Here is a 143,050-nt window from a genome sequence, read left to right on the forward strand (position 1 = left end):
AAGGTATTGACAGGTAGCGCCACAATGTTAGATATACGAAATAACGTTAAAAGCCACCTTAGCTTGAAATTGATAGTAGTTTGATAATTAAAATTATCGAAGTTTGCTGTCCGAATTGGCCGACAATTTGATATCAAAACTTGGAAAAAAAATTAGCGGTTGATTTTTCCTTAATTTAGAGGTCACTTTTTGATTACTAGTGTCACGATCGGAGAGAGTGAAGGCGACGGGCGAAGGGTTATTATTAATTAATTATTTAGTAAAATTACCCACAATATTTATTCTATTACTCAACCAAGGAGCCTAATAGGACCGTCACGTGGCTAGTGTGAGAATGTTTAATATTTGGCAAGTTTTGATTACTAAATAAGTCTATTTCGTACCGAGCGGAAGTACGATAGACAATCCCAATCGTTGACCTGCGTGGCTTTAGGGTAGGTCAGGGATTTTAAAGCGAGAGGGAAGCAGGTAGGTAAATATGGGCCCTCGAGAAGTCCCTGTTCTTTTACGTCTGTCTCTTTCTGTACCCGTTAACTTAGGAATGTTAGAGTAAGAGGTATAAATAAGAGAAAGATAATTTAAAAAAAAAAAAAAATCTGTATATTCTTATAAAATTATAATGTTGTTTACATGTGTGTACTAAAATTAACAATTATGATTAACTTACCACTCAGCTTGAGGTGGTTTACAATCTCGCTGATCACACTCTCTCACAATTCACCACTTTGAATTTTATGATCGCGGAATTGTTTTTGTTTGATTCGCTGCGACCCTGCCCGTGGCTTAGGGATTTTACTCAGCGGAATTTGATGCACTTTTCGGACTCGGAGCTACTGGGGTGCCAATCGGATACACTCCCTTATCTGTCGAGTACGAGTATAAGTATTTAATTTTATTTAGGATTTCGATCTAGGAGTCTGGTTTCCTAGGCTATAGACCGTCACGAGACCGATGATCCTGATGAGTCGAATCGATCGCGATTTTCGCAAGATTAAAATCTAGATATTTGGCCAAGGAGCCCGATTGCCTAGGCGGTGGACCGTCACGTGGACAACGATTAAGATTTTATCTCTGATTCGCGGTACTAATCGGACTTGGGCCGATAGAACTAATCGGAGATTTTAACTTATAGAACTTCGGAGCGAGTGACTCGAGATCTGACAGAGGTTAGTTCAGATTAGCGATTGACTGCCTTCTTTAGATTTTCGGCAGTTTATATACTCTAGTTTTGATAGGAAAGTCATGTGTTTTCTGATGCAATCGTTGGGTACAGCTCATCATCTTCGACAAACAAATGACTAAGTACACAGTTCCGGGTATAGCTTTCTAAAAATTTAGAAAAGTCCATATATGGAAATTGGATGATATCGTTTTTGTAAACAACAAAGAATGTGTAAGTGCTCTAATACAAAACGAATGATCATGTACATAGGTCCGAGTTTAGTCATATCATTAGAACATACGCGGCGATTTCGAAATATGGAAATTGGATGGTCGTAAAATTTTTATGACCGTTGAGTTAATTAGAGGTCCGGTGCACACGTGCAGGTGTCCCGCTGAGTCGCAGCTATACATATTTTTCGGTACTACGCCCGTACACGCATACACATTCTCTTATGAATGTATTGTAAATAGATGTACGCAGGTAATGTGGATGCAAGATGAGTATACAGCTAGGTGACGTAGTTGGGTTTGAGAAAGGGGCTCTGCCCTTTTTGATGGAGAGAGAGTGAGACAGGTATATTGTCTTATCTATCGATCTTTGTCTATTCTTACTCATCGTGCATGCACTTACATAGGTACCTGCAAAAGGTGAGAGGATCTTAATACGAAGATTTTGGGTGCGGCTAGTATATCTTTTCATAAAGAAAATTAAAAAAAATAATGTTATTTCAGAAGTTAAATCGCAATTCGTATGTATCAATCGTTACACTAGAAAAAAACACTAATAAAAGTTTCCATGAAATTTCCGTCAAATGTCTGATAACTTCGGGTTTTTCCGTTTTTGACGGTATTTTGTATACGACTTTTAAAATAAATTTGGATTCGAATTCGGGTAGTAAGTTAATGTCAAATTGTATCGCAAGTTTTATGCAAATTCTCGTCAATAACGGAAGAGCCTGAAGTTGACGGACATTTGACGAAAATTTCGAGGAAACTTTCGCAACTTAAATTTTGCTAAGTAAACTGTACAATTAGGGAATATCCTTACAATTAGCATTGATTTTTTATAATATTACTCGATTAATATTATTGTACGAATAATTATTGTTGTACGGCTAAGTAAGTAGAGCTGATTTTGGGACGTCCTAGCGAATATAACTGCAATATCAAGAAATTTAAATATTTTAAATAGACACCCTTATACCACAGTTTGTTTAGCAAAAGTTTCCTGGGAAATTTCATCAAATGTCCGTCAACTTCGGACAATTCTGTTTTTGAGGACAATTTATATACAACTTGCTATAGAATTTGACGTAAATTTACTACCCGAACTAAAATGCAAATTCATTTCGAAAGCTCACTAGAAAAATTTTTCGTTAGTTTCCAGGTAAATTTTTACTCCAATTTATTGTGAATTTCACTTGCAAAATTGTAAACTATTTTTTTATATTCAAGTTGTAGACATTTTCAAGTATAAATTTGATTACCTTCTTAAATGGTAAGAATGAACATTACCGACGTTTATGTGTAGCAAAAAGTGTTACCTCGACATTGAGCAAAAATTAAACGTAAATTTTTCTTTTTAACTTTTGTTGTTAAATTGGCGGCAAATTCGTGCAGCAAATTTTCAGTAATTTCAATGTCAAATTACTGTTAATTTCAATCTAAAGTAGCTATTCGGAGTTCTTTAATTTAATTTTATTTATGCTAATTGGTAAAAAATTGACATTAGTTTGATTGAAATAGTTGCCAAGTTTTTTCTTCTACTTATGACAATTCGCATGCAACTCACAACAATTTCAAGTAAAACTAAAGTAAGATGTATAGTTTTTTTCTGTAGTATTTATGCGAAATCGGGGAAAATTGATTGAAATTATAATAATATACACTGACGTCGAATAAAGAAAATTCATTTTAAATATGAAAACGGATTTATTTATGATTATGAAACGTATTTATTTATGCTCATAAAAGATTTCCGTATGAAACTATAGTAAAAAATACAGACCGAAGCACTGCTGGTGGCGCAATAATGAATCATTGCTATAAAAAAATTCCAGTGTTTTACTCAATCGTGTTTTACTCATAACTAAAATGAATAAAATTTTATAATTTTAAAACGAACAATCAATTATCTTTTGAATCGAGGAATTTTCTGAAAATTTATTTTTTTAAAAATGAGAGCTAAAAACCACAATGTTGACGGTATAGATACACGGTAGGCTCGCGCCATGACACTTCACACATATACATGTGATTGAACGTGTACTTGGCGCAAGACACTACCGTGTCGCTTGATTATTGAGTGTAATTCATTTATTTACAGTTGTTAATTGTAAATAAATGTAACGTAACTCTAAAATTAATGCATTTACTGAAATCTTTTAATATTGAATGATATTTCTTTATTATTGCAAAAAAATAAATTATTTCTTTTTCTTTTAAAATAAAATTTGTTGTTATATGTTTTTTTCTTCTCAAAACAATAAAATTTATTTATTTATTATTACTTTTTTTCAATATATATATATATGCATTTTTTTTTTTTGGTTACAATGTGTTGAACTTTTTTTAAATTACTCATTAAAAATAATGAAAATTATTTTTAATTATTTATTGAAAATAAATATGTCTTATAAAATATTCAATTACTTATTACTTAAATTAGTAATTATTTCATTAACTTATTAAAAATAATGCTTACATAGAATCAACTTCAAATACCTGAAACTTTCAAAGGTTTTACATAAATTAAAATAATTAACCTCAAATTTTTAAAACACTTAAAGTTTTAACAAATTTTTTATCACTGATACGTTTTTTACACCATAATTTAGGAAACATTTATAGATCATATATTTATATTTATATAAATAATTTACAATCTATAATTAATGTATATGAAATGTTTTTCGTACATTGGCTTTTCAATGTATTCCAAATATAACCCCATGTTTTTTGGATACCTTGCGATTATTCTGTATACGAGTTAACCTAATAGCCAGTAAAATAAATATACACTTTTGATTATATTTGGTGGCCAACTTCATCATGTCGTTTTTGCGGTACGCTTGCACGTGCAGCTCTCAATTTTACTCTCTACTAAACGCACCAAAAGAAGTCAACTTCAAAAAATTAGTTCTTTTTTGGCCAACTCGTATATATACATCTCTAAATTGTAACTATATAGAATTATTTAATTATTAATAGTTTATGCTCAATAGTTTTATAATTTCAAATTAGAATTTTAAATTATAACCAGTTAGAAAATAAAAAAAAAACCTAATAATTTTGATATTGAGTGGAAAGAAATCAAATTATTGGAAAATTATTTGAAGACATTTTTATTTATTTTAATAGAAATTGTTGGACATAAATATAAATAAGCTGTTTATTTAATTGTTATAGGTAAGGTCTGATAAGCGCTTTTTTTTTTTAATTATTCAATCAGATAATATTTATAAGAGTTTCCCAGTTAAGTAGATGCCACACAATTGATTTTTTATGACCTAATTTCTCATAGACAAAATGTTGTTACCTTTAGATTATCGAGTTTTCATCGTAAATTCTCGATATTATTACTGTGTAACTATTACATAATCCCCGCGAATTTACCGTGGATTCTTTGTTTAATCGTTAAGAAAACTAATTGGATACCCATCGTAAATACATCGTGTTTTCACTGTGGATCAATGACATAAGCACAATGAAACCATTGTGGATTAACTATGGGTTCAAAGTGTAACGAACGTGGATTCAGCGTAAAATCACGGTGATTATTCATTGTATTTTTACCGTAGATTTGGTGTGGAAACACCGTGGACCCAGCGAAAAACTACCGTGGAAATATCATGGAAAAATAGAACAAATCAACCGTGGAAACGTCGTGAAAACTGCATAGGTTGCACGGTGTGTCTACAAACACAGTGTTTCCACGATATTTCCACGGTGAGCTCAAGGTTGCGAGGGAATTTATTTAAATCAAAACGATTATGTAACAATTATTACAAAACAAAATTTAATTTGTATTAGACAATCAAATGCAATTTACAATTTTAATACTTTTATAAAATGGATTAACTCTACATTTCACTTGTTATTTAATTTATTTAAAATCAATCAATTTATTATTTGAATTTGATAATTAATTATTTATATAATTAAATTATTACCTTGATTTATTTGATGATTATTATTATTTTCAATAATTATTTATTTGATTTTTTTATTTGTTATTCTTCCTTATTAACCCTTGATAATTGATGAAATTTCATCAATATTGAATCTATTTTTTAAATGGATTTTATTTAAATAATTCAACTTGAACTTGATAATCGTTGGAATATTTATCAAAATTATTTTTTAATTACTTGAATTATAACTTTTAATAATTCAATCATTATTTAGAAATATTCTGAATTATATTTTTATAATCCAGCGTATAAATATTTAAATTACATTACAATTATTTAATAAAATTAAGGACCTTGCCATTAAATAATTAAAATTTCCTCAATGACGAATGAGCTTACTTAAGAAACTGAAATCTATTCGATTTCCAAAAGAGCTGTTACCAGGTAGTAATGCCCCTTCCAGTAATTATTTAATTATACTAATTATTTTATTGATCATAATTAAATCAATATTTTTTTTTATAATTATATTATATATATATATATATATATATATAATTTTCACGACTTCCAATGCAGTTAGCAACATACGCATTATGCATTGGAGTCGAATTCATTAATCAATATATATTGATTCTTATTGTTTTCTTTATTGCAATAAACTCTTTCAAGCATTTTATAATTTATTTCATTTCAATTATTAATAACTTTATTTATTAATAATTATTATTTCATTATAAAAATTTCACAATTTTATTTCATATGCATTTATTATTTTATTTTATTATTAATAAGCTTACTATTAAAAATTAATTTTCATTTATTTTTCTTTTATAACAATAAATACTCGCATAGCAGCATAGTAACGCTGAACGTATGGATTTCTTGCCAGCACAGGACATACTGACAATAGATGCATAAGCATCTTTAGATGTTGCTTACAAAGCCTACACAAAGTGTCTGGTAGCTGCATCTGGATCACTAGCGCGTTAGTACACCTGCATTGATCGAATGAATAGGAATTTCAGAATATTTATGCAATAATTACTCATAATCCTTACATCACTAACGATAGGCATAAATAGCCATAACCCATCGATAGATAATGAAAAATGGATTAATGATTATTAAGCACTCATACCTGAAACCTAATTAAAAACCTGTAATTAATCATTTAAAATAAGCCCATTTAACAGCATGGGATTGCATCTCCTTCTTCTTCTAATAGAATTTACTACATCTTGTCTTGCCGCATTTCTTTTTGTGACGTAGCATGTGACGTATTCTGTCATTTCTCTCTTTAACACATACAACTATATTACTAAATTCTACATTGAATAACTCGATAGATAATTAAAATAATGAAAATCTAAGAATATCATTATAATCCGATAGCATACTTTGTCTAACCGAATCGATAATAATTCCAGATTATTTAATAACTATCCCATAATAATTGAAAATACGTATGTGTTGTAATAATAATTAAATAAAAACATGCCAGGACTGGTTGGTGGTTAGGATGTTGGAAAAATACGCATGTTGAAAAATATAACAATATTTTTATTTGTCACAGCACATAATATCACTGGGTTACAAAATTAAATCGTTGATTTAATTTATTAATACTGTTAATTGTCTGAGCTCATGAATACGTCATTGAATGAATGCTAAATGTAAAATTGATCTCGAGTAAATCATTAAAACATTGAAGTTGAATTGAAATTGAACACTGAGTGGATTGCAAAAATGTAATGAGTATAAGTAACATGAATGCAGAGGTTACCGAGCGAAGTTAATTATTGAACACTTGAATTACGATAAATATTTGAGTTCATTGAGGATTGATTAGTTATGATCACTTAGTTTAATTTATATTAATGAGTTTAATTAAATTACACTGCATTGAATTTAATTTCTTAACATGTGATAGCATGGTTGCAGAGGCTACCGAGCGAGGATTTAATTTTCTTTTACGTAAAATGCTGATCATGTTGATAATTAATTTAATATAAATTAAGTCGTTTATATTTACGAACACTTGATATAATTATTTAGTGGAGAAATAAGCACCTGTAATGATTTCCGTTGAATTAACCTCTTGGGAAAAAACGTGGTCGTTGATCACTTGAATCCTTGAACTTGATTTATTTTATTTTGAGCTCTGGTGCCCACACGTACGAAAATAATTATAATTTTATGGAGCTTGCTGAGTGCTTAATTGAACTTTATCAATATTTTTAATTAATAACTCGAGATGAGCACGAAATAATAAGATTTAGAAAAACACGTGTTTTCACTTGGATGTATAGTTGCGAAAGATAATGGCGTCAGTCTTCTCGACAAGAGGCAGGAAAAAACGATGCGCATGCGCCGCACTGCGCAAGTCAAGTTTGAATTCAAAGGCAACGAGGCCCCATTAGGTGCTGCCTCTATCTGCCGGAAGTGCAACTATATTTAAATTTAAATATATTGCGATTACGCAACAGTATGACATTTAAACCAATAACGGTAGAAGGAAATAACTACAATCCATCGAAAGATAACGAAAGGATTAATTATCAATAAACACCTATACTATACATCTAATTAATAACCCGTAATTAACAGACTAAAATAACTCCTATCTAATACCATGGAATCAAATCTCCTTCTTCCACCCATAGGAACTACCATCGTTTTTTTTTCTAAGTCTTTGTCATTGTTCTATTAGTTTCTACCCAATATTGTCACGTACGCCTTTTCTTACACCATTCCCCGCAAGAAGCTCAGCTATTCGACTCTGCTTAGTAATATCATATTCTTTATCGTTCTAATTGCTAAAGGTTTCGTTTACTATCCTATTTTTCGTTAACGAGAAAAATGAAATCTTGGTCGCGCAAGCTACCCTACATCTATAATGGTGCCTGTAAAAACGTCGCAAATCGGTCCTCTATGCCCATTAATTATCAAGCTCTTGGTTACCTATAATCTCATTATTTTAAATATTAAAATTTCAAATTCTTTGTTTAAGTCATTGAAAATTAAAATCAAAGTTTATCAAATTTGAATAGAATTATATTAAATAAAAATAATTTCGATTTCAATTCTTTTATTCAATATTACAAATAATTTAAATAATTAAATTATTTCCATTGAATATTATTGCTGTTTTAAATTTTACTATTAATATTTAAATAATTTTCGTCATATTAAGATGTATATTCAGACAGATTGTCAGTTACCCAGTTTAAATAAACCCTATTGCTCATTCACATTAACAGTTCTCAGCATTCAAAAATCGTAACCAACTATCAAGCCGCCTGACAACAATTCATTTCGAATCGAATTTCAACCACCAAGAATCTAGTCTCCAGCTCAGCCAAATCTTGTTTCCTGACAAATTATTACATTGAATAAACCAACTGTAAGTTCAATTATTGTTCATTTATCTAGTGATAAGACATCTATTTACCTCGTACATCATATTTTCGTATATTGACATACTCGATACTAAATAGCGAGGTCCTCGCTACCCGAGTAAATGGCTTGAGTGCTTTGACTCAAAATTAAGGAAGTGAATAACGTGTTTGTCATTCTGGACGTTACAAAGTACCCGTATAGTTTGCAAAATTTTTACAATTTTATTGATTAATTCAATTTTCGACTAGAAAATGTTACTGCACGATCTGTGGTATCAGCATGACATTTTATGTTATGTAAAATTTAAATTAGTGAAAAAAAATTCACTTGATAAAAATCTGGATTCATCATCTGATTAAAATCGTAACAAAAAAAAAAAAATTTAGTATGATGTCAAGATAAATATGAAAAAAGTATTAATGCTGTGAATTTGTGCTTAAGCGCACTTATGCTGTGTCTCGTACTTAAATATATATGTGTTCAATGTTCTTTATATAATTTTATTACTATCATATTAATTTTATTACGAGTTCAATATTAAAATTTTTTAAAAATAACAATATTTCAAATTACTTATAAATTAATACAGAAAAGAAGAGATAATTAATGAGAATGATGATTCATCGTTTGATAAATATCGTAGTAAAAGAAATTATTTTTGTTTTATGTCTAAATAAATCTGGAAAAAGTATTAATGCTGTGCATTTCGAGGGTTTTCTGAAGCAACCTCGTATCTCAAAAACTACTTCTTTTCAGGAGAGACAAAAAACGTTTTATAATGAACTTCTTGCTTTTTTTTTTATTAATTCTTTCTACAAATCTAAAAAGTAATCAAAGTTCTTATAAATTTTCAAGACAACTGTAATATTAAATGTATTTAATTATTATTTTTTTACTTTTTTTTTGAGATACGTGTTTGCTGCACCGAAAAATTGTTGAAAAATGTAACATACGTGTTTGCGGAATTCTTAATTGAAATAAAAGCGCAGGCATGAATGAGCTTTTAGGATGATTTTATCCAGGAATATATTATCAACTTTTCAATGATTCTTCATCGAACTACAATATTATTATTAAACTTATCAGTGTAATTATTTATTCAAATTATAGCTTATATTAGGAGCACGTAGTTTCAATAATACTTCTAATCATTTTAAATAAAAACTTTTAAATAAAATTATGAAATTAATCAAATATAAAATATAATATTTCAACACCGCTTATAGATAATATTACCTGTTACAGGAAAATATGTTTGTTTTACTCGGATGTATTTCAAATTATCATAAAAAGTATTATTATCTTTGGGTATCAAAGGTTCTAAAGACAAAAGGTCCTTGTATTTTTGGCTACTTTATTCAAAAAATCCGGGAGACATCGCATGGAAATCCAGAGAAATCTATACAGGAAAGTATGGATTTACGTAATAATCTATAGGAATTCGTAAAAATTCTCGTAGGAAATAATAGGTATTTGGATTCCTGATAATAGAACTTGTGAGTACCTGGTTATTCATGCAGGAAATTGGCATAGGAACTTGTATGAATGGATTTCGTTGTCTAAAATTTTTCTAGGAATTTGGGTTTCTTTCTAAGTAATTTCTACACAATCCAGGTTATTTGTATTTTCATGTCTATTATCTAATGACACACGTAAATGAATAAATAAACAGATAACTATTCTATTGGAAGGAAATCTTTCAACGAAAAATAGAGTAATTGATACTCTTTATATCAGTACTTGTAACAAGTTATTGATTTATTGATTAACGCAAGAAGTATTACGTCTTTATAGATGTTACGAATAATTTTCATAAAACACTAAATTAAGAATCGTATAAAGGCATTGTACTCCAGGAACGTTTATGAAAACACATACGCTGTTTATGATATTTGTATCAATAACGTGACGATTTCTGTACATTTTTCTAATTTCTCAACCATACAAGATTTCGATATGGACGTTGACATGGTGCATCAGATTTCAATGAGAAAGTGACGTAAAAATCCACATGGGAATCCATACTAAATTTCCTATATGGATTTGGCGTGTTCTGGATTTTGTCGGACCCGTATAGGAATCTATGCTGGATTCTCATGTGGATGTTATTGATAGGGATAAAAACATTGTCTGATGTCATACTCTGAAATATAGAAACTGAATTGTGGAATGAACACAATTATGACAGTGATAATTTATAATTCATGTTTAATTATATTTATCACTTACCGTGATATTGTTTCCTACAAACACAAAAGTATATTGTTCAATTATTGATTATTCACTTTAAGTGATAATTTAATTAACTGAATACAAAAATTTTTAATTACAACAACAAACTGAATCACATTGCTACGAGCAAACTTAGTTGTGTGCTATCTGATATTTTTGGAATACGGGTTGCGTGTGATATGTTTCCTCTAGTTAAGAAACGTGAATGTATTTTGTTAAATAAAAAAAAAGATATTCAATATTTTTATTTATAATTTTACAGAATGATGCAAAGGCATTTACTGATTAATTTTCCTGCAAAAACTCAAAATCGTCAAAAATCGAATTACGAGATTGCGTCACAAAACCCTCGATACGCAAAAGTTATCTTTAGTGAAATGACAATAATTGAGTTATTAAAAAATGCAAAAACTAATTCAAAATATTAGTCACATATTATCAGTTGATATTCAAAATTTTTGAGCGCCGTTCAAATATTCAAATTTTGGGCTAAAATTTTTAGCATAGACATGATTTTACAAATATAGACTATTGCTGCCACGAGAAAGAAAAAATTTACGAGTAAAAAATCCGAATATCGATCATTTTTAATATTTTCAAAATTCGTGAGTGACCTCTTGAAAATTATTTGTCAAGCTAAATTTTAGGGAGGCTTCTTAAAACATCTAATAATAACAAATTTTCATAAGATATTCGAAAAAAAATCTGAAAACCGCCTGACCATGCGGGCCAGTCCCAAAACTTCCCGCTGTTTTCAAGCTCAGGAAGCTGGGAAATATTGTTACTTATGAATTTTTGAGATCTTCGAGCTCAATAATTTGTTCGGCCAGTAAAACATATCTTCACTGAAAAATTATAATTTTGGTCCGACGATATCTTTGGAACAAATAAACTGATTTGAACGTTCTTACTGGCAATCAAAAGGGATTAATAAAACTTAAAACTGATTACTAGTGTCGCAACTTTTGCCCGTTTAAAAAAATACTAGGGAAAAAAATGAAAATCTAATAATTTCTAAATTCGAAAGTCGTGATTTTAAATAATGAAGCAGCTAATTTCATGATTCATAATATTAATTTGAAATCCGGCATAGTAAAACAAAGAAGCTAACAAAAGAAACCGCCTTAAAAATCAAAGTTATTCGAAAATAATAAATTCAAACAATTGAATAAAACAGAACTACTCAATGAAATAAAATGAATCCACTACGTAAATCAATATGACATTCTGACATCCTAAGCGTAATAGAAAAAAAAATATTTGTCAATTGAATGATAATTACCCCACCCATTCAGCCAGAGATTCGGCAACAGATTATCCCACAAATTTTTCCACTCATATTCCCACACATTTTCTCACACCTTATCCCACATGTTATTCTACGCATTCAGCAACACTTTATCCCACACATTATCCCACACATTTATCCACAAATTTTCCCACACATTATCCCACACGTTTTTCCACACATTCAGCAACACTTTATCCCACACATTATCCCACACATTTAGCAACACATTTTACACAGATTATCCCACACATTCAGCAACACAGTTTACACACATTATCCCACACATTCAGCAACACTTTATCCCACACATGCAGCAACACCTTTCCCACACTTTATCCAACACATTCAGAAACACATTTTCTCACACATTTTCCCACACATTCAGAAACACATTTTCCTATACATTTAGCCACACATTTTCCCACACATTATCCCACTCATATTCCAACACATTCAGACACACATTTTCCCTCACATTCTCTCCCACATTTCCCACACGTTCAGCCACACATATTCCCACACATTCAGAAACACATTTTTCCACCCATTTTCCCACACATTTAGCCACACATTAGACAACATGGTATTTCCCACATTATCCACCACATTTCCTTACAATTTTTTCCCATCCATTTAGCATCACATTATTCCACACACTTCTCACACATTTTCGAACATATTATCCTCTACATTTTCCTACACATTTTCCTACACTTCCAGCTATGCATTAGCCAATATTTGTTTCACACCTTCAGCTATTCTCATCCAAGGAAAATAGCTAATTGAAGAATAAATTCATGAACATTTCTTGAGGATGAAGACATGAATTTTTTTTGCTTATCGTCGATCAGACATTAATCGGCGAGACACTTGTTTTTATTTCTACTGTTTATAAGTATAGATTATTCTTTATGATTAATATTTCATTATTTCATTTATCTTTATTTTTATTTTTTCACTCTAAATATTATTATTTCCAGTTGTTTTGCTTGTCTGCATATATATTTATTTAAAATTTCGACATCTGAAATTAGTCAAAACTAATATAAAATTGCAATCACATCTTCACATATCAATAAAAAAATTAATTAATCAATCATCTAATAAATAAATAAAACTAACTAACAAATTAATTACTTTATAAGCCAATTAATTCATATCTAAAACAATGTATGCTTTGATTTTTTGGCCAAGAAATGATACTTTCAGTATTGTTCCAACGAAGCAAATTATTGAGTATACAAAATTTAATTATTGTCTTGTTGAATACAAAAACCAAATTCATCGTGGTAAGCTAGTGGCTCAGAATCGTAAGTTTCGGCATTTTCAGTAGTTTCTTATTGTATTTTTTTTTTTATTTTGAGTTATTTTGTGATGTATGATGAGCGGTTGATTCTTTGGATCTTTTCTTCGATGACTTAATTGAACTTCCCGTTGTTCGAAGTGAAATAATAATTTTTTTCTAAGCAGCTAACAACGCAATTTTTTCTTTGAACTATTTTTTACTACACTGTAAAAATAATTATTTAATTTTAGAGAATAAACAATGGTTGGAATCGCTAGAAGTCAATACTGATGGAGTTCTTATTGGGTGAGTTCAAACCACTGTCAATAATGATTTATTTGAAATTACTACTGGAAATACGACGGACGGTTCTAAAATTCAAAATTTTGAGACCAGTAATGCTGATACTGACAATACCGACAACGATAATACTGATTTCAAAAATGCTAATAATGATAATGCAAACTCTGACAACACTCACAATAATAGTACTGGAATTAACAATACTGATACTGACGACACAAAATGTGATAAAATTGACATTAATAATAGTGATACTAATATTGTAGACCGTAACAATACTTATACTAATAATAATACTGACATTGAAAGTACTGATACTGATATTACAGACATTGACAAAACTCTTAATAACAACTCTGATACTGACATTGTAGACTGTGACAAAACTTATGATAATAATAATAATACTGACAACACAAATACTGATACTGATATTACAGACTGTGACATATCTTTCACTGATAATACTGATATCAATGACGATAACATTACTATGACTGAGAATACTACTGATCCTGACCAAACTGATATCAACACTACAGGTACTAAACACATCGATACTGATAAGACGAACTACGAGAACACTGATCACAGTAATATTTACATTAACAATACTGACAATAAGCTAACTGACTACATCAAACCTACGAAAAATACCAACAATTTAAATTCAAACACAAACATTAATATCAATATTGTTAAAGATACAACTAAAAACCAAATAAGTAATGATAGTCTTGCATCTACATCAAATTCAAGTCAAACTAAAATTGCAATTTTACCACAAAGCGGAGTGTTTCAAGTGAATCCTATGAAGAAATGATCAAAATCACAAGTAGCCCTAGAAAACTCACAAGACTTATTTTGAAAAGTGTATTTGGAAATGAGTTGCTAGTAATGAGCATAACTGGTCTGGGCGAAGATTTTAAGAGAGCTATTCCACCGGAAATTTTAAAAGCATGTTGAAGTAAATAACTTTGTGATACACTTGTTTCATTAACCTAATTTTCGTAGATAAATAGCGTCTCGTAATCATTTGAATACTGGAATCTACTTTAGCGCTCTATTTACAGGCCTTGGCCACAAAGTGTTAATTTTGCAACACTTATACTGATCTACGTTTGTAGGATACAGGAGTTTATTTGCTATTTCAAACTAATAGAAAGCAAAGTTCAATTAACTATTGATATTTAATCGATCAATTATGTATAATCATGCTATTATCTTATTGATAATAGCACTAATAAACTAAGAACAAAATTATTTATAGCTAATTTTTACAGAATTTGTGAAGCTTCAGACCTCACCTGAAGAATGGATAGGTCATGAAGCATTTCAAATTTGTGTGACACAAATGTGTAGTACTCTCCGTCATCCAAAGAGAGATAAGGCGAATTCATGAAGTTTTTTGTGACATATAAAAATGTTGATTTTGTTATATAAAAATAAAATATAAGCACCACTTCACTTTGAATGTTGTGTACGGCTCCAAAATACTTTTTTTAAAGATGCTGAGAAATTTTATTTTTGACTCAGAGCTGCTAAGTAGTCTGTAAGATCCAATGGATCCCGAGGAAGTAGCTGTCAGAAGAGTTTTCTGTTGCAGAGCTCCAAAATATTTTTTTAAAGATGCTGAGAAATCTTATTTTTGTCTCAGAGCTGCTAGAGAGTTTGTAAGACCCAATAGAGCCCGAGAAAGTAGTTAACCCCAGAGTTTTTTCTTGCAAGGCTGCAATACATTTTTTTAAAAATGCTGAGAAATTTTATTTTTGTCTCAGAACGGCTAGGGAGTCTGTAACACCCAATGAAGCCCGAAAAAGTAGTTGTTAGTAAATTTTTCTGTTGCAAGGCCACAAAATATTTTTTTCTAACGATGCTGAGTATTCTTAATTGTGGTTTCCTGGCTACTAGACATGATTTTTTTCGACATGAGAAGTTTTCGATACGGTTCAATTTTTTTATTTAACGTTTTGAACGGTTGTATCTACAAGTTACGATTACGCAAGTTTTATTTTCATTTTTATGCGTCAACTAAATATTTAATTTGTTTCACCGCCATTTACGTCTTTAAAGGTTGAATTTACGTTTTTAACATCTAGTTCTTTTAACCAATGATTTAAATTTCGACTTGGGATAGTAATACAAAAAAGAATTAATTCTTCTGTTCGAACTTTTCACTGTTTTTGTTTTGTTCAGTGGCTAAGTTCGAGTCTTGAAAATCAAACTGATAGTTGTAATAAAATAAATCAATTAAGCTTTCGATTATTTTGATTCCTTTTAATTATTTGATACAGTCAATAACTTGCGAGTAGTAAATTAATATCTCTCGTGGTATCACAACTGTACTACCTTTGTTTTTGTTTACTGAGTTTTCAAATTTTGTTTCTCCGGTGGTTTTGTGATACGTGTTTTTTTGCTGTAGCAATCAATTTTTTTGTCAACTACTATTACATATTCAACCAATTATGCCAAGGCCAAGACTTCCGATTCTTGGACGTTGGCAACGCATCGTTTAGCACATAAAAATTCAACCTGGCACTTTCACCGTTGGTAATGATTTTGTTTACTGCATGTTTTGTAAGATTAAATTGAATTCGGTTACAAGGCGTGATATTGAACGACACATCTTAAATAACACTCATCTATCTATTGCTGATCGTCGAGCTCAATCTGTACAACCCACTGCGGATGATGTATCTCAATGTTCATCCCGTACAAGTACGTTTCATTATGGACTTGCCGAAACACTTTTAGCTTCCAACATTCCATTTGAGATATTAAACAATTTGAAGTTCAAAGGATTTTTAGAAAAGTATACAAGTGAGCAAATCCCTTCAGCTACAACCTTGAAAAAATCATATGTTGATATAATCTACGATTCAAAACTTCAAAAACTCCGGTAAGAAATCGGTAATCATTTAATTAATTTATCAGTTGATGAAACGTCTGATAAATTTAGTAGATGTATCACTCATGCGATTGTTGGTGCTCTTCTCCCTGACCAAGCTAGTATGTCCCATTTATTTTACTGTGGATGTATTCCTACTGCTAACGCTGAAGAGATAGAAAACTTCGTAAACATCGCGTTAAGTATACTGCGGCCAGAAAATATTCAGCATGACAGACTTTTGTTATTTGTTTCGGATGCTCCACTTCCACTTGAACCCGTTATAACTAGATGGGGTGAGTGGCTCCGTGTTGTTTCATACTATGAGCAACATTATGTGACAACTGGACCAGTTATAAATGCACTGATCCCTGATGCTCCAGTCGTAGTAAGTGTTCAAGAATTATGGGCCCTTGGAGGATTGGAGAATGATTTCCGCAATATCCACCAGAATTTCTGTTGTATAGCAGATGCAATTAAAACATTAGAAACGCAGCAACTAGAGTTAGAAACTGTTATCGAGAATATCACTGGCATATCATCTCATATAACAGAAAATTTGAATATACCTCAAGTTATACGAGACAAAATGATAAATGTCCTCTTGACAAACACAGGTTTCAGTGTTGAAATAATGAATATTTTTACATCTCTCCAGGGTGAACAAGATATTGAAATTCTGGAAGGATGGGTCGTGGATGATGTAAGGTGTATGGCGTTTGCACCGCTAACTTTGTACGACACAAAAAGATCGTTTCCACGATTAAAAAAAAATATATTAACCGACAAGCGATATAATTTAACAATTAAGAATTGGAGCGATTCTGCCTTTATGAATGCAAGCAACTCTGATGAAGATTGATAAGAATCCGAATTTTAAAAACAATTGTTAAGTCGAGACGCGTATACGGATGCCTATTCTTCTTGTATGTGTGTGCTTAATTGAAAATGCATATATAATTCGTCAACAATAATTCGAATTATTGAAAGCATATAATTATTCCATTAATGTATCAACAATAAATAAATAATGAATAACTCGTATAACCTTAAAAAACATTATTGTATTTCTGTATTGTATGAATTTGGACAAAACTTTGTGGGATAAGTTGTAGAAAATGTGTTGCTGAATATTTTGGATAATGTGTGGGATAAAATGTTGCTGAATGTATAGGATAATGTGTGGGATAAAGTTTTGCTGAATGTGTGAAATAATGTGTGGGAAAAAGTCTTTGAATTTGCGGCTGAATGTGTGGGATAATGTGGGAAAAAATGTGTGGCTGAATGTGTGGAAAAATTTGTTAGATTATGGGTGGGAAAATGTGTTTCTGAATGTGTTGGAATATGTGTGGCTGAATGTGTAGAAAATGTGGGGGAGAATGTATGGGATAAAGTGTTGCTGCATGAGTGGGATAATGTGTGGGAACATGTGCGTCTGAATGTCTGAGATAATGTGTGGAAAATGTGTTGCTGAATGTGTCGAACAATGTTTGGGAAATGTGTTGCTGAATATGTGGGATAATGTGTGAAAGATGTGTTGCTGAATGTGTGGGATAATGTGTGGGAAAATGTTTTTTTGAATGTACGGCTGAATGTGTAAGATAAGGTGTGGAAAAATGTGTAGCTGAATGTGTGTGATAATGTGTGGGAAAATGTGCGGCTGAATGTGTGGGTAAATGTGATACTGAATGTGTGGAATAATGTTTGGGAAATGTGTTGCTGAATGTGTGGGAAAACGTCTGGCTGAATGTGTAGGATATATTGTTTCTGAATTTGTGGAGAAATGTGTGGCATAATGTGTGGGATAAAGTGTTGCTGAATGTTTGGGATATTGTGTGGGTAAAAGTGTTGCTGTATGTGTGGGAAAATGTGTTTTTGAATGGGCGGCTGAATGTGTGGGAAAATGTGTTTTTTGATGTTCGGCTGAATGTGTGGAATAATGTGTGGGAAAACGTGTGGACAAATGTGTTTTTAAATGTTCGGCTGAATGTGTGGGATAATGTGTAGAAATGTGTTGCTGAATGTGTGGGATAATGTGTGGGAAAATGTGCGGCTGAATGTGTGCGATCATGCCCGGGATAATCTGTTGCCGAATTCTGGCTGAATGTGTGGGATAATTATCATTCAATTGATAAGTATTTTTCTTCTATTACGCTTAGCATGTCAGAATGTCATATTCATTTATGTAGTGGATTTATTTTATTTTATTGAATAGTTTCTGTTTTATTTAATTATTTTCGAATAATTTTGATTTTTAAGGCGGTTTCTATTGTTAGCTTTCAGCATAATTATATCTTTGTTTTTCTATGCAGGATTTTAAATAAATATAATGAATCACGAAATTAGCTGCTTCGTTATTTCAAATCAAGACTTTCGAATTTTGAAATTATCAGGTTTTCATTTTTTTCCCTAGTATTTTTTTAAGCAGGCAAAAGTTTTGACACTACTGATTACATCTTGAGGTAAATTGGGCCATTGGCTCATAAGTTAAACACAAAAAAACCAAAAACAAATAAAATTTAATTTTTATTCTTCATATAACTGGTAAAATACTTGACCGATCCACCCCGAAATCTAATCAATTCTAAGTTTTGGTGAGCCCTTTCGATTGCCACTAAGTACGTTTAAATCGGATGATTCGTTCCAAAGATATCGTCGGATAAAAAAAAGTTGACTCACATACACGCACACATACACGCGGATATCCATCCGGGAATAGTCAGAATAGTTTCCTAGAACCTCGAAACGTTGACATCTGATGAAAACTCGATTTTCGAATATCAGACCGACACCAATAACTCCACTCTTTTTGAAAATTTGCAATTTTCTCAGCGGGAAGCTAAAAATATTCATTTTTTTGGGTCACCCCAATATACCAATAAACTTTTGAATCATTGGTTTGTTTGGAACTCACTCGACTCGTTGAGACAGAAAGTAGTGTAATTTTTGGATAATTGCGTCATGAAAATAAGTACAATAGTAAAATCCCTATGAAATCCTCTACAGAAGCAATAACATTCATAAATTTTTGAATTAACGTTGTAAACAGGCATTCATAACTTTTTTATGGAATTTTGTTTTATCATCGGTAATGGCAATGACATGTGTGGAACGATCGATTAATATGAATGAATATAGATGTGCACTGCTCTACTAGCACAGAAGCTGATACTATAGTTTCGCGAATCGTTTACTTCCACCAGGTATTGTAGAAGCATCCTCTATTAGTGTAAAAAAATTATACGGCTAAATTGTGCTGTCTGGTCAGTTGTAAGCCGTATTTACGCAAAACAGTATCAAGTGTGCTACATTAAGCTATCACTATGGTAAGTTTTTTCTTAAATTTTATTTTATGATACTCTTTTTATTTCATTTTACATGTATGATTTAAATAATAATTAATAATTATTTTTTCGTGTTCGCGTTGCATCAATAACTAGTTCTAGATCAACCTACAAAAGTCCACAGTATTCGAAGAAACTATCAAAAACTTTTAGTTAACGATGATTTAAGTCGAAGGCTATATGCACAATTCATGTATATATAATTTTCTTACATTATAATGTAATTATCTATTTTTTTATAAGTTTATAATAAATATACGGATTCGATTAGAAATAAATATGTCATTAATATCTCGAAAAAAAATTATGATATTGTAATTATTTAACATATTCATTTGAGTTTATTTAAATCAATAATTTATGAATTTATAAAGCTACTATGGTTACAGTTGACAAGCTTTAAAATCGATCGTTTATATGAGTTTCCAGTTACGCCAGGCACATATAGACTTTAATAGTTATCGTAGGCGTGCATTAGATACATACTATGTGTTGTTATTTGCTCACGAAGCATTAAACTAATTTATAATAAATTGTTTTGATAGTTCAAGGCATAAGCGGGTGACTTCTGAACTTATACTTCACTGGCTCACATATAAAATTATCGTAAGGTTTAGGTATCATAGTCTAACAATGCAAACTTACATAATGTCATCAGTTAGCCTCGGATGGAGCGACGAACTTTATCATTTAAGCTCTTCTTATGACAAATATTTTTTTTCTTTCTCTTTCAATATATGTGTACTTGAATTCTTAATATAATAAATAAAAAGTAATGTCATTTATTGGAAATAAGTGGACTAAAAAAATAGATTTTTTATTTGCAGCAAATATTGATAAGATATATATAGAGAATTCCGCGTCAAATCGACCACTTTTGAACCTGACTCCTTTTGATTTGGCTGAAATTTTCTTTCTTTTTCTACCCCATTAAAATCATTTTTCAGGAAATTTTAAAATTTTTTTAACCAACCCAAAAAAAGTCAAGTTTTTAAAAAAAACAAAAGGATTCTATTTTTTCGAATAGCTATAAATCCTTCAAAAATTGACCAATTGGAACTTTTTTATTTCAAAATTTTTGTCTGTGAATGTAATTTTCGGAAAAAAATACGAAAAATCTGAAGATGATGAATTTCATGAAGTTATTACCTTTCTTTGAGAAAAACCGTTATTTTCTCGGAGTTCGCCATTTTCTTTTATTTTCTCGAAAAAAAAAAAAAAAAAAAAAAAAAAAAAAAAAAATTATTTCTGCGATTATCCTATAAATAGTCGCCGTTATTGGAAAAAATTCCGTAGGTCGGCCGATGTCTGATTGCCGTCACTCGGCCAAGCATTGGCAACTAGTAATGGCCCAAACTTGGTTAATTACCAATATCCGTTTAATTTTTTATCAAAATAGCGTAGTCAAATCAAAATGAGTTTTTATTAAAATTTTTGAATGTATATGTTATGGCACTACTTGAATCATACCAAAATATGACTTCCCGTAGAGAAAACGACAGTCTACGACGCTGCTGATAGCTGGCTATTTATGACGGGGAAATTATCGATTCGCAATGCTGGGTCACTGTTGGTGAATCAGTTGTCCATGATTGATTCTTGTTAAATAAAAAAATCTACTAATCAAATATTAATTATTTATATTTGAATTAAACCAAGTCGTAATAAATTGTTACAAACCCGTCATCCTTAATCCCTTATACATGTATATATATGGGTTAGGGTGATTCAAAAAATAACATTTTTTTTTTCTCTCAAACAAATTCAAAAGTTTCATTTAGATATAAAACGACGTCTGTGAAAATAAGAGCTCTTGATATTAAAATTAAGAGGTTCCGCATTGCACTTTTCTATTTTCCATAAGAATAACATGGAAAAATTTTTTTTTTCATGATCTGATTTGTATTATTAGCTAACGATGCATCATAGAAAAAATCAACAAGCATATTTTTGTAGGAAATTGAATGTTCTACAAAAAAAGTATCTTATCATTTTTTGATAAATCAATTTGTTCAAAAGTTATTCGATGTTGAACTTGAATTTATATTTAATTTCGAGATCTTTTTACTTTTCCGGTGAAACTGTCATGCTTATCACAAAATATCATAGAATTTTTTTTGTAGACATTTTTATATCCTACAAATTATTACTTACAAAGTTTTTTCGAATTCCTGATTGTTTTCTAGTTATTTTCATTTTAGTCTCAAGTTCTTAAAATCGATCAGAAGATTATTTTTTTTATGAGCTTGAGATTAAAATGGAAATAACTATTAAACAATGCGAAATTCGAAAAAACTTTATTGTCACTAATTTGTAGGAAATAAAAATGTCTACAAAAAAAGTCCTATGATATTTTGCGATAAGTCTGATAGTTTCACCGGAAAAGTAAGAAGATCTCAAAATTGAATATAAATTCAACTTCAACCTCGAATAACTTGAACAAATGGATTTATCAAAAAATGATAAAAGAATTTTTTTGTAAAGCATTCAATTTCCTAAAAAAAACATGCTTGTTGATTTTTTTATAATGCATCGTTAGCTAGTTATACAAATCAGATCGTGCAAAAAAAAATTTTTCCATGTTATTCTTATGGAAAATAGAAAAGTGCAATGCGGAACCTCTTAATTCGAATATTAAGAGCTCTTATTTTCACAGGCATCTTTTTATATCTAAATGAAACTTTTGAATTTGTTTGAGAGAAAAAAAAAATGTTATTTTTTGAATCACCTTAATGTGGGTACACATTGTAACGAATATCTAACTGATGTTCTAAAATATTTGAATAGCTAGAATACGAATGCCTTCTTCTCTTGTTTTCATAGATGCGCGAGTAAGTCAGTCAGTCTTATATTGACAGCATAACAGCATACATCTGTACATCAATAAACTATATCTCTCTTGCCTTTCTATTACTGCTGTTAATTGTGGTGTTATTATTTCTAATATAAGTTTGTTATTATTGTAGTGCATAAGTGATATTAATTTATAAGTACCAGTCACTACAATTTGGTGTCAAAAGTGGGATATCAGTGTGTGAATAAGTGAAGTGTAAATAGTTAAAAAAAAAAAAAAAACTAAATAATTATGCCGCGACGGACAAAGCAAACCAATTTCGATGATGTTTCGGACATCATCGAAGGAGCTAGAGACAATAAACTAAGGAGTAAAATAAACAATTTGATGAAGGAGTTCCCCAAGCACATTGCGTGCTGTTTACAGAAAAAGCGGGAGGAGGACAAAAAGCGGTTCGATAACTTGGAGTCCAAATTCTCTAGAATGGAAGGATTCCTCGGAAGAATTGCGGATAAATTAGAAGATGTACCAAGAGGAAACAAATTCGGTAATGTACCCATTAATAATAATAACAATAGAAATAATAATAATAGTAGCACAAGCTCTGCTTTGTCTGATACAGTTCCTCCTCGGAACATTAATGTCGAAGCAGGCGTCCAGACTGACGCGGAAATAATAAATCAAAATTCGGAAAATAAACCCGGAGAAAAAATTAATAAATAAACCAAAAATAATTGCGCCATCTAACCCGTCATTTATTTTTAGACCAATAGATTCAATTTAACCAGACACATTTGATGCTTCTGTGTCTGCTGATATGTATTTGGAACATCTTGAAATTGTTTCAAAGCGTCGTTTTTAGGAGCTTCTTTGAGGGGAAAAGCTTAAACAATTTTAGAAAAATTATCGTCGGACGATTTAAAAAATTATGATAAAATTAAAGAAATTTTAATATTGCGATTTGGAGAAAGAAAATTTTCTCATGTTTATTTAAATGAATTACAAAATATAAAACAAAAATCTAATGAATCTCTTGACAGCTTCGCTGAAACAATTGGTAAACTTACTCGACTCGCATATCCAGACTTATCAGATGATGTAATTGACCGTCAATTTTCTCAATATTTTATTAGTGGGTTATTAGGTAAAAGATTACAATTTTCTTTAAGATCTAAGAAAATTTTAACTTCAAATAAATCTTTAGAAAGAGCTTTAGAATTAGGATCAATTTCAAAATTAATTTATAGGGAAACGAAAAATACAATGCAATCAAATAATAATTTTAAACATTCAGATGATAACGAACCTAATCTTAAAAGAAAATCAGAATTCGATAATAACAATCCTAATCTTAATTGTACTCCTGCTCCTACATGTTGGAACTGTGGAAAAAGAGGTCATTTAAAAATAGATTGTAAAAATCCCCAAACTCAAAATCAAAACTATCAACAAAATTTTCAGCAAAATAAAAGACCCAGATATAACCAAACTAATAAAACTAACCAACATCAGGGAAACTAAATGGGGTTGATCCAACGGGGGACGGATCAACCTATTCCATTAAAAAAATTAAATTAGACAATTTAAATCCTGAATTCAACTTAATATTACATGGGACTACTAATGATATTCCTTGTAAAATGAATATCGATACTGCCGCTGATATTACTATCGCTAAAGTTAATTTATTTAAAGATTTACCAAACAATAATTATAAACCTTATAAAATTTTTACTGCATCCGGTAACGAATTTCCATATAAGTTTATTCACAAAACTCAGATTAAAATTTGTCACGATATTTAGATATCGCAGCAGTCTCGCATCAGGTCGGTGAGCGACAGAGGGCAGCACACGCTGCTCACACATCTTATCCGATAGTTTGTTAATATGATTATTTTGTTTATTTATAAGATTTTGTTTTAAATATGGCGTTAATAATACTTTATTGGTTTCTTAGGTATAAATTGTATTTGAATCAGGAGATTTCACTGAGTAATGTGAGCATATATTTGGATTTTTATAGCGCTGAGAGAAATAGTTGCGCATTTCATTTATGTGCTTATAATTATTTTGAATTGGTTGGCGCATGCGCGTCAACACAACAGTTGGTATCCGTAAATTTATTTATTATAAATAAATTTACTAGTTTATGAATAAATCATTGGTTGATTTATCGGTAAATCATATTAACAATTAATTATGAAATATACAATTGGTCGTTTAGCGTCGGGAACTTGTTAAATTACCCGGCCAAAGTGATGTATAACGTTGGTGGTACTGTACAATATAACATGCGACAGTTGTATATCTCCATTGGTCAAAGTGAGATATCCGACAAAATGGCGTCGGCCTAGGTGCCGGCATGAGATTCACGTGGTGCCATGTTCAGACGTGGGAAAGTCTTTGTAAGAGTAGTGTGTGTGCTCTGTTACATTAAAATAATTATAAATTTAAAGCCATTTGGTATTTTGTGTAGATAATATAAACCCATTGGCATTATTTGAGTATTTTGGTAAACCGCATAAAGGAAAATACATTTACCGTATTAGTGTGCAACCATGGGAGTTGAATAATACGTAATCTGTAAGTACTTTTTGGCTAATACATTGGCGTGTAATTTTGGCTCCCGAGTTGGTGATCATTTGTCTATAGTATAAGAGTAAGAAAGATAGGGAATTCGGAGTATTAGTAATTGGTCATAAGCATATGATGGAATGCGTGAATATTATACTCAGTAAATACGAATACAGTCAGTGAAAATATTCAGTATTATTTTACCGAATGTTGAGTGTGATAAATGTTTGGTTATTTCTCATTATCATTTATTATTAATTTGAGTTATTATTTTTATAATTAATTTTTGGTGCGTATTATTATTTTATTATTTTAATTATCACGTGAGAGTGATACAAAGGTATAAATATTCTTCATAATTATTTTATCTAAGAATGCTATTTATCTTTATTATTTGAGTATAGGATAATATTATTTTGTGAATACCGTCAAATTCACCATTGGAAATTGCTGGGAATTCTTACTGGAAATACTTTAAATTCCTATATGAGATTATTTTATTTAATATTTTCTATTCACTTGCGAGTGATATAATAATTTACAATTATTGAAGTATTATTTTGATTGTTCTCCGTGCATTATATTTAGTTTGTTTATGTTCACGTGCGAGTGAGATTATTACTTACTAATATTTATATGTTCCTATGATAATCATAGGCGAGTGATTATATTCTGTATATGCGATAAGCTATTGTGCGGCTGATATACTTATTGTTTATTTAGTATTATTATTTTGATTATAATTTTGGTATACGCATACTATCTTTATTTTGTTGTAAGTGAACTACTATTATTTTTTGGATATTGTTTATGTGAGTATGCGATATATTGGATTAATTAATTTATTATTTAAAATATATTTGACGAGTGGTCATCAACTCGGTAATTATTTAAATTTATTTATTTGAAGTACTGCTATGTCTTTTCTTGCTTTCCTTTTCCTGAAATCTGAAACTGTTACCCTGTCATTTATTTTTATTTTTATTTTCATTTTTCTCCGTTGTTTTACTTTGAGTTAATTTTGTTCGTGGGGCACACGAACTGGTGCCCAACTAGGTTGTCCAACTATTCAGGATATCTCCAGGTGGGACATTTGCTTTTGTTATTATTTTATTTTCAGTTTCTTAACCAACGGAGAGCCATAACGGCTATTAAGCGCCAACCACACTCCGCCGTGGGACGCGTAAAATAGAAGAGAACGTTATAAATTTCGAATTTCTCCATTAATTTAGATATTGTTTTCGCAGAAATTAAAGAGGATTGTTTACTGGGTAAAGATTTCTTGAAAAAATCAAAATTAATAAAAAGTTTCAATAAACTTTTAAATAAAAAATTTAACAATACCAAAAAGATGTATGTAAGTAAATTAAAAACAAAAACGAATTTCTTACCCAGATAGGAATCGCCAAGGATGACTATAGGCCGATCCTTGGCCCTGTTGTCACTTGCCAAGCTTCGGCAGCTGACCATTGGCCTAAGCCTCGGCCAGCGCTTGGCACGATGGTTTGATTGCGTTTAGCCAAGCCTTGGCAGCTAACCATTGGCCTAAGTCTAGGCCGAGGCTTGGTCAATTGGTTTCATTAAATTAAGCCGAGCCGTGGGTAGCGACCATTGGGTCGAGTCTCGGCCAGGGCCAGGCCCGATAGTTTAATTTTTGTCAAGCCGAGACTTGGCAACTGACCATTGGCTAATGTCTCAGCCTGTGTTGAATTTTTATTTAATATTCAAATTATCAACTTTACATGTATCTATATATATATATATATATATATATATATATATAGAGAGAGAGAGAGAGAGAGAGAGAGAGAACACCAGGGCATAACGGTCTACCGAGTATACGATTAATATCAATAATTTCCATTTGATTAGTTACTGCTATGTACAAAACTTTAGTAAGCATGAAATTTCTATTTTTGGCGGGCAAAATGGGGTACCCTGTAAAAAAGTTGAAAAAAAAAATTTCTACATAAAGAAAAGTAACATTTCACATTATTGGCTTAATAAATCGTTTTCCTTTGATTAGCTTAATTACTAATTTTTATTCAATAAAAAAAAAAACGATTCTATATTTTTTATTTGCCATTATTTCGAGCCCAAAAACGTATTTTTTTATTTTTTAGATTACAGATTATTTAGCATTATTTAAAAAATTTTATCAATTAATAAATAAAATATTATTCTCGAATATTTTTGGTGGCTGAATTTGCCCCAGTTATAGAGAATTAGCCGAAAAATGGATTAAAATATTAAATTTTTTTTAATTTGATGATAAAAATATGAATCATTTTTTCAGAATTTTCGGATGGTCCATTTTGCTCCAAGTGTCATGTGTAGGGCTAAAAATGCGCAAATATATCGGATTTATAGCAATTAGACAAAAAAAATTTTTTTTTTTTTTAATATTTTGGGAGTACTCTGTTTTGCCTACTCGACCCCCTTTTACCCCCCCCCCCCTCCTTTCCTAATAATGCTACTTGATCTTACTCTTAATTTATTCATTTATATCAAATCATGAAATTACAAATTAATAAATATATTTTATTACTCAGCAGACAATTTTAAGTTCATTAAAGAAAACTACATGTCACCTCATCTTTATGATCTAATATTTTTGAATTAAATTGAATTTAAATAATTTAACAAGCAAAAAAATCATGATTATCTGGACATCAGATTTCGCACAGTGAATACCGTCCCGGCCTAGTAAACATAAGGATCTCAATTCGAACCCCGGTTCCGCCCAAATAATTTTATTCATTATTTCCCATTAATTCAGAAATTAATTAATTACATTCCGATGTAATGCCGATAAAAATGTGGTCAAACTTTTTAACTTTCCGCTAAGAAAATCGACGATTTTCAAAAATTTCGGGAAGTTATAACAGGGCTATGCTGTTACTCTGGTCGTCCTTAAATTACCTTTTTAAGGACGCCACTGGAAGTGATAACGGCCTCCCAGAACCGGATCTTAGATCATCAGGGTCGGTGTAATTTTAATTAATTGTAAGAGAAGGATGAGGAAGGATAACTTATAAATAATTTACTATTTCAATTCACCAATTAAACCTTTTTATTTTCTCATGACCTAATTGACCTTTATAATTTTAACTTCACTTATAACCTTTTTATAAATCTTATTTTATACCTTTTTAAACCTTATAACTTCTTATCTAAACCTTATGACATTAACCCTTATAACCTTAGAACCTTATGACCTTATAACATTAAACCTTATGACATTAATTGACCTTAACATAAAACCTTATAACCTTTATAACTTCATTAAACCTTATAACCTTTTTTTATTTACCCGCAATAATTTTTATTAATAAAACCAGCCAACTACCTTTGGCGTTACCACACACTCCCACACACAATGATTAAAAATCGCTTAACCTTCGCGACACTTAATTACTAAATTAGCCAACTACCTTTGGCATTTCCACACACTCACACACACAATGATTAAAAATCGCTTAACCTTCGCGATACCTAATTACTAATATTTTTCCTTAACTTCTTATTTATTTCACTCACTCGGTCCCCTGGACTTATTTTACACACACTTCTTAAATTAATTTTCCGCAATTAATAATTTAATTAATTTAGAGAATTATATAATTTTTAATTAATTTATTAATCGATTTTTCTTTCCTAATTTATTGAGTACTATTTCCTTCTCATTTACTTATCACTTATTTTATCTCCTTAATAACACGACCTTGATTCATTAATTTAATACCACGTTACTTCAGGTACTTTTATCACCGCGATAATTATTCTTATATTAATTCTGCCTTCTTTTTAATTAATTATAATTTCTTTAATTGCTTAATTTCCTAATTAATTTTATAACGTCTTCGACCACGGACTTCTCTTATTTTCCCGAGACAATTTTAATTGATTTTCTTAATTTATTATTTTATTAAATTTTATGTATAAGTAATTACTAATGGACTAGCGTATATGACTAGATTCGACTGTTCCGGTGCGCGCGTCACTCGACCCACCTGGAAACTTCTAGAAGAATTCCGGCTACCTGCCTGGAAATATTTTATACACGCAATGGCTCCGGCTACCTGCCTGGAGTTAATTAATTACTAAATCTTATAATTATCCGAATTTAATTTATTAATTTACTTTTGCAATTAATTTAATTCGCGAGGATTTTCTTTAGGCGCGACGATATTAACGTATGCCAAGTATTTAATAAAATTTTCCGGCTTCCCGCCTGGAATAAATTTTATAAATACCTCAACAATTAATTCTCCAGCTCTCTCGTCGTCGTCTCTGTCCGGGTTCTGTCTAGTTAATTGTCCTTGTTCTCGTTGGTCTCACTGGGTTCCGTCTCTCTTTCTCTCTTTACTCTCCTTTCTTTCCTTCTCTTTACTCTCCTTTAACCTGTTTCAATCAGACGCAATTAGTAATGTTTTATATAAAATACCGGCTAACTGCCTGGTATTTATTATTAATAATCGGGATTTTTATCGCTTGGTTCCACAATAGACTCAAGCTAATAATTAATTAATTACCTGTTTAATTAATTTAACAGCGTCTGTTATGGCGTCGGTTGTCTCGTCACCTTGTCTCCACCTCTCTATTCGGACGTCCCGATGGTTAATGCCCGATTCTCGTTCCGGTCCCCGTTTTTAATTACTCGCTCACTCTTGACTATAGTTGTCCTTTTTCCACTCCTACTTAACTCTAGGTGGGGTCGACGGTCGAGCAAGTGAAATTTCCATTTCCGGACGACTAGTCGCTACCTACCCGGAATACCCGAAGTGGTAATGTCACATGACCGACAGTGCGCATAATAGATTTTATTTTAAACTTAATTGAACGCGGTAAATACAAATTTACCCCGTTACAAAGTCATTGTTTTCACCCCGATTTTCGAAAATCGAGTTTTCATCAGATGTCGACGTTTTGAGGTCCTAGGAAGCTATTGACTATTTTCAGAATGATGTCCGAGTGTATGTATGTATGAATGCGTGTGTGTGTGTGTGTGTGTGTGTGTGTGTGTGTGTGTAAACTCTTTGTAATTTTTGAACTAATAAATCGATTTGGATGGTTAAGGTGGCAATCGGAAGAGCTTGTTGGCCATTAACTTTTCTAAGAAATTCAGATCATTTGATCGAATAGACTCGAAAATATTTTCGAATTACGAAAAAAAAATTTTTTTTTTTTAGTTTTTTATTGATTTCTCAGAAACGACTTATACGATCAACTTAAAAATCTAATCAACTCTAGTACTCAATAAAACGCGCCGATTGCCACCTCAAACATCGAAATTGGATAATTTGTTCGAGAGATATTGTGGTAGAAAGAAATGCTAAAAATGGTTTTTTTTCGAAAATAATGGTACACGAAAGTATTTTCGAGCTCGAAGAGCTTGAAAAGGTATTTACAGCGATGTTTTCGAGCTTAAGAAACTCGAACACAGCGGGAAGTTTTAGGGCTGGCCCGCAGGGTCAACCGATAGGTGAATTTTTTTAATTATATTTATTAATTTAAATAATAATATTTTAGATCGAGCATTGGGCGAGCTTCAGATTTTTTGCTTCCCATGGTTTGACCGAGGCATGATTTTTTGTTTCCCAAGCCTTGGCCAAAGCTCGACTTTTCGTTTCCTAAGGCTTGGCCCAAGCCTGGTTTTTTTGTTTGCCAAGACTTGGTGACATAGTTATCATCCTAGGCCTGGGCCAATCTTTGGCCCGATGTTTAGCCAAGGCTCGGAACTCTGGCATGATGACTGGCCAATGCCTGGTCCGAGCCTTATCCAGTGGTCCCTTCCTACCAGGGTATTACCAGAATTTTAGAAAGAAGTTTACGATTCATCAATTAAAAATTTAAATGATTCACAAAAAGAAAAATTTCTAATAAAATATCAGAATATCTTTGCAAGAAATAAAAATGACATTGGCGTTTGTAATTATATTGAACATGATATTGACACAGGAAATGCTCAGCCCATTAAACAATCACCTAGACGTATTCCATTACATTGTAGGAAAGAAGCTTTCGAATTATTAAAAGATATGAAAAGTCAGGGTGTTATTCAACCTCGTTCGAGTCCATGGGCATCTCGAGTCGTCTTTAAAAAGAAAAAAGATGAAACTCTTAGCTTTTGTGTAGGTTATCGACAACGAAATTCAGTGTCTAAGAAAAAGGCTACTCTAATTACTCATCAATTGGAAATTATCTCATCAATTGGCAGATCCGTATGAATGAGAAGGACAGGGAAAAAAACAGCATATTGCATAGGTGGTCAACTTTGGGAATTTTTAGTTCTTTCGTTCGGGTTATGTAATGCCTCAGCTACTTTTCTTGAATTAATGAAAATTGTTTTAGAGGGATTAATAGAAAAAATTTTTGAAGTTTATACTGATGACATCATCGTTCGTAGAAAAACTTTCTCAGAGCACCTTGAACATTTAGAAATTATATTTGACAGACTTCTTCAAGCAGGCCTAAAGATCAATATAAAGAAATGTGTATTCTTCTAACACAAAGTTCCATTTCTAGGTCATGTAATTTCCGGAGATAAAATCGAATGCGATCCAAAGAAAGTTGAATCAATTACCAATTGGCCAATTCAAAAAAATAAAACCGATCTTCGAGGTTTCTTAGGACTCTGCTCGTACTATAGGAGATTTATAAAAAATTTTTCCCTAATCGCTAAGGATCTTCATAAATTTATTGAGGAAAAAGTACAATTTATTTGGGATGATAAAGTTCATCACCCTTTGAAAACTTAAAGAAAGCTTTAAGTACTGCCCCTGTTCTAACACCTCCAGATCCAAATCTTCCTTTCATTCTAGATATTGAGGCTTCTAATTTCCAATTAAGTGCAGTTTTGTCTCAAGTTCATCGAATTAAGACTTCTGATGGTAAGGAGCAAAAGGTTGAAAAAGTAGTAGCTTATTACAAGAAAATATTAAATAAGGCGAAACGAAATTATTGTGTAACTAGAAAAAAATTATTAGCTGTTGTAAAATCAATTGAAAATTTTCGTCATTATTTGATAGGGGAAAAATTCATCATTATAACAGATCATGCTGCATTAAAATGGTTATCTTTTAAAAATTTTGAAGGTCAGATGGCTTGTTAATTGGAGGTTCTATTTCAATATGATTTTAAGATTGTTCATCGCCCCGGTAAAAATCATCAAAATGCTGATGCATTATCTCGTCATCCTAATGATTGTACAACATGTCAAAAATTAAATTCAAAAATTTCAAAAGATTGTCTTTATATCAAACAATAAAATTTAGGAATTGCAGATCCTATTGATTGGGGTAAATTCCAAATCGAAGATGAATTGCTGAAAGTTATCATTGATTTTAACAAAAAAAATCTTGTACTGGATTGGCAGTCTATTTCTCATCTTAACTCCACCTTTAAAGTTTATCTACTCTGTTGGGATTCTTTAGAATTGAAAAACGATATACTTTATAAAAAGTGGAAATCTCCAAATCTCTCGGAAATCGTTTGGCAAATTATTGTTCCAAAAAATAAAGTTAACGACGTTCTTCATGAAGCACATAACTCTTCATCTGGTAGACATATAACGTATACTGTTCTGAAATTCCGCGACGGAGACGCGGAACAGTCTAATCTAGCGTATGCGATCGCCCACGCGTGATAACTAAATAATAATAAATAATATTAAATGATATTAAATGGCGATAAATAGCGAGATCAAACTGAAATGAAATAATAAATTTAAATAATTGTTAAATTATAAATAATAATTAATGGTTGTCGTGCCTGGACCAGCTCCTCAGACTGGGTAAGTGCACGCAGGCGCCAGACCGTTTATTCTAAAACGGACAAAAAGTATTCAGGGGGAATTTACGAGGGAAAATCCGAGCAAGTGACTTGTGGCGAAGCGGATGAACACTCGAGAGACACACTAGAAATTAAATAAATAATAAAGAAACAGTAAATATATGATAAATAATTACATACAAGTAATAAATAAGAACAGGAAAAATAAAATGAAAACAGTAGAAAAAGATCCAGAGGAAAATAAATATTAAATTTTCTCCGACAGCTGTTGGTTTCCGAGTTTTAATTATTAAACAATAGAAAATAATAATGTTTCACAATAATTGTGTTAAATTATTAACAACAACAATACCTGGTGACTGCCAAACATATGATCGCAGTATCATAATAAATTATATAAACGAAATAGACCAAAAATAAATATAATTCAACTTAATTAATAATTTTGATGTAATATTAAGTGAAAGAAACAATTGTTTAATTTTTAAATTTTCCCAAATAAGAATAACAGATAATAACAATCTTTTTATCTCTTATTCTATCTCTCAACACTTGTGAGAGAGAGAAAGACACGGGATTGATCCTCACTCACACTCAAGATAATAAATTCTTTTCTGTTCAAATAATTTATAATTTTAGATAAAAAATTCCAATAATAATTTTAGACCGCTGGGGTCAATAAATAAATCAAAACAAAAAAAGTAGAGTCACTTAATTATCTTAAATAATAATAAATATAAATAATGATGCTCAATAGTCATACAAATACTTTGAGTGAAAACAGAAAAATCGTTTTAACTTTGGGAAATTTTCACCCAAGTGATGATGTCAGTACTTGAGGAATTTGCTCAAGTAATGTATGCACTCTGTAGATATATATATCTATAGATATATATATGTCTACCGGTAACGTTTTACTACGTTGTATTTGACTAGTATACATATATATAAAAATACCTGGATATGTTCAACTATATAAAATAATTATCCAACGATACTTAACAATAATTATCTATAGTAAATACCATGTATCATTCAGCAGTTAATTATTAACAACCTAATTTCACTCGCCGTGGCGACCAACAACTACCGGAGGAGGTTATCATGTGAAAAGATATGCCGTGAAAGAAAGCCAAAGTACTTACTCAAAAATCTCCAATAACTCAGCAAAACAAATACTATCAAAATAAGTATTAATTAATTCACCCGGTGAATTATAGCGACTACAATTGCTTTATTATTAATAATCCACCAATCTATTAATAGAACTTTAAAATTTTTACTCAGACAACGTCCGTGCACACTAACTGCCCGTATCTTTCTAATTTAATTACCCTACCCTCCACCTGTTTGTCGTCGCCCACGTGGCACACCCATCGCCCTTAATTACTATTATGATTATTTCTACTAGCCCTGGGCCTAGTTATCAATTATAAATATAAATTATGAAGATAATTTCTGGACACCTGAATGATACATGAATAATTAATTTTATGTATGAACTATTTATTCATAACATATGCATGTTTTTATTTTATTTAACAAATACAATAATAATTATTTAAAGATCATAAAATTGACGTCGGGAATATCGCCAAGGTATTGATATACCTTTACCCGGTGGTCAATATTTTTCCAAACCACAACTGACATCCTTAGTCGGATGACAAGTTTAAATAAAATAATATGTTAAACAAATGTTGGGGCATAATGTTACGCTAGATTATGCATCCCAACTGTTTCAAAATCATAAACAAAAACTTATAAATAACAAAAATCAATGGTTTGTATTTTAAAATCATAAAATAAAATTAATTCACACACGTGCTCTCTCATACGCTGCGCGCATGCGCTAGCACTGTGCACGGACTGCCGTCTCCATCTGCGAAATGGCGGAATGCCCACGTAACGATTCAAATTTAAACGTAAAAGTAAACTATTTAACTTACAACTAATTAAAATAAAAAAAATTTTGAATCGCTACGTGACAGACATTTCGGAATCAATAAGATCCTTGACAAAATTCGTCAAAGATTCTATTGGACAACTTGAAAATAGGATGTTGAGTTGTGGTGTAAAAATTGTAAAGTTTATTTCTCGAAAAAAGGTCCTTATCGTAAAACTAAAGCAGAATATCAGATTTAAAATGTAGGATCGCCATTTGAAAGAATTGCAATTGATATTCTCAGTCCAATTACCAAATCTTCTTCAGAAAATCGTTTTATTCTAGTCGTCATAGATTATTTTACTAGATGGCCAGAAGCTATTCCTCTTCTAAATCATCAAACATCTACAATCGTTGAAGCATTAGTTTGTCATGTCATTTGTCGTCATGGTCTTCCTTTAGAAATTCATTCAGATCAAGGTAAAGAATTTGAATCTTTAATTTTTAAAGAATTGACGGAATATTTAGGAATACAGAAAACTCGAACTACTCCTTTACATCCTCAATCAAACGGCTTAATTGAAAGATTAAATAGGACGATTCTTCAATACCTCTCAAAATTTATCTCGAAAAATCAAAAAGATTGGGATAAATGGTTATCACTTTTTTTCTTAGCTTATCGCTCTTCCAAACATAAAAATACAGAATTTTCTCCTGCAATGCTCATGATGGGACGTGAACTCAGGATTTCTTTGGATCTTCTTCGAGGTTCTCCGATGGATCTGGAGAGTTCGGGGGAATCTGAGACACTGTCTGATTTCGTGAGTCAATTGAAAGAGAAAATGGATTCGATTTACGATATTACAAGAAATAAATTTGAAATCAAGTCAAATAAAGCAAAGTCAAATTTTGATTTCAAAATGAATGTGTTAACTTTCAACGAAAAAGAAGTAGTTTGGCTCTATTGCCCCTATAGAGTCAAGGGAAAATCTTCAAAACTTCAATGCGATTGGGAGGGTCCTTATGAAATTAAAAATAAATTAAATAACGTAGTTTACAGAATTAGGAAAACACCAAATGGAAAATATGAAATCATGGATGACACGCTTAAATATCCGTGGACAAAATATCCGCTACAAAATATCCGCAGACAAAATGACCACACGATAAAATATCCGCGAACAAAAAACCTGTAGACAAAATATCCTTAAAAAAATTCAATCATTTATTATGACTTATTATTATAATCATATGTAATTTTACATTAAGTATTCGATGAATTAAATGATAAATGTTTCAAAAATATGATTTTAATAACTTTCTTTTACTGTTATTTTAAGTATGAAAAATTTCATGAAATTAATTCATCCCTTTGTTACGTCAGTTTTCAGGATATTCTGTCCGTATATATTTTATTGCACATACAAAAAATTCGTGAAAAAAGGGCGCTATCGTTCACATCATTTTATGAGTAGTATATTTTTGTAATTGCACACTCACAAAATTCGTTAAAAAAGAGCGCAATAATTCACACCTATTTATGTATGCATAAATCATATGTATTTTCGCATAAAGTATTTGATGCATTAAAGATAAATGTAAATAAAATATTATTTGAATAACTTTCGTCTGCTGTTATTTTAACTATGATAATTTTGAACTGATGAATTCATATCTTTGATATGTTCATTTTTAGGATATTCTATCTGGAGATATTATTTCCGCGGATATTTTGTAGTGTGGTTATTTTGTCGTGTAGTTATTTTGTCGGCGGATATTTTGTCGCGGATATTTTGTCCGCGGATATGTTGTTACGCCACCAAAATCGTGCATGCAAATCGTCTTGCACCATATTGTGATCAATAAGAAGAATAAAAGAGAAGTCCGACTGGGACCCTGAACGATCTCGGTGTAGACGTTGTGAAGGGTTTCCGGGATTCCGTAGTCAATTAGTAAGACTAGGATATATCTCTGTCAAACTGATAGAATTGAACGATTTATCTGGACGACTCACTAAAGACTGGTATAGTCCTTAGGAGAAGTCTGGCAGTGGACCCTGAATAGCCACACTGTAGATGTTGCTTAAGAGTTCCCGAGATTTCGAAAGAAGTCTAGCAGAGGGCTCTGAACAATCTCAGTGGTAACGTTGTTCAAGGGATTCCCGGGATTCTATTAGGACTACGAATGTTCTAGGTTCGATTATTAGCTAAGGGAAGTCTGTCTAAGGGCCCTGAACGATTGGTCGTTGCATGGGGTTTCCGGGATTCCTGAGCCTTTGATGAGAGACTGGATATTTCTTTTGGTTAAAGTGAGCTCAGCTCAAATCAAAAGTTTTAATTCCTAGGACTTATCATTGGTAAACAGTATCCTGGCTGGAGATTTGGAATCCATCAGGAGTGTACATAGTCAGCATTTTTCTTAAGTAGTGCACGACTTCTGGAAGATAGGTGGATACCCTGGAGAGTTTTCAAGGAACTTTTAGGGGAAAAAATTGAAATTCGTTGCAACGTGTATTATTCAGTAATGATTGATATGTTGGCTATAGATAACATATCGGCATATGAGCTGAATGAATCGAGCAGCAAAACATTGAGCACATAAGATCGAAAATTATTGAATTGATCATAATGAAAGTTTATAAATTAAGAACTCACAAATTATAAGATGTAAAGATGAAATATGTTTAAGTATAAAATTTAATAAAATGTTAGAGATACTCGTTTTTTTTTCTTCATTATGTGCAGATAATATTTCCAATTACATTGGGGAAGAAGAGAAGAAGTCTATTCTTAGTCCTTCAAGGAGGAGAGGAAGGAATTCCTGTTCCCATCCCGAACCTGTTCTCATTTACATTGAAGATCCATTAATCAAGAGGAGGGTTACATTTTTAATTTTGTTATTTCGATTCATTAGATAAGAAAATAGAGTCATGCGTGTCGATTAACTTCTTAGCAGAATATTTTATTTTTTTTTTATTAATTCTTCGCTCAATTAAATTATAGACTATTTTTTTATTTTTTAATTATTATCTTTGCGTTAGCCTACAGGGTTATTTTTTCTGCTATGCTGTTTTTTTCCCTGTGGGATGATAGATAGGGTGTGCTGGGACCATAGCGGATTCAAACCAAAAATTGTGAATGATTTTAATTCCAATTAAGTTCGATTCGCCCAACACAATTTTTATCGGGACGATAATTTATTGAGAAGGGGGTCGTGAAACGAATGTGAAACTGATGTTTTAAAATATTTGAATAGCTAGAAAACAAATGCCTTCTTCTCTTGTTTTTATAGATGCGCGACTAAGTCAGTCAGTCATATATTGACAGCATTACAGCATACATCTGTATATCAATAAACTATATCTCTCTTGCCTTTCTTTTCTGCTGTTAATTGTGGTATTATTATTTCTAATATAAGTGGATTATTATTGTAGTGCTTAGGTAATATTAATTTATGAGTACCAGTCACTACAATATATATATATATATATGTATATATATATATATATATATATATATATATATATATATATATTGTCACAATCGGAGAGAGTGAAGGTGACAGGCGAAGGGTTTATATTAATTATTATTCAGTAAAACTACCTAAATATTCATTCTATTACTCAACCAAGGAGCCTAATAGGACCGTCACGTGGCTAGTATGAGAATGTTTAATATTCAGCAAGTTTCTGAATACTAAATAAGTATATTTCGTACCAAGCGGAAGTACAATAGACAATCCCGATCGTTGACCTGCGTGGCTTTAGAGTAGGTCAGGGATTTAAAGCGAGAGGAAAGCAGGTAGATGAATATGGGCCCTCGAGAATTCCCTTTTCTTTTACGTCTGTCTCTTTCTGTACCCGCCGACTTAGGAATGTTAGAGGTATCAATCAGAGAAAGATGATTTAAAAAAAGAAAAAAATCTGTATTTTCTATTATAAAATTATCATGTTGTTTGACATGTGTATACTAAACTAAGCAAATTCAATTAGACATACCACTCAGCTTGAGGTGGTTTACAATCTCGCTGATCACAGTCTCTCACAATTCACCACTTTGAATTTTTGATCGCGGAATTGTTTTAGTTTGATTCGCTGCGATCCTGCCCGTGGCTAAGGGATTTTATTCAGCGGAATTCAATGCACTGTTTGGACTCGGAGCTACTGGGGTGCCAAGTGGATGCACTCCCCTATCTGTTAAGTACCAATGTGAATATTTGATTTTTATTTAGGATTTCGATCTAAAAGTTTGGATTCCTAGGCTATAGACAGTCACGAGACCGATGATCCTGGTTTGGGTGAGTCGAATCAATCGCGATTTTTTCAAAGTTAAAATTTAGGTATTTGGCCAAAGAGCCCGATTGCCTAGGTGGTGGACCGTCACGTGGACAACGATTAAAAATTTATCTCTGATTCGTGGTACTAGTCGGACTTGGGCAGATAGAACTAATCTGTTATTTTGAATTTGTAGAACTTAGGAGTGAGAACCGGCAGAGATCGACTCGAGATCCGGCAGAGGTTACTTCTGATTAGTGACTGACTGCCTCCGTTAGGTTTTTGGCGGTTTATATACTCTAGTTTTGATGGGAAAGTCTTATGTTTTCTGATGTAATCGTTGGGTCCAGCTCATCACTTTCGAGAAAAACGAATGACTAAGCACGCAGTTTCGGATATATCTTTCTAAAAATTAGAAAAGTCGATGTATTGAGATCAGATGATATCGTTTTTGTAAACAACAACGAATGTGTAAATGCTCTTATACAAAAACAAATGATCACGTACATAGGTCCCAGTTTAGTCATATCATTAGAACATACGCAGCGATTTCGAAACATGGAAATTAGATGGTCGTAAAATTTTTATGACCGTTAAGTTAATTAGAGGTCTGGTGCACACGTGCAGGTGGCCCGCTGAGTCGCAGCTATACATATTTTTGGGTACTACGCCCGTACACACACATACACACTCTCTTGTAAATTTATTGTAAATAGATGTACGCAGATAGTGTGGATGTAAGATGAGTATACAGCTAGATGACGTCGTTGGGTTTGAGAATAGGCTCTGCCCTTTTGATGGAGAGAGAGAGACAGGTATATTGTCCTATCTATTGATCTTTGTCTATTTTTACTGATCGTACATGCACTTGCATAGATACCTGCAAAAGATGAGAGGATCTCAATACGAAGATTTTGGTTGCGGCTAGTACACCTTTTCATAAAAAGAAAAAGAATAAGGAATAATGTTATTCCAGAAGTTAAGTCGCAATTCATATGTATCAATCGTTACAATATATATATATATATATATATATTGTGACGTTACATTGCCGAGGAGATGGAGGTAGAGGGGGAGTAAGCGTGAGTCTGTGTGTTAGAGAGAGATAAAGTTAGTACGTGTGTGGAGTTGAGTGTAGGGGATAGTGAGTAGAGAGTATGACGTACGTGTGTGGTAAAGTAAGTGTGTTAAGAGTATGAGTACGTGTACGGTATGTGGTATGTTTTGGAGTGTCTGTGTGGTTGAGCGTGGATTTAACGAGGGATGTCTAGCTGTGTTGCGGATGGTGGCCAAAATACCGTGCCTCCTGACCAGTGATGACGACTAGGCCTAGCCTTAGCTCTCGAGGTTGACGTGGTGATCGCGGAGGAGCGACTGAGATGTCGCCGCCCCTGCGAGTTGGTACCTGGAGTTAGCTGGGGTACGTTTACGTTTATTAGGGAATGGCAAGCCTCGTTTGTGATGCTCGAGGAAGCCAAGGATTCGCTAACTCCGGATATCACGGGAAGTGATACCGTGGGAAGACCCGCGAGTCCACGGCTTGTATGCGGTGGGGGAAAAATGGACGGACAAGCGAGAATGTGAGAGTGACTGGAAATAGTAGAGTGTGGAAGTGAATGGAGTAGGAGACGAGAGAAGAGCAGTGGAGAACTGACCATGGTGTCCGAGAGTTGGATTTTGGAGTCGCTCGAGTACGAGTCGACCCAGTAGTCGAGTTTGGAGTCTTGGAGCGAATATATATATATATATATATATATATATATATATATATATATATATATATTGAGGTGCAGGACTTTTTCTCTTTGCAATTTTAACCAGCAGCCACCAGAATTCGCGGATTGGACCTTGGCTTAGGCTGGCCTCTAACAAATTTTTATTTATTGGGAAAGAGCAGTGGGCTAGGGTTCTTGCAAAGCAAAGACCCGCACTTATTCAAACATGGCAACGTATGTGAAACTCACTAACTTATCTCACGGCTTATTACTTACAAATTATTTTCTTATTGTTAATTGAATTATCGTTTATGACCTAATTAATAATACTTTTGTTAATCTATTGAAGGAGCTTACCAGTAAAATAGGATATGAATAGGATATACAAATTATAGATAAAACGAATAATTAACAAAATTTGCAAGTTTATTGCCAATTGTAATAATAAAAATTACTTACAAGAAGATGCAAGCGCTGGATATAATGTAGTTGGCATAGTGTAGTTAATATTGCGAGTATATCGCCGGTAACGTACAGTAATATTCAATTAATCTAATTTAATTTATAATGATTAACAAACTAGAACAGTAAAGTACGATCGCAAGAGAATTGCAAATATTACAAACTGTAACGTAAGTTAATTGCCCGGTTTACAGAGTCACAAGTAGGTTGCTAATATATTGACCGAATCGCAAGTAAAATTATTAGTATTAAATAAGCTATCCGACTTACTGCTAATTGATCCAGGATCGAAGTGATTGACCGATAATTTAGGGCGTAGGTCTAGCCTCAGGACTATATTCCCACTGTACCCTCACGGACATTCGTCGACGTGAAAAATAAGTCATGTGACTATGGCACTATGACATACCGAATCCAGACGGCAACGAGACGGAGAAAACTGGGAACCGCAAGGCTGAGGATGACGAAGACAATTCACATTGTCTCAATATATATATTATAACGACAAAAATCTGTTATCCAACGCATACGTTAATACGCCAAGATTTTTGCGCTACAAACTTCGCTCTCTATTTTTAGCCTCCAGTCTCAATACCAACAGGGCGCCAGGTAATTTTTATCACTGGAATCACCAAACCAGTAAATCTTAAGAATTAGATAAATTTTTCATCTGTGGAACTATCTCAAAACCACGCATAAATAAAACTGGATAATTTTTGGTCTGTGGAATTATCACCAAAACCACGCAACTAAATTAAAAAAAAACTATAACTAAAACTTAACAAAGTGCTCAGAACTTATAAGCGAAAACAAAAACAGAGACTGGAAAAGTAAAAACAGAGTTACTGTATGCCATGGTGTCGCTCAGTGTGTAGGTTTATGGAGAGAGGGAGTGGTTCGGGTTACATCATTCCAAATGCATGTAGATTATCAGTGAATTTGCAATTTTTATTAAACATCAAATAATCTCAAATCTCAATTTAACAATTAGCAAAATACTGTAGCTTTGTACAAACAATTCTTCTTTATAACAAAATACTGAATCTAATAATAATGAAATTAATCTTAACAAAAAGGTGAATTGACATCTAAAGGATATGTATCGATATATTAAAAATAAATTAATTAATTACTAGAGCTAATTAACAATCACCTAATATTCAGTAACCTAAAACAATAAATTATAAAAACTGATATTCTAGAACATTCTCTTTAACAAACTAGCAAAACTAACGTACAAGGTCTAATATTGACGTCAACTAGACGATAATTGGTTTAATAATTAAACATATTTCTTATAATTATTTTATAAAATAATGTTAACAATAAATCGTGAACATGACTCTAAACTGTAACAATATTCCCATAATTCTCTCAGCTCTTAAATATTTTCTTTAATCAAACCAGCATAATATCTCAAGACTCTGACTCGAACTCAATCAATTATTAATAATTATTTCATACCTGATTACTGCTGAATAAAATATCGAGTAACGTCTCACACTGTTTTAAATAATACTTCTGTAACAATAATCTTAATCTGTAGCTTTCCGCAATGCCATGAACTGTAACGCCATTTTTGGACACGTCTGCTCGCTTCGAGCGACCAGAGCTGAATGCTCGCGTCCGTCCTCTCCGAAGGTCTCCCTTCGACTCTTTTTTTCTCAATAATCAAAATCCAAAACTAAATCTTATCATTATCTATAACTGACCTCTACATTCTAAATCCATAAATCAATTCCCAAACTCTACTATATCGGTAACTGGAGGCTTATACCTCACCAAAAACGTACTCACTAAACCTGACTTTGAGTATGGATATCCTTGGTAGTTGCTCTCCTGGAACAGACTTCAACTAGGATCGTAAAACTTAAAACTAAGTGACCTATGACTTCCTCAGCGGTACAAGTGGTCATGACTTGTCCTCTGATGCCTGTCAGACAAAAACAATTAAAAATGACCAAACGGCTTCCACAACAGCAACGGTCACAATATTACTGTTGAGGCCTGCCAAACCAAAACTCAAAAACTGATCCCAATCTGCATCCATCAGATTCCTTTCATACTGGAGTGCTAGCATTCCAGCTAGACCTCTGCAATCTACCAAGAAGTCTCATAGGGACAGGACTAGGTTCTATCATCAGATGATACCGGGTGACTAATTCAAGTCCCGCTCCACGGTAACACTGACTTCTCCATATACTCGAAATTCCAAAACTGTAAACTAAAACTCAAACTTTATCATTATCTCAACCTTTAAATCTTACACCATATTCCATATTCAATTTCCATAATTCTGATTATAAATCTTTACTATAATTTTTCTTAACAAAACCCATAACTGTAGCTAAACGTTACTCCATATTTAATCCTTAAACTATAACTTAAATCAAAAATCTGTATCAAAATCGTTAATACCTGTATGCTAAATTCTAAGTCTTGAGTTACCATGTTCGTAAATACAGTAAAATCAGTTGGTGTTTGTGACGTTCACTTTGATTTGACCCCCATACGAAAAATAACGTCACAATATATATTGTGACATTTTAAATCTCACTGCATAATTCGACGCCGGCACGTGGTCACTTTATTTGTTTAATCCCTACATTATTTTAAATCCTTACATTATTTCTAAATAATGTGAGGTTATATTTATTTTGATAGCTCTCGTATTTTGATTTGGCAGATCCCGACTCTCAAATGACTTTCCCGCGTCATTTAAATTAATTAATTCGTTCAGTTGGCAGCTTGGTACGAAAAAGATCCGACACTCGAAATATTAATAATAATAATAATAGTTAATGTTAATTAGTAATTAAGTTAGTTTAAGTTGGTATTACTAGATTAAGATACAAGGACTCGTTTGCTGGTCAGCAGAGCCCAAGAGGACAGGACCGACCCGACAACAACTGCCCGGAATAGTCGAGGGACGACTTTGGAAAAATTACCGCGCGCGGAAATTTCCGAACTTGACATTGAATTGACACCAACCATCTCAACGGGAATTTGAAATCGACCGTCACAATGGGGAGCGTAGCCCGGTCGAGACACTATCGAAGCGCCGCCAAGTAAAGAAGCCTTGAACTAAAGGCGGGAAGTTGCGGACGAAAACAGACGACGCCATTCTGGCTCGTACCACGTTATGATTGACACGTTTAGCTTTGCAATCGAATAATTTAACCACCTTGCTAAGTATTAAAGTGAATTGTTTTCGATATTGCTCGCAAGAAATATACCGAGATAACGGTACTTTATTAATTTAGTAGCACCGTGCCGAATATTTATTGTCAGTAACTAAATCAACTTGAGAAATTCTTACAACGGATTTCTCCGGTGACACCGATACCGGTGATCTATTTTCCGCGTGTGGATATCTATTTTGATTGATACCTTGGCAATAAACAAGTTCATCGACATAGTTAGTGTTCGAGCAAGTCACTATCAACCGTTATTTGGAGTATCCAGGCCATTAGTTGATGTTATCAAACTATTAGTTACATATTATCAGTTAATATTCAAAATTCTTGAGCGCCGTTTAAATATTTGAATTTTGAGCTGAAATTTTCAGCATAGTCATGATTTTACAAATAGAAACTAGTGCTGCTACGAGAAAGGAATAATTTTAAAATAAAAAATCCGAATTTCAATCATATTCGATATTTTTAAAATTCGTAAGTGACCTCTCGAAAATTTTTTATCGGGCTGATTTTTGGAGAGACTTCTTAAAACATCGTAGTCCAACAAATTTTCATGCAAGATCGAAAGAAAAATAGTCGGTTTTTTTGGGCTACCCTAATATATATATTTATAAAAATTTGAAAATAAAATAATGATAAATAACAAAATGCTGCGTGCGGACTCGTTCGGGAAATTTAAAATCTGAAAAATTACTTTTAATTTTATAGCTGAAAGACATTTATATTAAGCGAAAAGATTAAATAGTAATTAAATGGGTCAATTCTTAGCTTAAATGTTTTTCAACAATATCAAAAATTATAAATATGTTCTTTTCCGTAATTTATTTTGTTTTTTATTAAAATCGATTGTCTTATTATTATAATATCCCAGGAAAAATGATCAGACCTGACCATGCCTGTTCATGTCTGAAGCGTTAAATACGCTTAGGCCTGATCATATCTGTCCATGCTTGCTTATGTCTGTCGATGCCTGTTCGTGTCTGAAGCGTTTAATACGCTTAGGCCTGATCATGCCTGCCCATTGGGGTGGGCTGAAAATACGCTTTTTTTGAATTTTTATTATTAATACCAAAAATATTTTTCTTTGTACAAAAAAAAATTTTTTCGAAAAACAAAAAAAATGATAGGTCGATATATTAGGCTCGCTGAATCCCGCTCAAGTTAGAAGTTGTTTAAAATTTATTTCTCTACTTTATTTTGATCGCAAATTTAATTTCCTACAAAAAAAGGTCCTATAATAGTATTACGTAAAGTTGATAGTTACTGAGATAATTGCAATTTTGCTCTAAAAAACAAAATTTTTCAAGATATTATCACTTTTTCAGAGTAAATAATAAATTTTATCATGAAAATTTTATAGGAAATTGAATTTTTTAAAAAACAGACGTGATGAAAATTTATTTAAAGTTGATAGTTATAAAGATAGTAGCGATTTTATGTATAAAAATGACATTGTTTACTGAGTTTTAATTTTCAAGGAAGAAAAATCTTATTATGTTGTTAAAAATACTTACGATGATAGAGTGTTGTGCCAACTATTGTTTTAAAATGATTTATTTAAAATAATAGCACGCTATAGTTAAAGAATTAAAATTTATTAGTAAATAATTTTGTAATAGTTTAATCATGTTCATTTCTAGATTTTAAAATTTATTTATTAAAACTAAACATTATATTGCTTTTTACAGTCAAAAGTAGGATTTTTTTGACGACATTCAAAAGTTGACCGGATAAATCCATATCTCGATTCGTGGCCACAAACAGTACATGCTGCTTCAGTTATAAGTTTGACAATACGTTCTACTGTTTAGAAGTGACTTGAAAAGTTTTCAAACGTCCACGCACATTTTTGTTCAATATCATCACTTGCTAATATTTGTTTTAATTCATCCGTGCATGTACGGTTCAAAATAGGAGGAAATATTAATTTATATTGATTCCAATCGATTATTTCGGTATAATCATCTGTATGAAGCTGGAGGTCCGGTAATTGAAAATGATGAATGGTATGTTCTCCCTGTTTATTTGGTAACTGTCATTTCCCTTGCTTTAATCATTTGTTTTAAAGCGAATTTACGCACCTCTTCTCTATCATCCACTAACATCGAAAGAAGTAAATTTTCTGGGTGTGCAAAATAAACGTTTTGCTTAAGACAATCAGTAACAATTTTTCGTTCATTCGCAGGCATGTATCTAAATCTCCCCAGAATTTCAAAGAAATTTTTTCAGCCTAGACCAATCGTGTTCCTTGGTTTAATTAAAAACCGTACCGGCACATAAACTTTTAATATGAATGTCACTAATTTTATCAATTCAGTACTGGGCTTTTCAGTAGAAATGTAGAGTCGCAATATTTTATTGGCAGTTGTTAACCATCTAGCTTGGCATAGTGGACCAGGGTTATAATACTCTAAATCATCAGAACACTTACTCGATTCCATTGCTGCTAATATTAATAATAAATATTTTTGGTCTTTCCTCAGATCAGTGACTGGAATTGATGGTAAGACACATCCAATACTTTTATACTTAACTATTGGTAGTTTTTCATATTACAAAAGTTCTTTTCCAAGACATCCTTTGTAAGAATTAGGACTGCATGTTGTACCATCGAAAAATCGAAACAAATGCCTCAAGGGCAACTCATTTAAATGGAATGAACAAGTTACCCACTGAAGAGGGCGATCGAATTTTTCTTCCGGTATTAACAGCGGTTTCATCACAACCAATCACATTAATATTTCAAATAGATTTTGGATATTGTTTTAATAAAAGTTCATAAATCTTGTCAGCAATATCATTAGACTGTCCTAAAATTGGAGTGACATGACCAACATAATTTAATTCTGGTTCACTGATAAGAGATATTTGGACTTCTTTCACCGTTTGTCAAAAATATTTGGAATCTTTCTTTACTTGAAGAAGAGGATTATCTTTTCTTCCGTCAAAATAAATACCTTGAAATTCAATTTCTTCTTCTTTAATTTGCTTTAAAACTGTTTGAACTTCTTTTTTCTCTCGTACAATCTTATTTTTATCGGTAATTAATTTTGTTTCATTTCAAGTAATCTATCCAAAATCTATTAAAGTTGACGTTACAAGAGCTGCAGTAGCACGAATGCTGATTTTGTGTCTTTGAGAAGTAAAAGCAGTTTCTTTAAGTTCAATCCTCTTCTGATTATGGTTACTACCAATATTTCGGATCATTCCACCAAATAAAGTTATTTTTACGGGGCGACCCTCGTCAATCTAATTTAAATTTTCAGGAGTCTTTCTATATATTTTAAAAAAATTCTCTAAAACTTTGAGCCTTTAATATGCAATAGTTTTAAAGTTATGAATTTTTAAATTTTTTAAGAATGTTTGTTTTTAACTTTTTCATTAATTTTTTTGAAGGAAAAATTTTTTTAAAAAAATGAGCACATAACCGTTATTCGTAGGAAAAATTCTCAGCTTTCCAACGAAAATATCCATTTTTTTTTAAGTTGCAGAAGACCGTTTAAAATTCCTTTAAAATAGGAAAAACGATTTTTATGACTGTGCGGCGCTTGATACATCTAATTTGATATTTTTTTCTGAAAGCTGAGACTTTTTCCGACGAAATATGTAATTTCCACGATGTGCATATTTTTTATGTGAACAAAATCAATAATTATTTAAATACAAGTCAATGATTTTATAGTTTTATCAAACTGTAATAGTTCATTGTGTGGCAAGAGATGAAACAAAATGATATCAGACAAGCATAAAGTAGGCTTCCCGAGCCGTAGGCAAAAGCTGACAATAACTGCAATCTGAAGTTGTGTTTCATCTCGTGTTACACGCTATTTTTGTTATGATTACTTGCATTGAAAATTAGTTTCAGTGGCAGCAAACAGTTAGAATTAAGTTAATTTAAGATCAATGGTGTGATCAACCATAAGTCTACGCGTAGCTTATGATTTGCAATTTATAATTAAACAGAAACCATAAATATTATTTATTATTTACACAAATTTTCATACAACTTGATGACTTAGTTAGAACTGTCATTAAGGCATCAATAGCAATAACATCAATAGCTTGAAATCATTTTTGAACAAAACGCAAGAATCAAAGTTCAAATCACTAATTCCTAAAATTGAAGCTTTGATGCTGGTATCATGAAAAATAGTTTTATAATTTTTTTTGTCAGAGCTTTACTGCAGATACATACCAGAAAACATATCCTCACACCGCAAGATTTATGCATCTGGGCTATTCAAAATTTTACCACCGTTGATTTCACTTTTATAACCAAGCCTTATTAAAAGAAACGATTTAAAATGATTGGAAAAAATTTTTTAATACTTTTTAATGCTTTTGAATACTTTGAATACTTTTTAATCACCGTTTTTATGGGCATTTAACATTAAAAATTGGTTCGAATCGTTTTTTCTAATCAAGTAATGATGACTTTTTATAGGAAATAAATGTTTTAGACGTACGATACTTAGGGTCAAATACGGTGAAAGAAACACAAGCAGTACACCCTTTCTCATCTATCAAGATCCTCAAAAAAGTTAAGATTTAAAGTTTTTTAATCATAGAGAGTTTATATTTTATTTAATTTCATCCAAACAAAAAATATGCACATCATGAAAATTACATATTTCGTGAGAAACAGTCTCAGCTTTCAGAAAAAATTTCAAATTAGATGTATCAAGCGCCGCACAGTAATAAAAATCGTCTTTCCTATTTTAAACGAATTTTAAACGGTCTTCAGTAACTTAAAATAAAAAAATGAATATTTTCGTTGGAAAGCTGAGAATTTTTCCTAAGAATAACTGTTATGTGCTCATTTTTTTAAAAAAATTTTTTCCTTCAAAAAAATTAATGAAGAAGTTAAAAATAAACATTTTTAAAAAATTAAAAAATTCATAACTTTGAAACTACTGCATATTAAAGGCTCCAATTTTCAGAGAATTTTTTTCAAAATATATAGAAAGACTCCACAAAGTTTAAATCAAATCATCGAGAGTCGCCCCGTAAAAATAACTTTATTTGGTGGAATGACCCTTATACTCTTATTAAGCCTATAAGTCGGTTCAAATATAGAGCTTTCAGCTGAAGAAGTTGATTTTTGTGAAAAGCTAAAAATTAATCTATTCTATCACAAAACCAAAAATTTTTCACCCTTAAGAAGCGTCAGGAGATCTACGAAATCCTACGGAAATTTCGACACTAACCTACGGATTCGAAAAAATTCGAGTTGGTAACACTGGCTTAATGCTAAAAATTCGTAATTAATATAGAAATAAATAAAACAATTCGAGAATGATGTAAAAAATACTTACAATATAATAAAAAAGAAATAAGAACACAATTGTTGTTATTTTTTAACGCTGTATTTGAACTTAAATTGTGTAATAAATCCAATAATCAATAATAACATGAAGTGATTTTTTAAGGTTAGATGACGCTGTGTCAACAATTAATAAATATGCTGAAAACAGATACGCTATCTTTTGAACGATCACTAAATTGAAGTGGGATCGGTAAGTTGAAACTCGGTCGGTAAGTGCAAACTGTGGTGGTACAGTTGAACCTAGATTGCTGAGATAAAAATTATAGATGTTTGTACCATAAAATTTAACACTATTGCTGAAACTAAAATTTGTAGACAGAATTTCGATACCATGTATAATTTTACATACAAACTTTGCCCATCAGAGCTTGAACTGAGAATCTATATGGCACGAAGTTTACTGTTCTATAAAAAAACTACTTAAAAAATCACCTTTCACCTAAAAAGCCACTAAATAACGAGAAATGTGACTATCTAAACGTGAAACTGTCACTTTTTGAATAACTATAAATTTCGATTTTTTACCAGAAGGCCAATTTTATAAGAAATCTAACTTCCCATGAAATTTGTACTATAAAATGCATATTTCACCCTAAAAAAGTGATAATTTCTTGGAAAATTAAATTTTTTAGAACAAATAGCAATTATCTCAGTTGTAACGTCCGAACCTGCTCGCCAGATGTCTCTGCCTATTTTCAAATACTAATTATTGAGAGACCCATCTGAGACCTAACTAATTAATTAAGATGTATATTGATAATTTAGCAAGTGGCATAATTAATAAGTCACCCTATATTATAGAATATAATATAATATAATACTATAATTTGATATAATGATAAAATTTAATATAATAATATAATATAACATAATAATATAATATAATATAATAATATAATATAATAATGTTACGTCCGAATTATTTTTCATTTACGTTTTTGGTTGCTTTCATATTATCATGTCCTTCTGTTATACTTTATTTTTTATTCTATTTTAATTTCATTTTAGTATTTAAAAATTTGTCTAGACACCTAAATTATGTCCAAATATTTTACCAAGTAAAAAAGATTTCTAATCCTCACCAAGGTCAGAGTGGCAGCTGACGCACTTCCTTATCACCACTGCACTCTAAAATAAGTTACATTTGTAATTTGTAAAAATATTTATTAAAAGAGCTCGAAAACATTAGTGTAGATATATTGTCGAGCTCTTCGAACTCGAAAATGCTATCACATGCAATTGTTTTTTTACGATCTTTTCAAGCTCTAACAAGTTACCTGTTATGCTGAAGTTTGAAAATTTAAGAATCGAAAATTATCAATGAAGCGGTTTTTAAAATTTAGTTCCTGATTATGTTCAGTAAAATAAGTGTATTGAGGCAGAAATCAATGTCAGGGATCAAAATCAAGATTTAAATAAGTTTTGACTCATGTAAGAAACAATAAAATATGAAATATCCGATAAAAATATTAAAAACTACGTTTTATCGATTCTTTTGGTGATTATATGATTTAAACTAAAAACCAAGTTCGATGACATTATATAATCAAAAGACACCATAAAGAAGATGAGTTGGTATGATATCAGGCATATTTTAGTACGTTATATTATGATTTATCCGGAAAAAATAACATAAAATGTTATTTTTTTAACTTTTTAACGCCAATATCTTTTGAACTATTAAATCGATTTCGATAGTTGACGCGGCAATCGGCGCGTTTTATTAAACTCTAGAGCTCATTAAAATTTGAAATCGATCGCGTCAGTCTTTTCGAAAATATTTAGAAAAAACCGTTTTTCACCATTTCTTTCTCCCGCGATAACTCTCGAACGAATTATCCGATTTTGATGTTTGAGGTGGCAATCGACGCGTTTTATTGAGTACTACAGCTGATTAGATTTTTAAGTTGATCGTATACGTCGTTTCTGAGAAATCAATAAAAAACTAAAAAAAAAAATTTTTTTTTTCGTAATTCGAAAATATTTTCGAGTCTATTCGATTAAATGATCTGAAATTCTTAGAAAAGTTTATGGCCAACAAGCTCTTTCGATTGCCACCTTAACCATCCAAATCGATTTATTAGTTCAAAAATTACAAAGAGTTTACACACACACACACACACACACACACACACACACACACACACACACACACACACACACACACACACACACACACACACACACACACACACACACACACACACACACAAAAGAAAGAAACGAACCAAATGATTTTTATTATCAATATTTAAAAATAATTTTAGATCAGTATATTATTTAGAAGTAATAAAATAATAAAATATGATAGTTTAAATAAAATATTCAAAACTTAAAATCAAATTCAATATTTAACTAAAAAACAATAAAATAATAAAGGATGGTAGTTAAATAAAATATTTAAAACTTAAAATTAATTGAATAAAATAATAAAAGATAATAGTTTGAATAAAATATTATTAATCAAACAAAAACAAAAAAAAAAAAGAAATATTAAAATATGATAATTTAAATAAGATAAAACATTAAAATATTAAAATTTAAATAAATAAAATATTAGAATAAAAACGAGATGACAATAGAATAAAAAATATTACAAAACTTGAGAATTCACCCATTTTCCGCAGGCTTAACAGACGGCCCCAAAAATAGTTAGTTGTGTCGTAACTTCCGGACTACCCGTTATTCCCACTGCCCAAGTTATCCACTTTCATAAAATATAGGTTGGTAGCCATTCTTTTCACAGTTTAAATTTTTAACAGTTTACAACACAAAATAGGCTGGTAGCCGTTATTAAACAGTATAATTTTCAAGAGTATAATTTTCAATTAATCACCCAGAGTGGGCTGGTAGCCACCTGAATAAGGACCTCGATCAACTCTCCCTGAACGAAACAATAGAAAAATAAGAACAACGAATAATCATAACTACTGAGTACGTCAATAAGAACTTAATGTCTAAAATAATCGATTTAAAAGAAATACATAATCAAGGTTCAGTTACTAAGAATTAGTAGATTAAAATTGCGAATAATTTTGTAATCCAACCTTGACTTCAATATTTTCATTTCCCATTATATATCTAATTGAAATTTTTGTAACAATATATAATATATTCATTCACAATTCAAATTCATGTTTTTAAGTTACAAATTCCTTCATTAATATTTCTTGTCCCCGGTCTATTGGTCGAAAGACTAGGACCTAATACATTTTATAAAAGTCCGATTCTAAAGTAGGCCGAGTTTCTTGCTCATAATTTGGCATCCTTAACACCGTCGTCGTATTATAGTCAGGACTCAAAGCCTGCTTTTATTGAAAATCCAACGTAACAATAATATAAAGTAATAGAATATAAAATAGTATAATATTATTTAGAATATTTAAAACATATTGATAAAGTTATTTTCTCTTAATATTTATTATGTACAAATAAACGCTGACGCTTCGAGTATATTCTCGAGACTTGCAGCTGCACAAAAACCTATTTTGTTCTGAGACGAATTTTGTTCAAAGATAAGTGACTTATTTATTAATAACAAAAACGAAGAAAGCGTGAGAACGGAGAATGGATCATTCGAGAATATTCTTTATCTCGATCCACCCCTGTATATCGAACGATGCGCTGGCCTGATGCCCAAGCGCCTCGTATTGAAAAGAGACTAACTCTAGTTTTTTCACGATCAAGAGAAATCAGTCTGAAATATAGAATCATCGAGAGCAGTCAAGCTCAATATTAATAACTCAAATTCTTTCTCACACTTTTGAAGTAATTGTTAGGAGTACTTTAACAAATATATAAATTGATTCAATTGTATATTTTTACAATTGAATAAATCTGATAGAGATATAAAATAATATATAATCAAACAACCAGTTTATTTTAACCGACAAATGGTGTCTGTTCAACCCATACTAAATAATTATCTATGATTATATGTAAGTTCTCATTACGTCCAATTCAAATCGACCGCTCAACTACGTCAGCGCCAAAACATCAATTAGGACGTAACAACTTATTATATAATTAAAATTGGTGGCAGCAACGAATTCGAACAGCCCCCGAATAAACTGGTAAAATCTAAAAAATCTGAAAATTTTTTTTACGAAAATTAACATCAAGTTCGCAAAGTAAATTTGAGCAACTCAAAAAAAAATTAAAATTTTTTTTTTTGTCGACACCAAAACTTTTTTTTTTCTTAAATGAAAAAAAATAAAAAGAAGCAAAATTGTGAAACAAAAGTAAAAAGTTAAGTGAGAATTAAAGTGAGTGAAATAATTAATAATAAAAATCTAAATAAATGAAATTAAAAATTCGAAAATAATTAAAATAAAATAACAGAAATTTTACGTCTAACATTTAAATTGAAAATTGAAAATTTTTTTTATTATTTAACATCTGAAATTAATTTTTTTTTTCTGCTCTGGAATAAAGTAATAAATAAAAAAAAAAAAAAGTTTTAAAATCTATAAAAATCAGATATATCAATAAAAAATAAAATTTTGTGAATTAAAAATAAAATTCACAATAAAAGTCAAGTGAGTGAAGTTGATGAAGAATTAAAATTTAAAATAAAATAAAACTACCAATGTCATTCACGACACCCGACGGATTCAGTTCAACAACAACTACAGCTGAGAAATCTACAGTCATCGCACATTCCTGCTTGACGTGTTTCCATTATCCTTCCGACGGCAACGAAGATCTCCGTACCAACTACAACTACCGATTCATCCCAAATTCAAACCTGTCAAAAACTAAGTAGTAAGTCAATTATATTGTTAAAATTTTTTTTTTGTCTTTTAAAATATTTATATAAATAAAAATAAGTTTCGAGCAAATGGGAATTTCCCTTACGGAAACCCAAAATGAAGTAATAGTGTTAAAAGCTCAAATCGAACAATTACTAGCAGAAAAACTTGAAATGAAAAATAAATTTAAAGAAAATTGTCAAGCAGCTATTGCTCAGCAATTAAAAACGCATTTTGAAAGAAACGCATCCGTAGGTGCTTCACACCAATTACCTCCCAATCTTAGTTCAATAAATAATTTAACTGCAAATAACAAATTTGATTACAAAGAATTTTTTAAAACTATACATGACTTTAATGGTATAAGTTATTTAGTAGAATCATTCATACAGGCATGCAAAGACGCGAAAGAATATCTAAGAGAAATAAAAGAAGACACGCTCGTTAGAATATTAAAATCCAAATGTAAAGGCAAACCTTTCATAAGAGTAAGCGGCTCAAACGTAAAAACAATAGACAAATTTATCGCATTTTTGAATTTATATTTTAGATTAAGCAAACAAGTTTCAGTTTGGTTAAAAGAATTTAATGATTTAGAACAAAAATCGAACGAACGCGTAATGGACTTTTACCACAGAGTAAATAAACATTTACATGATACTTGCTCAGAAATCGCAGATACAGGCGGTAATAGTACAGATGAAAAAATAGTTTTAGCTAAAGAAACCGCGGTACAAGCATTTATTTCGGGTTAAGATCCAAGACTTGCTTTATTTTTACACAATGAAGAATTTGCGGATCTTGCTACAGCCGCTACTGCGGAAATTAAAGCGGAACAACAATTACAGCAAATGAAAAATATAAATAAACTTTTCAAACCATTCGATAATAATTTAAACAAAAATTGTTTCGCAATCCAAGACCCAAACTTACATAATACAATTAACCAAAATAATCATCAAATTCGGAATTCGAATCCTTATCAGCAATTTAATAAAAGTTATAACAAAAACAGTCGTGAAAAATCGGAACAGGTTAATAATCAAAATCGAAATAATCCAAATAAGTTTTGTAATTTTTGCAGAGGAAACAATCATAATATCGAGGAATATAGAATTTTAATGCATAGAAATAGTATTAAATCTAATCAAATTATAAACAAAAATATTCTTCAATGTAATTATTGTAAAATGAACGGTCATTCAGTAAATAACTGTCGTACAAAAATTTATAATGAAAGAAAACACGACGGTTTAAATGCAAAACCAAGTACAAATATGGGAAACGACCAAGCGTTCCCTCGAGTCGGCGCTCCGATGGGAAACGTAGCAATTCAACGCCAACATATAAACAAAAACTAAGAATACCGACAGAAACTTATTCCATGGGTGCCATGTCAATTGATTATAAACCTAGATCAATTATGTTTAAATTTAAAAATATAATATCTGGTTATGGAAAAATTTTAGTAGATACCGGATGTAATTTAAATTTAATTAAATACGGAGAAGTAAAATATAAAAAATTAATTGATGAATCTTACTGTTATAAATTGAATGGTGTCTCTGAAGCTATCACTTTGGGTAGAATAAAGATAGAAATTTTTAATAAAGATACTTATTTTCATGTAATACCAGACGGATTTCCTTTAGATTGTACGGGCATACTTGGCATGGAATTTTTACGAGAACACGGTGGAATAATAAATTGAGTAGACAATACGGTAACATTTAAACATTTAAACAATTTGCAAATATCATTAACTGAAAGAGAATATTTTGTTTTAAAAGCTCGTACAAAAACGACAATGTTTGTTCGAGTAGATAGTAAACTTGAAGAAGCTTATACACCTCGTATTGAATTTGAAAACAGTCTTTACGCGGGCGAAGCTTTAGTAAATAATAATAACGGAATCGCTTATTTGTACGCAATAAATACTCTCTGCAAAGATGTAAAAGTACAAGTACCCGTAATTCCTCTGTATCCGTTCGGCACAAGCGAAGACGAGGATAGTACTCTGACGCATGATGACACAGACAATTACGATAAAAGTACCTCGGCCGAAGAAAATCTTGTCGATAAAGTGTTAAAACTCTTGTGTTTAGAACATCTAAATGAGGAAGAACGTAAAGCAATAGTTTCTCTAGTAGAGAAATACGCTGACCTACTCCACATTCCGGGATAACTGCTCGCTACAGACACTGCGACTCATACTATACCTACTACCAATGACGTTCCTGTAAATACTTGACAAAACAGACACCCTCCTGCACGAAAAGACGAAATTACGAAACAAATTACGGAACTAATGTTAATGGATATAATAGAACCTTCGACCTCTCCCTATAATTCCCCTCTATGGATAGTACCTAAAAAGGCTGATTCAAAAGGCAAGAAAAGATGGCGTTTAGTTATAGATTATTGCAAATTAATTAATAAAACTGTCAAAGATTCATAACCACTACCGTTGATGAATGATATTCTTGATCAATTAGGTGGTGCGATTTATTTTTCAGTATTTGATTTAAAATCGGGTTTTCATCAATTAAAAGTAGATTCTAAAGATAAGCACAAAACTCTAGACCCTAAAGATAAGCATTTACAACTCCTCATGGTCATTATCAATTTAATCGAATGCCATTTGGACTTAAAAATGCTCCAGCAACGTTCCAAAGGTTAATGGATTTAGTTTTACGCGGGTTACATGGAGCGGATCTCTTTGTTTACTTAGACGATATAGTCATTTACGCTCGTTTCCTAGAAGAACATAACACTAAATGCGAAAAATTAACCGAACGTTTGCGAAGTGTGAATTTAACTCTACAAGCCGATAAATGTGAATTCCTAAAAAAAAAAGTAATTTATTTAGGCCATCTTATATCTGCTGACGGTGTCAAGCCTGATCTTGATAAAATAAAAGCAATTAAGTGTTTTAAAACACCCGGAAGTACAACTCAAGTGAGAAAATTTCTTGGAATTGCTGGTTACTATCGGCGATTTATTAAGAATTTCTCAAAAATCTCTAAGTGCCTATCTGACCTTACAAGCAAAAACGCAAGATTTTCATGGACGTCTGAACATCAGGTAGCTTTGAAACCTTGCACGATAAACTATGTACAGCTCCGATATTGCAATATCCAGATTTTTCGAAACCATTTATCTTAATGACCGATGCATCGGGCTATGCAGTTGGAGCAATCCTCTCACAAGGCAAAATTGGCGAAGACACAATTGTTGCAGCAGCTTCTCGTGTGCTTAATAAACACGAAAAATATTAGTCAACCACTGAAAAAGAGATGGTCGCACCTTTATTTGGTATGAAAACATTTAGACCGTATCTCTATGGCAGAGAATTTACTTTTGTCACTGATCACAGACCGCTGGTGTGGGTAAATAATATGAATGACCCAACATCGCGTGTAATGAGATGGAGAGAACGGCTTAAAAAGTTCGAATATACCGTGTCTTATAAGGCAGGAAAAAATCAACACAAACGCGGACGCTTTATCACGTAACTTAATAATTGAAAACGGCGAAGATTATCCAATTAAAATTAAATGGCGACCTGGAAAACCCAGAATCGCTAGGTTGAGGACTTCAGATCCTTCAGACGATGGTGAAGTCTTTAAAAAGAAACCTAAATACAAATCTAATTCAGAGTCAATTAGCTTGAATAATGATAAAAATAAATTACATACAAATTTTAACAAAAATAATAATTCAAGTTCAGAGGAAATTACTTCAAGTAATAAAATAATTCGCGATAAAAATAAAATTGCGACTAACTCAGTCAACAGAGTTAGAAAAATAAATTCGAAAATTCAAAATCTTGAGCGAAATACTCAAGCGGTCGGTCTAGAAGATTCAGTCGAAAAACGTAAAATTCAGCCAAAAACTCAAGCGGTTGGGCCAGTCAGTAATAATACTACAGACCTAGTCGTCAAATCTACTAGCGACGGCAATAAGATTAGCTACTCTAACGACCGGCGATTAATTAAAAATAATGAAAATGTATATATCGGTAAAAATAAAAATTGATAAATGAAACGATCTGACGTCAGACGATATAATCCATATAAAAAATTTTCGAGTACTGAATCACTAAGCGAAGATGATTTAAGTAAAAATGAAAATAATAAAATATTTACATAGTTGAAAACAAATATTCCTCAAGAACTAAATTTATATTCAATAAATAAAATCTCCAATTCTAATAATCAAAACGAAGGTGATAAAAATGAATTAAATTCTAACGAAAATTCAAATCGCATACGTAAATCTAACGGGAATGCAAATTTAAATAAAAATTCTGAATCCAAAATCGTATCAAATCCAGAACTAGAAAAATCAATCACTCTTCCTAATTATTCTGACGAATCGTCGTCAACAGGAGAAATTTATGATGCTGTAACGAGAAAAAAACCCGTTAATGACAACCCTCCGTATTTAAGTGACAAATCTGATATGACAGATTTTGGTTTGTCTTATATCTCTAATAATTCTATAAACTCTCCAAAAACATAAAAATTCACGTAATTTAACACCATCACCTCAATCTCCGAATCCACAGACACCTAAAAGTGGTAAAAACACGAATACATTATTATTATTACCCAACGTATGAACACAAACTACATCTGTACACCCAGACTCAAAAATACAGACAGATAAGAAAAATGCAAAAATTAATATAAATAAATTTAATCCTTCTCAAATTAAAAGGACAACTAACATAGCAGAGTTTACACCCTTTCCTACGATACGTAAACGTAGAAAAATAAATAAACAAAGTAAGAAAATTACAAAAATATTAATTCCAGAAACTTCTGACGACGAATCAAACACTGACGAGACAGAAATGAGCTTATTCAAAAATATATTCAGAAAATTCAAATGACATTAGTACTGAATCACCAATCGAAACAATCCCTATCACTCCAAGAACTCCTATCGAACCCAAATCCGTAAATAAAAAGACTTGGGAGGTGCAATCCCTTGGTCTTCTGACGAAGAAGGCGATTATCCAAAAATTATGGACGTCTCTGCGGTAATTCATAACGGACCAGAAAACAATATAAACATGTTAACTAACGATATAGGAGAAAATTCTTTTGTAATTAAACCCATGACAGTAAAATCACGCGACGAAACAACAACCATAAAAATCAAGACAATAACACAGAAAAAAATAGCCAATAAAAATACAGAAAAGACAAAAACGAAGACTACAAAAATAAACCCTAATTTAACAGACGCAGACAAGAGCAGACTTCACAGTACTGTTGCAGAACAAACACGCACTAATAAAATTACACTGGAACTACGTAGATCGACTAGAAAATGTAAAATCGAAACATTTTCATACTGTTTAGGTTATGACGAACATACACATAACCAAAAACAGCTTCCAAATAAAATACAACACCTTGCGAAAAATTTTAAAAATAAAACAAAGAATCCAAATCTTAAAAATTCATAACCCCAATCGCCACGCATAACGGTTACTCTGAAAGCAATTAAACGTCAACTAAATTTAAATAATAAACGGACTAATGATATATTGTCAACAATAAACGAGAATACAAGTCCATTAAATTCACAACAAACTACATCACGTAGAGAATCACAAAACCATACACTAAATTCAGCTGTTGATCGAAATTCAAAATCGCCTGAAGCAATAAATTCATTTAACGACCTGAACTTCGATCAACAGATAAATTCAGCTGACGACGAAAACTTCGAACAGATAGAACAAATAAATTCATTTCATGACCAAAAATTTGACCAACTCGAACAAATAAACTTATCTGATAACGAAATAAACATACGCCAAAATTCGACACAATTAAATTCAGACAAGAATCAAAACAAATCAAACAATGATGCGATCATAATAGCAAACGACAATTAATCTAACGAAGGAATAGACTCCTACGATAATGTATCTATAATTTCAAACACTTTAAACGACTATAGTAACGAGAACGTACACGAAACAAGAGATAACTAAAAAATGCAGAAAAATTGTTATTTATGTTTTATTAACGTAGATGGTATCGTATCAAGCGAAATCGGAAAACAGTTTTTAGTGTCAGGATATTAAAAATTAAGCCGTTTAAATAATTATAAAACAGGTCAAGTAATCAAAATGGGAACATCTTCAAAGAAGTGCTTGTGTTAGTAACTCAAAGTGATAGTCGAGATACACCAACTGAAAAAGATTATTGTAAAGCTTTTAAAATTTTAAAGTTATACATGGAAAAATCAAAAATAAAATTAGTTAGTATTTCTCAGGGTAAAAGCAATTTATCAAAAACAATTTAGACAGAAATTAAAAATATTATTGTTAAAATTTTCAAAGGTAGCGATTTAAAAATAATTATTTGTAAAGATGAAATAAAAATATCTCCAGTAGAGTAAAGAGAAAAAATAATAGCCAAAAATCACGAAACTTCAATAGCAGGGCATAAGGGAGTAACTAAAATTAATAAGAGAATTGGACAGAAATATTTTTGAGATAATATCAAAAAGCATGTTGAAGATTTCGTTAGGAAATGTATTAGTTACCAGAAAATGAAGTCAGTCAGAATAAAAACAAAACAGCCGATGGTCATTACAGTCACATCCGCAGAAGTATGAGATAAATTAGCATTGGATATAGTAGTACCGAAAAAAACTTCGGCTAACAGATATTCATATATTTTAACGATGCAAAATGATCTTTCAAAATATTGTTTTGCAATACCTTTAGTGTCCATGGCGGCCAATGATATCGCGACAGCATTAGTCGAAAATTTTATATTGAAACACGGTTGCCCGAAAGTAATGTTAACAGACCAAGGTCAAGCTTTTATAGGTAAAGTAATGGGTTGCGTAGCCAAAATTTTCAAAATGAAACAAATTAAGACAACAGCTCTTCATTCTCAATCAAATGGTTCTCTCGAGAAAAACCATCAAGTTTTAACCGATTATATTAAACATTTTACAAGTCACGATGATTGGGATAAATTGTTACCTCATGCCACATTTGCTTACAACGCATAATTTTCCTATTTAGACGAGATTTCTATATACGCAGATTTTGTTAAGGAACTCACAACTAGATTATTAGAATCACGGAAAGAAGCAAGACATAATTCAGGAAATTCAAAACAAAGATCTAAAATACGATATGATAAAAAATCAACCCAATAAAATTCAAAATAGGTCAAAACCTATTCTTAGTAAAGAATCAAAGAGAAGGTACAATTGATGACAATTATTTAGGTCCGTATAAAGTTACAGAAGTTTTTCCCGATAAAAATGATATAGAAATTTAATACGAACCTGGAAAGAGGAAAATAATTCATTGCAATAGAGCAAAAATAGCGCATTAGAATCGAAATTTTTTTTTTTATCACCTCTCTTTACCTACCTTACTTTCAACCTTAATTCTTAATTTAAAGGAATATCCAAGCAAACAAAAATAATTGACGAAAAGAAGCTGAGACAACTTTTCTTTCAAATTGTTCAAATTACTAATATAAATTCTAAGAAAAAAAAATTAATAAATAAATAACAATATAAATACACACAAATAAATTATAAAAAAAAACTGCTATTGATTGGAATTGAGTAATAATGCTAAGATATTTCAAAAAAATAATCTTTTTAACTTTAAAATTTTCATGAAAAATTGAATAAAAAAAAAAAAAAACGAATACAGAAAAATAATTTTTCTTAACAATATAAAAAAGACTCAAATAGAAACATCACATAGACTTAAGAAAATTTAGAATCCTAGACAGGAAAGTACGACGGCCCCAGGTTTCGCTCAGGTTTGGTTCAACTATGTTGAACTCTGGGTGAAGTTTGTAAGCCAGCCTTGGTCCAGACTTCTAGTCCGGAATGATAACATCATGTCAAGACTAGTTGCCAGCCCTGACTCATGCTTGCTTGCCAGACCTGGCGCATGCATCGAAAAAATATATAAATGTAATTAAAAAAAATTTTTTATTATTACTGAAAGTAATAGAGTTTGTGATTATTTACGTTCAAACTATTTAGGTGAGGTAGATAACGTGAAAAAAACTTCGTGAAAATTCTTCTGGACTCTGGGCGCGAACTGCCGTCCTTCTGATTGCTGAGTCCGAACGATGGCTACTAGGCGAACCTACTAATGTTAAATTCAAACTGTTATATGTTCTACTCATTCATTTTACTACAACCCCTCGGTTTTATGAAATATAAAGAGCAATTTGATTAATATTTTCGATTCAGAGAAAAATAAATAACAATTTCGCATTATTTATATTATAATTACATAATTATTAAAGATAAAACTTATTAAATTTAATTGATTCTCTATCAAAAACCCAGCTAAATTATCTTACTTTACCACCATTATTAAAAATAAAATTTATTATAGAGATTCATGAGTTATTTCTTAATTAAATTAATTTTTATAAGTAAAATTATAGAGTTACGATTGTTGATTGCAAATAATAACGAACTAAAAAATGTATTAATTATTAATTGTAAATAATTTCAATCAGAATGTTAAAATATTGATTCATTAAAACTTATTTTAATTAAAAAATAAACAATTATTAATTCAAAAAACGATAATAATAAGATGATTCGATAATTAATAAAAAACCTAGATTAGCCAATGCTGGCCCAAGGTTGGAAAACTATAGGTATACCCGAACTTGGATAATCCTACCTTGGCCCAAGTCTGGGTTGCCATTGAATGATTAAGGCGAAGAAACCTAGTCTTGACTTAAACTGGGGTAATCATTGGGTCAGCCAAGGCCCGGTTACCCAGTCCTATCTCAAGTGTGGGATTCCATTGGATGGCCAAGATAAAAGAACCCAGTCTTGGCCCAAGTTCGGGTAGTCATTGTAACGGCCAAGGCTAGGTTACTCAGTCCTGGCCCGAGCCTGGGTCTACATTGAATGGCCAAGGCTAGATTACCTAGTCCTGGCCGGAGTGTGGGTTTCCATTGGATGGCCAAGATAGGAGAACCCAGTCCTGGCCCAGACTCGGGTAATGATTGGAATGGCCAGGATTGTGTAACCTTTCTTTACCCAAGCATGGGCCAATATAGACGTGCCAGAGCTAGGCTCCCCAGTGCTGAGCCAAGGACGGCCTCTTTGTTTAACCCTGACAACTCTTGCATGAGATAAGTTTTTTTCTTTCTTCTAACAAATATGAACTTATGACTTTGAGTAATAACAAACGCTAATCGAATTTTTTTTTGAAATTTTTCTTGAAAAACTTCAGTAGTAATTTAAAGGTAGTGATTTTTTTTTTATATAACATATGGAATAGCACTATACAATAAAAAAAAAGAGATACAACTTTTTTTCTTTCATAATAAGACAATGAAAATGTATAGACATGAAATGTAGATAGTTATAAATTAAATCGCATGCTAAATAAAAAAAGTAAATGAAGTATAAACAGAAACAAAAACTTACAAATAAAATATAATTATAAATATGTACTGAATAGACAAAAAAAAGAATAACGAAAAATTTATAAAAAAGAATTACATACAAATGGATATAGATTAAAATATAAATTAAATTATAGAACGGAACAAAATTTGTTCCTATCAAGACATCCGAAACTCAGAAACCACGAGTTTTGTCGATTCATTCATATCTTATACTTTATTAAATACAAATAATAGAAATGCAATAAACAATCAAGTAACTTCAATAATTCAAATGATACGAAATTTATCTCTAAAATGATACGTGATCTTTTCGAATCTTCAGCCAGAATCGAAACTATAAATTAATTTGCTAATGTTAACACATTAGCATGTGAAAACTAAATAGTTGTATAATTTCTGTCTAAAATAAGCATTTAGATGCTAAGCTACAGATCAATATGCAGATTTCAAAGCGTTGAAATATATAAAATAGAAACAATTGTCTAGAATAAAAAAATTACATTTCCAACAAGAGCTAAGGCCCAAAAACAATCGGGACGCTTGTCTACCGGGTGGGGAGGTGTTACGTCCCAGCCTGCTCGTAAGATGTCTTTGACTATTTTTAAATACTTATTATTGAGAGACCGATCTGAGACCTAAATAAATAATTAAGATGTATATTGATAATTTAGCAAGTGGCATAATTAATAAGTCACCCTATATTATAGAACATAATATAATATAATAAAATAGTTTAATATAATGATATAATTTTATATAATAATATAATATAATATAATGATACACTAGTCCCAGAAATTAAGGGATAGAAAAAAAATTCGAAATTTTTCGGTGATTTTCAACATGCTGTAACTCGGTGAAAAATGATCGTAAAGTAAAAAATAAAAAAAGCAAACTCTAGCCCCAAGTGTCTAATTTTCATATTTGGACCTCAAATTTTGTTATTATACACGGATCCGGAGTAATCTTAAGAAAACCGACAAAAAAATTTTTCAAAATTTTTGCTCGTCTTTCAACAAGTCTATGGGCTTCAATATTTTTTTTTTGATAATCTGACCTTATGACTTTCCAAACAAATTTTATACTCTTTAATTTGATATCCTCGAAAAGTCTCTACGACGATTTGGCGCCAAGTTCGTCCAGTAGCTACCCAAGCGGCATAAGAAGACATTGTCGAGTTTTTGTTAAATTTAAGTTAACGATCGGACAACTTAGATTCATGATATCAAATCGCCGTTTTAAATTTAATATAAAATTCAACATAAGTTTTCCAACATCATATACCTCACTTACATAGTTTATTCGTTAATGATCGTGAACTCTACTAGGATGAGAGTAATAATATTTTTTTACAATTAAATTAATATGCTTGCTTGGCCGATTGCTGGTTGCCGTTAATCGGCTGATAGTCGAGCACGATTAATGGGCTGAGGTTATAATTCCAGCTATGAGCTGGTTATCGGCCAATAAAAATTTCCATTGCTGAGTTATTAATCGATATTCTCGGCCCAGTTATGGCCCGATATAGGGCTGATTTCCAAACTTTGTATGGGATTCCCACTGATCCCAGAGTGGGCTGATTTTTGCCCGAATAGAAATTTTTAGGTGCACCCACTTGGGAACCAATTGGGTTGCCCAATGGGGACCCTACATTGGGATGTAACGCAGAAACGTACTTGGGCCCCGATCAGGCAATTCCTATAGGTTCTTAATTGGGTAAGACCTATGTATTCCCAAACGTACGATCCCTATTAGAAAAAAATTTTAAATTGCGAAAAAAAAATTATTTTAATTAGATCCGACATGTAATCTATTGTATTAGAAACGTTATTTAGAGAAATTGTACATGATTTTGATTGATGAAAAAATCCCTGACTACTGGGCTCGAACCTACATCCTTCAGATCCAAAGTCTTTGATGCTATCCACTGCTTTAACCTACGTATGATATCACGTGAGACTGAATAGTATAGTTATTATAATACCAAATCATAACTTAATGAAATATAAAGTCCGTGATGCAATGATCGACGTACTCTTTATATAAATATATTATTATTCTGTACTTTGTTTAATTTTCAGCCCGTTAACAATATATTAAAAAGAATTAAAAAATTTTACGGTCAAATTGATTACCAAATTAAAACCTCAGGGTACTTCAAGTAAAACAAGAAAAAATCAATTCAATCAAAATTTCAGTCATGAGTTAGAAAAGAAAAAAAATTTCAGCGAAATCGAAAGGGGTCGTGTTCAAAAGTGGTCAATTAAGCGTCGGATACCCCATATGTAATCTTATTGTTTTTTTTTTCCTGTTTAATATAATGTTTAATGTTTATGCATATGTAGCGTGAGTGTATATCGATACATATCGGACAAGCAGGCGTTCAAATGGGCAATGCCTGCTGGGAACTTTACTGCCTTGAACATGGGATTAATCCTGATGGCCAGATGCCCAGTGATAAGACGATCAATAAAGAAGATGCTTCTTTCAATACATTTTTTTCTGAAAGTGATAGTGGTAAACACGTACCACGAGCAGTTTTTATTGATCTCGAACCCACAGTAGTAGGTGAGGTATTTTGTTTTTATTGATTATTAATTTAATTTAATATTCAACAATATTTATAAGTTTTTCGTATAACCAAATAGAAAGTTAATAACATTGAGGTCATTAAAAATTTTCAATCCGTTGAAGAAACTACGCTGTTATGTCCAAATAATTTTTTTTTTTTGTATTTATTATAATAATTATTAAAAATAATTATTACAGAGCTTCTCTTTTGAAAAGCCCGCGAAAACGCAGCATCAGTTTTTCCACCTTTTTATGCGACAAAGAATAATGGGAGGATAACTGCAATAAGTTTAACGAATAAATAATAAACTGTTGTCATCTTCCACCAATGACGATAATTAAAAATTCTCCATCAACTACTAATACAAAGTTTATAAAAAGCCTGAGCACTATGGCTCAGGGTATTTAGACTCAATTTTACTCGGTTTCATTGTTTTTTCGACTTTTTGGTCCACGTAAACGGCGTCGATAGCCCGTAATCTTATTGCACAAATATTTCGACGCGGCATTAAGTACTCGTCGTTGATATAGGTATCTGGCTGACTAAGTTTGTGTATAGGATGCCTTTATCAATTACGGTTTTTCCAAATTTTAGGCCTCAGTTTATCTTTGAAAATTAAAACTTGCGGTCCGCGCGGATTCAAACGTCGAAATTTCGTGTACTCTTATTGCAGGAATCCGCCCTAGGCGTCAAAAAGTCCATAAGAGAATTATTTATAACGAAAAAAAAATTATTTCAATTTTAAAAAATCGAAAAAAAAAAAAATAGTAATTATGGAAGGCCCACTACCGGACCGGGCTTAAAAGTTGCAGAATGAATAGAAGTTTGAGATAAAAAATTTTCGAGAAAATCGAAGGATACATCTTATTTTAAAAACAGAGTTGAAAACATAAAATTCAAAAACCTTGATTAAAAACATTTCGTATACTAGTTTTGAATTTTTTTCTGTAAAGGCCATCTAAAAACAAAAATGTTGAAAAAAAAAAACATTTAATTTCAACTATTATTACAAAAGTTATGATCAAAAAACCATAAAAAGAGCGGTTTTTTCTAAAATTCTATTTTTTTGAACCATTGATCAAAAAAATCTCAAAATTTACCAGGAAACCTCTTTTGAGGGGTACTAAAAAATACCCAAAAATTAAGAAAATCGGAAAAATAAATTTTTGAAACCGTCCGATTTGGCGTGGAATGTCCCATATCTATATAGTCGTAAAATTGAATCGTTTTGAATTGTTTTGAATCGTTTCATCAAATCAGGGTGAATTTTTGCTAACTCACGCTTGGTTCAAAATGAAGGCCGATGATTATTTTTACTAAGGTTGAACCCAATATTTTAAGGTGAATTTTTTAATCAGAGATTTTTAATCCACAATTTAAATATTGTTAGCATAATTATATTCATTTATAAATATTCGAGCAATACTAATTTAATCACGTATTACTGAAATCTCGAATTTACAGACTAGCTTTCAGTAAACATGGTTGAAAACAAGAATATACATATGTTATAAAATATGAATTAATAAAAACCTACAAAATTCATCAAAAATTCGAAATTTATAAATTTATTAAAATTATTAAAGACGGAGAAAATATTCAGTTTAAAAAAAAAATGTTAAGCTTAAATAAGTCTCATGAAATTGGTAGGGAATGATTATAGATTAATAAACAAATAGGTAAATAACAGTTATAGGGTATATTTGTCTATTATTCATAAATTTGAATACGAGACCAGTTGAAGAGGGATATAACACTGGTATGTAGACACGGGTGACTCACGCCATCACGTTCATGCATATATATATATATATATATATATATATATTGTAGGAGTTTGGCAGGGTGTGAAATAATTATATTAGAATTGTGTAAAGATAAGTGATAAGTTTATTAATAAAATGTATCTCGGTTAGTAGATATACAAGTAAGTATGTGTATATACAGTGTAGCTGACTGCTAGTCAGCTGCGCGGCGAGTGTGCGCATAAGGCATGTATATGTGTGTGTAAATGTATTACTACATCTTCAACACTCTCCCTTAATGCAATCACATACACGTGCCTCGGTGTCGTCTATTGGATTTCATGGAGTCCTAAGGCCCTTGTTAGCTCCATGTGCGTCGTGATTGGCAATGACTTGGTCAGTATGTCGGCGATCATCTTCTCTGTGGGCGTGTGTGCCACATGGATTAATCCGTTTCTCACGGATTCTCTCACGAAGTTGAACTGAATTCGGGCATGCTTTGTCCTGTCGTGGAACTTCGTCGCTGTCGTTAATTGTACCGCGCCCTGGTTATCGCAGTAAATCAACCCATCTGATACTTGTGGTATTTTTAATTCTTGAGTAAGTCCTTGGAAGTACATGGACTCTTTGGTGGCCTCAGTGAGCGCCTTGAACTCAGCCTCAGTTGTAGATAAGGCAACAATCCTCTGCTTCCTCGACTTCCAGCTAATAGCTGCTCCTGCCAGTAGGAACACGTATACGATTTGGAGTCTGCTGGGTCATTTCCCCAGTCGGCGTCGGCGTACCCTGTGATTTTGTCCACTGGTCTGTTGTATACCAATGACAACTTCGTCGTTCCTTTCAGGTATCTCAACACCTTCTTGGCTGCGCCCCAGTGTTCCTCGTTCGGCCTCTCATTGAACTGGCTCAGCACGCTTACACTGTGCGCAATGTCTGGCCTCGTCGCGACAGACAAGTACATTAGTGATCCGACGAACTCTCGATATTCCGGATTTTTCACTGGTTTCTCGGGATCCTCTCCAGGCTTCAATCTCGTTGTCGGGCTCGCTGGAGTTCTCTGAGCGTTACAGTTAGCCATGTTGAATTTTTCTAACAATTCTTCGATGTATCGTCGCTGGTTCAAGATGATTCTGCCGTCTTCCTGTTTTATTTCGATACCTAGGCAGTATTTGGCTTCCCCCAAATCCTTGATCTTGAATGCCTTTTTCAGACCGCTCTTCAATTTTACCATTGAATCTCTGTCGTTTGAGGCCATCAGTAAGTCGTCGACGTAAACTGCCACCATGATTATCTTGCTTCCTTCTCTTGCTTGGAATAAGCATGGATCCGATATCGTCGGTTCCAATCCTAGCTTCTTCAGCGTCGCACTCAGTCTTTCATACCATTTCCTTCCAGATTGTTTCAATCCGTAGATTGCCTTCTTTAATAGGCAAACTTGGTCTCCTGAGTTGATACTCTGCAGCATCCTGGTCGCTTTTACGTGTACTTCTGAATCTCGTCGTTTTGAGCGTATAATGAACTCCAATGCTTCCTTCAGTACTTGTGGAGGTTCCATGTAAAGGTTCTCGTCGATTTCGCCATTTAAGTATGCGGTTTCGATGTCCATTTGTTGGATCTTTGCTCCCATCTCCGTCGATAGCGCTGCCAGCATTCTGATAGATTCCAGTCTAGCTACTGGTGCAAATGTCTCGTCGAAATCGAATCCTGGCCTTTGCGTGAAGCCCCTGGCCACTATTCGCGCCTTCCTGCGCTCAATTTCACCGCTTGCTGACATTTTGTTCTTCAGAATTAATCGTGAACCTATTACTCTCCCTCGCTCAGGACGTCTCACAAGTTCCCACGTTCCATACTCTAGGTGCGACATCACTTCGCTGGCAATTGCACGCTTCCACTCTGGTGCGTTGATTCCGTGGACAGCTTCTTCTAAATTTATGTCGGCTGTTATTGCGAAGTTTTCGATGAGGTTTGTCTCCATGGCTTCCTCGTTGATGTCTTCACTGTCGTCTCCGGGTGATCCTGTGAGGTTTGACGCGTCTCTTTCACTTCTCACGCGTTTGTCTATTGGCACTAATGAAATGTCGAGTGGTCTTTTCTCACCTCGATATCCGTCATTTGCCGGCTCGAATACGTCGTCGTTGTCGTCGTCCTCAGATTCCCCATGTTCTCGTGGTAGATCTTCGTCTTGCGATAGATTTCCCTGACTTGAGGCTCGACTCGAAGCGCTTACGTATCGATATACTTTCCTCGGTCTTCCTCGATTCCCGGTCTTAGCCTTTCATGGTCTTCCACGAGCTCTTGCCATCTTTGGACTCTCTTCTCGACGTGCTTGTGCTCTCTCATTTGAGATTGGTACCACTGTATCGGCGTTGTCTTCCTTGAAGTTGAAGTAATCTATGTCAACTCTTGCCTTTTCGAGTTCTCTGGTTGTCTTTTCTTCGACGATTCGAACGTCTCGAGTCGTTTCGACTTTCCCTGTGTCGTTTCGTCGAACTCTGTACGCCTTTGCCGTTTCCGAATACCCTACAAATCTGCCTTCTACGGATTTTTCGTCGAGCTTGTTTTGTCCTGGTCCTTTCTTCAGGATAAATGCTCTTGCTCCAAGTACTCGTAGGTGACTCAAATCCGGGAGTTTACCATGCCATAACTCATACGGCGTCTTTCCATCATGACTCCTGCTGGGGCACCTGTTCCTCAGATAGTTGGCAGTATTGATTGCCTCTCCCCAGTACATGGTGGGTAAACCCGATTGTATTAGCAGGCATCTGGCCATGTCGACGATTGTCCTGTTGAAGCGTTCTGCGACGCCATTCTGCTGTGGCGTGTAAGGCACTGTCAAGCGTCTCTTGATGCCTTCTTGTTTCAGATAAGCGTCGAATTGCCCATTGCAGTATTCTCGGCCATTGTCTGACTGTAACGCCTTGATTTTTGCTCCTGTCTGCTTCTCCACGAAGCTCTTGTACGACTTGAAAGTCTCGAAGACCTGGTCTTTGCCTTTTAGCATGTACAGCATACACCAGCCACTTAAGTCGTCAATGAAGGATACAAAATATCGGTTTCCACCCTCTGATCTGATTTTGGACGGTTGGCACAAATCGGTGTGCACTATCTCCAATATCCGGGTGCTTTTCTTTTCGCGAGTTGAGAATGGCTTCGCTGTCATTTTACCTAGGTGGCATACATCACATGATGTTGCACCTCCCGACAGTTCCTTCATCCCTGTTGCGTGTCCTCGTGACAGGTCTATCACGGCGTTCATATGCAGATGTCCCAATCTTGCATGCCATAAATTTGCTTCTTTGGTTTGGGAATTCTCCGTTGTCGCAGCTTTTGCGTCGTTGTCACGAATATTCTCCTTCCTAGCCATCTTGACTTGTTCTCCATATTCACGTAGGTAGTACAGGTCTCCAACTCGGTCTGCGATCAAGGTGACATTTCCATCCATATCCTGAATGACCGCTTCATTTTTCCTGAATACGACCTCCCGATCACAGTCGGTAATTTTGGAGACGGAAATTAAGTTAGTACGCAAATCTTTAACAAGTAATGTATTATGCAAATTTACCTGCCTTTTTTCTTTGTTATCCATCGATGCCATCAGTTGTACACTGCCTTTGGACCTCGATATCGTTGATGTCGAGTTCGCCATGTTTAGCGTTGATGAGCATTCCCTCATGTCGGTCATCAAATCCTCATTTGCACACATGTGTGCAGTACAACCACTGTCAAGACACCATCTTGACGTCGATGATGCTGTGTTCACCTCTTCCGTACCGGTGGTTTCCACGTAGAAGTTCTCTGAATTCCTCTGGACATTTCTTGCTGATTCATGATGTTTATTTGGACATTTGGCCGCGAAATGATCTGTTCTACCGCATGTAAAACATTTGCGTTTTTTCTTTTTCTTCAGCTTGTTCTGCGATCGGTCCCTGCTATACCGGCGACCAGCATACAGAGCGTCGTTTCCACCTCTGCTATCGGCACCTCGCCGACTTCGATTTTCATCTAAAATCTTGCCTATGAAGGTGTCCAGACCCGGCAACTCGTTCTGTGATCGCATAGCACATTGGAAATTTTCGTAGCTTGGCGGCAGTCCCTTGAGAATAAGAACGGCTAGCATGTCCTTTGCAATTGGTACGTTCATGCCTTCCAGTTGTTCGACGTCGTTGGCAAATTTGACCAACTTTTCTCTGAAGTCATCATCTTCTTCGATTTTGAATGATGTTACATCCGTGAGCAGCTCGATTTTACGTACTGGACCTTTTGACGCGTGGATTGACTGTATTTTCAGCCAGACTTCCCTCGACGTTTCACATTTTGAAATGCTCTTTAGTTCAGCGCGTCCCATCGACAAGACAATATCTGCTTTGGCCTTGGCGTCGTTTGACTTTTACATGGTTAGCTCTCGCTCTGTCGATTCATTTCCAGGTACGACTTCCGGAGCGGCGATTTCTCCACTAACGTATCCCCATCGATCATGTTTCACCAGGAGTGACTGCATCCACACCTGCCAGACGTCGTAATTCGTCTTATTCAACACTTCGAACCTTGATGATCCTTCTGAATACATTTTTTTTAGGTTACGTTCGCCACGTGCTCACGAATAAAATTTCTTTTTCACGTCGTTTTCTCAGTTTCACAATTTTAACTTTTATTTTATTTCACTTTTCACTTTTTAACTCGCTACTGGGCCCATAACCTGTAGGAGTTTGGCAGGGTGTGAAATAATTATATTAGAATTGTGTAAAGATAAGTGATAAGTTTATTAATAAAATGTATCTCGGTTAGTAGATATACAAGTAAGTATGTGTATATACAGTGTAGCTGACTGCTAGTCAGCTGCGTGGCTAAAAAAAGCTCCAGAATTATAAAATTATTTATATAATCCAGCTAATAGAACTCAAGAGAATAATTCCTTGAAAACTCACGGAATTCAGGTGATCAACGGCCACGTTTCTGAGAAGCTTAATTCGATGGAAAACACTACAGGTGCATTATTTTTTATTAAATTATTAATTCAAGTGCTCATAAAAATGAAAGACTTTATATGATAATTAATTAATTATCATTATGCTTAATATTTTAATAAAATTGAAAGTAAATTTTCGCTCGGTAGCCTCTGCAATTATGCTACCACGTATTCAGAAAATAAATTCAATTCAGTGCAACTTATTATAAACTCATTCAAATCAATTAAATTGAGTCATCATAATTATTATAAACTCAATAGCCTAATTTATTTATGCATTGGTGCTATTGAAAATAGTAATTCAAGTGTTCAATAATTGACTTCGCTCGGTAACCTCTGAATTCACGATACTTATTCTCATGACATTTTTGCGATCAACTCAGTGTTCAACTATATTCAAATTAAGTATTTCAATTATTTACTAGAGCTCAAATTTATAATTTGCATTCAATTAATTACGTACTCATGAGCTCAGACAATTGAAGGTATTAATAAATTGATTGATAAATTAAATCAACGATTTAATTGTGTAACCCAGTGATATTATGTGCTGTGATAAAGAAAAATATTGTTATATTTGTTATTATGCGTATTTCTCCAATATCCCAACCACCAACCAGTCCTGGCATGTATTTATTTAATAGTTATTATAACACAATGAAATATAAAAATGTAACATTTGAATAATTAATAAAAAACTAGTTGACAACAACGCATCTCTTCACGCCTTGCAAAAATAAGAGTATAGCTTTATTGATAATTTTGCCCCCTGCAAAAAAATTTAGAAGCACGGCAACCTACGATCCGATTGAAAAGTTCAGTCCAGGTTTTAGTAGAAAAGTGAGGGAATGATTTTTTTTTGGGACCCAGATAAAAATTAAATTTTCTAATCATTTCTTACTCGCTACTCAATGAAAAGTGTAGGTACTATTTAATGCACTATTTTTAATGAGTAATTACCAGAACTAGCCAAATTTATAGAGCACAATAAATTAATGATATAATGTTATTTAAATATTGAGTTTGGGATACGATGAAGGAATGATATTTGATGTATTCAGTTACCTGCCATTTGTTATTGTGAAATTGAAACACCTAAGTCAAGTATGGCACGAGCAGCTTCAGTAGTATAATTTTCGTGAAAAAATACAAAGTTTTCAATACAATTTACCCGATTTTCATAATTTTTACATTACACGATTTACGCAAATTCGTGAGAACTGCTCATATATATATATATATATATATATATATATATATATATATATATTGAGACAAATCGCTCTTTGTTTTCGCAATTTTAATTAGCAGCCACCAGAATTCGCGGGTTGAACCCTGGCTTGGGCTGTTCTCTAACAAATTTTATTTTACCTGGACGGAGCAGTGGGCTGGGGTTGTTGCAGAGCAACGACCCGCACTTATTCAAACTCGGCAACGTATGTAAAATTTACCAACTTACCTTACGGTTTATTATTTATCAATAGATTTCTTATAATGAATAAACTTATCAGTTCTTACTTAATTAATAATATTCTTAATAAACGATTTAATAATTCTTACCAGTAAAATAGGATAATAAATGATATGCGTAGAAGATAGGGTGCAAGGAATTCATTAGAAAGATTCAAGTTCTATTGCCAATAATAATAAAGTTCAATTACTTACAGCAAGCGCTTCGCAATCAATAATATATAGAATATCCTCGTAACAATATATAGAATATCCTCGAAGATGCCGGATACAATATTCCTTCACGTGGAATGGCGCAGTTTTATACAGAATTTATTATTTAATATTGTAATATTTAATATCGCGAGTGAATCGCCGGTAACGTACGATATTGATAACTTCATTCGAAACTTGATTTAGAATAACTATGACAATTTATATGAAGAATTTATAGGAGAAAGACTCTGGTCACAGTGGGCTTGGAAAGCCCCCCCCCCCTCCGTGGTACCAAACTCCCAGCTTTGGTCGACATGCTTGCATAGGATTAGTGGTGGGATGCAAGTTCTCCCCAACCCATATGGGTTTCCTTCACTTATAGGCACTAAGGATTTGAGACAAGCCATTATTCACATTTGCCCTCATTTGCCACCTAGTGTTCACTTTTATCCGAGCTTTCTAAGGACGCCATTGATGTTTTAAGACACAAAGATAGCGGTGATAAATCCACTCGGGAAGTTGGGAGGACAGCAGAGATTTTTTTTTTTAAATCCAGTCCTACAAAAAGAAAAATTAACTTTCTATTTTTCTTATCAACTGATTAGCATTTAGTCGGCCGCTACCAGTTACAAGGACAGCAGAGATATTCTTTTCAAAATCCAGTCCTGCAAAAAAAAAAATTAGCTTTTTATTTTTCTTATCGACTAATTAGCAGTCAGTTGACTGCTAACAGTTAGGAGGACGGCAGAAATTTTTTTTTTTTTTTTTTCAAATGTAGTCCTGCAAAAAGAATTTTAAAAAAAGACCTTTAATTTTCTGAAAATCTTGCATACGAAATGTTAAACCCTTCTTTTATTCTACGTTTAAAATATTTGGTGGCCCCGAAAAGGGCTGTTTCGTTTATACTGAACGTTGGCTATCACTTGAGCTGCTGCTCAAACGTTCTGCCTCCAATTTGATGCAAAGGTGACTGCGTTTTATTAAATCCTTCCTAAATTTCTCCATCATGTCAGGAGTAATGTTCAGGTACGCTACCTGAACTCTCGCTATCGTCTCGACCTGATCCTCTGGTTCTGTCCCGTAAACAATTTCTTTCATGTAACCCCACAAGAAAAAATCCAGAGGTGTTAAGTCTGGTTATCTTGGAGGCCACGGAAAGGGACCGTTTCTCCCGATCCAAGAATTGGGATACGTCGCATTCAGTTACTCTGTCACCTGCGCGGCTGTATGCGTGGGTGCACCATCATGCAGGAACCACTGAGGAAGTTCATCAGGTGGTAGTTGTTCCAGAGCTCCTGGTAGTACTTCTTGCAGGAACTTCAGATAATTGCCACCATAATTAATATGTTACTCAATAAATTATCTGTCACAAGAATTATAAATCAGAAATTACCCTTCTTACGTTTATAGCATCCGGCAAAGGATGGAGAATTACAGCGTTCCTGACAATGCCACCTCACATATTAATCTTCCACTTATTTTGGAAATCGCGGTTTTCGAAATCACCGGGTTCTAAGTTTTGAACTTGAGTTGCATGGAACGGATGCAATTCTCTTGCTCGAGTTAAACGATTAATCGACGTGCAAGAAATCGCCAATCGACGTTCAAGTTTACGGACACTAGTATTAGGATCATCGAGCAATGCCTCAAATACACGATCCCCGTCACGGGCCTTACGTATTTCTCGAGAACAACCTACACGTTCAACGCAGACTTGTAAATATTCCCAGTATCCCGAAGATGCTAAACAGCCCGAAGAATTACGTGATGATCTGGATGATAAGCACGATTAGGGAAACGCTCAGTATACAGTTGACAATCATCCCTAGCATTATAGCTACATTCACCGTACACCATAATCATGTCCGCATAATCCGAAGCAGAATACCGATTTTCACGAAGCATAGTGAAACGTATAGTGTCGTTACTGGAGGTTCAATAAAGACTATTGTATGCTAATAGTTTGCATCAATAAATTTAAAAAACAATTGAAAATGATGAAAAGAGTGAAACAACACTTAGTGGCATGAGAAAACGACAGCGAATGCCTTGGGCAAATCGTCAAATTTCCTAGAAAAAAAATTAAATGAAAGTATATTGGAAAATGCATAAAACAGTAAATAGTAAGAGAGATGAAAGTACATACTCCTTGGTATTTAAAAAAAATACTGGCTAAATTTATGCTGACGGAGAAAATCGGCGATCGTCTTCTGGAGAAATGGCTGTCAGCACAATGCTATTAGTAAGTTAATAATAGGATGAAAAAAAACCAATCAGTCGTGAAATTTGTTAGAGATAAAAATAAATAAATATTTCGAACGATGAAGTCATTTTTTGATCATTTTCGCGCGTCAAATTTTATAAAAAACAAAATCCTCTTTGTAAAATGAGCGAATAAACTAATGGATCTGGTTTAAGCGAGTTTTGCTAAACAATTAAAAAATTACACAGATTTTATTATAAAATAAATTATAGATTTATTTACACTGATTTACACCTTAAAATTATGAGAAATATATACAATAGCGAATGCGACTAGATAAATTTATACGCGATAGCGAATGCAACTCAGTTATTTTATTCACGTATAAAAATTGACACGTGGTCAGTAGCGGTTACTTCAATGATAATTAATTAACAATTAATTATCGTCACAAGAACAATTTATTTATTCTCAATAAATAGCAGCCTTGATGTACTGTCTAAGTATTGAGGATAATTTAGCGTAGCGATTTGATTTAGTTTCACACAAGTTAATAAGCGAAGCGGTTCAAGCACGAGGTTGCACGTAGCAAAGACACGTTGTAGAATAAAAAAAAAAGGTAGCGTCGTTGAGTCGTCGAGAAGCTTGGTGTCGACGTGGCAGCCTTGCTGCATATAACGAATTTTCCTATTGGCTTAAAAGCGCGCCAAAAGGTAGCAGTTGATAGCGAGCTTTCTCATAGGCTGACCAATATAAAACGAATTTTGTGATTGGTAGCGAGTGACCCGGCACTATTTTGACCTTCAGTCAGTAGCGAGCTCGGCTTCTCCCGAACCGAGCGGGAATGCACGAAGCTTGATTTAAATTAATCAAGCTCGTGACTGAACATTCTCCCCAGCGCTGGCGACTGTGTCGACTGGATTGTCTTCTGGAGAGTGCACTGGTAGTACACACAGCTTAGCGATTGGTCGTACAAGTTCCGTGGTAGCGGTCTTCAGCGTGACTACTCGAGTCAGGCCATCTCTGCCTGGATGTAATGCGAGTACTCGAGCAAGCGGCCATTTCGATGGTGGGAATCTTTCATCAGTCAACAAGACTAATGAACCCACTTTGATGTTGTTTTGCGGATTATGCCATTTCGAAATAGATTGATGACGTTGCAGGTACTCTGATGACCATCTACTCCAAAATCTCTGGAACATTTGTTGTAATTGTTGCCAGCGTGACAACGCAGCTGAACTATTTTCCAGTAGCGAGGGCTCAGGTACAGCGATAAGCGGTTCACCGATGAGAAAATGTCCAGGAGTTAGAGCGGTTAAATCTGCAGGATCTTCAGATAGAGGAGCGATCGGTCTTGAATTTAACACAGCCTCAATCTGTGTTAAGACGGTAGCGAGTTGGTCGTAAGTCAATAGCGATTCACCAATAGTTCGTATGAGATGGAACTTGATTGACTTTACGGCTGCTTCCCATTTGGCACCAAAGTGAGGAGCGCTTGGTGGGTTGAACTTCCAGTCTGTGCCATCTGTAGCGAGTAAATACTGAAGTTCTTTTAGTTGCCTCGATCCTGCTGCGAATTCTTTCTTTAGCGTGGCGTCTGCTCCTACAAAATTTGTACCACAGTCCGAGTATAGGATACTGCAGGCGCCTCTTCGACTAGTGAATCTTCTAAATGCTGCGACGAAAGCGTCAGTAGAGTAGTCGGTGACAATTTCAATGTGTATAGCGGACGTAGCGAGACATACAAACACAGCGATCCATCCTTTATAGGTTTTGGCACCTCGACCTTGGAAAGTCTTCAGTGTTACTGGCCCAGCGTAGTCTATTCCAGTGTGTAAGAATGCTTTAGATGGTCGTACACGAGCGGATGGCAATTGTCAAATTAATTGTTGTGCACGAACACCTCTATGTCTCGTGCACACGACGCAGCGAAGAATATTTGATCTGACTGGAACTCGACCACCTTCCATCCAGACAGATCTCCGTAGATCAGCGAGAGTCAATTGAGTTCCCCCATTCAATGTTCTTCGATGCGAATGATCTATCAATAGCGTACTTAAGCGTGATGACCTTGGTAAAATGACTGGATTTTTCTGTTTATCATCCAGCAGCGAATTCTTCAAGCGACCGCCGACTCTGAGTACTCCGTTGTAGTCGACGTAGGGAATCAATTTAGCGAGGTGATGATTTCGCTGTAGAGAATCACCATCTTTCAATAGCTTCAGCTCTTGCGAATAGTACTGACTTTGAGTATACTTGATCAGCAAAGTCTTAGCGAGTTCCAGGTCAACTGTAGAGAGTGGTGTGTCCAGTGAGGACTGTGGCACTTTTTTAAATTTAGCGATGGCACGAAGACAGATTCCAAGCGTGCGAAGTAATGGTGACAACTTAGAGAATTTTTCTAGTAGCGTGTATAGCGGGTGTGAATCTGCCTTGAAGATGGTAAAAACCAGACCTGGACGTTCTTCAAGATGTGATACCGTCTGCGTAGGGATAGCAAAAGATGGCCAGTTATCTTTTGATTGACTGAGCCACTTTGGTCCCGTCCACCATAGCGAATGCTGTTCTAGTTTGGCTGCTGTTAGACCTCTTGAAGCGCAGTCAGCTGGGTTAAGTTTCCCAGGAACAAAATCCCAGTTGACACTTGGTAGCGATTCTTGAATCTTGGTAACTCTGTTGCGAATGTAGACTTTTCATCTAGCTGGGTTGTTTCGTATCCACGTTAAGGATACAGCGGAGTCTATCCACATGAAAACTGGAACGTTTTCAAGTTTCAAAACCTTCTTGACGTAGAGTACCAGTTGAGCGAGTAAGACAGCGGCATTGAGCTCCATTCTTGGTATAGTTATAGGCTTCAGTGGTGCAACTTGTGTTTTGGCACACACTAGCGAAATATTGGAACTTCCAGTAGCGTCAGTAACTTTTAGATAAACTACAGCAGCCATAGCGAGTTGTGAAGCGTCAGAGAATCCATGTAATTCGATTGATACACCATTTTTTACATGATTCCAGCGAGGTATCTGAATTTTCGAGATCTGATGTAGTTCATCTCGAAACAAATTCCATTCTTGAAGAAGCGACGGTGATAGCGTAGCATCCCAGTCAAAGTTCTGCAGCCAGAGCTTCTGCATGAACATCTTGGCTCTCACGATGATCGGTGCCAAGAAACCCAGTGGGTCAAACAAGCGAGCAATTTCAGATAAAATTGTGCGTTTAGTTGTTGGTGATGCTTCTGGAAGCGAATAGCCGAACTGGAATTTATCCTGTGTTGAATTCCAGGTTAGCCCGAGCACTTTTACTGTAGTATCCCCAAGCTCTCTTGGTGTATCTTCTTGGGTTTCACTTGGAGCGACTTGAGAGAGTAATTCAGTTGAATTACTTGCCCACTTGGCAAGCGGAAAACATCCTGTGGCACACATATTTTTTGTGTCGAGAGCAACTTGGATTGCCTCAGCGAGTTCATCTGCACCTCCACAGATGTCATCAACATAGCGTGTGTTAGTTAGCGGTTCGACAGCCTTCGGAAATTTATTCCCTTCGTCTTCAGCGAGTTGTAAGAGTGCTCTTCCAGCGAGATATGGAGCCGATGTTGTTCCATAAGTCACAGTAGCGAGTGCAAATACTATTGGGATGTCATCTTCGTCAAACCAGAGTATGCACTGTAGATGATGATCTTCCTTGTCAACTGCAATTTGACGAAACATTTTTGTAACGTCAGTAGCGAAGAGATAGCGATGGCAGCGGATGCGAATAAGTACATCACTGATGTCAACTTGGATCTTTGGGCCCACATGAAGTATCTCGTTGACAGATACGCCAGATGTAGTTTTCCAGGACCCATTGAATACCACCCTGAGCTTGGTGGTAGTGCCCTGCTTTTTCAGAACCCCATGATGAGGCAACAGGTAGCTGTTCGGTGGTAATTCCTTTAATTTCAGACGTTTCATGTGTCCTAAGTCTTCATACTCCTTCAGGAAGTCAAAGTACAACTTCTTGTAGACTGGATCAGCTTCCAATCGTTTGCGAAGACGTAGTAAGGCGTATTGTGCAGCTCTGAGCGAATCACCCAGTTGACTTGGCGAAGATTTAAGCGGCAAGCGAACGACATATCGACCATCAGACTGTCTGTAGTGTGTATTGACAAAGTGTTGTTCACACTCTTCTTCTTCTTCAGTATAACGTGTAGCGAATTCTGTCTGTGGCTCTTCTTGGTACCAAAACTTGCTTAACAAGTCTTGTAGTTGATCATCAACAGCGACATGATGACCATAAGCGGTCAATTTTGATGTAGCGGTGTCCACAGATCCATATATGATCCAGCCAAGCGATGTTGACTGAGCGATTGGGTCATTTTCACTTCCTTTTCGTATTTTAGCGTTGATTATATGTGCAGCTGGTGCTGCACCCAGAATGATGTCAATAGGTCGTGATGTCAAGAAGTCTGGATCAGCGAGTTGTAGCCCAGTTATATGCGGCCATTTCTTCTTTTTAGTTAGCGTAAATGACGGTAAGTTTACAGTCAATAGAGCAAGCACATGAGCTTGGATGGTAATAGAAGCGTTGTTGTGTAGCGAATGCAGCGTCATCTTGCATAACCCAAGCGAATGCCCAGCTGACACATTACCAATTCCACGTAATGGTACAGCTGCTTTACTGAGTTGAATATCCAGCTTCTTGATTAGCGAATGCGTCACGAAGGATAACTCCGATCCTTGATCAATAAGTACACGGGCAGTACATGTACTTCCTGTTAGCGAATTCAACTTAACAATAGCGGTAGCGAGTAAAACATTGAGCGAATGAGCTGAAAGCAGACTAAGTTAGCGAATTCAAAACAAAAGTTACCAAAATTGGAACTATTTGTTACCTGGGTCAGCTACAGGAGCGTCCTGTGCTGGTTTAGCGGCAGCACCATCGTCAAGGTGCGTCGACGTGTGATGTGGCTGATCACAATGGCGGCACTTCTGCTTAGTCCTGCAATCAGCGTAGCGGTGGCGTCCCAAACAATTGAAGCAGAGACGATAATGTTGGACGATCGTTCTTCTGTTCAGTGGCGACGCCTTCTGGTAGCTGGGGCAAAAGAGAACGAAATTTTTTTCCTTGCAGATTGGGCACATGCTCGGTTCACTCGTACGATCCTTGGGAGTGAAAGCCACGTAGCTAGCGGAACTGGTAGCTGTAGATGGCGGTGATCTGGCAGGAGTAGCGGATTTACTCGCCCCACTAGGCTTGTTAGAAGCGGCTGACCTTGAGTATGACTTGGGTGGGGGTTTATCAACCACACCCTTAGCTTGGTTTGAAGTTATCTTCGCGCCAATTTCTGAATTTTTCCACGCACGCACCTTTGCTTTTAGCATGTCGTGTAATTGTTGGTAGGTAGGAAACTCGTTGGATAACCCAAGCGAAGCCATCCATTCCACCCTCAAGTCTGATGGCAAATAGCGAACAGTCAAGCGAATTAAAAAGGGGTCCAACTCACTAATTGGAATACCCAGTGCAGCGATAGTGTCTAGCAATTTTTATTAGTGACTAGCAGAGCATCCAGATCAGCAGCGGAGTTTGAAGTCACAGGTTGACGATCCAGCAAATCATCGATATGCATATCGAGTAATCGACGTGGATTTGTGTAGCGAGTATTCAGCAACTCCCAAGCGGGTTGGAAAGCGTCATCTGTGATCTGGAGATTAGCGAGTAGTGCAGCGGCCTCACCTTTTACCGGCGTCTTCAGGTAATGCATTTTTTGCGACCCGGTCAGCGAATCTTCATTGATGACTAGTGACGTGAACAAGTCCTTAAACGAGTCCCACTCGTCATACGACCCTTGGAAAGTTGGCAGCTTGATTTGTGGCAAGTTAGACTTGTGAACTCCACCAAAGTAAGCGGTCTGATCATGATTAGCGGGCTGAACTTCATGAGCAGGTTCTGGAGCGGGTCTAGCAGCGCTGAGTCTCACTCTAAGAGAGGTATAAGCAACGTTAGCGGTTTCATAAGCGTTACCTGTATGATATTCGTTGGTAATGATCTCAGGTACGTCTTCGTATAGCCTCTCGTGAGTCGAATTGAAGCGGTTCCACAACTCCGTCAGGATGGCGAGTTCAGCGTCAATGGCGGCGGCACCTTGGGTAGCGAGTACAGCGTCAGTCAAGCAGTTGGACATATTGCGCATCGTGTCGATGCGTTGCATTTGAAGAGCGATTTGAGCTTCGGAGGCCATCTTGTTAATACGTGGCACACAAAATGGACGCGATGACGTGAAACCGACGCTAAGTTTTCGATCTTTTCTGTTTTAAAAGTCTTTTTACACCGGTGTGTAAAATAGATCACCCTGGGCAGCACTCTAGCAGTGCTCAGCAATGCCCACGGCACTTAGCGATTTTCACGACACAGAACTGACACTACACTTTTTTTTTCTCACAATTTTTTTTGATTTTTAATTTAAAATAATTTTTTAATTGTTTAAATTTCGCCAGATCCGGCTCGAAGGACCAAAATGTAAAATGAGCGAATAAACTAATGGATCTGGTTTAGGCGAGTTTTGCTCAACAATTAAAAAATTACACAGATTTTATTATAAAATAAATTGTAGATTTATTTACACTGATTTACACCTTAAAATTATGAGAAATATATACAATAGCGAATGCGACTAGATAAATTTATACGCGATAGCGAATGCAACTCAGTTATTTTATTCACGTATAAAAATTGACACGTGGTCAGTAGCGGTTACTTCAATGATAATTAATTAACAATTAATTATCGTCACAAGAACAATTTATTTATTCTCAATAAATAGCAGCCTTGATGTACTGTCTAAGTATTGAGGATAATTTAGCGTAGCGATTTGATTTAGTTTCACACAAGTTAATAAGCGAAGCGGTTCAAGCACGAGGTTGCACGTAGCAAAGACACGTTGTAGAATCAAAAAAAAAGGTAGCGTCGTTGAGTCGTCGAGAAGCTTGGTGTCGACGTGGCAGCCTTGCTGCATATAACGAATTTTCCTATTGGCTTAAAAGCGCGCCAAAAGGTAGCAGTTGATAGCGAGCTTTCTCATAGGCAGACCAATATAAAACGAATTTTGTGATTGGTCAGCTTGTAGCGGGTTCTCAGGACGTCTTGACACGATCCTGAGTTAGAAATTGTATGTGCCAGGCCCAAATAGCGAGTGACCCGGCACTATTCTGACCTTCAGTCAGTAGCGAGCTCGGCTTTTCCCGAACCGAGCGGAAATGCACGAAGCTTGATTTAAATTAATCAAGCTCGTGACTGAACACTCTTTTTTCCACCCAACTGTTAGTGGTCGACTGACTGCTAGTCAGTTGATGAAAAAATAAGAACTATATTTTTATTTTTGCAGGACTGGATTTAATAAAAAATATCTCTGCTGTCCTCCCAACTGTTGGCGGTCGACTGACTGCTAATCAGTTAATAAGACAAATAAAAAGTTAATTTTTATTTTTGCAGGACTTGATTGGAAAAAAAAACCGTGGTCCGTCTGACTGTTGGCAGTCGACTGACTACTAGTCAGTTGATAAAAAAATGAGAAATTTTTTTTTATTTTTAAAGGACTGAATTTGAATAAAAAGGCCATTCGGCAGCCAAAACGGAAGTAGATTTCTCTTTATTTAATTATTTCAACCTTCAAATAAACATCAATAACAAAATAATTTTTTTTTTTATATCCTTAGAAATTCTCAAGGTTATAGAGCAAAAAAAAATTGGTAAAAAATTTAAACTTGAATGCGAAAAATCTAAGAATTGAAATTAGAAAATGAAAAAAATTATCGAAATAGTAAGTTATCTACGAAAAAGTATTCGGTTTTTTTTTTACTATAAAATGAATAGTTGATACGAAATTTGATAAAATAATTTGAGTTAAAATTTCGATTATGATAGATCTAAAGGCCATACGTGAAATCAGTCATAAAAACTGTTGATAAAACAAAATTTAACTTACACACTTGAATGGAAATATTTAGATTTTATGAGTCTACACAGCAATAATATAAATTCAATCAGTTTCATGAATTTACTAAAAAATACAATACAATAGGATTCTGAGGAATCTATTGAAAGTAGGAGAACCAATGCAGAAGCAAAATTTCATTTGAAGAGGGGTAAGATAAGAAATTTTATTGGTTTAGACACAAATATAGGAATGAAAATTAAAGCTTATTTGAAGAGCTTTTAGATGAATTTGATATATGTATATATATATGTATATATATATATATATATATATATATATATATATATATATATATATATATATATATATATATATTGTAACATGATGGAAAATTCGACATCGACTCGTGGTTTGAATTTATTTCAAATAAGAAATAGTTACCGGATGAGCAAATTTTAGTGACATCTAGAATCGAAAATTCCGACTTTGACCGACTAATTGATCCAACCCATGGATCGTGATGGGAGATCCGGGCTAGACGCCGTACTGAACGGTCACGTTTTACGATACGAGAAATTTGACCCGACCAAACGAACAATTTTGATTACGACTCTTGAACAACGTTAATTTTGTTCTATAAGAACAATCCAAGTGATTAACGAACAATTCATTGCGATAAGTAAATTTTTTTTAACAAATAACCGCCGTCGTGAACAAGCGAATAAGCCGAAGCCTTGGCACGAGAATTGATCAAGTGTACGACCGATTGATTTGGTTTTATGAACAAGTGCAACGCGATTTGTGGAAATAATAATTAAATTAATGATTGATTGTACGTCCTAACTGTATGATAGTGAAATTTCACGCGTTACCGAAATAAAATATTATTTTATATTTTATTTTATTCCAATCGAGTAATTCCGAGAATTACGGATTATCTCCTTCTCATTTGTTGCGGCAGCCGAGTCTTGCCATGTAAAATACTCTGACGTCACCGGTCGAGTATTTCGTTAAGAACTACGTCGAGTGTGTTGATGAAATAAACGACGAGTTTTTTTTTCTTTCGACAACTGACTGTTATTTTTTTTTTAGCAAAACTGACTGTTTCCGATCAACTACGTTTTGTTGTACTTTGGTTTATATCGAGTCAAGCCGACAACGGCATTTATTATGTTTGTGTAACCGACAATTTGTGTGAAACCGATCAGTTATTTTGTCTAGTGAATATACGACTAATTTGTTTAATTCTGATCACTTATTTTATCGTAATCTTAACTGCCTGACCTTTCCCCGATCCGCCACCCTGAGCCGACATTTTTTTTTTGTTTTGATAATTATTTAGTTGGTGATTATAAAATCACCTGGCGCCCAACTTTAAAATTTTGAACAAGGTTGTCAAATAGTAAGTTTACTCGGACTTCACTCCGGTAGATCCCCGGTGGTGAAAAACCCGTTACAATATATATATTTATTTATTTTTATATTATATATAAATATTTAAACCTCGCTCAAGAATTTGGAATGTTTGCGAGTACTGTCTTTTGGACGTTTTCGAGCGACCTTTGAATATTAAAAATAAAGCTTCTCGATTTTTTCACCATCAATTAGCATGACAATGAATAAAAATATAACCCGAGAAATAGAAATAATAAGTTATTTACATACTTTTTTATTTTTTAATTCAATTTTTAGGTTTTTTATCTTATTCAAAACTTGACAAATTTTATTGTTTAAGACTGTCTTGTATATTTTTGGTTATGAAAATTTTATATTTTAATGAAATGACAATAATTGACTTATAAAAAAAAAAGAAACCAATTTGAAATATTAGTTCACGTTCAGAGTTACTTAAATATTATAAATTAATTATTGTTAGCTGGCAATCTTACTTGCATTATATCAATCTATTACTATTCAATTTTATTATTATACTGGCAACTTAGCTTGCGATTTCATTGTTTATTATATATTATTATTTTAGTATAAAATACGTTTAAGTTATTAAGTTTATCATTACGTTACCGCTGATTTATCTATAGTATCAGCGCATTATTTATAAAAACTAAATTCAGTGCGATAATTAACGCTTTCCACGTGACCATCAACCATTATTTGGACCATATCGATTGTATTCTTCGAAAACATTTATTGTAAGTAATTGAGATTATTATAACTGGCAATAAACTTGCATACTTTTCTTTCTATCTATTACCTTTTATTCATATTTTAAAATACTAGTAAAATTATTTAATAAGATACAATACCTATTGATCAAGCTACATAGGATAATTGAAGTAATTATAAGAAATAATTTATAAATAATAAGCCGTGAGGTAAGTTAATGAATTTTCATATACGTTGTCGAGTTTGAATAAGTGCGGGTCCTTCCTTTGCAAGAACCCTAGCCCATTGCTCTGTCCCAATAAAACAAAATTTGTTAGAGGCCAGCCTAAGCCAGGGTTCAACGCGCGAATTCTGGTGGCTGCTGGTAAAAATCATGAAAATAAAAGCGATTTGTCTCAATATATATATATATATATATATATATATATATATATATATATATATATCTGGATATTTTCAACTATATACAAAAAAAAATATCCAACGATAATTAACAATAGTTATTTATAATATATATTATAAATCATTCAGTTGGCGATTATATATAAATTAATTTTTCTCGCCGCGGCGACCAACAACTACCGGGGAAGGTTATCACGTGAAAATATACACGACGACAGAAATAAAAAGTACTTACTCGTAAATATCTCCAAATGAATAGATCTAAAATGATATCGGTTATTCACCCGGTGAATAATAACTACTATTATCAACAACTTTAATTTTTAGCAAAAAAATAATAAAACGCAATTATACACAATTTTACTCGGAGGACCACGTCCGTGCACAATAACTGCCCGTATCTTTCTGAGTTGATTACTCTATCCTCTACCTCTTGGTCGTCGCCCATGTGGCGCAATCGTCGCCCTTATTTACTATTATGATTATTTTTTCTAGCCTTAGGCCTAGTTTTGAATTAAAAATATAATTTATAAATATAATTCCCCCGCAACTGAATGATACATTAATAATTATTCCAATGCATGAGCTATTTACTTATACTATTTACATGTTTTTTTATCTCATCTAATAATTTAAATAATAATTATTCAAAATCATAGAATTGACGTCTGGAATATAGCCTAGATATTGATTTTTTCCTACCCGGCAGTCAATATTTTTCCCAAACATCAAATGACATCCATAATCGGATGTCAAGTTTAATAAAAATAATATGTTAAACAAATGTTGGGGCATAATGTCACGCTGGATTATGCATCCCAACTGTTTCAAAATCATAAACAAGTACTTCAAATTACAAAAAATCGATTATTTATATTTTTAAACTATAAAATAAAATTATTGCACACACGTGCTCTCTCATACGCTGCGCGCATGCGCTAGCATTGTGAGCGGACTGCTGTCTCCATCTGCGAGATGGCGAAAAGCCCGTGCAACGTCTAAATTCAAACGCATAATCAAAACATTTGAGCTACAAATAATTAAAATTAAATAATTTTGAATCGTTACGTGACAATATATATATCTATATATATATATATATATATATATATATATATATATATATATAAACACTAATATAAACTTTTGAACCAAATGTATTTTCTGACTCAACTCGTCGAGCTAAGCTTAGAAATAGCAAAATTTTTCGAAAATTCCATCATGAGGACAAATACAATAGTTACATTTCTATGAAATCTACTACAAATCTCTGCTGTCCTTCCAACTGTTGGCGGTCGACTGACTGCTAATCTGTTGATAAGAAAAATAAAAAGTTAATTTCTAATTTTGCAGGACTTGATTTAAAAAAAAAAAATCTCTGCAATCTTTCTGAGTGTTGGCAGTCGACTGACTGCTAGGCAGTTGATAAAAAAAAATTAATAGTATATTGCTAACTAAGGGAAGAAAGTTAGTCATTCCAACACGCGTGGAAAATTGTCAGCCGAGCCGAAGGCGAGGGTACAAAAATAAGTATATTAGTTTGAACAAATTAGAAAGTAATATATGTTTGAAAAATAATTAAATTCAACGATTGTTATTTTCGTCAATTTCATAATAATAATTATTAATTATAATGTTATCAATTTGACACTTATCAAATTTTAAATTTGGCGTTGAAAGGATTAACAGAGAATCATGAGATTGATTTCCATTGTTGGCGTGTTCTAAGGGAATATCTTCTTTTAGACGTTTCGGAGATGGCAATGAACTTGAAGGAAAATTTCCGGCAGCCTTGCTGGGATAAGATGATGTTCTAGGTATTTTATTTGATTTTTCAGGTGTTATGTTCGGTATTTTAACATTCAATACTGAATCAATATTTTCAATTCAGTTTAATACAATTGTTTTGTTACAATCTTGAGCTGAAGTTGAAGGGCAATTATTTGGAAGTTCGAAAATAATTGGTTGAGTATCTCGCTCAGGACTTCCGGCTAGATCAAAGATATTCTGAGTCTCATCCTGAAGTACTATAGATGGCAAATCTGCAACATCTATCGAATTCAAAGGAATAACAGTAGCTGATTCTCGATCTAGATGGGAATTTTCTGATGTTTTTGGTAATTCTTTGAATGTTGAAGATGGAGTCGGAGCCGAAATTCTGGTGAGAGAAATACCCGTTGATGTTGATGGTTTTTCAACATCTACAATTCTTTCAAAAATTCGTATTTTATTTCCCAGCGAGTTTTCTATATAACCTTCAGCCATCGAATTCAATCTCCATCCCCCGTGATTTTTTATCATCGTAAGAGTTGCCCCCGAATTCACCAACAAAGTTGTTGATGTCCGCCGAAAGCTGTGCCCAGTAATCACTTCACTGATTTTGCTTTTTCCGATCACCTGTTTTTTGCATTTTCCATGATGAAAAATAGAAAAATCTATCCGTCGTAGTATCACTTGGTCTTAGAGCCATATATTCTTGAACTTTGTTGTAAAATTCGTCTCCGATGACAAAAGATCGAGGGTAATAATTCTTCGTATCCACTATTGTTACTATGAATTTCGAACCAGTATCTTCATTATCAGTAGTTTTCAAATAACAAATTCCAACTGTTCGTAAAGCACCAGACACCCTGAAGATAGCGATGACCTAAAAAATAATGAATTGTACTTATTGATTTGTGTTGATAGTAGATTAATCGTAAATTAATTGATATTTGTAAATATATATAAATATATGTAAATAAATAAATAATTATAAATATATAAATATGTGTAAATAAATAAATAATTTAAAATATATATATGTATATATATATATATATATATATATATATATATATATATAAATTAGGGTGGGCCAAAAAAAAGAACTAATTTTTTTTTCTTTAATTACCGTGAAAATATTGTTAAAGATGATAAAAAAAAAAATCTGGTAAAGTTTGAGCTCTTAATATAAATATTAAGAGGTGGCTCATCGGGTTTTTTTAATTCCCATTTAAATAACATGGAAAAAAATAATTTTTTAGTTTGGAATTTTTTACCTCGGCAATGGCTCATCGTACGAATAAGCCTAGCATACATTTTCGTAGGGAATTTAACGCTCTACAAAAAAGCTCGCTCATCATTTTTCGATAAATCCATCTGTTCAAAAGTTATTCGAGCTCGAAGTCAAGTTAGAGTAAATTTCGAGATCTTTTTACTTTTGTGGCGAAACTATCGGACTTATCGTAAAATGTCATAGAATCTTTTTTGTAGACAATTTTATTTCCTACAAATTATCATTGAAAAATTGTTTTCAAACTCTGCATTGTTTTCTAGTTATTTCCATTTTAATGCCAAGTTCTCGAAATCGATCAGAAAACTACTCTTTTAGGAGCTTGGCATTAAAATGTAAATAACTAAGAAAAATAACGAAATTTAAAGAAAATTTATCAAAGATAATCTGTAGGAAATAAAATAGTCTACAAAAAAGATTCTATGACATTTTATGATAAGTCCAATAGTTTCATCGAAAAAGTAAAAAGATCTCAAAATTTACTGTAACTTGACTTCGAGCTCGAATAACTTTTGAACAGGTGGATTTATCGAAAAATAATAAAATAGCTTTTTTGTAGAGCGTTAAACTCCCTACAAAAATGAATGCTGGGCTTATTCGTACAATGAGCCATTGCCGAGGTAAAAAATTCCAAACTAAAAAATTATTTTTTTCCATGTTATTTAAATGGGAATTAAAAAAACCCGATGAGCCACCTCTTAATATTTATTTTAAGAGCTCAAACTTTACCAGATTTTTTTTTTTATCATCTTTAACAATATTTTCACGGTAATTAAAGAAAAAAAAATTAGTTCTTTTTTTTGGCCCACCCTAATATAAATATATGTTAATAGATAAATAACCGTTGAGACAATGTGAATTGTCTTCGTCGTCCTCAGCCTTGCGGTTCCCATTTTTCCCCGTCTTCTTGTTGTCCGAAACTACACAAGTCATAGTGCCGTGGTCACATGACTAATTTTTACGTTGACGCATGACCGTAAGGGTGAAGTGGGGACAGAGTTCAGAGGCAAGTCCCAGGCCCTTAATTATCGGTCAGACACTTCGATCTTGGATCTATTAGCGTTCAGAGTTATTCTAAATTAATTTTTGTTAGCTGGCAATTTTACTTGCCTTATATCAATCTGTTACGATTCAGTTTTATTATTATACTGGCAACTTAGCTTGCGATTTCATTGTTTATTATATATTATTATTTTAGTATAAAATACGTTTAAGTTATTAAGTTTATCATTACGTTACCGCTGATACATCTATAGTATCAGCGCATTATTTATAAAAACTAAATTCAGTGCGATAATTAACGCTTTCAACGTGGCCATCAACTATTATTTGGACCATATCGATTGTATTCTTCGAAAATATTTATTGTAAGTAATTGAAATTATTATAACTGGCAATAAACTTGCATACTTTCCTTTCTACCTACTATCTTTTATTCATATTTTAAGTTAATGAATTTTCATAAACGTTGTCGAGTTTGAATAAGTGCGGGTCCTTGCTTTGCAAGAACCCTAGCCCATTGCTCTGTCCCAATAAAATAAAATTTGTTAGAGGCCAGCCTTAGCCAGGGTTCAACCCGCGAATTCTGGTGGCTGCTGGTAAAAATCGCGAAAATAAAAGCGGTTTATCTCAACTGGCGCTTGAACAGGGACTTTGCAGTAATTCAAACGGGCAACTGAAAATTCTATCGATTTTTCTCACGGCTTTGCAGTAAAAATTTTATACAATTTCCAGTGATAATTTCAAAAATTTTTACCAGTATTAACAATTTCATTTCTCTACATTCATCATACCATTACATTTTATAATTCATTATCCCCATCAAAATTTTATAAAATATTTAATTGCTTTTTCCAATTTATTTATTCTTATTATAAATAATTTAATTTAAATATTATTTATCATTGTAATATTGTGTGCCGCTTTCGTTCCCATAAGTATTTCGTTATACTTTGACCTTGAGCGTATAGTAGCTACACGCGTCGTAACTCGAGACACTAGAATTTATTTCATTGCAGCTTAGGACTCTCTGCTTACGCACAAAGACAACCCAAAGTAAATAATAAAATAAATACTTAAAATATTAAAATAAAACTTTGGTTCGCATATTCTCTAAGTAAAGAAATTTATTACTTTCTGTACGACACAAAAGATTACTATATTCGTTTCGGGTTTAAAATAAAATATCTTTTGCGCGACAAAATTGTCCTCAAATAAACTAAGCACTCAAGTAAATTATCAATAGCATCTTTGCAGCAATAAATAAGAATTTTATGAGTCATTGAAAATTTCAATAACCAAAATAAGTTATTTTTATTAGTCATCGAGAATCTTAATAACTTAAATAAACTATTAATTTATAAATAAATAATCTTGACAGTTTTAAAAGTTTCGTATTACAATAACTCTTGATTAATTAAATCTATTTATAATCCGACAAGATTATTATCAGTTCGGATTAAACAAAAATTATCAATAATATAAGTTTATAGATTAGTAATTTGAAAAGAATTGACTGAGACAGTTTTCGCGCCAAAATGACGCTACCGAGAATGCCGATTCCACAAGCATCGCTCCCAGTTACCTCGGCTACTAACCCTGACAATCTTATTCACTTTCCTACCACATCGAGCGCAATGAAGGACCTTGTTGATCTTTCAAAGAACGACGAGATACATAACAATACCATTTATACCCAAAATCAATCGGTAAATAATAATAACAATGTTTGTACTACTAGTTCGGGCGGTAATGTTAGCGTCCACGACCACAACGTTAGTGGAGTTGTGCCAATTTCGGAGTCCCAAAATACGACCTTCGTCGCCTTGTTGCAAAATGTAGTTTTGGGCCTTCAGACTGAAATTGAAGCTTTGCGGGCAGAACGTCAGCATTTGCTTCGCATATCAAGCACGGTCTTGCGACCCCCAGGTGCTCAATTGCCACCCCCATCTTTTCGACTAGACGCATCAAGCATGTGGATGCCGAGAGAGTTATTCCCTGCTGCTACTGTGACGTCACAAGCGGCAAATCCTCCCTCCACTCGCCCAGTCATCCCACATCCACATGCACCCATTTCGGCAACGCAAGCGAACGCACAGCAGTTCGCCATGCCTGGCTTACCGGCGCGTGAACCGTACGCACACTCAGTGGTCCCACCACCAATTCATACGTCACCAGTGCATATGAATGCCCAGCCGACACTCTCGTACACATACATACATCAACCTAGCAATAATAATGTACCCGTACTTGCAAATACACACACACAAGCTCCCTTAATACAAGCATATCCACATGCACAGCCGTCAACCTGGCATAATACTTATACCGTTCCAGCGGGGAATTCAAATATGAGTGGGTTTAACTCTATGCGGTTGTATGATCTTAGTCGTCTTGTTAAATCTTGGAATGTCTCGTTTCCGTCTCATGATCGATCTTCTTCCATTGATGCCAGAAAATATTTAAAAATAATCGAGCAGCGGATAGTCAGCCATGATATTTCTTTTGAAAATTTTCTCGCAGTGGTAACCAACACACTTCGCGGCGACGTACTCGAGTGGTATTACCAAAACGAAGGTTTATTTCACAGCTGGGTGACCTTCAAAGAATTTTTTAAGATTTGGCAGGTTCAGCAAACAGATGAGTCAGTGCTGCAGGGGATATATTCGGCCAAACAAAGTAGCGACGAGACAGGAGTTGAATTTATTAACCGGATGCAAAGCGAATTTGCAAAATTAGAAGATCCGTTACCGCAAATAAAGCAAATTCGAATTATAACTTCGCGATTTAATTCTCAGTTTTTACAAAAATTTATGGATACGACTATCATGACTGACGCTGAATTATATACGCGGGTCAGCGCCTGGCTGTCAACGGCTGATGCGCTGAACCCTCATTTTAAAAATCGTAAAGAAAATAACAGTAGAATCAAAACACGGAGTCCATGAAATTCTATCAAGAGTACAGAAATAGATCAATTAAATAGTATAGAGACTTAACAGCCTTCCACTGTATCACCCAACAATAATTTTGCAAATGATAACTTTAATAGAAACAATAATTTTAATAGAAATAATAATTTTAACAATAATAAAAATGTTCTTAATTCTAAAGACACTCAAAATCCAGCACAGTCAAATGCATCTAGTGAAAATGTAAATTTTGAGTCTTCTAATTTATTAAATAATTTTGAGTCTTTAATGAAAACTATTTTGGAGAAATTAGATCAAAATACGGCAAATACGTCACCGGGAAAAGTCAATTCAACTCCGGTATCGAATAATAATGCAACGAAAGCTCCTGTCTGCGGTCGTTGCGGAAAAATCGGTCATGTTGCCGAGGTTTGTTGTGGACCAGTCACCGATGAACTGCGCATTAAAGCGAGATTACCTCTTCGTTCTCGCCCTTCGTCTCCAAAAAACGCGTAAATGCCCTGGTAGACACTCACCACGTTATCAGGGCTTCTGCGTCAACTAATAACTCGGATATGCTGATTGAAATTAATGATGATAAACCTAAATCGACTCAATTAAATCCGGATGCTCCTGAATTAATTAACAGTAATGGAAAATTCTTTTTAAACTATACCATTGCTACTGATACTTCAAAACTGGTTGGTAACGTTTCGGAAAATCTTGAGGCTGATTTAATTGACTTTTCAACTCCTCTCGATCAAATTGCCGACAAGTTGGTGAATGAAGAGTCGAGTTGACAGACAAGTTCAGAAGTCTCTCCACAAATTCAAAATACTAAAAGACCAATAACTGAAAATCCTGTAAAAACTTCAAAATCAAAAATTAAAAATTCCATAAATCCGTCGCGTAATGCTAAAAATAAAACGAATCAAAATCAATTAAAATCTTCAATCAAAACCTCATTACTAGATCTTGAAATAAACGAACGACAATGACCAACGGTCACAAAGCTTGAAAATGGCTCGGACATATACGGTACTCCTCTCTGTAATCTAAGGGAGGATACTAGTCCTTTATATGGCTCAGAGATTGATGAGTATCGATTCGATTCGAGTGAAGACATTGCTTATGCTCCAAAATTCACCATTCAAATGAATTCGGACAATAACCAGAGTACATTACTGCCAATGCTCAGTAACGATAATAAACTCAGCCATATGATCTCTTTGGCCAGTCTTAAAGCTCCGTCAACAGTAAGTCGCATGATTGCCAATATATTTATCAGCAAATATGAGCTCGAAGCATTGCTGGACAGTGGGAGTGAGCGCAGTTATATTTCTGAGATTGCGTATGAACAAATCAAAGAATATCAACTGCAAGACCTCACACCTAACCCCACTAGCACTCATGGAGTAACTATGGCTAACTCCAAGTCCACGCAAACCCGTGGTGGAGCTTCATCTAAAATTCAACTTGACGGTCATGCTATTATCACTTGGTTAAGTGTCTTACCTGAATTGTCTACTCCAGTAATTATTGGTCTTGATTTCTGGAAACTAGCAGACATCCAAGTAAATTCCAAGGAGAGTACTTGGAAATTAAATACCAGTAACGTCACTCGTACACTTTTCTCTTGGTCCGGATTTATAAATCAAGCATCATTACGTGTACTGTCGTCAGCTGAACGTGTCGATCTGGAAAAATTTCAAGCCAAAGAGTTTGAGAAAAATAAACAAGTCCAGTCGGGTTTAACGCATTTAGTGCAACATCGTATCGAATTAACAGATGATACTCCAATACGTACTAAACCATACCGTAGAAGTCCACCAGTAATGAAAGCGATGCACGACAAAGTCGATGAATTACTCGCGAAGGGTTTTATTCAGCCTTCAAATAGTGCTTGGGCATGTTCGCCAGTAATGGTACCCAAGAAGTACAATACTTGGCGCATGTGCATCGATTACCGGTCACTAAATAAAGTTACGAAAAAATCTGCTTACCCGTTACCAATTATGCATCGTATTTTGTCAAGCCTTCAAGGTGCTAAAGTAATTTCGGTACTTGATGTCAGTGATGCCTTCCATCATGTTTTAGTTGAGCCAAATAGCCGTCAGTACACAGCATTTCGTGTAGATGGACGAGGGTTATTTGAATGGATTCGGATGCCATTCGGTCTCACAAATACACCAAGCACGTACCAAGAAGTTTCCAATACGGTATGACGAAAAATTATTGAGTCATTAAAAACCCAGTTTTCATATATTGAAGCAGAAAATAAAATTTTCGCATATCTTAATGACTGGATAATAATTAGTGATGATTTACAAGAGCATAAAATTCTTCTTCAAGCTGTTTTTAAAGGATTCCGTGAGGCTGGAATAAAAATGAATGAAGAAAAGAGCTATTTTGGATGCTCTGAAGTTTATTTTTTAGGCTTCATCATTAACGAAGATGGGTTGAAACCTGATCCAGCTCGATTGGAACCAATTGCAAACTATAAGCGACCTACAAACCGTAAGGAACTACAAAGATTTAATGGATTAGTCAACTGGTACCATAAACATCTTAAAAATGTCGCACAAGTTCAAGGTCCTTTGAACAAATTAACAAGTACTCGAGTTCCATGGGAATGGACAGATGTCGAAGAAAAGGCTTTTAAGGAAACGAAAGAAGCTCTGTTAAAAGCCGCAACATTGTCATTGCCACGTCCAGACTTATCTTATCGTCTATATACCGATGCTAGCAACACTGTGTTAGGTTCTGTTATAACTCAGTATGATCCAGAACTCGATCGGAAAAATTCAATTATCTGTCTGAGTCGACCGTTAAATAAAGCTGAAATGAATTATACAACAACAGAAAAAGAATGTCTTGCTATCGTGTGGTCCTTACGGAAATTACGCGGTTACATCGAAGGTTTACCAGTCACGGTCTACACTGATTATTCCGCATTAAAATGGCTTCACTCGCTAAAAGATCCTGCAGGTAGATTGGCCAGGTGGGCAATTGACATTTCCGCTTATGACATAGAAGTTGTTCATTATCGGGGTACACAAAATGAAGCTCCAGACGCACTTTCGCGTCGATATGAAGAACCAGAGACTGCTGATTTACCTGTTTCAGATTCTAGTCCAACATCACTGTGTGTTATTGCTCGAAATTCCGCTTGGTATGACGAGAAAGTCTGAGTTGTTCAAAAATATCCGGAGAATTATCGTGAATGGAAATATGATAACGACAAGTTGTATTTTTACCGTCCACTAGCTGTCAAGGAAATACTTGGTGAATTAAATCCTTTGAAAGTCGTTCTAACTGAGTCAGAAATTTGTCTAGCGATCGAGAAAGCCCACTGTGAAGCCCAATCAGGCAATCTTGGGATTGATAAGACCTATCAACGGATACGGGATCATTTTTACTGGCCAGGAAAGTTCAAACTGGCTAGGAATGTTTAAAGACGTCTCAACATACTTTTTAGCTTGCGAAACTTGTATAATGACTAAAAGTGACCAGACAAAACCGCAAGGATATATCGGAACAAGACCACCAACTCAGCCTTGGTCTATTATTTCTATTGACACAATTGGCCCATATCCCCGCTTAACTATGGGGAATCGATATGATCTGGTTATTGAAGACCTCTATACCGAGGTGTCTGATACTGAAGTAACATCCATCCATGCAGTCATACCATCATCTGATTCATTATTACTCAGTGCATCAACATCCACTGCTGAATTACCCCCTGTTACTGAGAAGACAACACCAACTTCGTCACCGGCTGCACCTGTAATTACAACAACCGTCGCAGCATCACCAACATAGTCTACTGGGTCAGCAACATCAACCGGACCCCAATTTGCGTTGCCGCCATGGCAAACTACGACTGGCCTCGACTTTGGTCGTCCATCATCCGCACTCTACGTGTCGAGTCCAACAGCCACACCAACTTCAGCAATGTTCGAGACTCTAACTAAATTCAGGAAGGATGAATTTAGTAAGCTTCATGCTCGTATCGACCGTGCCATAAGTCACCGTCCTGCGGTCACATCAATACCATCTGGGACATCAAGATTTGACATCCAGTGGATGAAACGTATCGACGAGAAGCTAGAAGATTTTCAAATTGTCATCCAAACCAACACTGATCAAGTCACGGAGCTGAAAACACAACTTGATTCTTTAAGATCATCGTCAACTGCTCAAGAATCAGGTACTACTGCTCACCTCACGGCTGAACTTCAACAGCTATCGGAACAAGTCCAGCGAAGCCAGCAGATGATATCAGAAATTAAATTGCCAAGCCCAGAAGAAATTGCTAAGAAACTCCAGGCGGTCAATTTGAAAACGCAACTGACTGTCACTGAAATCAGCTGTCAGACAACAACGACCTCAACTGCAACCTCTACTCCAGTCAAAGTAGAGTATGACATCGGTATTACGCCAAGCAACAAATCGGTGTTGCCATTACTGGCTCAACAAGCTTCCGCTTGTGGTCCGAATCCAGGACTCAAGATTCGCGATAGCGCATACCAACGTCCACCGCCGGAAAATGCCAGATTTCCACCATCATCACTGCAAGCTAGGTGAATGGCTCGTCAAGAGTTATCTGAAAAAGAAGTTTCGACACTACGAGCTTCGGTAGCTATTCCTAAGGACATCAAGACCAAGATCCAGATGGTAACTTTTGCTAACTCGTTACCGTATTCGCAGACAGCTCCAGCGCCAAGGTATGAGGTTCCATTGCAACCTACAGATGCCTACAAACAATTCTTGTCTGGCTTACCACCTGCTCCAGCATCAAACTCCATTGCAGCTGCAACAGATCCAACACCACAAGTTGTGATCCATAACGGTGTCGACTTTCTGGATTACACAACCTTCTGTAAAGCGATTGAAAAAATTTGTGTCACTGTCAAGCCTCGGATATGTTATACAGAATTGAGGGAATCGTGGACACAGACGGTAACGACCCAAACTCAGTCGTTGTTTATTTCCAATGCGTGTCAAAATTGTCGGCAACGAGATCACAAAATTGCCGAATGTCAATTACCATGGCGACCTGACATGTGCCACGTATGCTATCAGGACCAAGTGACGACGGCAACGTACATCCGTCCACACGACAAGAACTACAAAGACTACATTCGGGGACTTTGTCAAGGCTGCGGGATTCCAGCTCAGTTGTTCGATCCGCACTGTAGCACATGCAATCGCAGATACCCGGGGTACAAAGATTGGATATCAACGAAGTACACTCTAGAGGACATTGAGCGCTTCCATCGTAGTCACTTGCGCGCTACCAAGAAACTGGAATTAATTACCTTACGTTACCGATTTAGATGTACATCTAAATAAACACATACACATAATCTCATACTCATCTCATTGATTCATTTTATTATCGTTGCCAATTGTAATAATTTTCAATTACAGCTTCGAGTCCTGCAGCAGTTGGTAGCAGAAAAAATTACTATACTTTCTTTACAGCCCAGAGGCTGTGGGAAACAAATATTTAAAATAATAATTTTATTTCTATTGTATATTTTATTTTTTAGTTCGTAAGTTGTAAAGATTTCTTGATCCAGATCGAGGTCCCAGGATCGAGGTGGGCTCGAGATTAGGGTGGCTGGACATGGAATTTGAGTAACAATACTCCTAATGGCTTGCGATCGTTTTCAAATTATTATTTTTTCTGGCAATCTACTTGCACTACTGGCGATTGAATCGCAAAAATTTTTAAAACTTGCGATCAGGCAAGAATTTTTGAATTGAAAATCTTTTTTTTTATGCTGGCAAGTAACTTGCAATTTTGGGGCGATTTATTCGCACAGCTGTAAATAATTTAATGTATATATTCTTTTTTTGTGTATAACTATTGTATAATTATCACTGGCAATCTACTTGCATATCTGGCGATCTACTCGCAATACTTTCAGACAGCCTAGACAGAAGATCAAAAGGGTAACCTTGGCTTGGTGGGGGGGATTGAAACAATATGAATTGTCTTCGTCGTCCTCAGCCTTGCGGTTCCCATTTTTCCCCGTCTGGTTGCTGTCTGAAACTACACAAGTCATAGTGCCGTGGTCACATGACTAATTTTTACGTTGACGCATGACCGTAAGGGTGAAGTGGGGACAGAGTTCAGAGGTGAGTCCCAGGCCCTCAATTATCGGTCAGACACTTCGATCTTGGATCTATTAGCGTTCAGAGTTACTTAAATATTCTAAATTAATTATTGTTAGCTGGCAATTTTACTTGCAGTATATCAATCTATTACTATTCAATTTTATTATTATACTGGCAACTTAGCTTGCGATTTCATTGTTTATTATATATTATTATTTTAGTATAAAATACGTTTAATTTATTAAGTTTATCATTAAGTTACTGCTGATACATCTATAGTATCAGCGCATTATTTATAAAAACTAAATTCAGTGCGATAATTAACGCTTTCCACGTGGCCATCAACCATTATTTGGACCATATCGATTGTATTCTTCGAAAATATTTATTGTAAGTAATTGAAATTATTATAACTGGCAATAAACTTGCATACTTCCCTTTCTACCTACTATCTTTTATTCATATTTTAAGTTAATGAATTATCATAAAAGTTGTCGAGTTTGAATAAGTGCGGGTCCTTGCTTTGCAAGATCCCTAGCCCATTGCTCTGTCCCAATAAAATAAAATTTGTTAGAGGCCAGCCTAAGCCAGGGTTCAACCCGCGAATTCTGGTGGCTGCTGGTAAAAATCGCGAAAATAAAAGCGGTTTGTCTCACCGTATATTTCAAAGGGGTTAAATATTTTTCGAACATTATAGACTGTATAATATTTACAAATATTTAAGTAGTTGTCACATTTAAAATCGGTATATAAGTTACTATGAAATTCTAATGCATTTTGAATAACATTTATCGCTAAATATATACTGTCTGGAGCCGTCTCAATGAATTTTTTTACTTCCAACCAAAGGAAAAACTTGGAATTTTTTTTATTTGAATCCTTTTGATTTATTTTTCAAATATAGTTTGAGCCGTTTATATTGGTCAGTGTTAATTCCCTTGTGAAGATCCATCACGGACTTTGACTAACGGCTCCAAAGGGTAGTAGGCTTTAATGTTTTCGCTAGTTTATTGAAATGAACCAAAAAGACATCTTTTAAGTACTATTTTATTTTATCATTTTCCATGGATTTGCAAAATTCATCATAACGATTTGGGCATTTTAAACTAGATTTTGCCGGCAATAAAATGTTCACAATATTTTTCGCATCATTTTCTATATTTCTTGTTAATTGATCATCTGTAATATCACTCTCTTACAAATCTTCAGGCGAACTCATTTTGGTAGCCTTAATTAATTTCTACTTATTACTTTAATTTTGTTATCAACTTATTTACTTTAAGTTGTTACTGCCTGTTACGAGGTGATAGTTGTGATTATTTTAATTAAATTTTGACGGGAAAAAAACTTGATTATTAGACAGAATAGAAAAATTTATTCTAACCCAGTCAAAAAAAGTCATACTTTCATTCATCATAACAGAGCAAAAATTATAACTTTCCACGTAGGTGTATAAAAAAAGTTCATTTCATTTTTTTTGGACTAGATTTTTGAAAAAAAAAAAAAATCTCTGCTATCCTCCTCACTGTTTGCAGTAGGCTGGCTGCTATTCAGTTGATAAGAAATTTAAAATTTTGTTTCGCGCGACTGTATTTTTATAAAGAATAAAAAAAAAACTAAATACAATCGTCATTCATGTGCACTGCGCGTTGTGAGCATCACTGAACGAAAGCCGAGCGCTTACGCTGTTGATGCTTTCCCCTGATCTCCTGACTCTTCGCCCCACTCTACTTATTCGCGCTCATGCTTTTTTCTAATTTGCTATTTTGTAAAATCAATAATAATTTACCTGTTCGTCAGGTGAAAAAATCGTAGAGGACTTTTTGTCTTAGAAATTTGTCCTTCATCGAGATTTAAAATTTGGGGCGCGATCTCTAGGACAGCCTGTATATTATAGATATATATGCTACTGGAAAAAATTAAAGGATCAAAAGAAAATTCCGAATTTTTGGGTGATTTTCAACAGGCCGTAACTTCGGAAGAAATGGTCGTACAAGGAAGAAAAAAAAAGGAAATTGTAGCTCCGAGTGTCTTTTTTTTTGGATTAGAACTTCAGAAATTTTAAGCGTCAGCAGTTTTTGAGTAATCGTAGAAAAACCAGCTACAAAAAAATTTTCAAATTTTTTTTATATTTTTCTTTTGGTCTACGGGCGTGGGAAATTTTTTTTTTTTTGCTTAACCACTATAAGGAACGGATACCTTTATTATTCAGCTTTAATTTCATTTTTCATAGACCTCGATACGCCCACTTGTCGCCGAGATATCGCTCTTCAAATGGAAAAGGATCCTTTTGTTTTTGATTATCGATATCTCAGCAACCAATGAACGCACAAAAAGTGAATGGTGGGTTTCAAAAACTTAAACAAATTCCCTTGAATGATTAGTCATTGTTTTTTCGAAAAAAAAAATTTTTTCCTTTCGTCACATGAATTTGAAAATGCAAAAAAGGGCTTTTAGTAGATTTTTAGAAAATCAAGCGCTGGATCGAAAATATTGTGGAAATCAATAATGTTGTATAACAGGGGTACTGTTACTCTGATCGTTCTTAAACTACCTTTTTAAGGGCGCCACTGGAAGGATTAAACGGTCTTCCAGAACCGGTTCTTAATACTCAGGGTCGGTGTAAATTTTAATTGTAAGTGAAGGAAGAGAAAGGATAATTTTATAAATAACTTAGCTTTATTTATTATAACAATATTCACTTTTATTTATTTCATAAACCTTGTAAATTGAACTTTATAATTTTTCCATAAACCTTATAATCTTATAACCTTTGACCCTTATACCTTATGACCTTATAACTTTATACCTTATAACTATTAGACCTTATAACTTTTATACCTTTTGATCTTATAACCTTTAGACCTTATAACAATAGACCATATAAAATTCACCAATAACCTTTGGCGACTTAAAACTAATTAGCCACTACCTTGACATTGCACACACACTCAATCGATTAAAATTATTGCCAACTACCTTTGGACTTATAAATTAAAAATCGATTACCTCCCGAATTATTTATTAATCATAATATTAATTTTTGAATCGTTTTCTACACACACACGCGCATTCGAGTCCCTTGGACTTTTATTTACACACACTGATTTTAAAATGACTGTTCTCGCCACGCACTTTAATAAATTAATTAATTAATTTTTGAAGAATAATTACTATTATTAATTAATTAATTTTAATTCACTCCTTTCCAATAACTAAACATTAATCCTTCAATATAATACTGATCCAAATTCACGAGACTTAATATTTTAAGTTTTAATCAGTAAAAATCTCATCTCCGTTTTCTTTAACCGATACTCGCCTCACTCGAGTTCCGCCATCTTTTCTCGCGACCACTTGACTTCTTACTTTACAATCTTTATTTTAACTGAGTATAATTTTATTTTGTTCTCGAAATTTTATTAAATAATTTTTAGTATAAATTATTAATTTTCTTAATTTAATTATTTCGATTAATACTTAATTTATCACAACGCAGACTAGAACATGAAAATTTCTGGTTTGTGTCATTCACAATCGGCCTAGAAATTTCTACGACGGATATAATTCCGGCGATTGCCTGGAATTATTAGACGACGTCGTGGACCCGGAAATTGGGCCTGGATCCGGTTAAACAACCGTCTGGCTGAATTTTTATTAATAGGCTTTATAACTAATTATTAACTACGGGCCTAGACGCGGATTGCCCTGACGAACGACTAAGTATTTATTAAATTAAATTAATATTCTGCCTTCGGCCTAAAATAATTAATTTAATTAATACCTTATTTTTTTTTTGGTACGGCTCCTCTGGGTGATTTCACCGTCTCATCAGATTCCTTGTCTTGTCTCGTCTTATCTTTCTGTTGTTTTCCTTTTTTTCTTTTCGCTGGCTCCTTCACTTGCTTTTCCAATTAATTAATAAAATGTGATCAAAGGTACTGGATAATGGCCTGGTATCTATAATAGTTAACAGAAATAACGCTTGGTTCCACAAAAGAATCCAAGTCTACAAATTATTAATTACCCGTATTGCTGGAAAGCGTCTTAACCTTCGGGCGTCTCATCCGGTTGTGTGTCTCGGCCTAAGTTCTCTCTGCACTTACAATTGTGCACCCACTCGACCGAATTCGGCAACTTCCGGAAACTTAGACACCCCTACTTATCACTAAGTGGGACTGACAGATAGGCAATTTCCCATGATAGGTGAACCTTTACTCCACCGTCCATCTTACGGTTTTAAATAAAATATATATTTATTATTATTGAAATCTATTCTTCACATGCTATAGAATATGACTTCACAATTTCTTAATCGAATTAGACGTCATATAATATAATAGACATCATGGAAGATTGCCAAATCGAAACTAGATAGGCAATTTCCCATGATAGGTGAACCTATACTCCACCGTCCATCTTACGGTTTTAAATAAAATATATATTTATTATTATTGAAATCTATTTTTTAGATGCTATAGAATATGACTTCACAATTTCTTAATCGAATTAGATGTCATATAATATAATACACATCATGGAAGATTGCCAAATCGAAACTGACAGACAAGCTCCTACGATTTACGCTCAGGACGACAGTCGCACTCTACCCCGGATAACCCTGGGGCAGTAATAGATTATATCGACAGTGCGCATGATAGAAAATCATGGCAAAGGAGCGCGGAAAATTCGAAATTTCCTGTTACAGTTGAGTGTGCATTTTACAGTTCAAGATACCTACAAAAAACCCTAAAAAGAGCCAGATTAATCCAACCAGCCGTTTATTGTTTCATTCGATCGAATTTTTGAAAAAATTAAAGGATAACGTTTTTTGCTCTGAAAAGCTCATAATCTTTAACAAAATGAAAAAAAAAAAAAATTTCCGAGCTTCGTCCACATTTTCATTCCAAACAGTGTTTAAATTTTCAAAAAATGAAAGAAATTTAGAAAAAAAAATTTTTTTTGAAAATTGTTTTTTTTTAAACAGCTTTAAGAAATATAAGAGGCCAACGCCTAACCATTTTTAACACGTTTTCTTCACTGCATTCCGTGGTTTCTTTTTTTTTCTAAATTTCTTTCATTTTTTGAAAATTTAAACACTGTTTGGAATGAAAATGTGGACGAAGCTCGGAAATTTTTTTTTTTTTTCATGTTGTTAAAGATTATGAGCTTTTCAGAGCAAAAAACGTGATCCTTTAATTTTTTCAAAAATTCGATCGAGTGAAACAAAAAAACGGCTGGTTGGATTAATCTGGCGATTTGTAGGGTTTTTGTGGGTATATTGAACTGTAAAACGCACACTCAACATTATTGATTTCCACAATATTTTCGATCCAGCGCTTGATTTTCTAAAAATCCACCAAAAGCCCTTTTTTGCATTTTCAGATTCATATGACGAAAGGAAAAAATTTTTTTTTTCAAAAAAACAATGACTAATCATTCAAGGGAATTTATTTAAGTTTTTGAAACCCACCATTCACTTTTTGTGCGATCATTGGTTGCTGAGATAATCAAAGACAAAAGGATCCTTTTCCATTTGAAGAGCGATATTTCGGTGACAAGAGGACGTATCGAGGTCTATGGAAAATGAAATTAAAGCTGAATAATGAAAGTATCCGTTCCTTATAGTGGTTGAGCAAAAAAAATTTTCTTAAGCCCAAAGACCAAAAGAAAGAAGTAAAAACAATTTGAAAATTTTTTTCTCACTGGTTTTTCTACGATTATTCAAAAACCGCTGACGCTAAAAGTTTCGGAGCTACAATTTCCTTTTTTTTTTTCCTTGTACGATCATTTCTCCCGAAGTACGGCCTGTTGAAAATCACCCAAAAATTCGGAATTTTCTTTTGATCCTTTAATTTTTTCCAGTAGTATATATATATATATATATATATATATATATATATATATATATATATATATTTATATATATATATATATATTTATATATATATATACATACACTAGAGTGCTTCGTTTCCGGCAAAAGTATTTTTGTTGCTGTGCATCAAGCAAAATATAGTTTTTTATGCCAAACCAAAAATTCCTGCCAAGTTTGAGCTCTTAATTCTAATCCTAAGTACTTTCCATTCGATATCAAAGATTTCCCATTTAAAATACACGTAAATTAAATTACTTTTTTTTAACTTTCTTAAACTCAGCTGCGTTTCATGATATCGATGCGGTTTCGGTCGCAAGTTGTAGGGCGATCGGTGTTCTTCAAAAGTGTTCCTGATAACTTAGCTGTAATTCCAGCTGTTTCGCTGATGTCCGCTGAGGAAGTCTTTTTTCGTATCAAATTGACCTTTATTGGCTTGCAGAACGTAAACCATTGAATGCACACCAAAAATGTAAATAAGAATTTTATAGAAAATTTTATTCCCTTTAAAAAAAGCCTCATAAGTCAAGTCGCTAAAGTCCAGAGTTTCCGAGTTATAGGAATGTTAATAATTTAAAACATAAAATAGTAATTGTCAGTTTTTTTAAATATTATATTTTTTTAATTATTAAAAAATTCCTATAACTCGGAAACTATGGACTTTAGTGATTTGACTTTGTGACGTTACATTGCCGAGGAGATGGAGTGGAAGGGGATTAAACGTGAGTCTGTGTGTTAGAGAGAGATAGAATTAGTACGTGTGTGGAGTTGAGTGTAGAGGATAGTGAGTAGAGAGTATGACGTACGTGTGTGGTGAAGTAAGTGTGTTGAGAGTACGAGTCCGTGTACGTTATGTTGTCTGTGTTGGAGTTATGTTGTCTGCCTTGGAGTTCCCCTGTGGTTGAGCGTGAATTTAACGAGGGATGTCTAGCTGTGTTGCGGATAATGGCCAAAATACCGTGCCTCCCGACCAGTGATGACGACTAGGCCTAGGCCTAGCTCTCGGGGTTGAAGTGGTGATCGCGGAGGAGCGACTGAGATGTCACCACCCCTGCGAGTTGGTACCCGGAGTTAGCTGGGGTACGTTTACGTTTATTTGGGAATAGTAGGCCTCGTTTGCGATACTCGTGGAAGCCAAAGATTCGCTAACTTCGGATATCACGGGGAGTGATACTGCGGGAAGGCCCGCGAGTCCACGGCTTGTATGCAGTGGGAGAAAAATGGATGGAGAAGCGAGAATGTGAGAGTGACTGAGAGTAGTAGAGAGTAGGCATGAATGGAGTAGGAGACGAGAGAAGAGTAGTTGGGAACTGACCATGGTGTCCGAGAGTTGGATTTTGGAGTCGCTCGAGTACGAATCGACCCAGTAGTCGAGTTTGCCAAAGGTAGGCCACGACCACACTCTTGGCTGATGTCGTTGGAGCTTGTGGCTCTATTTGTTGTTTTGGAGCCATTTGTCGTGACTTTGCCGTCTTGAGTTACCGCATTAGTTATTTCAATTTTATTATTATCTACAATGGCGTTAAGTTTTGTGATTCGTTGTCCACGAGGGGTTTCCGATGTCATATGCAGGTATTTATATGTCTGATGGACCGAGAGTACTCGACCGCGAGCCGCTTAGACCCTTCGCGTCGCTCTCGCGTCCTCTTTACGATATTTTATGTACTTTTCATTCCTGTATTTTCTTTAATTTAATATTAATTAATCGGCTTTTTCCGCGTAAAAAGAACCGCGACCCTTTCTCCACAACCTATCATACTGAGCGCACCAGGACATGCCGCTACCTCCGTTCATTTCTCTCATTTCCGAAGGATTTAGATATTAGGTTTTAATTTACGTGTACGTTTAGACCGGTTGCCGATACCGGGAAAATAAAAGTCGGCTGGCACCCGTCAGGATCTGAAAGAAATGAGAGGAGTGATCGGTGGGCGAAGTGTAACGTAGCCCGATTTGTGTATTTTGAGTTTGAGTATTTGAGTAAGTTTATTGAATAAGATTTATCCGTTTCAGTCTAATCGAGTTATTTAAGTAAAAGAATTACGTTACAATATATATATATATATATATTAGGGTGATTTAAAAAATAATATTTTTTTTTTTCGCAAACAGGTTCAAAAGTTTCATTTAGATAAAACAAGACGCCTGTGAAAATAAGAGCTCTTAATATTAACAGTAAGGGGCTCCGCATTGCACTTTTCTATTTTCCATAAGAATAACATGGAAATAATTTTTTTTTCGTCTTCTGATTTTTACAAATAGCTAACGATGTGTCATAGGAATGATTGGTAGTTGTAATTTCGTAGGCAATTGAATGCTCTACTAAAAAAATTTTTTATCATTTTTTAATAAATCTATTTGTTCAAAAGTTACCTGAGGTTGAAGTCAAATTCATATCAGATTTTTAGATCTTTTTACTATTCCAGAGAAACTATCAGACCTATTACAAAATATCATGGGACCTTTTTTGTAGACAATTTTATTCCCTAGAAGTTATTCTGATAAAGTTTTTTCGAATTCCACATCGTTTTTTAGTTATTTTTATTTTAATGGCATGCTCTTAAAATGGATCAGAAAATTATTGCTTTTATGAGTGTAAATTTGATATTAAATTGACTAATTAAATTAATTATATCTTTGTTTATGAATTCTTTGCCGATATCAGGGATAATTTGACAAGGAGGACCCCAGTGATTAAATACAGCCGTCAGCTGATGTTTTATGATTTTTCCGGACTGTTGTTTCAGAGAAAATATTTCAAGGTAGCGCGTATAGAGGTCTTCAATAACCAGATCATATTGATTCCCCATAGTTGAACGGGTATATGGACCAATTGTGTCAATAGAAATAATAGACCAAGGCTGAGTTGGTGGTCTCGTTCCGATATATCCTTGCGGTTTTGTCTGCTCACTTTTAGTCACTATACAAGTTTCGCAAGCTGAAAAGTATGTTGAGACGTCTTTAAACATTCCTAGCCAGTTTGAACTTTCCTGGCCAGTAAAAATGATCCCGTATCCGTTGATAGGTCTTATCAATCCCAAGATTGCCTGATTGGGCTTCACAGTGGGCTTTCTCGATCGCTGGACGAATTTCTGATTCAGTTAGAACGACTTTCCAAGGATTTAATTTACCAAGTATTTCCTTGACAGCTAGTGGACGGTAAAAATACAACTTATCCTTTTCATATTTTCATTCACGATAATTCTCTGGATATTTCTGAACAACTCGGACTTTCTCGTCATACCCAGCGGAATTTTGAGCAATTATACACAGTGATGACGGATTAGAATCGGAAGCAGTTAAATCAGCAGTCTCTGGTTCTTCGTATCGCCGCAAAAGTGCGTCTGGAGCTTCATTTTGTGTACCCCGATAATGAACAACTTCGATGTCATAAGCGGAAATGTCAATTGCCCACCTGGCCAATCTACCTGCAGGATCTTTTAGTGAGTGAAGCCATTTAAATGCGGAATAATCAGTGTAGACCGTGACTGGTAAACCCTCGATGTAACCGCGTAATTTCCGTAAGGACCACACGATAGCAAGACATTCTTTTTCTGTTGTTGTGTAATTCATTTCGGCTTTATTTAACGGTCGACTTAAACAGATAATTCAATTTTCTCGATCGAGTTCTGGATCATACTGAGTTAAAACAGAACCTAACCCCGTGTTGCTAGCATCAGTGTATAAACGATAAGATAAGTCTGGACGTGGCAATGACAATGTTGCGGCTTTTAACAGGGCTTCTTTCGTTTCCTCAAAAGCTTTTTTTCGACGTCTGTCCATTCCCATGGAACTCGAGTACTTGTTAATTTGTTCAAAGGACCTTGAACTTGTGCGACATTTTTAAGATGTTTATGGTACCAATTGACTAATCCATTAAATCTCCGCAGTTCCTTACGGTTTGTAGGTCGTTTATGATTTGCAATTGGCTCCAATCGAGCTGGATCGGGTTTCAAACCATCTTCGTTAATAATGAAGCCCAAAAAGTGAACTTGAGAGCATCCAAAATGGCTCTTTTCTTCGTTCATTTTTATTCCAGCCTTACGGAATCTTTCAAAGACAGCTTGAAGAAGAATTTTATGCTCTTGTAAATCGTCACTAATTATTATCCAGTCGTCAAGATAGGCGAAAATTTTATTTTCTGCTTCAGTATATGGAAACTGAGTTTTTAATGAATTAATAATTTTTCGTCGTACCGTATCGGAAACTTCTTGGTACGTGCTTGGTGCATTGGTGAGACCAAATGGCACCCGAATCTATTCAAATAACCCTTGTCCATCTACACAGAATGCTGTGTACTGACGGCTAGTCAGCTCGACTAGAACATGATGGAAAGCATCGCTGACATAAAGTACCGAAATTACTTTAGCACCTTGAAGGCCTGACAAAATACGATGCATAATTGGTAGTGGATAAGCAGATTTTTTCGTGACTTCATTTAATGGCTGGTAATCGATACACATGCGCCAAGTATTGTTCTTTTTGGGTACCATTACTGGCGAACATGCCCGAGCACTATTTGAAGGCTGAATATAACCCTTCGCGAGTAATTCATCAACTTTATCGTGCATCGCTTTCATTACTGGTGGACTTCTACGGTATGGTTTAGTACGTATTGGAGTCTCATCTGTCAATTAGATACGATGTTGCACTAAATGCGTTAAACCCGACTGGACTTGTTTATTTTTCTCAAATTCTTTGGCTTGAAATTTTTCCAGATCGACACGTTCAGCTGACGACAGTACACGTAATGATGCTTGATTTATAAATCCGGACCAAGAGAAAAGTGTACGAGTGACGTTACTGGTATTTAATTTCCAAGTACTCTCCTTGGAATTTACTTGAATATCTGCTAGTGGCCAGAAATCAAGACCAAGAATTACTGGAGTAGACAATTCAGATAAAACACTTAACCAAGTGATAATAGCATGACCATCGAGTTTAATTTTAAATGGGGCTCCACCACGGGTTTGCGTGGACTTGGAGTTAGCCATGGTTACTCTATGAGTGCTAGTGGGGTCCGGTGTGAGGTCTTGCAGTTGATATTCTTTGATTTGTTTATACGCAATCTCAGAAATATAACTGCGCTCACTCCCACTGTCCAGTAATGCTTCGAGCTCATATTTACCGATAAATATATTGGCAATCATGCGACTTACTGTTGACGGAGCTGTGAGGCTGGCTGAAGAAGTCAATGGGCTGAGTTTATTACCATTACTGAGCATTGGCAGTAATGTACTCTGTTTATTGTCTGAATTCATTTGAATGGTGAATTTTGGAGAGTAGGCAATGTCTTCACTCGAATCGGATCGATACTCATCAATCTCTGAGTCATATAAAGAACTATTATCCTCCCTTAGATCACAGAGAAGGGCATCGCCTGTCTCCGAGGTACTCTCAAGCTTTGTGACAGTTGGTTGTTGCCGTTCGTTTATTTCCAGGTCTAGTAGTGAATTTTTAATTGGAGATTTTAATCGATTTTAATTAATTTTATTTTTAGAATTACCCGACGGATTTATGGAATTTTTGATTTTGGATTTTAGAATTTTTACAGGATTTTTAGTTTTTGGTCTTCTAGTATTTCGGATTTGTTGAGAAGCTTCCGAACTTGTCTCTCAACTGGACTCTTCACTCACTAACTTGTCGGCAATTTGATCGAGAGGAGTTGAAAATTCAATTAAATCAGCCTCAAGATTCTCATTACGAACCAATTTTGGATTATCGGCAGCTATAGAATAATTTAAAAAGAATTTTCCACGACTGATGACGAATTCAGGAGCATCAGGATTTGATTTGAGCATATTTGATTTAGCTTCAGTATTTACAATAGGCTTGTCCGAATTATTATTTGGTACAGGAGCCCTGGTAACGTGATTAGTGTCTACCAGGGCGCTTATGCGTTTTTTGGAGATGGAGGACGTGGACGAAGAGGTAATCCTGCTTTAATACGCAGTTCGTCGGTTACTGGTCCACAGCAAACTTCGGCAACGTGACCAATTTTTCCGCAACGACCGCAGACAGGAGCTTTTGTTGCATTATTATTCGATGATACTGGAGTTGAATTAATAGGAGTTACTTTTCCCGGTGACGTATTTGCCGTATTTTGATCTGATTTTTCTAAAATAGTTTTCATCATAGACTCGAAATTATTTAATAAAGTAGAAGACTCAAAATCTACATTTTTACTAACTGGATTTGACTGTGTTGAATTTTGAGTATATTTAGAATTATGAAAATTTTTATTATTGTTAAAATTATTATTTCTATTGAGATTATTATTTCTATTAAAATTATTATTTGCGAAATTATTGTTGGATGATACAGTAGAAGGCTGTAAAGTCTCTATACTATTTAATTGATCTGTTTCTGTACTCTTGATAGAATTTCATGGACTCCGTGTTTTGATTCTACTGTTATTTTCTTTACGATTTTTAAAATGAGGGTTCAGCGCATCAGCCGTTGACTGCCAGGCGCTGACCCGCGTGTATAATTCCGCGTAAGTCATAATAGTCGTATCCGAAAATTTTTGTAGAAACTGAGGATTAAATCGCGAGGTTATAATTCGAATCTGCTTCATTTGCGGTAACGGATCTCCTAATTTTGCAAATTCGCTTTGCATTCGATTAATAAATGCAACGCTTGTCTCGTCGCTGCTTTGTTTAGCCGAATATATCCCTTGCAGCACCGACTCGTCTGTTTGCTGAACCTGCCAAATCTTGAAAAATTCTTTGAAGGCCACCCAGCTGTGAAATAAGCCTTCGTTTTGGTAATACCATTCAAGTACGTCGCCGCGAAGTGTGTTGGTTACCACTGCATGGAAATTTTCAAAAGAAATATCATTGCTGATCATCCGCTGCTCGATTATTTTTAAATATTTCCTGGCGTCAATGGGAGATCGATCATGAGACGGAAACGAGACATTCCAAGATTTAACAAGACGACTGAGATCATACAACCGCATAGAGTTAGACCCACTCATATTTGAACTCCCCGCTGCAACTGTATAAGTATTATGCCAGGTTGACGGCTGAGCATGTGGGTATGCTTGTATTAAGGGAGCTTGTGTGTGTGTATTTGTAAGTACGGGTACATTATTATTGCTAGGTGGATGTATGTATGTGTACGAGAGTCGGCTGGGCATTCGTATGCACTGGTAGCGTATGAGTTGTTGGTGGGACCACTGAGTGCGCGTACGGTTCACGCGCAGGTAAGCCAGGCATGGCGAACTGCTGTCCGTTCGCTTGCGTTGCCGAAACGTGTATATGTGGCTGTGGGATGACTTGGCGAGTAGAGAGGGGGTTTGCTGCCTGTGACGTCACAGTGGCAGCAGGGAACAGCTCTCTCGGCATCCACATGCTTGATGCGTCTGGTTGAAAAGATGGGGGTGGCAATTGAGTACCTGGGGGTCGCAAAACCGTGCTCGATATACGAAGCAAGTGCTGACGTTCTGCCCGCAAAGCTTCAATTTCTGTCTGAAGGCTCGAAACTACATTTTGCAATACGGCAACGGAGGTCGTAATTTGGGACTCTGGAATTGGTGCAATTCCACTAACGTTGTAAGAGTGACCATTCACGTTTCCGTTCGAACTCGTACTACAAACATTGTTGTTATTGCTAACAGATTGGCTTTGAGTACAAAGGGTACTTTTATGTATCTCATCGTTATGCGTAAGATCAACTAGATCATCCATTGCGCTTGATGCAGTGGGAAAATGAATAAGATTACCCGGATTGTTAACCGAGGTGACTGGGAGAGATGATTGTGGAATCGGCGTTCTCAGTAGTGGCATTTCGGCGGGAAAACTGTCTCAGTAAATTCTTTTTGAAATAATAATTTATAAAAGTTTATTATTAATAAATTTTTCTTAATCCGAACTGATAATAATCTTGTCGGATTATAAATAGTTTTATTTAATCAGGAATTATTGTAATTCGAGTCTTTCCAAATCTATAAAGATTATTTATTTATTAATAAATTAATAGTTTATTCAAGTTATTAAATTTCTTGATGACTAATAAAAATTTTGTTTATTACTGTAATGACTTATTTTGAATTATTGAAATTTTCCATGACTCATAAAATTCTTATTTTTTGCTGCAAAGATTCTATTGATAATTTACTTAAGTACTTAGTTTATTTTGAAGACAATTTTGTCGAGCAAAAGATATTTTATTTTAAACCGGAAACGAATATAGTAATCTTTTGTGTCGTACAGAAAGTAACAAATTTCTTCACTTAGAAAATATTCGAACCAAAGTTTTATTTTAATATTTTAAGTATTTATTTTTATTAGTTACTTTGGGTTGTCTTTTGTGCGTAAGCAGAGGATAATAAACTGTAAAGAGTAAATACTAGTGTCCCGAGTTACTTCACGTGTAGCTAGTATACGCTCGAGGTCAGAATATAACGAAAGATTTATGAGAACGAAACCGGCACACAATATTACAATGATAAATAAATTTTTCAAATAAATAATTTATAATAAATTGATAATAATTAAAATAAATAAATTGAAAAAGCAATTAAATATTTTATAAAATTTTGATGCGGATAATGATTTATGAAATGTAATGGAATGATGAATGTAGAAAAATGAAATTGTTAATACTGGTAAAATTTTTGAAATTACTACTGAAAATTGTATAAAATTTTTGCGGCAAAGCCGTGAGAAAAATCAATAGAATTTTCAGTTGCCCATTTGAATCACTGCAAAGTCTCTGTTCGAGCGCCAGTTGAGACAAATCGCTTTTCTTTTCGCGATTTTTACCAGCAGCCACCAGAATTCGCGGGTTGAACCCTGGCTTAGGCTGGCCTCTAACAAATTTTTATTTTACTTGGACAGATCAGTGGGCTGAGGTTCTTGCAAAGCAAAGACCCGCACTTATTCAAACTCGACAACGTATATGAAAATTCATCAACTTACCTCACGGCTTATTATTTATAAATTATACCTTATAATTACTTCAATTATCCTATGCAGCTTAATCAATAGGTATTGAATCTTATTACATAATTTTACCAGTATTTTAAAATATGAATAAAAGATAATAGGTAGAAAGGAAAGTATGCAAGTTTATTGCCAGTTATAATAATTTCAATTACTTACAATAAATGTTCTCGCAGAATACAATCGATATGGTCCAAATAACAATGAATAGCCACGTGGAAAGCGTTGGTTATCACACTGATTTTGTGTTTTAGAATTAATACGCTGATACTATAAATGTAACAGCAGTAACGTAATGATAAACTAATCAACTTAAACGTATTTTATACTAAAATAATAATATATAATAAACAATAGAATCGCAAGCTAAGTTGCCAGTAAAATATAAAGTATAATAATAAAATTGAATCGTAACAGATTGATATAATGCAAGTAAAATTGCCAGCTAACAAAAATTAATTTAGAATAACTCTGAATGCTAATAGATCCAAGATCGAAGTGTCTGACCGATCATTGAGGGCCTGGGATTTGCCTCTGAACTTTGTCCCTACTTCACCCTTACGGTCATACGTCAACGTGAAAATCAGTCATGTGACCACGGCACTATGACTTGTGTAGTTTCAGACAACAAGAAGACGGGGAAAAATGGGAACCGCAAGGCTGAGGACGACGAAGACAATTCACATTGTCTCAATATATATATATATATATATATATATATATATATATATATATATATCAGGGTGATAAAAAAAAAAAATAAAAAATTTTTTTCTCACAAACAGGTTCAATAGTTTCATTTAGATATAAGAAGACGCCTGTGGAATTAGAGCTCTTAATATCAATATTAAGAGGTTCCGCATTGCACTTTTCTATTTTCCATAAGAATAACAGGGAACAATTTTTTTTCGCATCTTCTGATTTTTATAACTAGCTAACGATGCACAGTAGAAAAAATCAACAAACAAATTTTTGTAGGGAATTGAATGCTCTACAAAAAAAAAGCTTCTAGTCATTTTTCGATTAATCCATTTGTTCAAAAGTTATTTAATGTTGAAGTTAAATTTATATTAAATTTTGAGATCTCTTTACTTTTCCGGTGAAACTATCAGACTTATCACAATATATTATGAGACTTTTTTTGTAGACATTCTCATTTTTTACAAATTAGTAGCAATAAAGTTTTTTTCGAATTCCGCATTGTTTTCTAGTAATTTTCATTTTAATTTCAAGCTCATAAAAAAAATAATCTTCTGATCGATTTTAAGAACTTGAGTTTAAAATGAAAATTACTAGAAAACAATCAGGAATTTGGAAAAACTTCATGACTAATAATTTGTAGGAAATAAAAATGTCTACAAAAAAGTCCTATGATATTTTGTAATAAGTCTGATAGTTTCACCGGAAAAGTAAAAAGATCTCAACATTTAATGTAAATTCAACTTCAACCTCGAATAACAAATGGATCTATCGAAAAATGATAAAAGACTTTTTTTGTAGAACATTCAAGTTCCTACGAAAATTTGTCTGTTGATTTTTTCTACTGTGCCACTTTAGCTAGTTATAAAAATCAGAAGATACAAAAAAAAATTTTTCCATTTTATTCTTATGGAAAATAGAAAAGTGTAATGTGGAACCTCTTAATGTTAATATTCAAAGCTCTAATTTTCACAGGCGTCTTCTTATATCTAAATGAATCTTTTGAACCTGTTTGAGCGAAGAAAAAAAGTTTGTTGTTTCTTTAATCACCCTAAAATATATATATATATATATATATATATATATATATATGTATATATATATATATATATATATATATATATATATATATATATATTTATCCACATAGTTTTCAACGAATGCTATTTTTGAACTCTACTCATTGTATTATGATGGGTTATGACAAAATCCCTAGAAAAATTGACCATGAGTCCAAATACAATAGCTAGATTTGTAAAAATTGTATCTAAAAACACCTGACACCTCTTAAGAATATAAGATCATTAGTCATTGCAAACATAATAATATTAAGACTGTAATGATTTCGTTATTAAGTTTGAATACATAATTATTTCCCAAATGTATGGGACTCTATGGTTTGATTTCGTATATTTACGAACATAGTTTCAAGCGAATAGTAGAATTTTACTTATAAATTTATTTTTATAGATGAAATAAGAACTGGCACTTATCGCCAACTATTCCATCCTGAACAATTAATTACGGGAAAAGAAGATGCTGCAAATAATTATGCTCGTGGACATTACACAATAGGTATATTGATAAAATTAAAAATATCAATCAAATTTTCTTGATTCCTTAAAGTGTATTAATTACTTTAAATAAATCCAGGAAAAGAAATAATTGATTTAACGATAGATCGTACTCGACGAATTACTGAACAATGTCGAGGTCTTCAAGGATTTCTTATCTTTCATTCATTCGGTGGTGGAACAGGTTCGGGGTTTTCAAGTTTACTTATGGAACAATTATCTGTCGAGTATCCTAAACGAAGCAAACTGTCTTTCAGTGTTTATCCTGCACCCCAGGTAAATCCATATAACAAATATTGTTTTTAATAAATATAATAATTAATCAACTATAAAAAAAAATAAAAAATAAAATAAACATAATAAAAAAAAAAAAAAATAAAAAATAAACTTACTAACGATTCATCACTTAAGGTCTCAACTGCAGTTGTTGAACCATACAATGCTATACTATACACACACCCTACCCTTGAACACTGTGACGTCGCTTTTATTGTCGATAATCAGGTAAAGATAACGGTTAAACATAATTTGCGAATAATTACACAAGAAAATTTTTGACGATATTTTTCTGTATTTGTGTTGATATAATCGATTATAATTAAAGTATCTTCTTGATCAATTGTTTAACAGGCAATTTATGAATTGTGCAGGCGGAATTTGAGTATTGAAAGGCCAACATACACAAATTTAAATAGATTAATTGGTCAAATAGTTTCTTCAATTACAGCAAGTCTTCGCTTCGATGGAGCTTTGAATGTTGATTTAACAGAATTTCAAACTAATCTTGTTCCCTATCCTAGAATACATTTTCCACTCGTAAGTTTTTATAAGATATAAATATACATTTTTTATAAGTGATATTTGAGAGTTGACTAGTTTAGTAAATTATAAAAATTTATTTTAGGCAACATATGCACCAGTTTTATCAGGGGATAAAGCTGGACACGAACGATCGACGGTCACCGATATAACAAGTTCATGTTTCGAGCCCAACCATCAGATGGTTAATTGTGATCCTAGAAAAGGAAAATATATGGCCGTTTGTATGCTCTATCGCGGTGACGTCGTTCCTAAAGATGTCAATGCAGCAATCGCTACAATAAAACAAAAGAAACATGTACAGTTTGTTGAATGGTCTCCCACGGGCTTTAAAGTAAATATTTTCTTTTTATTTGTAATTGTCAATCTAATTATATTCACCATAAGTTAAATATTTCAGATTGGAATAAATTACCAACCACCGACAGTAGTGCCAGGAGGTGATTTAGCGAAAACAGAAAGGGCTGTTTGTTGTCTTTCTAATACAACAGCAATAGTCGATGCTTGGGCAAGAATTGATCATAAATTCGATTTGATGTACTCCAAAAGAGCTTTTGTTCATTGGTAATACTTCCTATATACCTTTTATATATTTTTCATAAATACTATCGCACAATTTGTTACAAGTAATCGTTAAGAGGTGTAAGATAAAAAAATCTTATAAGTAACCATCCTCTTCTACCAAATTATAATTCAGTTATCCTAATGTTATGTCCTGGTTGATGTTTTGGCGCTGGCGTAGTTGAGCGGTCGATATATATTGGACTTAATAAAAACTTACATATCATTGTAAATAATAATTAAGTATAGGTTGAACAGCCACCGGTTGGTGGTTGAAATAAACTGGTTATATTTATATATTATTAAATATAATATCTGGATCTGTTTTATTCAACGAATAATCGTTAAAGATCGTTAAAGAATTGTGGAATGTATAATCGAGACGATTTTTAATATTGTTAAGGTATTCTTAACAATAGCTTCGAGTAGGTAAAAACGAAGTTAAGTATTTTATTCTGAGCCTGACTGCTTTCAATGATGCTATCTTTCAGACCGACTTCTCTTAATTGAGTAAAACCAGAGTAACTCTTTTCAATACGTTTGGGCATCAGACCCGCGCATCGATTCATATAGAGTAAGAGCGCGTCACCCCCAGACGTTACTTATTTTCTAAAGGACAAAAAATGGGGCTTTGTGTAGTGTTTATAGGTGGATTGAATACCTGTATATTTGCTAAGTAGGTTAGACGGCCTATTCTCAGGTACCATGTGAGAAAGGTGATTAAAAACAGGGCTTACTTTACTTAAATTCTAATGGTTGATTTTTGTATATGTTTCATAAAATATTATAAGAAAATGATATTAAATATTACCAGACACTTTCTGTCGACCATAACTTTCGCCAGACGCTTTAAAGCTCCTAAAAAATATCGTAACTTTACTTATATTCTAACGTCTGGCTTTTATATATGTTATTTAAGGGACTATTTTCAACATATATTTTTTCAGCCAGACCAATCCTAAGGGCCAAACATCCCTCAGACACCAAAAACACTCATCCGTGAGTATGAGTGCGACGATCCTATGCCCGCGCTTTGAATAGAGTGAGATATTTATGCGAAGTAATTTCTCCCTTTTGTGTATGCTTTTAAATAAAATAAAAATATTTGCAGTGTTAAATAAAATATCATGACCCAGTTATTAGATTGTGTATTTTGTGAAGAAAGTGATAAAAACTTAGTACTACTTACAGATGAAACTTTGAAAAAGTGTCGTGTAATTGTAAAACAGAGAAAACTACATAACCTAAAATACAAGGATGTAGTGTTACCAGTCGAATTATTTGAAGGGGGTTATCACCGACAGTGTTACAAATCGTTCACGGGATTAATAAAAAAATATTACTCGGAAAAAGTGGAAGCTAGTGGAAAATCTACCCAAAAAAAAAAATTCATTAAATATAGCTGAAGATACATCGACAGTATCTACACCAAGTCCACCAACTATTTCTATAGTTGGTGATTCATCTACAGTATTTACCTCAAGTCCAGCAACCAGCCTTCTACCTGAGTCCATTGTAATACCGAAGCCAGCTGTTACATCGGAGTTACCTGAACCGGCTTCATCTAATTCCGAAGGACATTGTGTGCAACCGGAACATGCTGTTGATTCTCCCTCTCAAAGAAACGTTTCGTTAGAAAGCAACGTAAGCATTGATGAAAATGTAAAAACTTGTATATTTTGTAATCAAAAGACACAAAAACATCGATCTAAATGACTGCCCTTACATTCGTGTAATAAAAACGATTTCCTGAAGAAGTTTGATGGAGAAAATGAAAAATGCTCGGAATTAATTCATAAAGTTGAAAATAGTATTCATTCACCAATATATTATCATGCAAACTGTCAGTTAGATTTTTTTATGAAACATCATCAACGAAAGAAACAATAAAATCAAATTGGCATGATGTTTGTCAACTACATCAAGCTGTTTTTGATGAAATGTTCGTTTTTATTCACGAAAACGTAATAAAGGAAGGACGTTGTTTTTTTTCTTAACTTATCTTCATAGATATTGTATAGAATTATTCAAAGAAAAAGAACAAAATGCGGAAGAAATGATGGGAAACTTCCAACCACACAATTTAGAGACTAAAATAGTCAAAGCTTTCGATAAGGAAGTGAAATTTTTAATTATTTTAAATAAAAAATTATTAGCTCCAAAACATATAACTTCTATCGATGACCAATCGTTCGAACATTCGAAAGATGAAGACATCCTCCATAAAGCAGCATTATTATTAAGAAAGTCAATATTACAGGTTGAAAAGAAGAATCTACCGAACGACATATCTGTACGTGACATACAGGAAGGAGAAGTATCTGTGACTCGAGATTTGTTGGAATTATACTCTACTTTGATCGCCGGTAGTAATAACAAATGGAAAAAACATCCAAAATGTATGCAGCAAGTTCAATCCTTGTGTGAAGACGTCGTTTATTGTGTATATAATGGGAAATATAGAACTTCTAAACACATTAAGCTCGGAATCACACTAAAAAGCCTGACTAGCAGTTGCAAAATTGTTGATATTATTCACAGATACGGCACTGCATTAGCTATTCTGGAGTAAAAGAACTGGAAACAGAGACTACTTATTTTTCATTAAAAAAATCGATGCTGCGTCCTGAAGTTATAAACAAAACTTCAAATTTATCTACCGGGGTTGCTTTTGATAATTTTGATCGGTTTGTTGAAACTAAAACTGGTAAGGATACATTGCACGATACAGTTGGGATCATCTACCAGAATATAGACCCAAACACTCAAAATGAATCCGAAGTTCAAGATTTGCCTTCTGTCAGCAGCCAGGGAACTTCCAATTTGCAAAAAAGAAGGCGGAGAACATTTGAGGGTGTACTTCCGGAAGAAGAACCTTATCCTAAGCAACCGAAGATGATTGATGGTTAAAATATTTTAGTTCACAGAGATAAAATTATGTCAACTACAAATTTACAATTGTATAGCAATATTGATACAATTTGGATGGTAAGCCATGCTCTGCAGTTACCAAATCTCCCAATGTGGGTTGGATACAATCGCTTGATAAGTTTTGGTAATAATACAAAGCAAATCGTATCTTATCTCACTCCTATAAATGCATCATCTACTAACACATCAGTTATTTTGGAAACTATGAAACAAAGCCAGAGAATTTGTGAAGAAGTTGATCAATCTTCTATTCAGGTTACTTACGATCTTGCTATTGCAAAAGTAGCCTTACAGATTCAAGCTACTGAAGCACCAAAGTTTGACAATATATTTATACATTTGGGGCCATTTCATATTATGATGGCCTATTTCAAAACTATAGGAAAATTTTAAGTTGACTGCGGCTTAACAAATATCATGGTGCAAAGTAATTTGCTAGCGTCGGGGTCAGTTGATGGATTTCTTGAAGGAAAACACTTTAATAGAAGTAAAAGGCTGCATCCGTTGATATCATTAGGCCTTGAAATTTTACATTTCAGATTGTTCTTTGATATGAATAATATACAAGTCACAGATACAGTAATCGAAGAAATGACTCGTCTGCAAAATACTTCATTATCATCATTTACAGTCGAGAGAGAAGAACTGCAGGAACTACTGAATGATTATAATATTAACAAACAACAGACTTTTAACGAGAAACGTGGTAAAACAGCACAGTTTTATTTAATATACATTAATCTTGTTCATTACTATTTAACCCTATCACGAAGCATTCGCATTGGAGATTTTGATCTATTCAAATTCGTGCTACCGAAAATAACGAATCTATTTTTTATCTTCCATCAACCAAATTACGTTCGATGGACAGCTTGATGCGTTGCAAATTTGTTAAACGTTGCCGAAACTCACCCTGATTTATTTGAAGAATTCCAAGCAGGTTATTTTGGCATTCAAAGAACTAATAAACCTTTCTCAAAACAACCTATAGATTTAGTTCTAGAGCAAACGATAAATGCTGATGCAGCTAGGAGACTTTCTGGGATTATACAATTCACAAATTCGATCTCAGCACGCCAACGATGGGCCCGCAGCCATAATATCAGATCAACAATAATTAGTTCCGTTTATGAAGATTTGGATTTACAAAAGAATCAAGATGTTACAGGAGAGCTAACCAATCATACTATAAAAACTAATGCTAAACAGCTGCAAAAATTCATTGAAACTTTTGGTTTATTCATAAATCCATTCGGTGTGGAAGTTCCAAAAGATATTTTAATTAATATTTCATCAGGTAAAGCAGCGTCAGAGCCGGTCGAGAATTTTCTCCTGAACATCGAAAAGAATGGAGACGCCAAACGTAAAACGTTCATTAACGAATGCGAATCAGATATCAGCAGGTTTGACGAGAGTATAAAAAAAACACCGTTAGAAAACTTTACCTTGGACTATTCAAAGAAATTAAAACATGAATAGGTGGGAAAGTGCAGGAAATAAGGATTCAGAGGGATTTATTTGGGCGTATGCTTGGAATTTCTATGGATCATAAAGTCGGTATGGCTAAAATCTTGTCATATATAACAACTCCAGTGCCATTATCGATGTGCCATTTCGATAGTAGTATCTGTAAAACTCAAAAGTCGGTTTTGATGAAATCGTTAGAAAAAGGCTTTAAACACGATCTACCTTCTGAAATTAATATTGTATTAATTGACAAGTTTTTTTTTTTGCTGCACACGATGAGAAACGTGCCGAGAACTTTTAGTGCTATCACAAAGAAGAGGCTTCAAATGATAACACAGCTTAAAACTGCAAGAGACGATGTCATTTTCGATCAATACTTTTCCCCTTCTGTTAGAGATTATGAAAGATCTCTTCGACAAGAAGCTATACAGCTGGATTCCAGCATTACAGGGGCAGATCAAGTTAGACCATTCAACTTCTCCAAAGAGTTGAAAAATATCCGATTCAAACAGTCTCTTGTTGATTTTTTTATTCAACACTGGACTTTAGATGAAATGGTACCGTTCATTGGCAATAAGCGGATTTTTATTAATTTCAAACAATGCCATTCTTACATGGATAAAGAGAATAAAGTTATATCAAGCGTGGACGACGATTTATCATGTCCAGAGCACGAAGAGGCAGATACGAAAATTGTTTACCATATTTGTAATATTGATGCTAAGGTTAATTTCGTAATTACGTGTTCTGATACTGATATCGCAATAATAATGTTGGGTAATATGCATAATTTGAAAAATACTGATTCAAATGTATAGATATCAACAAGCACTGGGAATAAGCAAAGATATATTGACTTAACAAATATTTACGAGTACTTAGGACCGACGTTGTCCAAAAGTTTACCCGGATTTCATGCTCTTACTGGATGTGACTGCAACCCTGCTTTCTTCAAGAAGGGTAAACAACGAACATTTAACATATTGAAGAAAAAACATGAATACCAGCAAGCTTTTATGGGATTCGGCGAGCCAGAATCATATGTAAATCCAGATGTCCAACAAGTTATGTTCACAAAAATACAAAGTTTCATCTGCGATTTTCACAACGTTACTGGATCATTGATGTGAATGCTGTCCGGCTTCAGTTGTTCATAGATAACTATAGTTTCTGATGTGAATGAGAAATTTAACCATAAGAATTCAAAAAACTTCGATGTGAGCAGTCTACCACAATGTAAAACTGAGCTTTTCCAGCAATTTTTTCTAACAGATTACATTTCAAGTATTTGAAATAATGCTCATGGAAAACAACCCAGCAATTTTACTCCGGAGAACAATGGGTGGACAATGGAAGACAACCAGGACCAGTTTCATTGATTTGATGGTGACCTACTACCGGGTTTTGTCAGTGAATCTCTCTTTCAAAATACAAATAATTTATATTCACTTCAATTTTTGAATTTATTCTTTTCTTAGTCACTTGTTTTTCAATTTGTTGTTTTGTTTTTATAGAAGAAGCTGCTAGCAACGACAACGATGAAAATATTGATGACGATGATGATCTCAATGTAGAAGATGACGATTGGTTTGATGATGAAGATTAAAATAAAGCTTTTGATGATGTTCAGGACGATTGAAAGATATGAACATATTTTTTTATAAATGTTATTAATAATGATAATAATGATGATTATGATAACAATAATAAATTATTCATATTTTTTGTATATCATTTGAAAATTATATAAATAAATTTTATTTTGGCCTTCACATATTTTTATTTTACTTAGAGGAATACGCTACTGGACCTCTTTCTCACACTCAGATAATTAAATGGGACTATTTTTATTGCACGCGTAGAGTTAATGATAATTGAAAATCAATTGTCCTCGGAGACGAATAATAATTTTTGAAAATAGGAAATTTCTAGTTCTCTGTTAAGGTTTTAAAAAACTCTCTATTGTAGGTTTCCAGCGTTTCTCGATGAATTACATTGAATTTAAAATTGATTGCCGCTATCCCTTTAAAACACACACATTATTAATTAACCAGCGTAATAATTGTATTCTCGAGGCTCGATACTATACTGAGTGTGACGCTACACAAGAACACACACATACACAGTAGGCTGTGATGCACTGTGAGTTGAAGAGGGAGAAATTACTTCACATAGACATCTCACTCTGTTCAAAGCGCGGGCATAAGGCCGTCGCGCTCATACTTACGGCTGGATGTTTTTGGTGTCTGGGGGATGTTTGGCCCTTAGGATTGGTCTGGCTGAAAAAATTTATGTTGAAAATAGTCCCTTAAATAACATATATAAAAGCCAGACGTTAGAATATAAGTAAAGTTACGATATTTTTTAGGAGCTTTAAAGCGTCTGGCGGAAGTTATGGCCGACAGAAAGTGTCTGGTAATGTTCAATATCATTTTCTTATGATATTTTATGAAACATATACAAAAATTAACCATTAGAATTTAAGTAGAGTTAGCCCTGTTTTTAATTACCTTTTTCACCTGATACCTGAGAATTGGCCGTCTAACCAACTTATCAAATATACAGGGGTATTCAATCCACCTATAAACACTACACAAAGCCCTACATTTTGTCCTTTACAAAACAAGTCACGCATATTCTCGAATGATCTAAGTAGAGAGACAGGGGGGCGGAACTGGATACAAAAGGACAAGATGGGCATGCTCTGTTGTACCGACGATGATAGTATACCATCCATTGGCCTGTTTTGTTGTACCGACGGATTGTAAGTTGGTGGTTGATGATAACGTGTCGGCTGTTGGTGTGCTTATCTAGGGCCCTTTTGACGCTAATTGGCATCATTTGTGCTTATCTAGGACCTTTTTAACATTATCTTCACGCTAATTGACCCCATTTGAATGATAATTGGCACCTGCTTCGTGTTATAGGCAGTCTTTTTTACCGGCCAAGCTCAGCTTATCTGGGGCCCGATTGATGTCAATTGTCAGCCGTTTGAGCTCTTATCCACCATTTCGAATTCTTATTCGCCATTTTGAGCTCATGTCCGCCATTTCAAAATCTTATCTACCACTTTGAGCTCGTGTTATGATAGATGGCGCCTTGTGTATATTTTGAACGGAAAATTTTAAAAAAACATTGTGTACAATTTCATTAATCACTAGAGTGGGTTCTCGGCTTGCCTATCAAGTTACAGATTTTGGTATCATGTGTGTGCCTACCCACAAAGCTGACACTAGCGTAGCCAACCCTGATAAATGCAATATGTCCATGTAAATGTATGATTTGAAGTTGGATGTATTCAAACTAGGGGTAGTATGAGCACTTGTTAGAAGAATGCAAGAGAATGCCATCTGGTGGTGTAGTTTCTCTCCCTTTTTTTTACTGATGCGTCATCGATGACGTCATCCGACAAGTCTAACTTGCTTTTCTTTGTTTATGACACCATCAGACAAGTCTGAACTTGTTTTCGAGTTAGAGTGGGGGAAATGAGCTGCGCGCTGAGCTCGAGAGCTCGCAGCAGTCTACATCGAGAACCGTTCTAGTTAACAATGAAAAAACTTTTGTGGTTCATTCAATTAAAATTTTATTGATGAAAAATTGTTTTTAATTAGTTATTGAATAATTAATTAGTTAAGATTGCTTTCAAATTCTCATATTAAGTAAGTATTAATTTGTCTTGTTTTAGTGAGTTGTGCTTTGCTAAACATTATCTAAACTAATTAAATTGCTAGTTACCAAGATGGATCTTTCAAAAGTTAATGACAGCAACACCTTGACATACATCTTGCCGATCAAACACTTCAGGAATTAGAAGTTGACAAGACCTACGAAATTACTGACATCAAAAAAATTCCAACCCAGTTTGGGCCTAAAGTAGTTGCTCACCTTCATAACAATTTTACGATTTACTTTCCTACAAAAACAAACAAGGAATTGATAGCTCATGAAGAAAAATTAAAAATCTCTCATTGACATGGCTTCTCAAGAGAATCCCCATCTTCTTTCTCATGGAACAGAATACAGAAAATTTGAATTTGTAACTCAATCATTATAAATATACTGTTTTTATCATTAAAATTTCGAATAAAATCCAAATATTTCTATTTTGAATATTTACTTATTTTTTATGGACCTGATCGTGTTAGTTTTATTTATTTAATTCTATAATACAAATGTAATTCATCAATTTATAGAAAACTCGTTCGCGTAATCGCAGTAAAAATATGAAGTCACCTAATGGTTTTTGGGATAGTTAGTGTAGCGGTGAGATTTATTAGAATCAAGAAAAATAATAGTGATAAATGAAAACTAATATAATAATATGATAATAATGATTGTTGATATATCTGGATTACGCGCGGGGAAGGGTTATATCTACCGAGGCGACTTCTACTGAGATAGACTAATATCACACATCAATACTAGTGATCTATAATGGCGGAAAAAATTTTAAATTTGAATAAATTAAACTTATGAAAGTAAAAGTTTCAAATTTAACAATTATTCAGACCTGACAAATATTTTTTCTCCAAGTCAATAGAGCAATTTATTTAAAAATTTAGAATATATATTAAAATTTAAACAACATATTAAAAAAAATTATTACTCATAATGGTAAAAATTTTAAATTCAAAAATTATACATACCTGACAAATATTTTTTTCTTTCAAACTTAAAAATATATTGAAAATAAAACTAATTATTTTTTATTCATCACTTATTTCTATAAATTATGATTAACCTAATCTATCAATTTTATTGAAGCTTAAAAAATAAAAAACTTCAAATATCATTTCAAATTAGAGTTTTTATTGAGTGTTTATAAACCAATTTTTTAAAGATTTTTATATTTTCAAATGCACATGAATAATTATTATTATGACTATTTAATTGGCAATGATATTTATAAAAATCATTGTTCAATAGTTTAGAATTTTTTAGCGCGGGACATTTAAAGTCATCTAAATCAATCACAATTTTCTTGTGTTCAAATAAATCTTTTATCCATAACTATTTTTCATAACCCTACACGTAAATATATATATAATAAAGTGTTACATAATTAATTACTTCATTCACATTATAATATGATGTATTTCCAGCATTCCAATCAATTCCACGATAATAATGTGTTACCCAAGTATTTAGACGTTGATATTGATGAGATAATGATTTCCAGTGATAAGGTGGCTTGAACAATGTACATGATAACTCTTCAACATCATCAATTACATGTTGAATCGTAATTGTAGCAAGTTTTTTCACAATAAACTGATTATCGGGACCTCAGAATTCCTGTACATCCAAGATCATTTACATTTTCATAGCTTGTATCTCAGCAATAGTCAACAATAAACAAAAGTATTAAAAAATTCAGCTCAACCATTTTTTATGATCTCCCTACCACACTATTTCTTTAATTAATTTGATTGACTTAAAAAATTCTTTTGTTCTATTTCTTCAACTGCGCTGTCAATGTTTATTTCTAACTGCGTAGTTAAATTTTCTGGAATATTTATTTTTAAATTATGACTCATCCAGTTCCTTTGCTCTAATTTTTAACTGCGCAATAAAATGTTCTCGAATATTTATTTTTAGATGATGACATCATCTAACACGTCTGAACTTGTTTTTTCCTTTGTTCTTTTTTAACAGCGTAGTAGATAATATATTTCGACATGTTTACGCATCTGGTTCAATTTTTAACTGCGCAGTAGAATAGTCCAGAGAGTTTATTTTTAGATGATGACTCACTCGATTCTATTTTTAGATCATGACTCATCCAGTTAAATTTTTAACTGCGTAATAGATGACGTCAAACTCTTCGTCACGCTATCTAAATCTTAGGTAATGTCGATGCAATCTAGGAATTTATTTAACAAGATTCTACGGGATTTTGTCTTATAAAGTTTGTAGTTTGTTATTTGCTGGGGAATTTTCCAAGTTTCTAGAGAGTTTTATTTCATAAGGTTGGTACTCATGAGTGCTAGAACTTTCTACTACGCAATTGATGAGTCATCCCCCACTTATAAAAGCACCGCGTGAGAGCATACTTCATAAAAAAGAAGTACGAGTTCACTCAATGAAGTACGAATCTCTAACGATTTAAAAGTTCTTTGTGTGCCCATTTTTAAATTTTTTTTACAAAAATTATTTTTTAACAAAAAATTTTTAATAAACAATTTTGTAAGTTATAACCGTGTACTCCTCGACTTCCGTGGTCTTGACGACGAGGTTTACGGGGTCACAATTTGGACACCTTTTGAACTCGAAAGTTCTAAGGGCGCCACTTAGAGTAAATTGAACGATCTCTCAGTATCGTGCGCAAGGCAAAACAAAGCAGAGAGAAATGAAATCTCAAGGACGAGTTCGAAAATTTTCTTACCGTGGCTGGACCACACAGCTGCAGAGTTCGGTTTTAAATATAACAAATTTAATCACTTAATAAGCAGTCGGTTAGACTCAGCGTCATTAGTCAATTGAGAAATAATTATTTTAATAAATATAATGTAATAAAATATACCTAAATTTATCTATAATATTTATGTGGCAACAGATATGCTTCCTAGTTGATATTAAATCAATTTTTCAATAATAAACTTTCAATTTTCCCGACAATATTTACGTGTTTTTAAAATTTGACTTAGTTTTTGAATTTAATATAAAATTCCTTTCATTATGATAACAAATATTATTTCCTTGATATTCAACAAATCTTTGCTGGCGAGGCAATAAATAAATTCCAGTTCACACTCACGCACAGACTGTTCGCAATTATAAAATCTTAAACGACGCCTGAAGTTTTGGGCTGTCTTTCTAGCTTAAATTTTATTTTATTTAATTTTTATCTCAATAAATTTTACTTAATAAAGTTCCCAGTGATGCGGTCGGTGAGACTCAGCACCAAGGTCAATTTCAAAACTAAAGTTCCAGCACCTTCGAGAGAACGGTCTGTGGTACTTAGTATCTCTAGAATAATACCTACTAAGTTAAATTAAATTTGAATATTACAATTTTAATTATTAAATAACTAATCAGTGGTCGCTAGACTCAACTGAAAAATTTTTTAATATGACGCCACCTAATCAAAACAAACCCAGACACTTACACAAAATGGCGACCGAACACTCTCGAACCCATGCCGCGAAAACCAATAATTTTGATCTTAGTAATATATATATATATATATATATATATATATATATATATATATATATATATATATATATATATATATATGTAAACATTATCTTTGTCTTAGCGAAATTTAATCAGGAAAATAAAAAGGTTTAATTAACCAAGATGGTTTCAGAATTCACCGAAGTTGTTGCTGAGGTAGATGATGACGCCATGAGATAGAAGAGGGACGCCGCTCTGGTTGTCTGACGCTAGATACTGTCGCGGTCTTTCTCCTGCTGCCAATTAGTTCAATTTTTTTAATTAATTACGCGGTTGCCAAACTCAGCGTAATTAGTAAAATTTCTATATGAAATTTTACGAAAGCCACAACGTGGATTGTAAAATGGCGTCCGGGGTCAGACTTCAACTCACCGGTTACTGGAGACGTACCAAGAGTACGGGGTCTTTTCGATTCGCCGTAAATCTTCGTTGGATGACGACTTGTGAAATGCAAAACTTACTTGTGGCAATAATTAATTTATTTCGTATAAGGTCTCACGACTCACCATGAATTGTAATTAATTCTTATAGATTTCGCGTAGAGAGAAATACCGAATCACTATGGCGACTGGTTGTTCCCAGCTCTCGGCAATGAGTGATGCTCGGATGCCTCTCTGTGCGCTGCAAAGCCGGCAGCCCCCACTCTCAATCTACTATCATGCTCGTACCATCCAGATTTTTTATAAATTTAAATTTCTAGAAACGGCGGGACCCGGGGCCCCCGTAGAGTACCCATTCGTCGCACAGCCAAGCGTATCAATGAATTAATAGAGTCCCATATTATCGATTGTTGACGGCGTCGGGACAACGGAAATGCGTGGGCCGAGAGCGCAGTCGAACCAAATACAAATTTAAATATTAATTTACAAATAAAATTAATTCATTCCAAAAATCCCTGTTATAAAGTGATTATTTGAACAATACATAAATAATTTGAGTGATAAATTTTCAAATGAACAATTGTAGCAATTTTTCTAAAATTTCTTTTGTAATAAACTAATCAATTTATATAAAAACCACTTACTAAACAATGCAAGTGATAAACTTTCAAGTGTTATTATAAACATTAACTTTAGTGATGAACTTTTGAAAAAAAATAATTTAAAGTAAACTTAAAAAAAATGGCACAAAACGATTTTATTGCGACGCTTCAGCGTCCAGTAGATTAAATAATCAAATCATTTAATGATTTACATGATAAGCCATTAGCTGAATAACATTGTCAGTAGTGTTATCAAGTGTGCACTGGTACAATTAATTACTTCAACGAGATCTTACTCGATCCCCAAATAAATGTTCAAGTCAGAAGAAGTGTACGAGCAAATATTGTTCTTTTATACTAGTATGCTGATCAATTTACACAATTAAGTGGTGAAGTAACTGGTGGTGATTTGCGTGCAAACCGAGTCTCATCAAGTGGCAAGATCTTGGAAATGCATTTTCAAATAACATTAAATCAGGATGTGTGGTAAATCAAGTTCATGCTGATCTTCGTGCTTTTCTTGATGATACTTAAGACCTTATAACTGAAGAAGTTGAGAATATGCTCAAAGATGTTGCTGGGCTTACAGTAAATGTCGAATTAATATACGAATTCAGAAATGTAAAAGCTGATAATGTCATCGAAAAAACAAAGTCATTCAACACCAAGAGCCAAGATATTTTAGCCGCAGCATCTCTTGCTACTTGGTATGAAGATGATGTCAACGATAAATTATTGAAGAAAGTTGAGGAATTCAATGAAAAAGATTCTGGGTGGAGTTTAACTGAAATCCACAGTTTGATAATTACAATGTCGAGATATGTGTCTCTTCAAGCTGGACATTCAACGTTTTTGAAGCTACCCAAGGACATCCAGGCGAAAAAAGCACTATTAAATATTCAGAATTTTGATGAACACTGTTTTCTATGGAGCGTTGTAGCAGCATTACATCCTGCTAATAGTAATCCTGCGAAAAAATCATCATATCCACACTTCAGCTCGATATTAAAATATGAAGGTATAAAATTTTCAATCGCTTAAAATTATATCCCAAAATTTGAAAAATTAAATAATTTACCAATCAATGTTTACGGTATCGAGTCAGAATTTCGCAATAAAAAATCTGATAAAAGTACAATAATTCCATTATACTTAAGTAAGCTCATAAAGTCTGATAAAAAAGTTATCATTACTTAATGGTACAACAAAATATTAAATTAAATGCATCTGATTTTGATAATAAAAATTTTGAGTCCAATTTCCACTTTGCTTTGATCAAAGATCTTTCACGACTAGTTCGATCTCAAATTTCCATGGCAAAATATAAATTATTTTTTTGTGATCGATGCTTGAATCATTTAAAATATGTTCATTCAAATGAAAATCACAAAGCTGATTGTTTTAAAATAAATAAAGTCTATATGACATTCCCAAAAGAAAAAGATAAAGTTTTAAAATTCAAAAACTACCAATATAAAGACACGGTACCTTTTGTTGTGTATGCTGACTTGGAATGTACACTAGAAAAAACTGAAGGAGATGATGAAACTCAGAAGCATGTTCCACATAGTGTAGAACTCTATCAGCATTGTAGTTATGATAATACATTATCCAAATTTGAATTAAACTGTTAAAAATTTTGTATTGATTGGTTTATTTTAAAGTTAGAAAAATTAGCTATTGAATATGAAGGATATTTGAAAAATCCTATACCAGTAAAACCACTCAACAAACAGCAGCAAGAGACACATGATCAGGTAATTGTTTGTCATATTCGCGAAAGAACGATCACTCTAAATACTGATAAGTGTTATGATCATTGTCACTTCACTGGTAATTATCGCGGCCCCGCACATACATCATGTAATATCAATTATCCCAAGTCTCACATTATTCCCATAGTCTTTCACAATTTATCCGGTTATGATTCACATTTTTTAATTAAAAGTTTAGCTACATTGATAAAAAGTGATGTAACTCTTCTACCAATTAATTAAGAAAAATATATATCTTTTACCAAATCGATTGAAAATACTTCAGTGAAATTACGTTTCATAGACTCATTCAGATTTATGGTATCAAGCAGCTATGAGTATGTCACTGCCCACAGGTGCATTTGAGTGGGTTGAAAATTTAGATGTGTTAATAAATTTTTAAATGATAATGATGATGTAGGATATATATTAGAGGTAGACTTAAGTTACCCAGAAGATTTATATGAGTTTCACAAGGACTTACCCTTGGGTGCTGAGCACTTTGTACTTCCAGGATCTAAACACTCGAAATTATCAACAACTTAGTATGATAAAAAAATTATATAATACATTACAAAAATTTAAAACAGTGTCTAGAGTTAGGATTAAAATTAACGAAAGTTCATCGAGTTTTAAAATTCGAGCAATCGCCTTGGCTCAAAACTTATATAGATAAAAATACTAACTGTAGAAAATTAGCAAAAAACGAATTTGAAAAAAATTTTTATAAACTAATGAAAAACGCTGTATTTGGTCAGACTATGTAAAATGTAAGAAAACACAAAGATGTACAATTAAAAACTGAATGGGAGGGTAGATATGGCGTCAAAGAATTGTTATGTAAGCCAAATTTCCATAGTCTTACCATGTTTGATTAAGGTATTGTAATTATTCAAATGAAAAAAAGTTAAAGTCTTTTTTAATAAACCTATCTACGTTGGTTTTTGCATTCTAGATTTATCTAAAACATTTATTTATGATTTTCATTATAATAACGTAAAAAAGAACTTTAAAAATGATGAGTTCAAATTAATGTATACAGACACAGATAGTCTCATCTATTATTTTACTGTACCATATATCTATAAAATTATCAAACGTGATATCTCAAAGTTTGACACCTTTGACTACCCGGCGGATAATGTTTATAATATGCCATGTGCCAATAACTAAAGTGCCGGGTCTGATGAAGAATGAGAAAAATGGTGAAATCATGACTGAATTCCCTGGACTCAGGGCTACATTATACGCATTTAAAACATCCAAGAACAAAAAAGGCTAAAAAACGAGCAAAGGGAGTCAAGGGTCCTACTTTGAGAACCATCACGTTTGATGATTTCATTCAATGTCTCGAAAATCATGTGAATTTAACGATAAACAATACTTGATAAAATCAAACAAACATAATGTTCAAATGATTGCGCAAAAAAAAATTGCATTGAGCTGGGCTGATGATGTGCCAGCTTATTGACGGCAGCCACGACACCCTACCATGGGGCTATAAAAACACGAAAATTATTGTAGATGATGATGATGACGACGAGATAATAATTAAAAAAAGAAAACTGATGTAAATAGTTGTAAATTAAAAAAAAAAAGAACTTATGTATATATGTGTAAATTAAAAAAAGAAAGCTTTTGAAAATTAGTTTAAGGTTTGTAAAAATTATTTCTAAGTTTTTTTGTAAAATTAGTTTTAAGGTTTGAAAATAAAAAAATGTATATATACAATTAAAAATTTTGTTTTTATTTATTAGAATACAATATGAGTTTTTACAGGTCTGATTTATCAATCCAGGTATTGTGAGAACTGTCGAAGCCAAGCCACTTTACATATAATTTATTTCCACGTTTTTTTATAATTTTTTCTATCAGATAGACATCTGGATGCTTGACTTTGCTGAGTTCTTCACCATAAAATCCACCTTCAATTGGCTTATCTTGATAGTCTACAAGTTTGTACGTTGTTGGATTTGTATTCTGCAGTGTCTTGATTGTAAAAATTTCAGTGGCCCAATTGGGTGTGTAGCCGTTTTGAAATGCATGTTTGTACTTGCTGATTCGAACTTTGTCTGCAACTTTGAATTTATTTTTTCGTGCTTGCCGCTGAGCTTGAGGAGGTTTGTATATTTTTTCAAATATCCTTCTCATTTTTAGCAGTTACATCAATAGGCTCCAGTTGAATAGTACGATGTTTTCTAGTATTATAATTGTGTACTAAATCTTTCAATATATAAATCCACTTATAATTTCCACGAGCGGTGAATTGACGCCACATCTTATTCTTAAGTGTTCGATTTAAACATTCACATATTGATGCCTTCAAGTTGCTGAATGTTGAGTACATGTTGATGTTTTTACGTTTCATAAGTTCTTGAAATTCTTTGTTATAAAATTCTTTGCCTTGGTCAACATGCAGATTTTTTGGTACACGTCCTTGTTGAAATATAGATTTCATTGCACTAGTGACATCACTGCTACTTTTATTTTTAGTCGGTACAGCTCAAGCATACTTTGAAAAAATATCTATGGCAGTTAGCAGATATTCGTTTTCTTTATTCACTGTTGCATAAGGAATCATTTTAACTAGATCAGCTTGCTAAGTTTCATCAAGTGCTCGTATGTCGACATGACGACGTTGGTAATTTCTGCGTGCTGGTCTGTGCAGCTTATACTCTATTACTGATTTTTTGTCCTTCATTTTCAACAAAAGTTCTAGTTTCCAGTTCTTTTATTAGCTGTGTATTTCTACTAATGAATTCGTTTCGTGACTGTATACGTTTTATTATATTTTTTAATTCTTGACTTTTTTTTTTTTAAAGCGTCACAATAGAGTCCAGTGTTACCACTCGAGAGTGCAAGTGTGAAATGATCTCTGACTGACCATTCCTCATACTATCATACAATAGAGACAGCTCTTTGTGTACAAGTTCACGTGTAAATTTGACAGTTGACGCATCACTGTCTTCAGCTGGTTTGCCAACATGACACAGTCTCTTGTTCTCAACATCATACTGTCTATCAACAGTTTTGTGAAATCCTCGTCTAGGTGGTCCTAGTGGTCTACTGATTGCAACACCAGTTGGTAGTGAATGTCTAAAAATATCGATACTCATTTTTGTTCTTTTTACTTCAACAGTCGGCGAGTAAATGACATAAATTTGATGCAGCGGCTGCTAAAAAATAATTCCTGCTCCTCGTAGCTCTTCGATAATTGATATAATTTCATTGGTGTGACTTGGAGTTCTAGCTGCTTGAGATGCCATGAGTAAACGAAGACGGTCGACTAGCTTATTTGGATCATCCCAGTAGACATAATCGATACATGCTTTTTTCTTTTTCGCAATCATGAAATCAGGTAATCCTTTACCTCTTGATAAGTTTGTATTTTTAGCATGAAAATCTGCAATATAATTGTTATACTTGATTGTCGAGTTTTTATAAAAACTACCATCTGGCTTATAATTTTTTCTATGAGCATTCGTCATCTTTACAATTTCAAGATATTTATTTTTGTCATTCTGTGTGACTTTTGAATCATCTGGTGATTTTTTCAATAATAATTCCAATAAACCGGGAGTCACTGAGTAATTTTTATTTTTTATATTAATCTCAGTATTATCAAAAATTATTTCAGAATCACCAATGTAAAAATCATCGAAACGTCGACGGACCCCATATCTCATATCTATATCTTTACTTCATTTGCACACTTTAGTTAAATAAGACTTTATTTCATTGCTAGCTGGCTTAGCAGAGGTACTTGATGCAGCAGGAAATATTTGTATTACTTCCAGAGTTCCGCTTCTATCTCCAGATATAAGACTATCGTAATTACTTGCTTTATCAAGTTCTGTATCATTATTCACTGTTGAATTATTTTTTTTTAACTTCTTGTTTGACTTTAGATAATTCAACTAGACTCTGCAGAGGTGTAACAATAGGCTTGAACATTTCACCCATTGCTTTCTTAGCCATGTCTTTACCCAACTTGAGCATTCTGTGCTTCCGTCAGGTTACATCACTAGCCTGAGATATCTGATGTAAGACATCTCGTTGCTCTGAAAGTTCTTCAGTCTTCATGTGGATGCGTTGGAGTTCACTTAATCACTGATTACTATTTATCAAGTACAAGTTAATTTGTACTAATAAAGCAGTCGAATCCTTTTCTATATCTTCCACTATTCAGCTCACTACCTTCGTCAATCACTACAAAACCATATTTACCATCATCATTCCAACATGCTGAACACAAGTCTTTGAATAAATTGTATTGCATGTCAGTATTTACATGATCGTCATACACATGTTTTAAGTTCATCTCATCTTGAGGAAAGAGAACTATAAAATTTGCATTGTCGCGTATCAAATGTTGAGAAATACGTGTTAAGTTTACCAGAGATAAAAACTGTCATTATCTTTATGCCGACCCATAGAAAAATATGCTCTGATATGATCTTATTTTTCATAAGCGACATCATCAAATATCATCAATGAGTTTGATTTTGCATCTTCCGGTTTCAGTACTTCTTTGTCCTCGTTGAATGTAAAAAATTCAATACCTTGTATTGGTTTGAGTAGTGATTCGAAAAATTTATATTTCGGCTGGTTCAGAGATTTTGAGTAGAGATAAATATTATCAAATCTCAAGCCGTTGGGGTGTATGATGAGCGAAAGCAGATCATTTGTTTTTCCTCCATTTGATAGACCACAAAATATAGCACGTACACTGTTTGGTAATATAGCATCATGTCTCTTGACTTTTTTCAATCCCGTACCTTGAACAATTTGATCAAAATTTATTACTGGCAACTTGGCCTCTTGACTTTTAAACTCCATGTTGATAGTTTGCGGTCACAGCAACAATTCACTTAGTCAGCTAGAAGTACCAGGTTTTTTTATCATTTTAAGTCAACTATAATGCTGCTACTATAGAGAGCAGACGTGTAGAGACCAGTGGTAGAGGTTTCGTAAACAGTATTATCAATAAGCTACCATTTGAACTACATATAGCTAGATGCCAGTACTGTGGACCAAGTACAAAGCTAGTCTAGAGATTAGCTCGTGGAGATCCTGGAATTAATCCTCTGGATGCTGCGTGTAAAGAACACGATATCGCATATTCGTATAATCGTGATAATTTGGCGGAGCGTAACGAAGCTGATCATATACTTGCTGAGAAGGCGTGGCAACGTCATCAGTCAAAAGACGCTGGTATTGGTGAAAAAGCTACTGCGTGGAGTGTAAATAAAATCATGAAGATGAAAAAATCATTCGGAATGGGGTTGGATAAGAGAACAACTGGCAAGAGAAAGACTAGTGTAAAGAAACAAGTGACACTAAGACAAGTTGTCACAGCTGCTAAAAAGTCCGTGACTCCTGGTGGTGATCCAATCAAAACAGCGTTGAAAGGAGCTCGTCAGGCAGTGAAAAAATCTGGTGGGAAAAAAATATCAGGCTGCCACGAATTTTACCAGTTCCATCTAAAGTTAGTGGTGCACTGCCATTATTAATACCACTTTTTGCCGGTCTGAGGGCAATAGGAGATTTGGCTTGAGGTGCAGCTGGTATAGCAAAATCTGTAAATGATGCTAGTGCAACTAAAGATCGATTGGGGGAGAGCAAACGACATAATTCAAAAATGGAACAAATAGCCATGGTTAAAGGCTTATATTTGAGGCCTTACAGATGTGGTATGGGCTTATACTTCAGACTATATCCAGTCGGCAGAGGATGCAAATCAAAAAACAAGTAGAGCTACCACATCGAGCACTCACAAACATTGATTTATTGAAATACGCTAAAGCTCTAAAAATTCCAAACTTTCGTGGTGTTTTCATGAGAAATGATTTACCTGAAACTGGACCAAGAAAAAATGAATCAGCTATTATTAATCTCGATGATAAACATGGACCTGGTATTCATTGAGTTACATACAAGAAAAATGATGATAAAGTTGTTTGATTTGACAGTTTTGGTGATTTACAACCACTGCAAGATCTTATGAAATATCTCGATGTTGGTAGCGTAAAATATAATCACAAAAGATATCCGGATTTTGATACAATTATATGTAGACATTTGTGTCTCAAATTTCTCACTGGACAACTATTAATTGAAGTGACTCTGTGTACAACACATCAGCCATGGCTGAGTCATTCACATTAACGCTGACGGGATCCACATCAGAGTTGGAGGCCGAATACTTCCCTCCAATTGAATTATCACCAACTAAAAATTATGTTCTGGGACTTGTATAGTTATTAACATTTAACTCAATATCCAATATTGATGTTGGTGCTAATAAATTCTATGTCTCTCATGCTGTGGATAATATTGATATTGGAAAAATTGACACAAATAATATTGATGAGAAAAAGATAGTCAAGAAAAAAAGAGCTGAAAGAAATGTAGCAATAATTATAAAGTTTGATGATAATTTCTCAGTAACTGAAAATAATAATTATAATACAATGAATGAAAATGTAGAAGCTGCAAAATATGAAACTGTTGAAGAGAGAGTCTTGACGATACCAACAAAAAGTTATGAAATCACTGACATTGAAAAATACATTCAAAAAAAAATTACAAAGACTCAGCATAAGAGCCAATAATATTGTATTGAGAAGTGAAATTAAATGCGATCAATTTGTAAATTTTACACCTCAAGATTCTATTGGTCAGCTATTGGGATTTACAAACCGAAAGCTGACACCACATAAAACTCACTCATCAGATTTACCAGTGAAGATATTAAAACTCAATGCTCTGAGAGTTAAGTGCAACATCACATCAGGCGCTTACATAAATGAGCACAAACTCCACACTATTCATGAATTTTTGCCAAGTGTGCCATCTGGATATAAGATTGTAGAATTGCCACCTCACGTCATTTATCTTCCAATCGCCGTACAAGCAATACAAAATCTCAGACTGCAAATTGTTGGTTAAGACGGAAAACTGGCTAATCTTAGAGGTGAGACGATAACCATAAGACTGCATATAAAGTCTATAAAATAATGGGTATCATGTGTGAGACAAAAAGTGGTGCTGGGTATAAAACGACAGCAACATGGTCGAGCAACATCAGTCACCGAGTACCTTACAAGGTGTTAACACATCAAAACGCTCAGTTTCTACAGAGCCTAGGACTAAAATTACGTGGAATATTAAGAAAATAAAATTTTATTTTTGTTGTTTGACGTGTACACGACCATGGCGGCGGAAATCTTAAATATTCAACGACAAATCATTTTTGATGAGTCGATTGCGCACTATTAAGCACATGCTCATTTTCCGTATGCTTCATCAACATTCAACAACAGTGATGAAATAAGAATTGCAGTTCAACATCAAGATTTGTGTCTACTTCCCAATAAAAGTACACTGTATGTGTATGGAAAATTTACAAAATCTGATCGTACAGCTGTAAGTGCATTTACTCACATGGTAAACATGACAGCATGTCATATGTTTGAAGAAATACACTACGAGCTCAACGGTGTTGAGATTGATCGTAATAAAAATCTCAGCATCACAAATCTCATGAAAGGATATACATCACTGAGCCCTGCTCAATAAAATACACGAGAAAATTCAGATTGGAATATGAATGAAGCTGTAAACAAATTACACGATGACAATGGCATTTTTGATGTATCTATACCACTGAGTCTCCTGCTTGGATTTGCTGAAGATTACCATAAAGTTATCATCAATGGAAAGCATGAATTAATTTTAATAAGATCAAATTCCGATTTGAATGCCTATGTTGTGGCTATACCTGCTGCTGGAGCTCATGCTGAAGCTGTTAAAATTATGCTGCAAAAAACTGAGTGGATTGTACCATATGTGACTATGGCTGATAAACAAAAAATTGAAGCTTTAAATTATTTTACAAATGATTCAGCTATCTCAATCAGTTTCCGTGTTTGGGAGCTGTATGCGTATCCACTATTACCTAATACTTCGAAGCACATTTGGGCAAATGAAACATTTACACAACTCGAGAAACCACGTTTTGTAATGCTTAAATTTTTGACAGCAAGAAAAAAACTTACATTTATGAATGAATAAAACTTTTTCTTATTGATTCTTATGCCTTGGGAGAAAGGTTCAATTTCTTTTTAAAATAACTTACACAAATTTTAATGTCTAAATTATAGTCACTTTTAATTGTTCATTTTATAACATAAAGTTGCACTTCAACTTGAAAACTTATTAGTATCTGTTAAGTTTTAATTAAATTGATAGTAATTATTCAGGGCTTAATTTTCTAACATAATATTAAAATAAGATCTTTAATTACAATTCTATAATTAATTCTTAGAGGTTTTCTGTAACTAGAAATGCATAACACTTCGTAGTGTATTCTGTGAGTTTCATTAAGTAACTGACAAAAAAGGTGTTACAGAAAGTACATTGCAATTTTAAGTATCATTACGCCACGGGAATAAACTGGTAATGTGGTGTGCTCTGCCCAGACGCCGGCGTATGAACATCACCGTCAGCAATTTTGAAAGATAACATTAAAAGAATAATTAAAAATCTACAGAGGCATAACATGATATATATTATTTTTTATTACGTTTAACCTAAAAAATATACATTTAAGTCTTACATAACCTTAAATATTTTTTTATTTCACATAATCTCATACATTTTAGATATTTCTCTTAACCTCAAATATACATGTCAGTCTTACATAAATTATAGTCTTTTTTCTTAACCTAAAGAAGTACAGTTAGAACAACCTTTTCTAAATGGATATGCAAAGCTATTAGGGATATCATCACGAAAAATGTAATGGTCCCGACACCTTCGATAGCCAATCAATTTTTCATTATTTTTGAATTCTTCTGGGAGTTTGTGCCAAGCGAAATGAATTTGCTGGATTGCTTTATCAAGAATAAATGTATCATCAAAACTTGTGATATCTCGATCATCCATACAAATTAAATTCTGCAATAGATTAAAGATCTGAATTAACTTTTCGTATGTTGGTTGTATTCCATAAGAATGCCAGAACCATCTTTTGAACTCTTGGACATTTTGAAATGCACATGAATTATCCAATTTCTTTAAGTGATAAGGATAATATGGACATTGATATTTCGAGAAATCATTCTTTAGATAGAGTGAGAAAAATTCCGTTTTTTCTAAATCAATAATTAATACAGCAGTATTAATTAGATCTTCAAGCCATTTCTTCTCCTGTTCACCTGGTACGTAAAAGTATCTTGTATGTTTGACAATAATTTCAAGAGTTTCTTTCAATAATTCATATGGTAGCAAACCAGCTGTCCATGATATTGAATGTTGAT

At 33.6% G+C, this 143,050-nt stretch overlaps 3 protein-coding genes across 3 annotated transcripts; 2 read left to right on the top strand and 1 right to left on the bottom strand.

The window, feature by feature from the left end:
• Positions 1 to 13,390: 13,390 nt before the first annotated feature.
• Positions 13,391 to 14,633, top strand: LOC106693383 (GATA zinc finger domain-containing protein 16-like). Its single transcript, XM_014440789.1, has 3 exons — positions 13,391 to 13,532; positions 13,759 to 13,813; positions 13,904 to 14,633. The coding sequence occupies exons 1-3, from the start codon at positions 13,391 to 13,393 to the stop codon at positions 14,631 to 14,633; spliced, it is 927 nt and encodes a 308-aa protein (XP_014296275.1).
• A 42,556-nt stretch (positions 14,634 to 57,189) lies between these two features.
• LOC103574264 (tubulin alpha-2/alpha-4 chain-like) lies at positions 57,190 to 119,421 on the top strand. The gene is made up of 8 exons (XM_014444043.2): positions 57,190 to 57,204; positions 66,606 to 66,828; positions 117,931 to 118,035; positions 118,114 to 118,310; positions 118,446 to 118,538; positions 118,665 to 118,850; positions 118,939 to 119,187; positions 119,254 to 119,421. The coding sequence occupies exons 2-8, from the start codon at positions 66,648 to 66,650 to the stop codon at positions 119,419 to 119,421; spliced, it is 1,179 nt and encodes a 392-aa protein (XP_014299529.1). The 5' UTR covers positions 57,190 to 57,204; positions 66,606 to 66,647.
• Positions 119,422 to 135,500: 16,079 nt separating this feature from the next.
• LOC103574265 (uncharacterized) lies at positions 135,501 to 135,878 on the bottom strand. Its single transcript, XM_008553677.1, has one exon. The coding sequence runs from the start codon at positions 135,876 to 135,878 to the stop codon at positions 135,501 to 135,503; it is 378 nt and encodes a 125-aa protein (XP_008551899.1).
• Between the last annotated feature and the right edge of the window lie 7,172 nt (positions 135,879 to 143,050).

The sequence above is a fragment of the Microplitis demolitor genome, chromosome 8, assembly GCF_026212275.2.
Source record: "Microplitis demolitor isolate Queensland-Clemson2020A chromosome 8, iyMicDemo2.1a, whole genome shotgun sequence".
Classification (NCBI taxonomy): Eukaryota; Metazoa; Arthropoda; class Insecta; order Hymenoptera; family Braconidae; genus Microplitis; species Microplitis demolitor.

Excerpts from the sequence above, each read along its gene's own strand:
- LOC103574265 (XM_008553677.1), bottom strand. The coding sequence starts at position 135,878 with ATGAGAAGGATATTTGAAAAAATATACAAACCTCCTCAAGCTCAGCGG.
- LOC103574264 (XM_014444043.2), top strand. The coding sequence starts at position 66,648 with ATGGGCAATGCCTGCTGGGAACTTTACTGCCTTGAACATGGGATTAAT. Across the intron at positions 118,036-118,113 it reads TCGTGGACATTACACAATAG|GAAAAGAAATAATTGATTTA; the intron begins GTATATTGATAA and ends AAATAAATCCAG. Across the intron at positions 118,851-118,938 it reads CTAGAATACATTTTCCACTC|GCAACATATGCACCAGTTTT; the intron begins GTAAGTTTTTAT and ends AATTTATTTTAG.
- LOC106693383 (XM_014440789.1), top strand. The coding sequence starts at position 13,391 with ATGTATGCTTTGATTTTTTGGCCAAGAAATGATACTTTCAGTATTGTT. Across the intron at positions 13,533-13,758 it reads TAAGCTAGTGGCTCAGAATC|AGAATAAACAATGGTTGGAA; the intron begins GTAAGTTTCGGC and ends ATTTAATTTTAG. Across the intron at positions 13,814-13,903 it reads ACTGATGGAGTTCTTATTGG|TAATGCTGATACTGACAATA; the intron begins GTGAGTTCAAAC and ends TTTTGAGACCAG.